Source organism: Arvicola amphibius, chromosome 1 (assembly GCF_903992535.2).
Source record: "Arvicola amphibius chromosome 1, mArvAmp1.2, whole genome shotgun sequence".
Classification (NCBI taxonomy): domain Eukaryota; kingdom Metazoa; phylum Chordata; class Mammalia; order Rodentia; family Cricetidae; genus Arvicola; species Arvicola amphibius.
The window spans coordinates 58430712-58574890 of record NC_052047.1 but is presented as its reverse complement, the minus strand read 5'-3'; the positions used below and the strand labels follow the sequence as shown (position 1 = coordinate 58574890).

At 38.6% G+C, this 144179-nt stretch overlaps 1 protein-coding gene across 3 annotated transcripts; it reads right to left on the bottom strand.

Moving 5' to 3' along the window:
* Positions 1-29641: 29641 nt before the first annotated feature.
* Positions 29642-113682, bottom strand: Rab28 (RAB28, member RAS oncogene family). Of its 3 annotated transcripts, none has more exons than XM_038343107.2 (8): positions 113429-113682; positions 109133-109229; positions 104103-104191; positions 85662-85791; positions 39421-39524; positions 36577-36654; positions 34471-34549; positions 29642-30524 (listed from the first exon to the last, which is right to left on the bottom strand). In XM_038343107.2, exons 1-8 carry the CDS (start codon positions 113501-113503, stop codon positions 30466-30468), a joined length of 711 nt encoding a protein of 236 aa, XP_038199035.1. In that variant the 5' UTR covers positions 113504-113682; the 3' UTR covers positions 29642-30465. The 3 variants fall into 3 exon arrangements, with proteins under 3 accessions (XP_038199035.1, XP_038199055.1, XP_038199045.1); XM_038343127.2 differs by lacking the exon at positions 34471-34549 and adding an exon at positions 31658-31752; XM_038343117.2 differs by lacking the exon at positions 34471-34549.
* Between the last annotated feature and the right edge of the window lie 30497 nt (positions 113683-144179).

Genomic DNA, 144179 nt, shown 5'->3' with positions numbered 1-144179 from the left:
AAGGACAGTAGGAAGGTCTCTTCACTGGTGATAGAGTGCACTAAAATCATGCTTCACTAGAACCTGACTTATGACCCAAGTATTTCCACTTTCTTCAATTTAAGGCAAACGACCTTGTTTTTAAAATGGACAAAGGGAGTTGGAGACATTGATTGGTGTTTAAGAGCACTTGTTACTCAGGTTTGAGGACCCAGGTTTGATGCTCAACACCCACAATGGTGGGTAACAACAATTCCAATTCCAGAGGATCTGACACCCTCTCCTGGCCTCTGTGGGTATTTAACACAAATGGTTCACATATATATGGCCAGACAAAACACCCATACACATAAAAATTATTTAAAAGATTTTTTGATTTCTTTAAATGGGCAAAAAATATAATTACATTTCTCCAAAGATGTACACATGACCAATAATGACCAAAAAAAAATGCTAAAAACCTCAGTGATCAGCAACTCCAGTCCTGGGCATTCATCCAGAGGAGATAAATCAGTGTCCTGAACTCTGCAAGTCTGCATGATCAACTTATTAGAGTACAGCTCAGTAGCCAAGATTAAAGTCCACCTAAGTATCTATCAATTTGCAAGTAATTTTTTTACATGTGAAATACTATTCATCTGTAAATAATGAATTGAATCCTGTCATTTGCAATGATGTGGTTTAATTTAAAGGACATGTGTGTATATATAATAGTATTGTGGTTCCCAGAGGTAAGGGTGTAAAGTGCAAGGAAGGAAGGGCATATGTTGGTCAAAGAAATGTATAATTAGAGTTAAGTGGGAGGAATATGCTTGAGAGATCTATTTATTGTATAGCATAATTATGGTTAATGGTAATGCATTGTACTCTTCAACATAATGACATCAAATTGAAGGTTACAAGCCACAGAAAATAATAGCAATGTGAAGAAATGTACTTGTTAACTAACTAGATTTAACTACTCCACGAAGTCTGTGAACTTTACAGCATTGAGCTATATTATATACATAAAATTTAATTTATAAATAATAAAAGGAAAAATAAAAATGGAATGTCAATTCACAAGATGAATGGATAACTGAAGTATAATAAATGTATATAATGGAATAGCATAAGACCATGAAAATTAATAGGAATCAATTTAACTAGTGATATTCATTTATGTGTAAATGTTAGTAAAAATAAAAGTAGCCTAGACTGAAGAAGAAATGGAGGAACAAAATACACAAACTATAAAATACTGACTTAATGCTAACCCCAAACTTCCAAAGAACACATGCATGCTACTCTATCCTGTAAGGAAAAGCCAAAAGCCCAACTCTCCCTACTGAATCGCTGGTTTCTGAAAGATTCTGAGGGAGGGAAAGTCAGTGTCTTCTTTTGTGTGCATACAAGTGAGCCCACTAGGCTCCAGTACATAGCCCCATGCCCATGGTAACACAGACTTCTATGGTGAGACTCAATAAGTCATAAAAACAAAACAAAAGAAAATGACATAAATGTGGAATGAGTTCCATAGAAAGTTGGGAGCCTAGCAGGGATGACAGGAGATAAAAAGCGGTGGGTAAGAGTGATCAGAATGTATCATGTGTGTGTTTGAAATCTGTTGTGGGAACTCCTCTAGCCAATAGCCTTTTAGATACCAGCCTATCTTGGACATGGTCTCAGGTACTGTAAGTGCAGATGAAAACATGTGCTGCCCTCTTTTCTGCTGGATTTGGTTCCCAGTTTCCAACACACACAGAGGCCTGCAGATCGCTGCCCTTACTGTGAGTTTATCCCCAAATAAACCTTTGTTACATTCCATTCCAGGCTATTGTGGAGCTCTTTGATACACTTGCAGAAATTATTTAATTAATCATTTAAAAGAAGCTTGTACATTTCTACAGAGAACAAAGCGTTATGGGTTCACAATTCTGAAATTCCTCACTTTACAAAAGAGACAATGAGGAAATAGTGGATATTGTCAACATCTTTTTTTTCTTGTTCCAATTTCTACTCCTTATCTGTTGTCTCACACCACCAGATCATTTTTATCTTGGATTCTCCTTCCTTATGGTGACCAACTTTTTTTTTTTTTTTTTTTTTTTTTTTTTTTTTTTTTTTTTTTTTTGGTTTTTCGAGACAGGGTTTCTCTGTGGCTTTGGAGCCTGTCCTGGAACTAGCTCTTGTAGACCAGGCTGGTCTCGAACTCACAGAGATCCGCCTGCCTCTGCCTCCCGAGTGCTGGGATTAAAGGCGTGCGCCACCACCGCCCAGCGGTGACCAACTTTGAAATAATATATTCCAAACTTTCTACATGATATTTCCTGCTATGTGAGAACAATTCATACAAGGTCATGGCAGCTATTTTGGCCCTACCCTGTGAAGTCTTTCTTTCTTTATTATCTCTGCTCTCTAAGTCCATGGGTCTGCCTGATGCCTGTGGCCAGTCTCTCTCTCCTATAATAACATCTATCCCTTTGAAGATCAGACAGGAGAGATAGAAGGGATTCATTTTATAATATGATTAACTGTGGGTGAGGAGGACAGCTATGCATTTCCACATACAAAGGGAATGACGATCAGGCTCTTATTACCCTATACCAGACAGCAAAGTAAGAACAGACAATGTGCCAAACACAGGCTTGGAAATGAGATAATCCTGCAGAGTGAGAGGGGAGGGTAGAGGGGACATAGAGAATGATTGAGTAAAGACTTTAACAAAGTCTTCTACTTTCCTTTTCGTTGCTGTGCTAAAACATTCTGACCAAAGGCAGCTTAGAAGAGAGGGTTTCTTTGACTTATAATTCTCAGTTATAGTCCTTACTGATGAAAGTCAAGCCAGAAAATTGAGCAACTACTCACATATCTGATCACATCTGATCCACAGTCAAGAAAAAGGGAAACAATTTCCCACAGCATTAGCTCTGGCCAGGGAACTCACTCCACAGCCAAGGAGCATAGCAGCAACCATAGGGGAAGATCGCTTGCTGGCTCACACAGGCTCATGCTTCCTTTATATGTCCAGCTGGCCAGGAAATGGTACTCCCACAATGGGCTGGGTCCTATGCCAATTAACAATCAAGACCATTCCTCACAGACATGACTCTAGGCTAATTTGATCTAAGGAACTCAACTGAAGCTCTCCACTCATGTGATTTCTAGTTAGTGTCAAGTTGACAGTTAAAGCTAACTAGGACACATAATAAGCCCACCAACTTCCAATATAAAATAATAGCCTGTTTTCAAAATTCAGTTAATGTATACAGCAAAATATAAGGTATAGATCCACCTGGCCATTTATTTCCTAGTGAGAATAACTCCACTACTATTTCTCCCTTCTGTATCATATCTACACTTCCTGTATTGTTCCAAATGCTCAAACTTGATTGCCCAACCTTACATGCCACCAAGGATGGTCTGTGCTGACATAGCTCTACTCCTAAATCTCATGATGGCTTACATCCATAGAAGTCACAAATATGTCTCTTCTCTTGGCCAGGGGATTAGTAGAAGGTATGAGTAGGGGTCTAGAAATGAGGAAATTAGACTGGATTACCTTGGTGGCCTCAGTATGATCACAAGGGGCCTGAGAAGGAAAAGATGGCAGGAAGGCAGAGACACATTGATGGCACAAGAACTCAACCAGCCCCTGTTGCAGATGAAGCTGCAATAGTTTCCAAGCCGAGAATGTTAGCAGTCTTTAGTGGTTGATAAGGGCGAGGCAATTCCTTCTGCCTCATTGTATCTCCACAAGGAGCACAGCCCTCCAACCCCCAACATTGGTCCAAGGAGAGTGAATCTGGACTGCTACTCTCCAGATTTGTTCGGTAAAAAGCATGTACTGTCTGTGGGTCACTGTTGTTTCTTGGAGGCACATTATCATAGCACCCAGGGGAAGACAGTATAGTGTCCTTTGCCAAATAAACAGTTAAGTTTCTTCATTATTCCTTTCCTTGGAATGTGGATGTGAAGTCAGAGAGACAACAGCCATATTGCAATCTTGAGGCAATACAGAGGACTGGGGAGGCTTCATATACAGGAAGCCAGAGCAGAAGGAGTCTGAAGCCCTGATGGCTTAACACAGAGCACAGGCCCAAACTGACTGTTGCTAATGTCTTGTCACCAGAGATAAATAGCATGCATTAGCTTTTCAGTTTCTTTTAAATTTTCACTGTAGATACTCACTGTACATGGGTCTGTGTTAAAGAAGAGCACTGACACAAGTATGCATTACACACTCATCTTCACACCCCTGTTTTTATTTCCCTAAACAAAGACTTTGTAGAAGAGTATACTGGACCTCCTATACTCACTGCTTTGTGAGAAACTGTGAGAGTTTAGAAGCTTTATGGGCAAGTTATTAAACACATAAGTATTAAAAATTAAGCGGCACACTCAGTAAGTTATATTTAAAATAATGGTAGTTGTAGTGGTTTCAATAGGTATGGGCTCCGTTGACTCATGTGCTTGAATGCTTGGCCCATAGGGAGTGGGACCTTCTTGTTGGAGAAAGTTTGTCACCGTGGGGGAAGGATTTGAAGTCATATATGCTCAAGATACATCTAGTGTTTCAGTTTACTTCCTGTTGCCTATGAATCTTTTTTTGTTTTTGTTTTTGTTGTTTTGTTTTTTGAGAGAAGGTTCTCTGTGTACCAGTCCTAAGTGTCCTGGAATTCACTCTGTAGACCAGAGACCAGGCTGGCCTTGAATAATCAGAGATCTACCTGCCTCTTCCTCCCAAGTGCTGGGATTTAAAGGTGTGCACCACAACCACTGTCTGCAGATCAAGATATAGAACTCTCAGATCCTTCTTCTGCACCATGTCTGCCTACACACCACCATGTCCTACTATGATAATGAACTAAACCTCTGAAACTGTAAGCCATCCCCAATTAGATGTTTCTTTTATAAGAGTTGCTGTAGTCATGATGTCTCTTAACAGCAAAAGAACCCTCACTAAGACAGAAGTTGGTACCAGGAGTGGGTCATTGTTATAATAGGCCTGAGCATGTTTTTGTTTGGAGGAATATGAACTTTGGAATTTTGTATTAGAAAGGCAGTTGAAAGCTTTAAGGGGAGCTTAGTGGGCCATACTAGTAGAAGCATGGAATGGTGCTGAGGGTTCAATTACCATTTGAACTGTGGGCCTGGATCTAGAGGTTTCAGAGAAGACAAATTTTACTACGCTGCCTAGAGATCATTCTTGTGATACTTTGGTAATGAATGTGGCTGCTCCTTGCCCTTGTCTGAAGAGTCTGCCTGAGGCTAAAATAAAGTGATTTGGAATAATTCTATTGGCAGAAAAATATAGACTCTGCCATGTGGTTTTTAGTGGTAACTCTAATGAAGATTTATAAGGAAAAGGAGCAAGCTGAGCAAGTAAAAAAATACAAGATGTACACACTGAGGAGAAAGGGGACACCAGGAAGTGGAATGGAACTAAGTTGTTTGTTCAAGGAGATAAACAGATTAAAGAAAAGCAAGATGTTAAACAGAAAAATGTAAATGGTAACCTTGGGGCAAGACCCCATCCAGCTCAACTTCCAACTTGTGAAAGGGGATTAAAGAAAAGCCTAGAGCCAGGTGTTCTGGTACACACCTTTAATCTCAGCATTCAGAAGGCAGCCTGTTCTACAGAGCAAGTTCCAGAACAGTCAAGTTTAGGCAGTAAAGGAATCCATTGGAAACAGAAAAGCTGGTGAAGATGTAATTGAATGAGGCCATGTTCCAGCCACAGCAACCAGCAGAAATTGGCAGCTTTGGCCATGTGGTTCTGGCTTTAAAGTCAAGGTTAGAAGAAAGGGGTTATGGAATCTTTCTCTGTAACAAAAGAAAGCCACTGAGGTAAGGCGTGTATCAGAAGTGTCTCTAAATGGAGGCCCAGAGAGACCACTGTCTGAAGTTGTGAGGTTGAAGCCTGGATTGCCTTGTAGTCTCCATGATGTTAGAGATGCCAGAGTCATGGGATACTTGACAAGGAGATCTGTTAACAGGGAGTGGAATCAGCTCAAGAGAAAGAAGTGTGTTGCAGTCAACAAAGACAAAATGAGTTGAGGATCTGAAGAGAGTTTTGACATTAGATATGGAGATGCAGAGTTTGGAGTTTACTCAGCTTGGCTTCAGTCTTGCTTTTGTCCAATATTTCTTTACTATCATCCCTTTCCTCCATTTTTGGAAAAGTTATACATATCCTTTGCCATTATATGTTAGAAGTATGTAATCTGCTTTTTTATTTTGATTTTTTAGGGAATTAAAGTTAAGAGATTGCATGTGTCTCAGAAGAAACTTTGGACTTTTAAACAAGTTTGAGGCTATTATAGACTTCAGGGATTTTTGAAGTTGTACTAAGTGAATTTTGCATTTTGTTATGGCTCTATGGAAGCCACAGGGTGGAATGTGTTGGTTTGAATAGATACAGCGCCAAAGACTCAAATGTTTGAATGCCTGCCCCACAGGGTGTGACATTATTAGGAGGTGACCTTGTTGGAGGATATGTGTCTCTGGGGGTGGGCTTTGAGGTCATATATGCTCAAGCTACACCAAGTGTCACAGTTCGCTTCCTGTTGCCTATAAAACAAGATACAGAACTCTCAACTCCTCCTCCAGCACCATGTCTACACCTGCATGACACCATGTCCCACTATGATGGTAATGGACTAAACCTCAGGAACTATAACCCACCTCCAATTAAATGTTTCCATTTATAAGAGGAATAGAAACCCTAACAAATACAAAAGTAAGCACTCATCACTTCCTAAGTTTACAAGAAAAATCACTCTCCACATTGTTGGGTCTATTTCATATGTATCTCTTTTGTTTGAGCACAGAAGATACTTTATCTTGACAACCTCATCATCAGTCTCTGTAATATACACCATACTGATCTCTGTATCTCTTCCCATCTGCACACTTAAGAACATCACTTTGTTGGTGCGAAATCAGCCTTGGGAGGAAACAAAGCACACACTGTAGACATAGCAAACATTACTAATGAAGGCTCTCTTTCCCCCCAAACAGTCTATTGTGGTAGCTAAATATGAAAAGGAAATTTTTAATTGATATGAAATCGATGCATATTTATAAGGTAGAAATGATATTTCAATAATTATTCTGAGACACACCTCATATCTTTTCTTTCTCTGTAATGAGATTAAAATTCCTTTCTTGTAATTTTTTTAACTATATATGGTTACCTATGGCTACCCCACTGTGCTATATAGCACACCAAACCCTAACTGTAACTTAGAATCCAAGAGCAAACTTTCACTACCCTCTTCCCTCCTCTCTCCTCACTCTCCTCAGCCTCTAATAACAACTAGTCAATTCTCAACTTCTATGAAACCAACTTTTTAAAATTCCCCATGAGTGAAATCATGAAGTTCTGTCCAGAAAGGTACAGAAGCAGCTGGGTTATTTCACAACATAATGGCTTCCATCAAATCCGTTCTATGCCAGATGGTACAATTTCATCCTTTGTGATTCCCTGGTATTCCACTGTATAGATGTATCATAATTTCTTTATCCATTCATCTGCTGATGAACCCTGAAGTTCCTGTTTCATGAACATTATGAAGAGTGCTGCAATGAACAAGGATGGGAAGATGTCTTTTGAACAGTGGTTTCATTCCCTTCCTATATACTCCTACTAGTATGATTATTGAATCAGATAGTAGTTCTATTTTTGAGACAAGTCCATTTCCAGTGGATATTACAGTCTCCTTAACTGAGAAGAGCACTTATAGTAAGATATAGACTATGACTTCTTACAACACAAGTTATATTTACACAGAAACAAATGCTCTTAGGGTTCCTTTGAATAGGTGTCTAAGTACTACACAAGGCATGCACTTTCTTACGGTTTCTCTCAAAATTCTCATTACTTTTCTTATGAGTAAGAAGCACAACCCTATTTCTCATGTAACAACGAAATTATGAGATATGCCACGACTTGTGCCTAGTTAAGGAATAAGATAGGACCTGAGTACTCTCCACACACACCTGAAAATCTGTGTTTACACTCCTGCAGCACAAGTGTTTTGAACACAGTAGGCAGTGATAAATATTTGTCAAGTTATTTACCCAAGAGTGACTCTTCCAAATAGTAAGTGACCAACTGCTCTGCTTATGTGTGAGGCAACTCCCTCTCCAATTATACAAAACACACTGGCATCAGGCTGCTTTCTCTAAACATCAAAGCCAGCCCTGAACACTTATGGTTAGAAGATTAGATTTCATAAACGTATTAAATTTATGTTTTTTTGAACAGCATCACTGGGGAGGCACCGTGGTTACAATTCTTTCGTCTTGAAATAGACAGAGAGCAATTTCCTCCTTTGCTGGCTGTCAGCCTGGCTTCCAAATCATTCCCTCCAGACTTGGCGGAATTTCAATGACTCTAAAATTAATCTGTTGGCCAGAGAGTATGTCCAGCGCCTTGAAATTCTGGGAGCTTTGCTGTGGTCTCAAAGTTGGTGCTGAGATGAGAGGTCAGAGGTGAAATTCCAATACTTTGTTCAATTGGAGAACCCTGCAAACACATTTATCCCTTGACTATCTAATAGGGTACCCTAGAAAATATTCTGAATTAGAGTAGACAACAGCTATGAGAGAGTAAGCCATATGGGTGGTGTTTTTATTAATTTATTCAGCATTTATTTAAATTCCTAAGGCAGTAAACAGATAAACAATGGGTCTTGTCTAGGTAAGAATAAATGTACCAGCTGTTGGTGTCCCAAAGAACTTGGGGTGATAAGGCAATGTTTTCTACAATGTTTTCTACAATTGAGGTTAGGTTTAAAGGGAAATGGGCATGAGTAAGAAAGTAAGGTGAGGTGTTACAGATGGGGAAAGGATGGGAGGTTACATTTTAAGTCCACTTAAAAAACTTAAGTTGTAAGTCCCGAGATGCAGAATAATACCAAGGTAAGCAAGGGCAAGGAACAGAGGGTGGATGGGTACCGTACTCGATGCCACATGCATGGGAATCATCATAAACTGATGTTTGTAAAGAGATTGTTCATTGTTAAAGCCTTGCAAGCCCAAAGACCTGAGTTTGTTCCCCAAACCCCACTTCTTTAAAACAGCCAGGTGTGTTGCACACACTTGTAATCACAGTGCTGGGAAGCAGAAACAGGTTGCTCCCCAGGGCTCACCAGCATGATATTTAAGGAAACCTGCAAAGAGTTTTGAATGTATGTTTGTCGAATAGAAGCATGGGAATCTGACTCAATCTCAGCAGAGGAGAGATGACAGAAATACACCTGTAATACACTGGGGGTTTAGCAGTGTTTGTGTGTGATGGGATAACGCTGTCTATCAATATGCTAAGACTTGCCCAGAGTGTTGGCAAAACCTCACTTCTAAATGTTTCTGTAAGGATATTTCCAGAAGAGATTTTAAGTTGGAACCTCTATACTCCTCATTAGTGTGGGTAGGCATTAGCTGTGGGTTGAAGAAGGGCAGCTGGGACATCCATCGCTTTCTGACTACAGATATTGGAGCTCCGGGATTTTGGACCTTGGGACTTTATGGCTTCAGTTGTTCATGTCTTCAGCCCTGCATTGAATTTCACAACTCGTGTGCTTACCTTACTCTTCAGCATTAAGGTAAAATAAAGTGGGACTCATCTGCCTTCATTATTACATGAGTCCAGTTCCCATTAGTCCCTGTCTCTTTATCCCTCCATCCATACTTAGATATTTAAAAAACCTTGGCTAACAGATAAAGTGAGAGTGCCTAGAGTCAGAATGAAAAACTGAAGAAATGCAAGAGAGGCAATGTCTTTTTTTAACATTAAATTTTTTTAATTTATCCATTCAAAAATTTACACTTCTTCCCCTCCTCCCATTCCCCTCCCCCTTCCCCAATCACCCTCCTCTCTCCCCCTCCCTCCTTAAGAGAAGGCAGTGAACCCTGCCCTGTGGGAAGTCCAAGGCCCTCCCCCTACATCCAGGCCTAGGAAGCTGTGCATCAAAATAGACTAGGGTCCCAAAAAGCCAGTACATGCAGTAGAAACAAGTCCCAGTGCCTTTATCAATGGCTTCTCAGTCAGCCCCCATTGTCAGCCATATTCAGAGAGTCAGGTTTGATCACATGCTCATTCAGTCCCGGTCCAGCTGGATTTGGTGAGCTCCCTTTAGAACAGGCACACTGTTTCTAACCCTAACAATAACCCTAACTCTAACCCTAACCCTCACCCTAACCGTAAACCTAACAGTATCCCTTAACCTAACCCTGACCCTACCACTAACCCTAAACCTAACCCTAATCCTATCACTAACCCTAATCCTAACCCTAACTCTAACCCTAACCCTAACACTAACCCTAACCCTAACCCTAACACTAACCCTAACCCTAACACCACCCTAAACCTAACCCTAAACCCTAACCCTAACCCTAAACCAGACTCTAATCCTTAATCTAACCCTAACCTAACAGTCACACACACACAAAAAAAAAAAAAGGCATGGCAAAGTCACACTAAATGGGAGGTTTGAAAGTTGACGATTATTTTTTTTGTTTTTTTATATTTATTTATTTTTTTATTAAAAATTTCCATCTCCTCTCCTCCTCCCACTTCCCTCCCCTCCCCTCCACCCACACCCCCACTCCCTCCCTCTCCAGGCCAAAGAGCAGTCAGGGTTCCCTACACTATGGGAAGTCCAAGGTCCTCCCAACTCCCCGCAGGTCCAGGAAGGTAAGCATCCAAACTGACAAGGCTCCCACAGAGTCCATCCACGCAGTAGAATCAGAGTCTAGTGCCACCGTCCTTGGCTTCTCAGTCAGCCTCCACCATCAGCCACACTCAAAGAGTCCAGCTCGATCACATGCTCCATCAGTCCCATTCCAACTGGCCTTGGTGATCTCCCATTAGATCTGTCCCACCGTCTCAGTGGGTGAACGCACCCCTCGCGGTCCTGACCTCCCTGGTCATTTTTAAAGGGAGCGTCAAGTGCATTTTGGAACAGAAGTATTAGAAAACCCACCCACATGGCAAGGTAGAGGGATTGTTTTGGTTGTTTCCAACACTCACACACATTTAAGTTTTGGAGAAAGTGTTTCTCTGTGTAGCCCTGGCCATCCTGGAACTTGTGCAGTAGACCAGGCTGGCCTCAAATATTTTTATTTGCTACTGTTTTACTGAATTTGTCTTTAAAAGATTCTAAAAACTAAAGATAAAACAGGATGGACTTGACAGTTACCATGTTTTCACAGGCACTGATTCTTCTATGTTAACTTTGCCAAGAATCTTAGATTCTGTGAGCCTTTCCCCCTCCCAGAAGTCTTTCTCCCATTCATCAAATTAACATGTCATGGGACTTTCCTTCCAACCTCAGAATTCGATCAGCTGCTGACCTGAGGGCCTTCTGCCCGTGTAAATAAGACATCTCTATAGTATGTGTAACACCAAGGACTAGGGCAAGACAGGACAATGGGGATGACATCTGGGATACTGGTGAGGACAAGACAGAAAATACTAGAAGAAGTGGCTTCTTACAAAGCAGCGTCCTGATTTGTCTTCACACATATCTAGCACCACCCACTCACCCTCTTACTCTCCTGCCCCTCCTGTTCTCTAAGTCTTTTAAAGCTGGAGGCCTCTCTGCACTTCTGTGGAATCTCTGACCCCCCCTCACCCCAGAGGCTGCACAGAGCTGAGGTCAGGTGGTGCCATAGGAGTTAGGAAGGGTGGGGGTGGGCTGAACTCAATGGAAAGGTCATCTGGACAAGCAGTGGGGGTTGTGGGTAGGGATTCCAGGACAGGTGGTGGCTGCCATTCATTTTCTTAGGTTGTATATGCTATAAGAAGCTTATCAAGGAGTGTTTACAAATGCAGGGACCTTGCTGTTTTAACAGATTAACCATAACATATTGGTTCAGTAACCCGACAGCCCATTTACATGAATGGTTAGTTTACACTTGACTCTTTTCCTGGACAGTAGGCAGATAAAGAGGCCATTGGGTTGATGGGGAGGAGGCTGGCTATGCCCAGAACTTCCATTAAGCAGTTAAGAATGGGATTTGGGTACTCTGTCCACCCAGAAATCCACACAGAGCTCACACTCACTCTGTTCTAAGGAGAAGTACAAAATCTTCTACCCAGTCCTGCCTGAGTTCATTTCCAAAAAGTTCCAAAGACTGAAGAATTTCACCATTGAGAGAAAATATCATAGCCACCCCATGACAGGCCAATTACATTTTTATATCTGAACTTGAAAAATCTGTGCCCCAGTAAGATTAACTATGTGTGCTGTCTTCATCTGGGTCAGCTATTCTCTTAACTCCATGACCTCGGATATGTTAAAACATGAAGTGCTTCAGACAGGCTTGTGTGGTGAGCTTCTACATGCTAGCAAAGGAAGGGGCTTAAGTAGAGGAGCCTGTCCTGGTTCCTTCTTTCATCTTCTCTTTTATGTTTACCATGAGGCGAACAGCGTGGTCAGCAAGTAGGTATTAGGTACCCTGAGAGCGATATACAACTTGTCAAAACAAACAGTGAACACTTACTCCTTACCAGGAACTGTGCAGCTCCAGCATGCCTTCTCAGCTCATTTTCAAAATCGCCCGGAGATACATAGTGATGCCCACACCTTATATATTAGGACACTGGCGCGTAGCGAAGCCGCAAATCTTACCAAGAGTGCCGTAGTTGCTAAGTGGAAGAGCCAGGCGCTAACCCCAGGCTGTCAGACTCTCAGACTATTTCTACAAGACCATGTTGTTTCATTTCCTTGTGACTTATGAAGCTCTGTGTGTTCACACATTCACCCAAGTGCTTAACGAAGCGAATAAAAGGCATTTGTCATGGTAATCCCTAATGGAGATAACAGAAATATTAGCAAAGGCCCAAGTGAAAACAGTTCAAGTGAGGCCTAATTTTTTACAAGGCCAAAGAATGATTTACTTTATCACAGTAAAGAATTTTATTTGACAAACACATACTTTATCATCTCTGGTCTGCTGAAAATGTAAGTTTACATTTTTCCCAGCCATAAAATTAAAATAATTTTGACTCCAAAAAACTTAAAAGAAATCTCATTCTAGTTTCCTTTCCCTGGAAATGTAGATGCTAAATATGGAATCTGAATAAGCATGTCAGATAGGGCAAATGCTTGTGTCAGAGGAGGCAAGTTCAAATCCCACCCTTGCCACCTGCTGGCAGAGTGACCCTGAACAAGACATTTCTCTCTTCTAAATCACAGTTTTCTGGTCTATAAAATTTAAGAATCTCAAATCTCACACGGCCTAGGACTACATCAGTGAACTGCATGGCAGAAAGGGTGAACCGTGGAGGTTGGCCATTTTAAAAACTGTGTACCTAACTAGGCACCTGCTGTGTTATAGCTACTTGATACATTTTCAGTTCCCCCATTCTACCTTCCACCTGCTCAGCTGTCTGAGGGCTGGTCTAGAAAGGTAATGCCAAAATTAAAGTAGGTCCTACCAACTGGTTGTGAAAGAAGTGAGGAAACATTTGGGCAACATTTTATACCATCATACCTGACTCCATCCCAGCACAGATAATCCATTAGTGTGTCACCGGCCAATTAAAAGAGAAATTTAGGAAAATCAGGGCATAGAAAGAGAACAAGAGGTAGGGCCAGTATAAGAGAAAAATGATTGACTTCAGTACCATGGTCTCTGGGAAGTTAGAAAGACATAACCTTCCTTGCCCAATTCAGAGTCAATTTGGAGAATATTCTAACAAATGAGGGGACTTCAAAGAAACCTGGACTGGTAAAGACATGGCCTCACAGGAGATGAAGTTGCCATAACAGAGAAGACCTTAGATTTCTAGTAGCATCTGATCGCCAAAACTACACTCCCTATCTCACTGAAAATAAGCAGACCAGTAGTTCACCTACTGGGTTGGAATTAAGTTTTTCAGATCCAGACTCCCACCACCACATCGCATCTCTAAGAAATTTTTAAGAAATGGCATCATGGTCACTGTACCATTTTACAGATCTGCAAATGGAAGCTCACCATTAACAATACTACTCTGCACATGAGGAAAAGGTAGACATAAATAAAGAACTGTACCAAATGATCCCAGACAGAATCAAGAGCCCTGTGGCTAGGCTGAGCCCAAGGATTAGTGGTATTTTCAGCTTCCATGGTAATTGGGATCAAGGTCTTGTGATGCTCTGGTAGCACCCAACAAACTCACTGCAGGTAAAGAAAGGGAAAGGCACTAGCAGAGAAGGACAGTTTTGTTTCAAACTAGGTCAAAATTTGTTCCTCCACTTAGTTCCCACAACAGAGTAGGCACAGCTCACTCCCAAGCTGTGTGTGTAGTTCTTAGCAGTCTACAATACAGATAAGTTTCATTCATTCAACAGACCTTAAGTATATCTTGTCCTTCAAGGGAACAATAGGACAAGAAGCTTCCTGGAAACAGTGTGCCTCCATGATACTACAAGAGGAGGAGATTTGGTATACGAGTGACAGGGAAAGGAAGGAGTTAGTAACCTCTGCCTAGGAGTCTTCAGAAGGACAAAAAAAAATAAGAGCAAAGGCTTCTTACATGCAACAGAAGTTACTTCTGTTTCAGCAGCTTTGAGTGTGTTATGCATTTATGTGATGTAGGTGTGTCTTCTATCTATCTGATGATTTCATTGGTTAATTAATAAAGAAACTGCCTGGCCCATTTAATAGGCCCACCCTTAGGTGGGTGGAGTAGACAGAACAGGAAGAAGGAAGTGAGGTAGATGCTTCAGGCAATCGCCACGCCTCTCCTCTCTGAGACAGACCACCGTGCCTCTCCTCAGGGAGACAGATGCCATGAAGCCAGCCACCAGGTCAGATGTGCTAAATCTTTCCCGGTAAGACACCACTTCGTGGTGCTACACAGATTGTTAGATATGGGTTAGTCAAGATGTAAGAGGCTGAAACTAATGGGCCAGACAGTGTTTAAAAAAATAGTTTCCGTGTAATTATTTCGGGTGTAAAGCTAACCATGCAGGAGCCGGGCGGGACAATAAGCAGGCCTGCTGGCTCATCACTACATTTATGCAATATGAATTAAACAACATCAAGTGAAATATTTCTAAGGGTATTACTTTATATATAAGAATAGTATCACCTTGAAACATTTTGATGCAACAACCTGATTTAAAAAAAAAATGTAAGGGTCAAAGCAAATGTCCTCTCAGGTCTGGGCTTTTGTTGTAGTTCAGTCTTCCTGCCTTTCCTAAGACCACTGCAAAATGCTAGCCTCCATCAGCACTGTGCAGAATACACAATTCTGCATACCCAGTAACTCTACAGAGCAACTTTCTGCTTCTAAGGGTGTTGGAAGTTATTATTACCATATAGCACCCATTGAGAATGATACCCATAGATACAAGAAAAATATTTATAGAATTACCCAGCCAAAAAATAAGGCAAATCCCATTGCTTATTTGGTACCATGTAACTTATACATGAGTACAGCTCCTGGAGATGTGTATTTATGCACAGATGTCTAGAAGATGGCTCTTCAACCAAATGTCATCAATAAGAAGAGGAAGAGGAGGTCTTAATTTCTTCCCTGTGCACCATTTATACAATCAGAACAAATGATGGAGCTGCTTTTATTTGTAGAATCATATTCTTAATTAGTACTAAACAGTAAGAAACTCCAATCCAATGGAGACTGTAGGTATTTGTTCTGTATCTTCAGTAGCATCCTTACACATGCTCATATAATCAGTTGCTCTAAGAGTCTGTTCATTCGAAGCTACTGGGCACGGGGACAGTTGAGTTGCTGTACTGCAGTGATCTAGGTTAGCATCACCATAACTCACAGCTTCAAGTGATGAATGGCTTACCAAAATATGCTAAGCCACAGTTTCCATATCTGTGAAAGATACTAATGGTCATTGTATTGGCTATCTATTGCTATGCAATAAATTACCAAAAGGAATCAAAATTTTAAACAATGATGATTAATTATCCCTCTTACTTCTGTGGGTCAGGAGTTTGGGGTACTCCTCTAGGTACTTCTTAGTGCAGTGGTTTGAATATGAATGGCCCCTATAGGCTTATACATTTGAATGCTTGGTCATTAGGGAGTGGTGCTACTTGGGGGATTAAAAGGTGTGGCCTTGTTGGTTAGGTATGACCTGTTTGGTGAAAATCTGTCACTGAAGGTAGGCTTTGGGGCTTAAAAGCTCAAGCTAGGCCCAGTGTCCTCTCTTCCTGCAGCCTTCTGGTCAGGATATAGAACTCTCAGCTACCACATCTGCTTGTACATGTTCCCCATCATGAGGATAGTGAACTACATCTCTGAAACTGTAAGCAAGTCCAAATGAAATCCTTCCTTTTCTAAGAATTGCCATGGCCATGGAGTCTCTTCATAGAAACAGGATACTAAGGACACTTGAGCTCTTCCCTGAGGCTGAACTCAGATAGAAAGGCCAGGCTGCAATTACCTTAAGGCCTGCCTGGTGCTGGAGAATGTGTCTAAGCTGATTGCACTAAAGGACTCTCAGGTTTGACTGTTGGTGGACTGTCTTCTTTATGTGTCTGCTTGCTACAAGAGTCCTGACAGCACAGTGCCTGGCTCCCCCAGAAGGAGCAATTGAAGAGGCTGAGGTGAATGAAAGTGGCAATATCTTCAGGGGTCAGCCTTGGAGATCAATTACCACCATTTCTTGTTTGTGATTACAGGTTACACAAGTTAATAAAAAAGATGACCCCAGATTCCATCTGAACTGGTGAGTGAATGCGGACCCTGGGGAAACCTGTCCTGGAAGAGAGCACAGACCCCCTCCCCCCAGCTCCCTCTGCAGGCTTGTCTCTGTTTCTCCCATACCTGCCTCTCCCAAGCCTTCCCTAGTGTTCTCAGGTGTCCTGCTCCTGTCCTAAGGCCATCCACCCAAAGGGGTCAGACTCTGGCCTCCAGGCAGGCCTGAGGATTCCTGTGGAGGGGTGCGGGCTCCTTCAGATTGTGCTGCCAGGTTCGCTGTGTGATATTCCATCCCGCCCTGCCCCCACCTTGGCCCTTTTGTCCGGGTGGCATCCCTGGGCTGCCTGGAATCCCTGAAACTGTGCCCTGACATTCCATCTGAACTGGTGAGTGAATGCAGACCCTGGGGCAACCTGCCCTGGAAGGGAGCACAGACCCCCTTCCCCCAGCTCCCTCTGCAGGCTTGTCTCTGTTTCTCAAGACCCTGTCTCTCCCAAGCCTTCCCTAGTGTTTTCAGGTGTCCTGCTCCTGTTCTAAGGCCATCCACCCAAAGGGGTCAGACTCTGGCCTCCAGGCAGGTCTGAGGATTCCTGCAAGGGAGTGCGGGCTTCTTCAGATTGTGATGCAAGGAATAGGTCCTCCTCTGGCACTGAGGAGATCCAACCAGTTTCAGTCACAGCAAAGATTGGTCTAGGACACCAAGTGCCTCCCGGCTCCTTTTGAAGGAAGAGATGGGCAGGCGCCAATGCAGGAGCTCCCCCAACAACATGAAAGGCAACATGACATCACCACAATCCAGACATCCCGAAACAACAAGAATTGAACACCCTACCCCAGAAGATATAGAAGAAACCGACCTTAAACAGTACTTTATGAAAATAATAGAGGACCTTAAACAGGAGGTAAAAACTGCCATAAAGAAATGGAGATGACAAACAAAAAAGTAGACGAAATAAATAAATCTCTCAAAGATACCCAAGAAAAACAAGAAAAAGCAATCAAACAGGTAAGGGAAACAGTACAAGACCTGATAAATGAAAGGGAGGTATTGAAGAAAACACAATCTGAGGGAAGACTGGAAATGGAAACTCTGAGTAAATGAACAGAAACTTCAGAGACAAGTATTTCCAACCGAATAAAAGAGATGGAAGAAAGAATCTCGGACTCTGAAGATACTATAGAGGAAATAAATTCACAGATTAAAGAACTAAACAAATCTAACAAATTCTTAACACAAAACATTCAGGAAATCTGGGACACCATGAAAAGACCAAACCTAAGAATAATTGGGGTAGAAGAAGGAGAAGAATTAAAACTCAAAGGCCCAGAAAACATATTCAACAAAATTATAGAAGAAAACTTTCCCAACCTAAAGAAGGATGTTCCTATGAAGGTACAAGAAGCCTACAGAACACCAAATAGACTGGATCAAAAGAAAGCATACCCACGCCATATAATAATCAAAACACAAAACATACAGAATAAAGAACAGATATTAAGAGCTGCAAAGGAAAAAGGTCAAGTAACATATAAAGGGAAACCTATCAGAATTACATCTGATTTCTCAATGGAAACCATGAAAGCCAGAAGAGCTTGGATAGATGTGCTACAGACACTAAGGGAACATGGATGCAAGCCTAGACTACTATACCCAGCAAAGCTTGCATTCACCATTGATGGAGAAAACAAGATATGCCAGGACAAAAACAGATTTAAACAATACGTAGCCACAAATCCAGCCTTGCAGAAAGTATTAGAAGGAAAATCACAAACCAAGGAGTCCAACAACGCCCACAATAACTCAGGCATCTAGCGACCCTTCACCAGCACAACTTGAAGAAGGGAAACACACAAACTCTACTACAAAAAATGACCGAAGTTAACAACCACTGGTCATTAATATCACTTAATATCAATGGACTCAATTCACCTATAAAAAGGCACAGGCTAAGAGACTGGATACGAAAACAGGATCCAACATTTTGCTGTTTACAAGAAACACACCTCAACCACAAAGACAGACACCTACTCAGAGTAAAGGGTTGGGAAAAGGTTTATCAAGCAAATGGACCTAAGAAACAAGCGGGTGTGGCCATACTAATTTCCAACAAAGTTGACTTCAAACTAAAATCAATCAGAAGAGATGGAAAGGGACACTTTATACTCATAACAGGAAAAATCCATCAGAATGAAGTCTTAATCCTGAATATCTTTGCCCCTAATACAAAAGCTCCCACTTATGTAAAAGAAACACTTCTAGAACTCAAGGCAGCCATCAAACCACACACACTAATAGTTGGAGACTTCAACACTCCTCTCTCACCAATGGACAGGTCAATCAGACAGAAACCTAACAGAGAATTGAAAGACTTAATGGAGGTAATGAACCAAATGGACTTAACAGACATCTATAGAACATTCTACCCAAATAGGAAAGAATATACCTTCTTCTCTGCGGCTCATGGAACCTTTTTGAAAATTAACCATATACTTGGTAACAAAGCAAACTTCCACAGTTACAAAAAAATATTAGTAACCACCTGTGTCTTATCGGATCACCATGGATTAAAATTAGAATTCAACAACAATGCTACCCCGAGAAAGCCCACAAACTCATGGAAACTGAACAGTCAACTACTGAACCACACCTGGGTCAAGGAAGAAATAAAGAAAGAAATTAAAGTCTTTCTTGAATTTAATGAAAATAAAGACACAACATACTCAAACCTATGGGACACAATGAAAGCAGTGCTAAGAGGAAAGTTCATAGCACTAAGTGACCACTTAAAGAAAACAGAGAAAGCACTCATTGGTGACTTAAGAGCACACCTGAAAGCTCTGGAAAAAATAGAAGCAGACTCACCTAGGAGAAATAGAAGACTGGAAATTATCAAACTGAGGGCAGAAATCAACAAAATAGAAACACAGAAAACAATCCAAAGAATCAATGAAACAAGAAGCTGGTTCTTGGAGAAAATCAACAAGATTGACAAACCCTTAGCCAAACTAATCAAACGGCAGAGGGAGAACACACAAATTAATAAGATCAGAAATGAAAAGGGGGACATAACCACAGACACAGAGGAAATTCAGAGAATCATTAGATCTTACTACAAAAGCCTGTATGTCACAAAATTGGAAAATGTAAAAGAAATGGACACTTTTTTAGATAAATACCATATACCAAAGTTAAACCAGGACCAGGTAAATGCTCTAAATCATCCTGTTAGTCACGAAGAATTAGAAACTGTTATCAGAAACCTCCCTACCAAAAAGAGCCCAGGACCAGATGGTTTCAATGCAGAATTCTACCAGAACTTCCAAGAAGACCTAATACCTATACTCCTTAAGGTATTTCATAATATAGAAACACAAGAGTCACTGCCAAATTCCTTCTATGAAGCTACAGTTACCCTGATACCTAAACCACACAAAGACTCAACCAAGAAAGAGAATTATAGGCCAATCTCACTCATGAACATTGACGCAAAAATTCTCAATAAAATACTGGCAAACCGAATCCAAGAACACATTAGAAAAATTATCCATTACAATCAAGTAGGCTTCATCCCAGAGATGCAGGGCTGGTTCAACATACGAAAATCTATCAATATAATCCATCATATAAATAAATTGAAGGAAAAAAACCATGTGGTCATCTCATTAGATGCTGAAAAAGCATTTGACAAAATTCAGCACCCTTTTATGATAAAAGTTTTGGAGAGATTAGGGATACAAGGGTCATTCCTAAATATAATAAAAGCTATTTACAGCAAGCCGACAGCTAACATCAAATTAAACGGAGAGAAACTCAAGGCTATCCCACTAAATTCAGGAACACGACAAGGCTGTCCACTCTCTCCTTATCTCTTCAATATAGTGCTTGAAGTTCTAGCAATAGCAATAAGACAACATAAGGGAATCAAGGGGATTCGATTTGGAAAGGAAGAAGTTAAACTTTCATTATTTGCAGATGATATGATAGTATACATAAGCGACCCCAAAAACTCCACCAAAGAACTCCTACAGCTGATAAACTCCTTCAGTAACGTGGCAGGATACAAGATCAACTCCAAAAAATCAGTCGCCCTCCTATACACAAAGGATAAGGAAGCAGAGAGGGAAATCAGAGAAGTATCACCTTTCACAATAGCCACAAATAGCATAAGATATCTGGGAGTATCTCTAACCAAGGAAGTGAAGGATTTATTTGACAAGAACTTTAAGTCTTTGAAGAAAGAAATTGAAGAGGATACCAGAAAATGGAAGGATCTCCCCTGCTCGTGGATTGGGAGGATCAACATAGTAAAAATGGCAATTCTACCAAAAGCAATCTATAGATTCAATGCAATCCCAATCAAGGTCCCATTAAAATTCTTCACAGAGATTGAGAGGACAATAATCAACTTTATATGGAAAAACAAGAAACCCAGTATAGCCAAAAAAATCTTATACAATTAAGGAACTTCTGGAGGCATTACCATCCCTGATTTCAAACTCTATTACAGAGCTACAGTATTGAAAACAACTTTGTATTGGCATAAAAACAGAGAAGTTGACCAATGGAATCGTATAGAAGACCCGGATCTTAAACCACAAACCTACGAACACCTGATTTTTGATAAAGGAGCCAAAAGTACACAATGGAAGAAAGAGGGCATCTTTAACAAATGGTGCTGGCATAACTGGATGTCAACCTGTAGAAGAAAGAAAGTAGATCCATATCTATCACCATGCACAAAACTCAAGTCCAAATGGATTAAAGACCTCAATATTAATCTGAACACATTGAGCTTGATAGAGGAGAAAGTGGGAAGTACTCTACAACAAATGGGCACAGGGAACCGTTTCCTCCGCATAACCCCAGCTGCACGGACATTAAGGGCAACATTGAATAAATGGGACCTCCTGAAGCTGAGCAGCTTCTGTAAAGCAAAGGACACTGTCACTAAGACAAAAAGGCAGCCTACTGACTGGGAAAAGATCTTCACCAACCCCGCAACAGACAAAGGCCTGATCTCCAAAATATATAAGGAACTCAAGAGACTAGAAGGTAAAATGCCAATTAACCCAATTAAAAAATGGGGCGCTGAACTGAACAGAGAATTCTCAACAGAAGAAGTTCGAATGTCCAAAAGACACTTAAGGTCATGCTCAACCTCCCTAGCTATCAGGGAAATGCAAATCAAAACAACGCTGAGATATCATCTTACACCTGTCAGATTGGCTGAAATCCAAAACACCAATAATAACCTTTGCTGGAGAGGTTGTGGGGTAAGGGGTACACTCATCCATTGCTGGTGGGAATGCACACTTGTGCAACCACTTTGGAAAGCAGTGTGGCGGTTTCTCAGGAAATTCGGGATCAACCTACACCAGGACCCAGCAATTCCACTATTGGGAATCTACCCAAGAGATGCCCCATCATACTACAAAAGCATTTGCTCATCTATGTTCATAGCAGCATTATTTATAATAGCCAGATCCTGGAAACAACCTAGATGCCCTTCAGTGGAAGAATGGATGAAGAAACTGTGAAATATATACATGCTAGAATACTACTCAGCGGTAAAAAACAATGACATCTTGAATTTTGCATGCAAATGGATGGAAATAGAAAACACTATTCTGAGTGAGGTAACCCAGACCCAAAAAGATGAACATGGGATGTACTCACTCATAATCGGTTTCTAGCCATAATTAAAGGAAATCGAGCCTGTAATTTGGGATCCTTGAGAAGATAATAGAAGGTGAACTCCCAAAAGAAGATATAGTAATCCTCCTGGATTAGACACGATCGCCAGGCAAAAATTCGGAACTTGAGGGTTGGGCAAGACGCGGCCAAGGGAAGATGGGGAGAGAAAAGCGTGAAGGGGAGAATGGGGGGGAGCTCGGAGGAATGGGATGCTTGGGATACAGGAAGGGTGGATATGGGAGCAGGGAAGCATATATCTTAATTTAGGGAGCCACCTGAGGGTTGTCAAGAGACTTGACCCTAGAGGGGTTCCCAGGTTTCCAGGGAGACGCCCCCCAGTTAGTTCCTTGGGCAGCTGAGGAGAGGGAGCCTGAAAAGGCCAGTTCCTATAGCCATACTGATGAATTTCTTGCATATCACCATAGAACCTCCACCTGGCGATAGATGAAGAAAATGACAGAGCCCCACACTGGAGCACCGGACTGAGCTCCCATGGTCCTGATGAGGAGCAGAAGGAGAGAGAACATGAGAAAGAAAGTCAGGACCGTGAGGGAACCTCCACCTGGCGATAGATGAAGAAAATGACTGAGCCCCACATTGGAGCACTGGACTGAGCTCCCAAGGTCCTGATGAGGAGCAGAAGGAGAGAGAACATGAGAAAGAAAGTCAGGAACGTGATGGGTGCGTTCACTCATGGAGACGGTGGGACAGAACTAATGGGAGATCACCAACTCCAGTTGGAATGGGACTGATGGATCATGTGACCAAACCCGTCTCTCTGAATGTGGCCAACAGTGGGGGCTGACTGAGAAGCAAAGGACAATGGCGCTGGGCTCTGATTCTTCTGCATGGACGGGCTCTGTGGAAGCCTTCTCAGCTTGGTCGATCACCTTCCTGGACCTGGGGGGAGTTGGGAGGACCTTGGTCTTAGCATAGAGTAGGGAACCCTGATGGCTCCTTGGCCTTGAGAGGGAGGGAGGGGAGGTATGGGTGGAGGGGAGGGGAGGGAAGGGGGAGAAGGAGGGGAGGGAAGGGGGAGGAGGAGGGGAGGGAAGGGGAGGAGGAGGGGAGGAGATGGAAATTTTTAAATATAAAAAAAAAACCATGAAAAAAAAAAGATGACCCCAAGATGGGAACACCAGATGAGAATCTAGAGGTCACCTGGAAGACAGACTATGCCATACCTTTAAGTTAGGAATATGTTTGCAAACAGTTTAGCATACCTGCATTGTGCTAAATGAGCCACTGCAACTACTAACTCAGCCAATGGGTCCCTACATCTGCTCTGGTCCAGTCCCTCAGTTTCTTCCAATGGAGGTGTTAGGTTGTTTGACTGACTAAGAAGGCAGAACTAGGCTTTCTGACAAGTAGTTTCCCATCTGTCCACTGCAGTGTTTCTCTCTGTCCAAAGCAAAACCCAATGAAGACAAGAGAGCAGGACCCACCTGATAGAACAAAGCATTCACCAGTTGAAGTATGGGTGCTTCACCATGAAGTTGGGAAAGCTGTCAAAGGGTTCTGAATGTTACCCTAGGGCATTCAGTTGCCTTTGATGAAAACAACCATATGGGGCATTAGAGGGGCTCTGAAAGAGTGACTTAAACTCATGTGCAAACTCCTTCCCACAATGGTGTACTGGCCAGTGGTAGAAGCCTCTGAAGAGGCTGTTGGAATAACCTGGGTGTCAAAGGCTGAAGGCTTCACTGGTGGAAAAGGCAAGACTTGAGACATGGTACTAGCAAGTACCATCACATAAAACCTGTGGGTGTCATTAAGGATTAAAGGGGTAGCCCAGAGGCAGAACTGAGAGTGGGTAAATGTGCTAGTGTATGAGCAGTCCAGGGGCATGTTCCTCCCACACTGTGTACAAACGGTTCAACTTCCATGTGCAGTGTGGGAGTAGGGAAAACAACCTGGAATCAAGGAGGCAGTCTGCCTTTTCTATTACTAACTCTCCAGCCCAGAAAGCTGGTACATTGTCAGGCTAGAAAGAACACAAGTGTGAGGACCTAAACTCAGTCCACAAAACTTGTCAGGGCACAGGCAAGTCAATTTCCCATTGGAAAGGGTGTGAGGGTTTGTCACTCTTAAACAGAGATCACTTTTCTTCCCCTTATTTTCCCCCCAATTCAGGTGAACTCTCCTGCTGTACATGGTCCATGAGCCACATTTCCTATGGGAGGAATCTCAGAAAACCCAGGATAACATAAGGCCACTCTAGCCCACAGGATTCCTCTAGCCCAGGAGCTCCTTGAGGCAAATGCCTGTCTGTGTGCCCTATGTCCCCAGCCCCAGCCTGAACATTGTGATATCATTGCCTCTGACAAAGTTTGACAAGTAGCAATGTCATCATCAGCTTTATAGCCAAAATCTGAGGTTTTACAGGCACAGGGCTGCAACCTGATCTGTAGGGGTTTGGTCCAGGCTACCCACCAGGCCACCATTCATAGCACCAGTGCTGCAGATACTTCCCTGGCCCTCCAGGGCAGAAAAATGTCTTGTTCCAAGAAAACAGTAAATGGTTCCCCGAGACAAAAGTAAAGTGGCCTGAGAAAGGAATGCTTATTTTCTTCTTTGTAGGAAGGTTACATGTGTGCCAGGAAAAGCATTATTCACACATAGCTTTTAGTTGGCTAAAAGAACTTTTTTTTTCTTTTTTTTTCCAGTTTATTATTTTTTATTAAAAATTGCCATCTCCTCCCCTCCTCTCCCCCTTCCCTCCCCTCCCCTCCACCCATACCCCCACTCCCTCCCTCTCCAGGCCAAAGAGCCATCAGGGTTCTCTACACTATGTTGAGTCCAAGGTTCTCCCAACTCCCTCCAGGTCCAGGAAGGTGAGCAACCAAACTGACAAGGCTCACACAGAGCCCGTACATGTCGTAGAGACCAAGCCCATCGCCATTGTCCTTGGCTCCTCGGTCAGCCTCCACCATCAGCCACTTTCAGAGAGTCCGATTTGGTCGCATGTTCCATCAGTCCCATTCCAAGTGGACTTGGTGGTCTCCCATTAGTTCTGTCCTGCCGTCTCAGTGGGTGAACGCATCCCTCATGGTTCTGACTTTCTTTCTCATGATCTCTCTCCTTCTGCTCCTCATCAGAACTTTGGGAGCTCAGTCCGGTGCTCCAATGTGGGGCTCTGTCTCTATCTCCATCCATCGCCAGATGAAGGTTAAGGCTCATAGTGAGCCCGTCCATGCTGCAGAGTTCACATTCATTGCCGTTGTCCTTGGTTTCTCAGTCCTCCTCCACCATCAGCCACATTCAGAGAGCCCGGTTTGGTCCCCTGCTCCATCAGTTCCATTCCAACTGGACTTGGTGGTCTCCCGTTAGATCTGTCCCACCGTCTCAATGGGTAAACGCACTCCTCACGGTCCTGACTTCCTGGATTAGAAGGCCTTTATTAATTACTCATCACTACCACTCCTCCTTGTCTTACACTCTTAGTATTTCTCATTCATTTGTGTCATAATAGAGTACAACAACACATATGGTAAAACATCCATCTTGGGGAAGCAAATATTTGAAGGTTCCTTCCTAGGCCAAACTGAATCTTCTCCACTTCATCCTATTCTTCCTGCTTCAGGAAGTGTAACACTGTTCTCCTAGAGTCCATTCTAATCTATCTAAATACCACTCTTTTGGTCATCTCATTCTGACCTTCTCCTTCCATATTATCTAAGCATAGTCTTCTTTCAACTATTTCATTTTTCGTCAAATACCCTCAATTTACTTGGAATATGCTGTTATCTTCTTAAAAGAAAAGTCGGGCAGTGGTGGCATATGCCTTTAATCTCACCACTGGGGAGGCAGAAGCAGGCAGATCTCTGTGCATTCAAGGACAGACTGGTCTACAAGAGCTAGTTCCAGACAGGTCCCAACGCTACAGAGAAACCCTGTCTCAAGAAACAAAGACAGACAGAACAAGAACGAAAGAAAGAGAGAGAGAGGGAGGGAGGAGGAAGGGAGGGAGGGAGGGAGGGAGGGAGGGAGGGAAGGAAGGAAGGAAGGAAGGAAGGAAGGAAGGATCAATCAATAAGGTGGAAAACTGTGGGCATAGTCCAATCTCTTGCAAATCAATTACAATCCAAAACCCAGCAGCATAAGTATCACTTGAGAGTTTAATATAAATGCAGAGCCACAAGCCCTGCTGACCAGCTGCTACCCAAATGCTCAGACTGTGATGTAGCCTAAGATTACAGATTCTTGATGATAATTGTGCTATGCTGTTGGTCCTGTTTGAGCCTATCTAAACCCTGTTTTTAAGCATACTTCTCATAAGGGACATTTTATCATAATAATGGATTTTACACCTTGATAAATTATGCATGTACCTAGATCTAAAAGGCAAAATAAAGATCTAGTTTCATATGTTTGAGAATCCAAGCAAAGACCTCTAGTACAGACCATTTGCTTATACAAGAAAATTGTTTTAAAACAAATAAACATTAGAAAAAAATGATAAGGAAAATTGACAAATGCTCTTCAACAGCTCAAAGCCCAGCTTGATCCCAGGATGCATTATCACCGACCTCCTCCCATCCTGCTTCTATACAGTGAACCCCACTCCCTTCCCTCTGTCATCTTATGAGTGCTGCAATTGTCCTCAGAGCTACATTCTTTTTCATCCTTCTCCACTGGGTAAGAAAAGTCTTCTGAAACCTTCTTGGGTTTTTCTGTTTGTTTATTTGGTTGGTTTGGGGTTTTGTTGTTGTTGCTTTTCTTCTTCTATTTCAGGAAGCTTGACAAACATCCCCTTGTTTCATTAGTCCTGATAGGAATTATCAGCTTATCTCTGAGACAACCACCAATACAAATGAAGTCTATATGCTAATGGGTTTAAACTAATGAAGGTTCTAGAACTAAGAGTGGCTGGAAAAGGGGGATTCCACCAAGAATGGAAGAACTGTGGCTGTTGATGGACAGACAACTACCAAAACAGACTTTCATTTCTTTTTCCTTGAATTTTGAAACTGTTTAGGACATCCTGCATTGCAGCCCATATTAGCATAAGTTATGGGAAAACCCTTTTCTATTTTAAACATCACAAACATTTAAACATTGTATTTTATTTCATCATGCTCTATTACTGTTCAGTGACCAACTCTAAAGGGCCCTGGCTTACCTCCTCCCAGAATAATAAAGCAGTCACAGGAGTTCTTCAGGCCACGCCAAAAACCACTCCAGAGCGGTTTGCCACATATAATAGAGGGTACATTTGAGGGGCAGCATCCAATGGCCAGTTCTGGCTAAAGACCTTTGTGTTTTTCAAAAGCTCAATAAGCGGCAGAAGTGACCACAATGTGTTTGAAACATTACAGCATGTTCCTTCAAGAGACAAAGTGTCTAAAACATGATGGAAAAACTTATAATTTCATAAATTAAAAATGGTAGACAGGAGACGTTAACAGTCAAAGTAAAATAAGCATGGATTCTACATTATTATTTCATAATAATCCTCAAGGTAAAGGGAAACTTGGTAATGAAGCTGCTCCCCCTGAGCTGGTCTGCATACAGCTCATGTTTGCTTTACCTATAATGAGGTTCTCAGTATGTAGTCACTGGTCACACTTACCTGACATATAGAAGCCCAATCGAGCTGAAGATGGAAGGGGAAAGGGGGCTAATTTATCATCTCTGTGGTCAAGACGATCAGTGTAGAGAAAGTGGGTGGAGCCTCACAGGACAATCACCACTTCTCAAAAGTACCACTGACATCCCAGCTTGCTCAGTTTTCGCAAATGTAAAGCAAGCAAGATCAGTATCAGGCAATTCTGTTCTCAATCAAAAACATTTTGTATGGCTCTTGGTTCTGCCGCTTACCAAGGATACTCACTCTCAGCTCCAGTTTCCTTCATGACAGGGATGGTTCTTCTTTCATCAGTTGGTATAAAAATAAAACAGCTCATGTGACAAGGCCTGGAAGCCTCCATTCCCAAGCCAACCTACAAAGGCCCTTCTCTCCCCTCTCCCTGCTCATTTAGTCAGTTCAGACTTTCTAAAGAGACAGCTACAGAATTTTCCCAGTCCCACAGACCTTTCTGATTGCTGTCCTTGGATGTTCACAGTGCTCATCTTGTACCATCACATGCACATGGAAAATGATAAGCTTCTGAAGGTCTTCAAGTTCTTATACACATGTAAAAACCAACAAAAGGGCCAAAGAAGTATGGCCTATCCCTTAACTGAAGGTAAAGCCTTGGCAAATCTAGTTCAGCCATGGGCTTAAATCACAGCATTTAGAACAGCACTACCAACAAATACCTCTCCTAAGAGTTCCCCCAAATTCCCAAGGGTTCAGATCTCATTTATCCAACTTTATCTTCTGTTAAATACCCTTGCCTACAAATATTAGGCATATGCTGATAGGAACAGCAAGCTAGACAAGGATAAAGGGTTTAAAAGGGTGCTGCAATATTTTAAAAAGTTTAAAATAGTAATAAAATTAAAGTAAAATATTAACCCACAACCTAATCAGTACAGTCAGAGGCAGACACAGATGTCCACCAGATCTAGGTCTCACATTCATCATCTGGGACAAATTTTCTTTCTTCAATTTAGATTCCTTAGACATAGAGGACATGAATTTTTCTAAAATCGCTAAACTTAGGTGTCCAGAATTTCTGCAAATACTTATAGTGAGGCTCCAGAGATGGGAAATTTGCTTATACTGAAGGATATGAGGAAGAACTCAAAGCTGTCATTTACTGAATACTCCCATGGCTTATAAAAATAATAGAATACTCAGAGATATAAAAGTTGTGCCTTGTGTTGCAAGACAGGAAGGGGAAGGAACCATACTAGATGTTAAGTTTTCAGCTGTAGAGTTGAGGCTAGCTTTATGTGTCTGTGAACTAGGAGGTGGCTTATTCCTACTTCAGAATCAAGTATGTGCTGAGCACTGGACATTAGCACAAAACACAGCACAATTATGACCAACACAGAGCAGGCAGCAGACACTGTGGGAGAAGAGAGAGGGAACGAAAGAGGGCAGGGAAGAGAAAGAGGATAGGAGAGGAGGGGAGGATTCTTGGCAGTGGGTAGAGTATGAGCCAACAGATAGGAATGAATCCACAGTTTTATGTGCACAGAGGCAACAGTGACATAAGCTAGGTAGAAAAATGGGCTGGAGCTGATGGAGACCCAGAAATAGCAGGTCTTGGGCTCTGAATTATAATCAGGCCAGCAAAATAAACTAGGAACTCTTCAATGACTGACTGCACACTTGACTTCTCAGGATTGCTACCTATGTGTTCAAATCTACTTTGACTGTAACAAAAAGGAAGATGAATGAATAAAAATTCTCGAAAACATAATTTAAATAAATTTATTTATGAGAGAAAAACATCTGAACATCAGGTCCACAATGATTGATCCACAATGATCCAAAGATGCCATGACTCATCTGAAAGCATTCTCATGCAGTCTGTAGGAGATCCATGTGGAGGATCAGCTGAACCATTTATTAAAATTCATAAAGCATCTAAGCCAAATGTGATAAAATATGCAATGACCATGATACAGTAATAAAATACAATATCAAATACTACTTGTGAATTATAAACTACAATATAAACAAGTTAAATTCCTTTTAAAAATGAAAAAATATTTCTATTACAGCCTCATTTGAAGCACTTTCAATTAAATGAAGCTTTGTATATTTTCTCTTAATAGCCAGCAAAGGAACACCTTCTTGAGTAACTGTCACCATCAGTACTCTGAAGTACACTTTCACATACATGAGTTCAGTTATAAAATGATGATCAAAGCTTGGAACATCTTCACATCTGGTTATATTCTTTTGTATTTAGGAAAAAAGAAGTGAGGACATAAAGAAGCCACATGGTTCTTCTGGAGCGAGGAGGCAGTCTCAGTCCAGAGAATGGACTCTCTTCATTTAGATTTTAAAATGTGAGGTCCCAAAGCCGAATTCCTTCCAGTCCAGGGAGCTGCCTGCTACTATGAAGCAACTTAAGGATGAAGGAGCAGAGCAGGAGGAAAGAATGAACTGACTACAGAAATGGTCATTGATAAAACATGTTCCTTTACAGTCTGGGTCCAATCCTGGGGAAGAACAACCAAAACTATCAATACAGTGTGTGCTCACTGAACTGCACACATGGAACTCCGAGGTGGGTTAACAGTTCTTGACATGGGTTCCTGGTTGTAGTTTACAATATCTGCCTTCACCACCCTCTGCCATGAAAGAAAAGAGATATTATCAGGATATCAGAAAAAGTTCCTGAACACCATTTGTTTTCTGAACTCTGGTGAACTTCTAATAACAAACATCATAGATGAAACAGGAGTTGGTACTGAAAACAATTGGTCAGAACTAATACATAACCATGTTTAGGTTTTTCTTATTTGTCTTCTTTTTTAAGGAAGCAATTCAGTTATGAGTCATGCCTTTTTTAGCATTAACTGAGATTATCACAAGTCTTATTAAAAACTCACAAATCAATATAAAGATTTAAATCCTGGTTGTAACTTTAGTTAAAGTTAAAATCATCCATGCATATTTAGTAAACAGATAAGACCTCAGCATTGCTAAGGTTCTCATTATTTTTTAGTCTTTCATAGTCATTACATTTAAATATAACTCTGTGAATTTAGAAAAGGAGTGTGTTTTAAAGGACCCACATAGAAAGCAGAGTGACCTGAGCAACCCCACTGTTAAAAACGTTTCCAGTTTTCAAAACATTCCTCTCAAAATACTTACTTCGAAATAGTTCACTATGGTTTATGCATAATGACTCCAATAAAATTTGACATAGTGAGGAATTTAGAAAATCACCTCTTATCCATGCCTGTAAATCAATTTAAACCAAAAGATACTTTCACTCCTCCTTCCATCTCACACTCAGTCTAAATCAATGAATTTAGTAAATTGTCTAATACTTATCTCTCAGTAAAAATGCAAATTAAAACAAACCCTCTATTGCTTTCAGCTTTTACTAAATCTATGCATACAAACAGAGAAGGGCAGTTCAAGCCTTTCTTTAAAGTAATTTAAAATAATCTTTTAATTACCATCTATTTCAAGGAAAAAGTGGTATAGGAATTACCAATAAAATAACTGCTTCAATCCTCTGTATTGTGATAAACACTCATAAAGATCAATATGTTTGAAAGTAATTGAAATGATATTTTAATTTGTTCTCAATTTCTTGCTTAATTTGTAAGTTTCTTGGCAAAGGACCATCTTTTCAAAATTCTAAATCATGACTTCTGTCATTTTATTTATCATGTTCTTTCATAAGGAAGAACAGGATAAGATAACTAGTCCCCACCCCACCCCCAAATGGCAGTAATTCACCCATAAGTACCTGCACTATTGTACTGAACAGACTCTACTCTGAGAAGAGCTGGGGTGTTGATTATCTTCTTCCGGGTACTTGACTATTTCTGCCCTTACAATACGCTGTCAATTCCGTACAACATAAACAAAATGAAGGAGAAAGAAAAAGAGAGAAAGACAAATGAAAAGCATGTTTAATGACTGACAATAGAAAGGAACACCAAAGCAGAAAAAAGAAAATTAACACATGAATTTAAACATGTCACAAAAAGAATCAGCAGGATGTTTACACATAAAAGGAAAGAGAAGTAGGAAAGATCCAATAAGTATTATACTTTATAATTCTGTTCAACCACTGAAACAGATGCCCCTGAACTTCTCAGTGCTACAGAGGACTATAAAGAGTTATTGCACTTGTTTATGCTAAAATGAAATGGACGTATACATTCATTTCCTTTGACAAATATTACTGATGCTCTACTGTTAGCCACTCTGTGTTAGGGGTACATAAGCAAACCACCTGAAAGATTTATTCACATGTTATTATAGACCTAGTGGGCAAAGAACACACAACCAGTTGTCACACCAGTTAAGTGCTTTGATAGTGAGTGCAATGCTCTAAGGACACAAAGGACAGAAACTCTGTTGTTTCAAAAATCAGAGGTAGACATGTGCCCTTTAGAAATTTCATATTTATACTTAATACTCTCCAATGATTTCCTCTGATGCTTACTTCCCACTCTTCCTGATCCCATATTTCCAAATTCATATAGAAATCACTTCAAATGCAACAACAACAAATGCAAACCACAACAAAAGTTGTGGGTCACGTAAAAAAAACATGAAATACAATATTAAAGTACATCAGCTGTTTCTTTCAAGAAACTAAACAAAACCATGGTACTATACAATAGTTGTTCTCTCCTTGGTTATAGGTCTTTGTGGGATAGCCATGTATAGAGAAGTTCCTATAACCACACATCTTTAGATCTGAAATGAAGAATACTCTCTGCATGGCTGCATGAACCTGATTTCAGAAGGCTCTCCTTTCCTAACCCCATATAGTCACTTATTAACATACACATGAAAACATATTTAACTGGAGTGGCTGTTAAGTGAAGATATTTTTAATAAAGATTTGATAAACACTGAGAGTAAGTGATCAAGCCACTGTAGTATTTAAATGTGTGAAGTTAGTTAAGTTCTACATAGGTTCTCTAGTGAGCAGTATTAACCTCTGGACAAGTGTCTTCATTTACCAGGCACTTGGTGTGATGCTACCAACAGAAGCAGGGCCAACTGACAGATGAGGTGCAAGCAGGGCACATCAATGAGAGGTATGCCATAACCTGACTCCCTCAACCTAACTGTTTCAGGACAAACTATGGATTACAATGAAGAAAAGGGATTTTCACCTCCAGCAAATAAGTCACTGATCAAACAAAACATTGGTTTATGCCCTATTTATAAATCCAGTCAGATTACTGACCTGTCTGTAAGACATAGGGGTCAAGTACTAACTATCATAAATGACTAGCTTTCATCATTCATTTTGTCAAATTAATTAATAACCCACAAGGTAACTTTTCTTTGGGATTTTGACTGTTGAACATGAAGCTGCACCCCAAAAAAAATGTCTGCAAATTCAAAGCTTCACTTATTGTAAGTAGAAAAATGTCATTTCCATATCACAAAACTGCATAGTAGGTAGAATGACACTATATGACTTATTTAACAAATTTTAATGTTTTTAAGAGAAACCTCTACTAAACACCAGCCTTTATTTCTTGAACCATATGTACAGTCAATGCTTCTCTGTTTTGGTCAGTGGAAGGAAATAATGAAGTGACCCTAGGATGAAAGGAGCCACATCGGTGAACACCATCTTCATTCTCATCTCAAAGAACATTTGCAAGATATGCTACAGATAGAAGTGTGGCCAATCAAGAGCTTGAGCAAGAAAGCTACCTGAAGTGAGAGTCAAAGGTAAAAATACATGGACTCTTTGGAGAGTGTTAAAGTTAAATCTGGTTAATTACACAGCTGCATCTTAAACCAGATAATACTTACCATTACAGGAGATGAGATAAAGACACTGAAAGCTAAAACACTTGTTAGTATTACATATTAAAAATGAATCACTAGGAATTGTAGACATTTACACAAGCAGCAGGGGATCTCTGCTTTTGTACTATTGAAGTCTATCTTAGAAACATCTGTGAACTTTAAAAACAATTATTTTATCACACTGGGGATCAAATCCAGGGCCTCACACATGCCCAGCCCCTTAAATTTTTGATTAATATATCTAAAGTACATGGTTACCACATGACACATGTATGCAGCATGTTTAAAAACAGTAATTTTTACAGTAAACACTAATGATGTAATAATAAATCTCTTGTCTTTCATACAACAGACCACTATATGTTGTCAGTAACACTCACAGCTTTGCACTAAGGTTTCATGTCCTCAGTCTTCACAATCTCCTATTCTATAAAGCATAAGACTTAAGTACATTGTGTCTAAGATCTCAAAAACATGTTTTCAATTGAGATTGAATCTCACTATGTAGCCCTAGCAGGTCTGGAACTTGCTATATAGAACAGGTTGTTCTTGAACACATAAAGAACAGACAGCCTTCGTCCCTGGAGTGCTGGGATTACAGGTGTACATCACCACACTCAGAAGTTTTAACATGTCAGAAAACATGAATTTAAGGAGTTGATAGAAAAAGAATGGAATGTGTGGATATCTACAAGGAAAAGAATGAAAGTATATCCTTAATCCTGCACAAAACATACTACACAAAGTCAATTCAAACTGGATCAAAGAACTTACTATGGAATTTTGAAGCTCTTAAGGGAAACATATAAGGAAGACTCTTCAAGATACAGAGGCAAGGACTTTCTGCAAAGAACTAAAGAAATAACATCAAGAATATGAAACAGTTTCTGCATGGTAAATGAACTGAGTGAAGTGACAGCCTGCAAAATGAGAGAAAATCTTTGCCAGCTATACCTCTAATAAGGAATTCTTATCTACAATATATTAAAATCAAACAAACAAACAAACAGAAACACCAATCAAACAAAAAATTCAATCTGTAAATGGGCAAGTAAAAATAACATGAAAAAAATTATCAACATCCTAGTCATCAGAGTAATGCAAATCAAAACTATGGTAAGATCTATCTTACCACAGTCAAGATGGCTACCATTTAAGGAAACAAAAGACAATAAATGTGGTAAGCATGTGGAAAGGGGGAGTGAACCATGCACTGCTGGTTGGAATATAAGTTATTCCAAACAATCTAAAAAATCAGTATGGAAAGTCTTTAAAGAACTAAAAATAGACCTACCATATGATCAGCTATACTACCTTCCGTAAGGCAACATACTATAAAGATCCCTACACATCCATGTTTACTCTAGCACTATTCATGAAACAGGGAAGTAGGAATGGAATTGGAATGTAGCACTATTCATGGAATATACAATTAGGCCATCAGAGATACATACAGAAGTACAAATGACCAATAAATCCATGAAAATGCTTTCAGTGTCCTTAACCATCAGGAAAAAGCAAACCAAAACTACACTGAATTCCATCTCATCCCAGTCAGAATGGCTACTGATTAAAAAACTAATTCTGGCAAGGATGGGAGTGAATACCTTTATAAACTGCTGGTAGGAATATAAACTAGAGAAAGCCACTACAAAAATCAAAAAACTGAAACTGAACTTACTATACAATCCAGCTATATCACTCTTTGGAATACATGCAAAGGAATCTAATTCAACATACTACACAGAAACTTATGCACCCATTTTTATAGAATAAGTATTCATAACAGACATTACTTTGGATCAGTCTAAGTATCAAGCAACAGGTGAACAGATAAAGAGATGAGATGCATGTACACTTTGTAGTTAAGTTCAGCCAAAAAAGAAGAATGAAGGTATGCCATTTCCAAGCAAGCTGATAGAACTGGAGATGAGCATATTAAGTAAGAGGAATAAGAAATAAGAATCACAAAGAAATCCTATTTCTCTCATACACCTTTCTATAGAAAATATCTGGCATGAAATATATAATATATACATATGTTATATATATTCATACATATATAACAAATACATATGATACTTAAGTAAAAGGGGGCTATTGGGAGAGAAAAGGGAGCTAGTTCTAACTGCTTTAACACATTCACATAGGTGTAACCATGAGAGTACATCACAGAATTAATTTATGAAATAATCAAGTAAATATTGAAAGATGTGAAAAGATAACAATTGTTTTTAGCTGCATGGAATGGTAGATAGAGGAATTTAGAAAAAAAAGTTTGTTGCTTCTAACCAGATTACTCTTACTCAAAGTCTTTGTTTTATGAAATGTATGATTTACAGAGAAGTTACAATGGCATTTTTAAGTTCTTGGATGCTGATATTAACTTATGAGATTGTCTAGTAACTTTAGTAACTAATAATGTTATTAAAATAACAAAATAATATGAAGAAATAATATTATTACATATATTTTAAAGATAAAAAGATAACCCCAGAGAAAAAGTACAAGCAGGGTCTAAAATCCCTGCACATGGGAGGGGAAGGCACGAGGAAGCCAACAGAGGCTACATACAGAGTGAGGTCTTCTCTCAAGCAAGAAGAAATACAAGACAGGATTCTCTGAACCTTAATCCATTAAGAAAGAACTAATAAAATTTTTATTCCCTTTTCTCCACCAAATGGGACAAAAATTACATGAATATCATCATTTTATAAAAATTATTTTTTCATGATTTACAATAAACAGTCATTATACATATAATCTGTTTCCAAGGTTTTAGTGATTTATACATAAAATAAATGGGAAAGAATCGATGCATAAAAATTAATGTCACAAGAAATTTGTTACTTTTTAAAATATAAATTTTAAGATAATCACCTGTGACTGTTCTATTTCTGCTTTGTTTAATTTGATTCCCAGGATTTCTGCAGCAACTTTCTGAAAACACAGGAAGACCTACATAACAAAATAGGTTTAAATGATTTAAAGCAGGCATGCTTCAGTTACCTTCAAATACACTGAACTTTCTACAAAAGAATAAACAACAAGTACTCCAAAAATGGCCCATTTGTCATATATGATAACACATAAAATGAAATAAGTTTTAAAGGACTAAACCACAATTTGAAAATCCAAGTAATTCGCTGAATTATTCTAAATCTGCATCTACTAAAAAAGTTCCTAAAGAATTTTTAATGATTTATTCTTATTTTATGTGTTTGAGTATTTTATCTGCATGTGTGTATATATATGCATAGTATATGTGTACCTGGTACCTCTAGAAGTCAGAAGCAGTTGTCAGATTCCCTAGAAATGGAGTTTATAGGTAGTTAAAAGGCACCATGTGGATGCTGGGAACCAAACCTAGGTCCTCTGCAAGAGCAGCAAGTGTTCTTAACAGCTGAGCCATCTCTCCAGCCCCATGTTTAACGATTTAACATATTAATTACAATGACAAATGTAAAAAACAAGCCAACACATCTAAAAGCATTATAAAATTCCACAATTCCTGAAGAAAATGAAAGTAAATTCATGTATACTTTATTGTACTGGTGTTTGACTGTCAGTTCTATGCTGTTCTCTTGAGCTGGCTCTAGTCTGTTTTAACAGGTCTTTCTCTCCAAACCATTAACACTTTTGGTTCTCTTATCAATGTCAAAACTCCCCATTATTTCTTAAGTAAAACAACTTGGTACTATTTACTGTATTTTATCAGTTTGGGGTAAAGGAATGATAAAGTCCATTACAGCTATACATTATGAACATTTCTATAAACAGTCTTTCAGAAGTGGTTGGCTTTTCCCAGGTCCTCTACAATCTCAGAAGATTGAGGCCTGACCATTTCTGGTATGTAACTTACCTATGCTCCGTAACTGTCCTACCAGGTTCCTACCCCAATTCATCTCAGGATCATTTACTGAATATAAGTCCCAACTTTACTAACTTAATTATTTCTTGGGAAGTGGAAAGATGGATCAGAAGTTAAGAGAAAATATTGCTCCACCTGAGGACCTAGGGTTATTTCCCAACACCTACATGGTAGTTTATAACTACAGGCTAATTCCAGTTCTAATGGATCTTATATCCTCTTCTAGTTTCCATGGAGTCCTGCACACATGTGGGACACATAAAAAGACTCAAATAGACAAACATATACACATTAATTAAAAATAAATAAATACGTAAACAATTTTTTTAATTAACAGCCATACACAAGTCCCTGGGTTTGAGTCCTAGCACCATAAGAAAGAAAAAGAAAAAACTAAGTCAAACAAAACCTGGACAGCAGTCAAGAGTGTTGATTCAGGTCTTTATCCTAGCACTATTGGAGGCACAGGCAAGTGATCTATGAGTTTAAGGCCTGTCTCATCTACAGAGCAAATTTGAGGACAGACAAAGCTACATAAAGAAACCCTGTCTCAGGAAAAAAAAAAAACTGGACAGTGATAAATATTTGCAAGACATGTAACAATCTGTTCTTATCTATAATATGAAATATGAGAATAGTATTTTTAAGCAAATAAAAATATATGCTGTTAAGTAGAAAGTGGATAGCTAATAAAATTTTATAAATTTCAACCTAAACACTCACTGAAGAAATTCAAAATTAGTGAGGTTTATATTGTTGCTATTGTTGTATTCTTATTTGTACTGCTCTACAACTTTAGCAAAGGTTTAAGAACAATTAAATCCTTAGTATTACAAGGATTTACATAGCAATCTTATTAGGAAACTCTGTAAAATAGAATTGCTCTGTAGAATAGGTTAATCTAGTCTTTCTGGTAAGCATCTAATAACATGCTTCAATCCCCTGTCAAAGAGTCTACCTAAAGAAAATAAAGCACCAGGCACTGGTGGTGCATGCCTTTAATCAGAGGCAGGTGGATCTCTGTGAGTTTGAGGTCAGCCTGGTCTACAGAGATAATTCCAGGACAGCCACCAAAGCTACACAGAGAAACCCTGTCTCAAAAAAAGGAAGGAAGGAAGGAAGGAAGGAAGGAAGGAGGGAGGGAGGGAGGGAGGGAGGGAAGGAAGGAAATGAAGCATCAAAATTTATTATCAAAATTTGATAATAAAACTCATGTTTGAAACTTAGAAAAGAAAACCCTACATGTCCAACAATAGGGCATGATTAGATATATTTTGAACATTTAATAATGACTAAATTTACTTTATAATACTAAATGGCATGGGAAGTTTTTTACAGATAAAAAAAAATAAAAGAAGCACACTATAAAACTATTTCTAGACAAGGATCTGAATGTTTAGTGAACATTTGATATGGTTAAAATAGTGGGCCTGGAATATCACTACTTGGGCTCACAAACCATATCTCTACCACATAATATCTATATAGACTGAGACCTATGACATGAGCTTTAAATGATACACCAACACAATAGAGATAATTAGAATAATGCAACACCCATCACACAGGAAACAGCAGTAATGACAGTAAGGCCTTCAGAGGAAAAACACTAAAGAATCCTCTTGGACTCTGAATGGATGTCTCTGGAGGCTGGGTTATGGGTGACTTGTGTACTTTATAATTCTTACTAAATCAACTATAAAATTAATCTATCCAAAATAAGCATTCTCATCTGATCTATTTATTTCTTCCTTCCAAACACATCCAGTATTCCTCATTAGGAATCAGAAGTGTACTCCCGGAACAACTGAAGACAAAGCATCAATTACAACACACTCTACTTTTTTACTTACGGAGTCTCCTGTCTTGGCTGAAACGAAGTGGCTACTAAAACCATTTTCTTGGCAAAATCGTAAGTGTTTATCAGGTTTTACTGTTCGCATATGCTCCAAGTCAACTAGAAAAAAAAAGTTAAAGATACAACAAAAATCAGTATTAGAATTAATAAAAGTATTTTTAACATGTTTAAATTTTATTTACTTTCCAATATTTTTCCCACTGTGTAATCCTAGGCAATGTTTTAACTTCTTTGTGCCTCAGTTTCCACACTGATAAACTGTGATTAATAAATATACCAATTTCATATGGTATTCTTTCAGAATCAGCCAATGAGGAGTGAACAAAGATTGGCAATATGTTTAAAATTATGTGGTGTTACTATTACTATAGCATCACCTATATAAATTCACACACCATGACAAAGTTCAAAACAAACCTGCTTAATGTAGTGCATTAAAGCACAGTTATGAGGTGAAGTTAGGATGTACAAATGTAAGGGCTAACAAGGACATGTGCTCAACTATGTTCATAACAGCTTTGTTTGTCATAGCCAGAACCTAGAAAAAACCTAAATGCCCCTCGACCAAAAAATAGATAAGGAAAATGTGGTACATTTACACAATGGAGTACTACACAGCAGAAAAAAATAATGGCATCATGAATTTTGCAGGAAAATGGGTGGAGCTAGAAAATATTATTTTGAGTGAGGTAACCCAGACACAGAAAGACAATTAACACATGTACTCACTCTTAGGTGGTTTTTAAACATAAAGCAAAGAAAACCAGCCTACAAACCACAATTCCAGAGAAATTAGACAACAATGAGGACACTAAGAGAGACTTACATAGATTTAATCTACATGGGAAGTAGAAAGTAGAAAAAGACAAGACCTCCAGAGTAAATTGGAAGCATGGGGACCTTGGAGGAAGGTTGAAGGGGGAGGAGAGAGGCAGGGAGGGGAGCAAAGAAAAATGTAGAGCTCAATAAAAATCAATAAAAGAGAGAAAACAAATGTAAGGGCTAGAAATAGTTTAATTACTTACAGGATAATTTAATAATTAGAACAACTCTGAAATATTTTATATTCCATAGTTATATTAATATATTCACAACCACAGTTCACTTTCAAGATGCAACTGATTTATAAATCACTAAGTATCCACTTTGAGAATAATGAGCAAGATATACTCCTTGGGCTTTAAAGCAATGTGTAACAAAAATAACTAAAGAATAAGAACACACGAATTTGAGGAAAGGGCCTTCTGGGAGGAGGTGGAGTAGGAAAATGATGTAAATACAGTACTCATGTATAAAGTAATGAATCTTGTCTTTCTCCCTTTTATTCAGTCCAAGACTCTAGCCCATGGGATGGTGTCATCGCAGTGGGCACCTCAATCAGCCTAATCTAAATAATCCTTCATAGGCGTGTCTAGGAGCTTGTCTCCTATGTGTTTCTAGATTCCCCTGAAGATGACAATCAAGATTAACCATCACATGAGGTATTAAAACTAATTATGCAGTGTGGTAGGTTTTTTTTATTTAGACTAAAGGGGAGATAGTTTGAACAGGACAACTTTTGGTATTTACAAGATTTTCTTTCAATGTTGAAAGCAAGGGAAACGGCACTCTGTAGAGAAATACAGAAAAAATGCTGTATGTTCTCAACATAGTTAAAAATATATTGTCTACTTTTGACTAGGATAAAAACACAATTCAGAAAAGATAGCACTAGTCCAAGAACTACCAACAGCAGTTTTCCCATTATGATCTGTTTTAAGATTTATTAATTGCGATGCTATTCTGTGCCCACTCGGGGTCAGGAACAAAGTACCTGAGACCATGCCTGTGGCTTGGCACTCCCTGCCTGGGTAGGCAGCGGGATCAGGTCTACTATAAAGTGGCAGTTATGAAATACCAGTTTCTGGGCTGTGCCGCCAGCGCGACCTCTGGCTCCTGGGGGAGACAGAGTATTTGAATGGGGTTTTGTCAGTAAGTGCTACAGCTTGCTTGATGGCAATGTGAACTGCTGAGTGCGCACAGCTCAGGGGCACAAAATGGCTCCACCATGCTGAACTGTGCTGAACTCAGGCAGGAACTATCATAATTATCATAACAGCAGCACAGCTAAGGTTTAGACTGGGCAGGAAACAGACAGTACCATATTACCCCTACATGGCGCAAGCTAAAGTTTTTAAGAAGCGCTTAGCATTTTAAGACATGCTCCTGGATAGTAAAGAATTACAGATTCACAGTAGGCCAGGCTGCACAGTGCTCTGCATGGCAGATTTGGCTGTAACTCAGATAAAAGGCTGTCTCAGAGTTAAAGTGCTGAGTGTGGCTCCTACCTGGCAGCCCCAGAGCTAGCAGAAATGGTACATACACCATTTTGAAATTGGAGAGTGGTGGAGCCAACACCCAGAGCAGCTGCAACCAAGCTGCTTAACATTTTAAAAGCTCTTCAAGAGAGTAGAAAATTAAAGACAATGCAATAGGACAGATTCAGACATAAAAAAACCTCTAAATTGGTCATAGTGTTAGATAGACATATGTAGGCTTGGGAGAGAGAAGAAAATGAGTATTAAAAAGCCATAAAATAAAGTTAAAGCTTTAAAGGGGGGGGGGGTAAAGTCTTTAAAGAGACAGAATAAAGTAATAAAATAAAAATAAGCCATGTAAAAATGGAAAATTCACAGAGTCTGGATTACATGTATTATTGTGTTTTATTTGAATTTTTTGACTGTAAAGGAGCTAAGTACAGACAGAAATTTCATTGTATGGGCTAAGATAATCCAGCATGTATACTATAAAGGTACCTTGACTTTAGAATTTGGATCTAAGGATATGATGCTTTGGAAAAGAGGTTCTTATGTTTTCACAGAGGATGAGATCCTGTGGATTGCTTCTATACCAATATGGTATGGTAGACCACGCCCTCCTGAAAGGTTGCTGTAAACACCCTCAAAAAATTACTTCACTCAACTGCTGACTAAGAGGAACCTAGCATATAGGATACACCATGAAAGACTTGATTAACAGCGCCCCCATACAGCACGAAGCAGTTTGGAGAGAAAAAACTGCACCCATATTCCCAAATATTGCTTATAAATGTTCTTTTACATTTAAAGGGGGAAATGATATAGATATGAATAATTTGCATAGGTATGGATTTTGCTTTAGTGATAGAAGTTGAAGGTCAATTTTGTTATATGTATATGTATTACTTATCTTGATTAAGGTATTGTGATTGTGTAGTTCATTTTAAAATGTAATGTTTAATTAGGAAATATAGGTTGTTAATGGATAATCATCATTAATAGTCAAGCTTGTAGTCGTGTTAGATTTTCTAGATATATAGAGATATATTTCAGTTAGATAGGCATTCTTCATATCTTTCAACGACTATAGAATATGGCATTTAATGTTTTAATAACTTAGAGTTTCTCATGACAATGAGACACGCCTGCTCCTGGCAGCATCAATCTACTTCAAGAGAAAGATGGGAATCGAAGAGGATCCTTAAGGAGTTGATTAGCCATTTGGGCAAGAAACTGCTCTTGCCTGGACTGTTGCATAAACTGAACACAAAGAACCTGCAGAGGGAGGACTGCTGAACTTGCCTAAAGGTGAGATGTTCCTTAGGGGTTCCTGATTCATGAAAGAGTCTGCCAGACATTCTACAGGACACAGAAGAAAGTGACTGAACTGTCTTTGAAATTTCCTGCTTTATGGAAAAGTCTGCTGGATACTATGGGCCTGAAGGCTGAAGATGGATGCCCCAACAGTACAAAAGAACTTTAGGTGACTGTACAGGCAGCGAGATGTCTGTCATTTCTAGAGTTTTGGAAGTTGCTTACTTCTTGTTTACTTAGGTAATATTATATCCTTCTGGAGTCTTTGATGGAGTTGAAGAATAGATATAGTTTCCCTTTGTTATGCTAAATGACAAAATAGATATAAAAAATGTAACTGTAATTCTTGCTTGATAACTTTTGTTATATGTAATTTTACTATGTTAAAGTGAAATCCTTTCTTTTTTTGTTTAAACAGAAAAGGGAAAGTGGTGTAGGAGGCCCTACTGTATTTGTGTTGCTTTCATTGGTTGAATAAAGAAGCTGCCTTTGCCTTTTGATAGGGCAGCCCTTAGGTGGCTGGAGTAGACAGGACAGAATTCTGGGAGGAAGAAGGCAGACAGAGAGAGCTGTCATGGAGTCGCCAGAGTAAGATATGCTGAATCTTTCCCAGTAAGCCACGACCTCATGGTAACATACAAAATAACAGAAATGGGTTAAAGCAAGATGTAAGAATTAGCTAATAAGAGGCTAGATATAATGGGCCAGGCAGTAATCTAATTAATACACTTTCTCTGTAATTATTTCGGGGCTAAGCTAGCCAGCCGTCGGGACACAGACCGCCACTTCTCCTCATTAAAACACTATTCTAGAGTCTGTTTTAGCATAACAGGAATGACCGAAGAATCAGATAAGCCTTCAAATAAATGCTGAGAGTGCCATTACATTTGCTAAACATGGAGCCTTCTAAAGACAACACAGAGAACCCACATGACTCACTCAAATATCAAAACAATCTCTAACAAAAGGGTCAAGACAATTCAGTGTAGAAAGAACAACCTCTTTAAGAGATGGTACTGAAGACTAGATATCTACTTGCAAAAGAATGCAGACGGAAGCTATACATAAGAAAAAACTCAAAATGGATTATATATCAGAATGTGAGATTCAAAATTCAAACTGTTAAAAGGAAACTGAAAAAAGCTTCAAGACAGTGGAAATAATATGAATTTCTCAAACATGACACTGAAAACACAGAAGCAAAAAAGAAAAACAGACAAAATGGAACTACATTATACTCAACAAGACTTACACATCAAAGCTCACAATCAACAAAGCAAAGAGAATTTGCAAAATAGCAGATATCTACAAATTAAATATTTGATAAAATATTAATATGCAGAAGATATTTTGTATTTTGATTTAATATATTTTTTGAAAATCCTACAACACAAACAACAGAAAAAATACTCAGTTTAAAAAAGTGCAAATGACTTTCTAGACATTTCTTCCAAGGTGAGATAGTATGATCTAAGACATAAAAGATGGCAGAGAGACTACCTCACATATGTTAGAATGACTACTATAAAAAATAGCAATATGTGTTGGTGAGAACATGCAAAAATTGAAATTTTTGTGCACAAAGAGAGAACTACAGAATGCCACAATAGTTGCAGAAAACAATACGGAAGATATTTTGAAAATCTAAGAACTCACTACCATATGATTCATCAGTCTCACTTCACAAATGCCACAGTTAAAACTTGGGTCTCAAAAAAAATTTTTTTGCATACCCATACTCATAACAGCATCAGACACAAGATCCAAGAGGTAGAGAGAAGCCCAAATTTCCATCAGTGGATGGATAAAGAAAATGTGGTAGGATCAAAATGGTTATTATTCAGCCTTTAAAATGAAGGAGCTCCTGCCTCAGTTTTTTTAATTGCTTTTATTGAGTTATACATTTCTCCCTACTACTCTCCCTTCCTTCCCCTCCCCTTTTAGCCATTCTCATTCATGATGCCATGCTCCAAATTTATTAAGGAGATCTTGCCATTTTCTACTTCCCATGTAGATTAGATCCCTGTATGTCACTCTTAGGGTCCTCTTTGTTATCTAGTTTCTCTGGGATTGAAAATTGTAGGCTGGTTTTCCTTGCCGTATTTCTAAAAGCCACTTATGAGTGAGTACATGTAATATTTGTCATTCTGAGTCTGGGTTACCTCGCTCAATATGATGTTTTCTAGTTCCATTCATTCACCCGCAAAATTCAAGATGTCGTTATTTTTTTCTGCTGTGTAGTACTCTATTGTGTAAATTTACCATTATCCATTCTTTGGTCGAGGGGCATTTAGGTTGTTTTCAGGTTCTGGCTATGACAAACAATGCTGCTATGAACTTAGCTGAGCACATGTCCTTGTGGTAAGATTGAGCAACCTTTGGGTATATACACAAAAGTGGTATTGCTGAGTCTTGAGGAAGGTTGTTTCCTAATTTTCTGAGAAATTGTCATACTGATATCCACAGGGGCTGTACCAGCTTGCACTCCCACCAGCAACAGAGGAGTGTTCCCTTTACCCCACAACATCTCGAGCATAAGTTGTCATATGTTTTAATTTTGGCCATTCTTACAGGTGTAAGATGAAATCTCAAGAGTTGTCTTGATTTGCCTTTCTCTGATAGCTAAGGATGTTGAACATTACCTTAAGTGTCTTTCAGCCATTTTAGATTCCTCTGTTGAGAATTCTCTGTTTAGGTCTCTGTACTCCATTTTTTTTATTGGGTTATTTGTTCTTTTCATGACAAACTTCTTGAGTTCTTTGTATATTTTGTCTGATGTGGGGTTAGTGAACATCTTTTCCCATTCTGTAGGCTGTCATTTTGTCATGTTGACCATGTCCCTTTGCTTTACAGAAGCTTTCAGTTTCAAGAGGTTCCATTTATTTATTTATTCTTTCAGTGTCTGTGCTACTGGGGTTATATTTAGGAAGGGGTCTCCTGTGCCAATCCGTCCAAGCGTACTTCCCAGTTTCTCTTCTATGAGGGTCAGTGTGGTTGGTTTTATCTTGAGGTCTTTGATCCATTTGGACCTGAGTTTTGTGCATGGTGATAGATATGGGTCTATTTTCATTTTTCAACATGTTGATGTCCAGTTATGCCAGCACCATTTGTTAAATATGCTTTCTTTTTTCCATTTGATATTTTTTACATCTTTGTCAAAAATCAGGTGTTTGAAGGTGTGTGAATTACTATCCAGGTCTTTGATTTGGTTCCATTGGTCCTCTTGTCTGTTTTTATGCCAATACCAGGCTATTTTTAGTACTGTAGATATGTAGTAAAGTTTGAAGTCAGGGATTGTGATGCCTCCATAAGTTCCTTTATTGTACAGGATTGTTTTGGTTATCCTGGGTCTTTCGCTTTTTCATATGAAGTTGAGTCTCGTTCTTTCGTGGTCTGTGAACTTTGCTGGAATTTTGATGGACTTTGCATTGAATCTGCAGATTGATTTTGATAAGACTGCCATTTTTACCATGTTAATTCTACCTACCCAAGAGTATGGGAGCTCTTTCCATTTTCTTGTGTCTTCTGCAAATTGTTTCTTCAAAGATTTAAAGTTCTTGTCATATAGGTATTCTACTTGTTTGGTTAGAGTTACTCCAAAATATTTTATGTTATTTGTGGCTATTGTGAGGGGTGATGTTTCTCTGATTTCTTTCTCAGCCCAATTATCATCACATAAAGAACTACTTATTTTCTATTGAGTTAATCTTGTATCCTGCTACATTACTGAAGGTGTTTATGAGTTGTAGAAGTTACATGGTAGAATTTTGGGGGTCACTTTTGTAAACTATCAAATCATCAGCAAATAATGAAAGGTTGACTTCTTCTTTTCTGATTTGTATATCCTTGATCTCCTTTTGTTTTCTTATTGCTCTAGCTAAAACCTCAAGTACTACAATTAATAGATATGAAAAAAGTGGACAAGATGTCATGTTCCTAATTTCAGTGGGATTGCTTTGAGCTTCTTTCCATTTAGTTTGATGTTGGCTATTGGCTTGCTGTCTATTGCCTTTATTATGTTTAAGTATGTCTCTTGTATCCCTGCTCTCTTCAAGACCTTTATCATGAAGAGATGTTGTATTTGTCGAAGGTTTTGTTTTTTAAATGAGATGATCGTGTGGGGTTTTTTGTCAATTTGTTTATATGGTGGATTACATTGACAGATTTTCATATGTTGAATCATCCCTGCATCTCTTGCATAAAGATGATTTGATCACGGTGGAAATTTTTCTACTGTGTTCTTAGATAGAGTTTGTCAGTATTTTATTGAGTATATTACCATCAGTGTTCATGAGTGAGATTGATCTGTAATTCTCTTTCTTAGTAATATTCTGTCTCAGTTTACAACATGTAGTTATCAGGCTACTTGAAACATGCCAGTCATCAATAGAATAATAGTGTATAATTCCAGTTACAGCAAAAAATTTTTATATCTGAACAGATTATCTCCACTGTTGATCTTTACTGACCAAGAAAGATGATGAGATCTCTTACTTAAGCAATAACTGTTCCCAGACTGGAGAGATGGCTCATCAGATAATTAAACTTGCTGCTCTTCTAGAAGATCTAGTTAAGTTCCTAGCATCCACACTGCAGATCAATATTGCCTATGACACCAACTCCAAGGGACTGCCGCAGGTACCAGTACATACATGGCATACATAAACACATGCACATAAATAAAAACAGAAGTAAATCTTTTTTAAAAGAATAATTTTTATATTAATTTCCTAATTGTTTATATTAAAGCAAATGTAAAGGAAATCTGGACTGAATGTAACCATAGTTCTTCCCTGGACAGGAAGTAAAATGTGACAGTAAAAAAACATAAAAACATACTTTTGCCAGTCATGGTGGCATAAGCCTTTATTCCCAGGAATTAGGAGCCAGAGGCAGGAGGTTCTTTGAGTTTGAGGGCAGCCTGGTCTATAGAGTGAGTTCCAGGACAGCCAGGGCTTCATAGTAAAACCCTACCTTAAAACATCAAACTTTATTCCTGAAAATACACAAACAAGTAACATTATACAGACACCAAGCTGTGCTTACATATTTAGGAACACAAATCCAATCCCTGTGAGTAAAATATATCAGAAAACTTTCAAATGTTCTTGTTTAATTCCAAGCGCTTCTACTAGCCACCTCAGTGTTAATTGTTTTTAAATTCATAAAGGATTCAGAAAAAAATTGTACATGATAAAAATGTCACAATCTCACAGATATCATAAACATTAAATTGTTCTGCTACCATGTTGTATACATAAATGATTGTTACCAGCACCTTTAAATTTTTTTCTTTCTTTTCTTTTCTTTTGTCTTTTTTTTTTTTTTTTTTTTTTTCAAGACAAGGTTTCTCTTTAGCTTTGGAGCCTGTCCTGGAAGACCAATGGAACTGAATCGAAGACCTGGATATTAATCCACACACCTTCTAATACCTGATTTTTGACAAAGAAGCAAAAAAATATCAAATGGAAAAAAGAAAACATTTAACAAATGGTGCTGGCATAACTGGATATCAACATGTTGAAAAATGAAAATAGACCCATATCTATCACCATGCACAAAACTCAGGTCCAAATGGATCAAAGACCTCAAGATAAAACCAACCACACTGACCCTCATAGAAGAGAAACTGGGAAGTATGCTTGAATGCATTGGCACAGGAGACCACTCCCTAAATATAACCCCAGTAGCACAGACATTGAGAGAAGCAATAAATGGAACCTCTTGAAACTGAAAAGCTTCTGTAAAGTAAAGGACATGGCCAACAAGACAAAATGACAGCCTACAGAATGGGAAAAGATGTTCACTAACCCCACATCAGACAGAGGTCTGATCTCCAAAATATACAAAGAACTCAAAAAATTGGTCATCAAAAGAACAAATAACCCAATAAAAAAAATGGAGTACAGACCTAAACAGAGAACTCTCAACAAAGGAATCTAAAATGGCTGAAAGACACTTAGGGAAATGTTCAACAACCTTAGTCATCAGAGAAATGCAAATCAAAACAACTCTGAGATTCCATCTTACACCTGCAAAAATGTCCAAAATTGAAAACACTGATAACAACTTATGCTGGAGATGTTGTGGGCTAAAGGGAACACTCCTGCACTGCTGGTGGAAATGCAAGCTAGTACAGGCCCTTTAGATGTCAGTGTGGCGATTTCTCAAAAAAATTAGGAAACAACCTTCCTCAAGACCCAGTAATACCACTTTTGTGTATATATCCAAAGGATGTTCAATTGAGCCACAAAGACATGTGCTCAACTGTTCATAGCAGCATTGTTTGTCATAGCCAGAACCTGGAAAAAACCTAAATGCCCCTCAACCAAAGAATGGATAAGGGAAATGTGGTTCATTTACACAATGGAGTACTACACAACAGAAAAAAATAAAGACATCTTGAATTTTGCAGACAAATGGATGGAGCTAGAAAACATATATTTTTTTTTTTTTTGGTTTTTCGAGACAGGGTTTCTCTGTGGCTTTGGAGCCTGTCCTGGAACTAGCTTTTGTAGACCAGGCTGGTCTCGAACTCACAGAGATCAGCCTGCCTCTGCCTCCCGAGTGCTGGGATTAAAGGCGTGCGCCACCACTGCCCGGCTAGAAAACATATTTTTGAGTGAGGTAACCCAGACCCCAGAACCAGAAAGACAAATTTAATATGTACTCACTCAGAACTGGCTTTTAGACATAAAGTAAAGGAAAGTAGCCTACAATTCACAATCCCAGAGAACCTAGACAACAATGAGGACCCTAAAAGAGACTTACATAGATCTAATCTACATAGGAAGTAGAAAAAGACAAGATCTCCTGAGTAAATTGGGAGCATGGAGACCTTGGGAGAAGGCTAGGGGGGGGGGGGAGGTAAGCAGAGAAAAATGTAGAGCTCAATATAAAAATAAAAAAATTAAATAGATAAATAAAAAAATAAAATTAGTCAAGCACATTAGGAAGGTGGAAGAAAACTATATTTCATTCAACTTATTCATGATTTCCACAGTAACTACCTGCACAGTTACTGAACATTATAGCCAAAGACCAGAGTATTCAATATAACAGAGGTTTAAACCTAGATATACAAAATATAATCAGAACTGCTTATAAGATTAAGTGATGTACAATTTTAAAGTCTGAAAACAGTTTGCAATAAACTTTCATTTTTTTTATCCTGGTCTTAAACTTGGCAGCATTTTTATTTGCCGTGTACTTCTTTTCTAATGTCCTATCATAACATAATAATAATTAATATGACTTTTTCACTCAAATCAGTTATTTCATGCTTTGAAACAAGGGAAAGTGCTCTATGATGCTAAATAATTGCACTATTAATGTCCAGTCCCTGACAAAGACAGTATTCAAAATGTCAACTGTTTTTGCTCCTCATTCAACATATAACTGCAGCAACAGAATATTCTCCATGAAATGAGTCTAAAAGTTGCCACAACTAAACTTAAAGAAGTAAAAGCAAAATATAAATACAGCACTTGTACAGATTTTAACAGTAATTTTTAGGTTATCAAGGAAACATCTAGAGTGTTGATCTGGTTATACTCAATTCAAACAAACTACTTGTCACATTAACTACCTCCAGGAAGTTACTCCAAACACAAAATAAACTGTTTATGCCCCTACTCAGATAGATAACATGACAGATTGTTATTAGTTGAAGACAGATGAGATACATTAATTTGATTGTGAGCATGTGTTTAATTTTACCCTGCCATGCATACTCTCTAATGCTGTCTTTCTATGATGCCATAGTAAATCATGCCATATTAGAAGAATTGTTAACGCAAGAAAATAAAAAAAAAAAAACTTGACTTTAACTTTGGAGCTTCTTTACTAACCTTCTTACCAAAGTAACAGTCTTGAATATTACTGAGTTCCACACAGGAATAAAACAGAACACTGAAGCATCCAAAAAGCTACTTTAGTTTCTAGTATCAGTTTAAAGATGGGAAGGCAATTTAACATTTTTTTCCTTTTCACTAGCTTTTTTACTGAAATGTCTTTTCTTGCCTGTTTACACTGACCTGTTTACCCACTGGTTTAAATACATCCTATAGTGACAATACTTCTCATATTTGTTGGAAGCATTCTCTTCAGATTAGGATCTCCATTTCAGATTGTTGATGATTGAAAAACAAAAACTAAGATTTCATAAAGTTCAATATTCTTTCAATAATAAGGTCATTAGTATTTCCACCAGGCTTATTGAGTTCTTGTTATATGCAGCTGAAAACAAAATAAACAAGTAAATAAAAGAATTTTCAAATACAATAACCACTCAAATTATTGATTGGGTAAAAGAAGTTTTTAGCTTATTAAAATAAGGGGAAAAGATTCCCTGGGAACTTGTAGGCCACTCCAACCAGGAAAGCAGACAAACTGCAGATCTTCACCTATCCCTCCATTCCTCCAAATCCAACCCCAAAGTCTTACCCCCACCCCGCTCTGTAGCAGACAACCTGCTGCAGCCTACCTATTCCCCATTTCCAGTGGATCACAGATCTTCTTCCAAACTTTCGTGCCCCATACTCATTGTTTTATTCCAGCCCTCAAATTCAACAGGAATTCCCTGGGAACCTGAAGGCCAGCTCAGCCTTGGAAAGAGGTAGGCCAACTGCACATCTTTACCTCTCCCTCAATTCTTCTACATCCAATTCCCCAGTCTCATTCCCACCTCCGTAGCAGATCACCTGCCACAGCCTCCCTTCAAACCCCCCAATGCCCTACCTCACCCCAGTATGGCAGTACAATACCTGCTGAGGTCTCCCCTTCCTCTCTGAACCCTATCATCAAAGATTGCTTAGGGCTTTTACAACCTCCATTACACTCACTCATTGCATTATTGCTGCCTTCAAATTCAGTAGGTAGTCCCCAGAAACATGCCATCAGGTGAAGCGGGTAATCAAGCTTCAGGTCTTCACTCTCCCTCCTCTCCATATCCAATCCCTGAGTCACAACCCCAAGTCATCTGGCCTCTCCTTACTCTCTGCCACCATTCCCAGGGGACTGAGCAGATCCTAGAGGAATATCCTGATTTTCTCCCTCCTGTGGGCCTCCTTGGTATTCACCAGCCCATACCCATTACTAAGTATCAGTTCCCAAGAACTACAGACACAACAAAGAAACAAGAAACAAAATACCAATCCAACAAATTCCTAAAATTCCAATATTCTCAAACCTAGATAGATGTCAGCTTAAAAGTGTAATCAATATAATCCAAAAAAAAAATATGTCTCCAAAGAGACCCAGCAACCCTACCACTGTAGTTTCTTTGAGTACTGAAACACAGCTGAAACTCAAAAGACTGACTTTATGACTATGACAGAGGTCTTTAAAAAGGTAATGAATAAATCCCTTAAAGAAATCTATGAAAATACAAACAAATAGTGAAAGGAAATGAATAGAAAGTTCAAGAGATCAAAGTGGAAAGAGAAAACACAAACTGGAAAACTGAAAGTGAAAAATTTAGGAGCTCCAATATAAACCTCAGAAGCAAGCCTCACTAACAGAATATAAGAAATGGAAGAATCTCTTGCATTTATAACATACCAGAAGAAATGTATATCTCAGTCAAAGAAAATGTGAATCTAAAAGAATCCTGACCTAAACACTGGAGGAAATAAGAACAGGAAAATAGGAAAGTGAAAAAACCCAGATCAAAAAGACGGAAAAAAATTCAATACAGTCATAGAATATTTTCCTAAATTCAAGAGAGATATATCTATTTAGGTACAAGAAGCATATAGAACACAAACAGACTGGACCAGAAAAGAACTTTCTCTCAGCACATAACAATCAAGATACTAAAAAGACAGAAGAAATAAAGAATATTAAAAGCTGCAAGGGGAAAAGACCAACTAACACATAAAGACAAACCTATTTAGAATTAAACTTGACTTCCCAATAGAGACTCTAAAAGCCAGAAGAGCCTAAAAAGATGTTATACATAAGAGAACACAGATATCAGCCCAGACATCTATAACCAGCAAAACTTTCAATCACCCATAGAAGGGGAAAATAAAGCATTCTATGATAAACCAAATTTAAGCAGTATCTATCTACAAATTCAACCCTACAAAAGGTGCTAAAAGGAAAATCCCAACCTAAAGAAGTTAACCATACCCAAGAAAACACAAGCAATAAATAATCCCAGACCAACAAACCAAAAGAGAGAAAATACATGCACACACACGAATAGCAACAATAAGAACTGTAGTGAGGAGGCGAGCCCTCAGGCCTGCTTTCATCCCGCCCGGCTCCCACACGGCTAGCTTTACACCCGAAATAACAGCACACAAACTGTATTCATTTAAACACTGCCTGGCCCATTAGTTTCAGCCTCTTACTTGCTAACTCTCACACTTTGATTAACCCATATTTAGTAATGTGTGTAGCACCACGAGGGGTGGCTTACCGGGAAGATTCTAGCTTCCGTCCATCTCGGAGAGGAGAGTCATGGCGACTGTCTCAGAGAGGAGAGGCATGGCAATTGTCTGAGCCATTTACCTCACTTCCTTCTTCCTGTTCTGTCTACTCCACCCACCTAAGGGCTGGCCTATTAATTGGGCCAAGGCAGTTTTCTTTACTAACCAATGAGAGTCCTCCATCAAAGAACAACAAAATAATAAAAATCAACAATCACTGCTCATTGATACCTCTCAACATCAATGGTCTCAATTCCCCAATAAAAAGACAGCCTAACAGAACAGATACAAAACTAAGATCTATCCTTCTGCTACATTCAGGGAACACACCTCAATATCAAGGACAGACATCAGCCAAGGGTAAAAGGATGGAAAAAGATATTTGAAGCAAATGGACCTAAGAAACAAGCTGGTGTAGCTATTTTAATATCTGACAAAATGGACTTCAAACCAAAGCTAATCATAAAAGATAGAAAGGGCATTATACACTCATCAAATGTCTATGAAAGGACATGGCAATTCTTAACATCTATGCCCCAAATACAAGGGCTACAAGTTTGTAAACGAAACATTACTACAGCTTAAATCATATATTGACCCTCACACATTAATAGTAGGAGACTTCAATACCTCATTCTCACCAAGACAGTTCACCCAGACAAAAACTGCACAGAGAAATGCTGAGGATGACATTTATATACCAAACAAACCTAACAAAAAGAATGATTTCCGAAAAGTCAGCACAAGCAGCAGGGACTAATTCTGGTGCCACTGTCAGTGGCCCCACAGTCTGCCTCAGCCATGCAACTGTCACCCACACTCAGAGGGTCTAGTATGGTCTTATGCTGGTTCCTTCCCTGTCTGGACAAAGTTGGTGATCTCCCATTAGCTCAGGTAAACTGTTTCAGTGGGTATACTCATCATGGTATTGACCTCTTTGCTCAAATTCTCACTCCTCCCACTCTTCAACAGGACTTTGGAAGTTCAGCCCAGTGCTCTCTGCTGTGGCTCTCTGTCTCTCCTTCCATTAGTTGCTGGATAAAGGTTCTATGGTGACATTAAGGATAGTCATCAATCTGACTACAGGGCAAGGCCAGTACAGGCACCTTCTCCACTACTGCTTAGGGTCTTAGCTGGAGTCATCCTTCTGGATTCCTGGGAATTTCGTTTTTTTAAATTGATTTTTATTGAGCTCTATATTTTCTCTGCTCCCCTCCCTGTCTCTCCCTTCCCCCTTTCAACCTCCCCCCCAAAGTCCCCATGATCCCAATTTACTCAAGAGATCTTGGGAGTTTCTCTAGTGCCAGGTTTCTTGCTAGCCCCATGGCTCCCTCAATCAAATATCAAATATTTCTGTCTCTGTCCTTCCCCCATTTCGACTATCCTGTTCCCTCAAGGTCTCCTCTCTGCTCCCTTTCTCTCCTCCTCCTCCCTTTCCACCTTCTCCTTCTCCCTCCACCTCCATGCTCCCAATTTTGTCAGAGGATCTTGTCTATTTCCCTTTCCTAGGGGGATCTTTTTTTCATTTTTCTTCTCTTAAATTTTGTTTTATTTGGGAATGGGAGTACAGGAGCGAAAGGCAGCTGTGAGAGAATGGGGAAATGAATGGGATCAAGATACTTGATGTAAAGGAAAAAGAAGAAAGAAAAAAGAGGCCATGGGTCATAGTTTACTGATCTTTGTTTTACGCTACTGATCAAAGAATTCCTCTGCTCAAAAACCTTACGTGGTTTTCTATAGTTCTCATAACAAAATACAAACTCTTCCTGCCTTATGCCCCACATTATAACTCTGAGAGAAAGTTGTAAATTTCTCTTACACTCCAGTCTGCTTCCTAAATTCAGCAGGTTTCCTCATCCTATATATCATCCCTGTGTGTGCAAGTACATCACTCCATCACTCTAAGGTAGTTCTGTTATACTGCCTCTCCTACCATCATGCCATATATATATATGTGTATAATATATGAGGCACTTATGGATGAATAAATTAAAAAACGAGTGAAGGAGTAATTTCTAAAAAAAAAGAGCTAATAGTATGTGAAAAATGTCTGCATACATAAGAACTAAATTCAAGCAGAAGAAAATCATTTTGAAAAAGAAAAAATAATTCCTGAATGAACCTAGAACTAAGTACAAAATTAATTTTCATTAATTTATAGAAAATATAGAATATTGACCAGTAATTTTAATGTTTAAAAAAGAGAATATGCTAAAGAAACAGGCAATTTGATTTCAAGCCATCAAAAATATTCTCCTTTGCAAAACCTTCAGTTTTATATACTCCCAATATATTAGCATATCAAATTATAACTCTGTGGATATAAATGACATTGTGGAGAAGTTAGTATAAAGACAGAAGCAAATTATACAAACCACCTTTGATGTGTTCCCTTTTTTTATTTTTATTGAGCTCTACATTTTTCTCTGCTCCCCTCCCTGCCTCTCCCCTCCCCTTAAATCCTCCCCCAAGATCCCCATGCTCCCAATTTACTCAGGAGTTCAATTTTAAATCAAAAAGATTCCTTTTTTTAAGAAAACAAAATGAGAGGAAGCTGAAAAGATGACTCTGTACTTAAGAGCATGTGTTGTCTTACAGAAAACCCAGGTTCAATGCCCAGTACCATATGGTGGCTCCCAAGTGTCCAGAACTACAGTTCCAGAGAATACAATACCCTCTTCTGACCTCCACAGGCATCAGGCATGCACATGATATACAGACATACATGTAAGCAAAATATTCATGAACATAAAATAAATGTAAAATATTTTAAGAAAATAAAATGCACAATTTTAATTAATATGCTTGTGTTAGTTTGAATGTAACTGACCCCCATACGCTCATAGGGAGTGCACTAGTGGGAGCTATGGCCTTGTTGAAGTCCACTCATGTGTGTGTCACTGCAGGGCAGGCTGTAAGGTTTCTTTTACTTTAGCTTCGCTCAGTGTCACAGTCCATTTCCTGTTACCTTCTGATCAAAATGTAGACAACACTATGTCTACCTGCAGGCTGCCATGCTCCCCGCCATGATGATAAGGGACTGAACCTCTGAAACTGTAAGCAAGCAACCCCAATTAAATATTTTCCTCATAAGAGTTGCCACAGTCATAGTGTCTCTTCACAGCAATAGAAACCCTAAGACAATGTTTTAATAGCACCAACTTCTTTTTTGCTCATTTTTACATACTTGCCATACTTTTACATTTTTCTTAAAACTAACTAGCCTCTTTATGGTTTTGGCTCATCCCAAATTTAAATAATTCTAAATATGTATTTCAGAGTCAGAGTCACTATCAAGGACTCTGTAAGCTCCACATTCCAGTATTCATTTTCAAAAAATAGTGTTTTATATAGAACATCTTTGGCTGACAATGACAATTTGAACTCCTATTGAAAAGAAAAGAGCATTTGCTAAAAGACTAACTGTTTTCACACAAGGCCAAAAATCTCAGTCAAGAATATCTGACTTAACATTAGTAGTCTTTCTCTTACTGAGATGTCTTCAAGGAAATTACATACTCTAAGAAATCGATTCAAATATAGCATGATGCTCCTCTCTCAGCAAGAAACCCCAGTGGTCTAGCTCATAAATGCAATATGCTCTCTGAAGCTGAAATAATAAACATGTGGGTTTACACCAAAAAGAAGTTAAAGAAAGCTGTCAGCCTGTTTGGGATAGACAGGAAGTTAAAAAAAAAAAAAAACTACTGAAAACCACAGTTCTTCAGTCAGTAGTTTTCTCAATGTGTAACTGTGTTCTGACATTGTCATATAATAGACGTCTTTTACTAGTACAAGAAAAATATTCAGAAAAGCTGACAAGCTTCTATTAAGTCAAAAATACAATTAGTATTCATGAATAGCACTTACAAATTTTATAGTGAATGCTGTAATTCATGGGGGAACAATTACAGTGGAAGTAATCAATTTTGATTCACATTCTTTCTAGTTAGTTCCTATCCAAAGAATAGAGGAAGACTGCATTCTTGGAATTTACAACAAATAAGTATGATAGGTACCAACAGGAATGAGAAATTTTCACTAACTAGTCAATTTTCTCACTTCCTCAACTTACTGAGATCCAATGCTCACTGAAGTATGGCTCTTGGTTCAACACTGTAAAACTCATTTTACTTCAGAAGATTCATAAAGACCAAAATAATTTATAGAAAATCCAATCAATGAAAATTTTGGACAGTTCTTCAAATATAATTTCCTAATTCTACATGATAATAAGCTGAGTGGCTGTGGCACACACCTTTAATCCCAGCACTTGGAGGCAAAGGCAGGTTGATCTGAGTTCAAGGCCAGTCTGGTCTATAAAGCAAGTTCCAGGACAGCCAAAGTTACACAGAGAAACCCTGTCTTGAAAAAAATATATCTACAGGGTAATAATAGGATGATGGACTAAAAACATTGCATGAAACAATAAAACCAAGTAAAAATTTTTAAAAACAAGTAGGCTTTATGCAACAAAACTATGAGTGAATTGTTTTCTTAGTTAATGTCTACATTCCCTGGACTTTATAAGCATGTATTGCCTGTTCTCTATTTTAAAAATCCACATATATTCCTCTCAGCCAACCTTCAACCTCTTGAAACTCAGCTTCACAATTCAGACCCAGGCTTACCATAGTTCTTCCCAACTGCCCTTTTCATCTATTTCATTTGATCTATATCCATTCCTTTGTGCCTCACATCCAATCTTCAGAACAGCTCTCTACCACGGACCTCACAAAGACCACACCTGGCTAGAACCCACAATGGGAAAGAGCAACCAAAGGACAATACAAACAAACAACCAAGGCAAGAACGGGTACCTATATCATGAAACAACATAAAAATCATATCACCAGATGCCTAGATCAAAGCACAAAACATGAACAAATAAGAAAATATGCCTTCTGCAGAAGTCAGCAATCTTATTATAAAAGACCTTGTAAAAAGCAATTTAGTTGAAGCACAAGGATTTCAAAACAGCAATTATATGTCCAAGGATCTTGTCTTAGTTACATATCTATTGCTATGATAGGACAGCATGGCCAAGGAAACTTATAAAATAAAAAATTTAATCTAAGATTCATAAGTTCAAAATGTTAGAGTCAATGACAGTACTGGTGTGGAACAACAAGGCAACAAGCAAGCAGGCATGGCATTAGAGCAATCAATAGCTGAGAGCTCTTATTAGGATGTCTTATTAAGCCCTAGCAACCAAAGTCTCAATGTTTTCCACATTCATCCAAAATATAACATGGTCAGGTCTGTCACAACAATATCACAATTCCTGGTAACAATTTCTGTTTTAGTTACTTTCCTATTGCTGTGGTAAGAACATGGCAAAGGCAACTTATAGAAGAACGAGTATAATTTGATGACTACAGTTTCAAAGGGTCATTGTCCATGCCCATACTAGTAAGGAGCATGGCTGCAAGCAGATAGACTGGAACAGCAACTGAGAGCTCACATCTTGAGACATAACCCTGAGGCCAAGAGGGCTAACTGGGAATGTTGTGGGCTTTTGAAATCTCCAAGCCCATACCCAACCAATAACACACAGACTTTAGCAAGCCACACCTCCTAATCTGTCCCAAACAGTTCCATCACCTAGTGACCAAGTATTAAAATATAAGAGCATGTGGGGGCCATTTTTATTCAAGCCACCACAAACCTTAAAGAGGATGTGAATAAAAGCCTTAATGAAGACCATGGAAATGCAAACAAAAAGCTGAAATCGTAAAAACAATCAAGGATAAAAAACAAAGAAATAAAATCACCAATGAAAAACCAAACTGAAATAAAACATGAGATAAAATACTCAGGAAATCAAATAAAAAGTTCAGAGGTAAGCCTCACCAACAGATTTTAAAGACCCAGTTAAGTATGGACCTTCCCTCTCATCAAGGAATCTTCTGTCTGCAACAGAGCCATTACAGAAAAAATGAACTAATCAAAGTGCAGTTGTAGAACCCTGTCCCAATGGATACATTTACAAAACACTCTCATACCTAAGGCTAAGGAAACATTTCCAAAAAGAGAGATTATGAGGGTCTTCAGAAGATCAGGGAGTGTGTTGTGAGATTGTCTCCTAGTAATGTTGGAAGCAACATCCATATATTAACATGACTGCCTAAATATTAGCTGAACAAGGCCAACAATGGATAGCCAAGTGAGAAGATGGAAAGAGTACAAAGCCTCAACCCTACGCAAAGAACTACAGGCAATGAAGGAATGCTAAGAGTAGGAGAAATAGTTTTCCCTAGGGAAGAGCACACCAATTGTTAATCAATACCAAATGATCAGCCCTGAAAACATGCATACAAATATCATTTATATTTAAGTGTGTATGTGTGTGTGAGAGAGGGGGGGAGAGACAGAGACAGAGACAGAGACAGAGAGAAATGGTATCACCATATAATGGGCGAAAACAATGTCCCAACTTATGCCAACAAATAAAACCCCCAGTGTAAGGTATGCAATACACCTTGTATACTCATCATACTCATAACCTAAACAACATACTAAATTTCAATACTACAAAGCATTTTTTAAAATTCTTTAAATTGCATGAGAGCAAAAATGTGGAAGGAATGGTAATCAGAGTTAATATCTCATTTTCCATATTTTTACAGATTTCCTTATTATTTTTATGTGCATGTGTGCATACCTGCATGTGTTTATATGTACAAAATGTGTACGGGACCTGGAAAAGGCAAGAATAGGGTAGTGTATCCTCTGAACTGGAGTCATAGGGAGGCTTGTCAATTGTCATGTCATGGGAACCTAATCCAGGTCCTCTGCAAGAGCAGCAAGTACTCTTATTTAATCACTGAGCCAGCTCTTCAGCCTCAGATTTCCAACTTTCAATTATTAAGTTACCAAATCATTACAGGAAAATGACTACAAATTTGTAAGAGGAAAAGAATTTTGAACAAAAAGCAGGAAAAATAACTTAAAAGTTAGAAAAGTTGCCGGGTGGTGGTGGCATACGCCTTTAATCCCAGCCCTCGGGGGAGGCTGAGGCAGGTGGATCTCTGAGTTCAAGGCCAGCCTGGTCTACAAGAGCTAGTTCCAGGATAGGCTCTAAACTTCTGTGAAAAATAGTTGACTAATGTAATCAGGCCAACAAAAGTGGTCTGTAACAGAATTCAGTGGATGTAAGAAAAGCAGCAGGGCATGATAGCATATGCTTTTAATCCCAGAATTCAGGAGGCAGAGGCGGGTAGAAATCTGTGATCTTAAGGCCAGCCTGGTCTACACAGTGAATTCCAGGACAGCCATGGACCCTGTCTTAAAAACAAACAAACAAACAATAGTCAAAATTAAAGAAAAGAAAGTGCGTGATATGTGACCATGAAATAAAGTCTATTATAAAACCAGAGTAAAATTAACAGATTAAAAGAAAACCTAATATAATACCATTTCAATAAAAAAAAGCAAAGGTACAAAAAAGATACTTCTGTTTGGAGGTAGAAGGTTGTAGATTCTATTTATGTTGATGATGAAATTCTAGAAAAAAATTTGAATTAAATAAACAATAATTATTGTTAAATTTGAAGAGTACTCTTTGTCAAAATGCATTGTAAGTCTGGCCGCAGTGCAGGAGAAAGCAGCCTCTGCCTCCAGTCTGGACAGTACACTAGAGCTGACCTTTTGTTGGGATACAGGTAAACCAGTCCTGAGAATCTGAGAGCAACAGAGCTGACCCCTCCTCATCAGTACCATGAGTGAGAGAAAGATTCCCTCCCACCTCCGCCCCTTGCTACCTGTGGCAGGCAAGAGAGCTAGCCCCAGGGTCACAAACTGAGGAAACTAGCCCCACCCCACACCAGGGGCAGCTCACATGAGAGTATGCCCACATCCCACCTGGACAGCACATTAAAGGTGACCCTGCCTGAGGGGGAGAAAGCAGGAGAGCTCAAACACACACACACAGGCACACGCACACATGCACACACGCACACACACACACACACACACACACACACAGTATTCCCATTATAGCAATCAGGAGAGAGGACCCTGCACCTTGCCTGGGCAACATAGTAGAGCTGGCCCTGGTGCTGTGATGTGGGAGATCCTTATCTGAGGGCCAGAGAGCAGGAGAACTAGCCCTACTCTTTCCTGTAGGCTGCATTGGGTGAGCTAGCAAAGACAGTGCTGGAGAACTTATTCACGTAGTGATGATGAGGAGAAGCTAGCAAACTGATCAACCCAGCTACCACCCTGGTCCAGAACCATGGCTATGAGTTGGCCCACCCCAACTTCCACCAAATCTATGAACCTACAGATACAAAACAGCAAGATCTCCACGACATAGAACAACAGGTTTCTTGTTTTTCTTTTAAACTTGTTTTTGATTTGGGCGGTAGGTGGTAAGGGCAGAGGGTAGATTCAAGGAGATGGGGAAATAAATGGGATTGGAAAACATGATATGAAATCCACAAAGAATCAATAAAGTAAAAATAAAATTTAAAAAAGAAATGCATTGTAAGCAAAAAAAAGGGGGTTAGACAATAATACACTTTAACAGGAAAATTTCAAGTCTACAGGAGCAACAAATTAAAAAAAAGGTTGATCTACAGAAGACAAAGACAGAAAACAAACTATGACATATGTCAGATAAAAAATAACAGGAGAAAATAAAACCAAAAATACTAATTAAAAGAATGAACAGCCCATTTAAAAGGCTAAAAGAAAACAAGGATTTTAAAATTAAGTCATACAAATTACGAGCCAATATGATACAAAAATGTTACTAAAATTTTATTAAATGAAATAAGCTAGCCTCAAAAAATAAATATGACATGTTTCACTCATTTGTGGATCACAGATTGTATATGTGTGATCATATATTCACATGAATGTACTTGTGATGAAGGCAGATGAGTAACTAAGGGAAGAAAGGACAGAGGAAGGAGGAGGAAAGGGAAGGAGAGGTTATAGAAATCAATACAGTCAAAATACATGATACATTTGAAAAAACTGCCTTCATGAAACTCAGCACTATGTAAATGGATACACAAATAAATAATAAGCATATAAATATGTATAAATATGTCCTACCTGCAAAAATTATTTTTGATGTTGCTAAAGGTCATAAAATTAGAAATAAAACTCTAGCATAAAGTCAGGAATCTCTAAGACATGCTCTGTGCATTTAAAATGGGCCTAAGATCTGGGTGGTGGTAACACACGCCTTTAGTTTCAGCATTTGGGAGGCAGAGGCAGGCAGTTCTCTGCCAGTTCGAGGTCAGGCTAGTCCACAAGAGCTAGTTTCAAGACAGGCACCAAAGCAACATAGAGAAACCCTGTCTCGGGAAAGAAAAAAAATAGGTCTAAAGCAGATCTCTGAGTTTGAGGCCAGCCTGATCTACCTACAAAGTGAGTTCCAGGACAGCCAGGGCTATACAATGAAACACTGTCTTAACAAAAGAGAAGAGAAGGAAGAGGAGAGGAGAGGAGGGGAGGGGAGGGGAGGGAAGGGAAGGGAGAGAAGGGAAGGGGAGGGCAGGGGAGGGCAAGGGAGGGCAGGGGAGAGCAGGGGAGGGCAAGCATGAATCTGGGACCTCTAAGGCAGTAGGCCTGAACCAGGCCCCCTGTGGTTCTGGGTGCATCCAAGCCTGGGAACTCCTAGACAGTAGACAAGAGCCAGAAACCTTTGCAGGACCAACTCCAAGCCAGGGACTTCTGCAGGGGGGGATCCAGACCAGGATTTACAGAAACAGGTCAAAGCCGGTAACCTAGGCCAAAGTAGGCCTGAAACAGCAAACTCCAAGGGAGCAGAGCCAAGAAAAGGAGCACTGAACTATCTCCAGGAACACAGAGTAACCAATGGGGTAACTAGAACTGTGTCACTGACCATACCACAAGGAACAACCATCTGAGTTTTGGATTCACTGGCACCTAGAAGATTATTCAACAGAATCTCAGCCCCAACCACACATATTAGAGGAAAAGATGAGTAGAAAAGGCAGGAGCACACGTAACACCACAAAGAGCAACACAACACCAGAAAAACCTAAAGACCTTACAAAAGTAAAACCTGAACAACCAAATATGGATGAACCAGAAGAAAATGATCAAAAAATGACCTCAAGAGAATGTTTGAAATTGTTAAAGAACAAATGAGAAATTACCTTAAAGAAATGGAAGAAAGGACATCAAGCTAGTACAGGCCCTTTGGATGTCAGTGTGGCAATTTCTCAGAAAATTAGGAAACAACCTTCCTCAAGACCCAGTAATACCACTTTTGATTATATATCCAAAGGATGCTCAATCATGCCACCAGGACATGTTCTCAACTATGTTCATAGCAGCATTGTTTATCACAGCCAGAACCTGGAAACAGACTAAATGCCCCTCAACTGAAGAATGGATAAGGAAAATGTGGTACATTTACACAATGGAGTACTACACAGCAGAAAAAATAATGGCATCTTGAATTTTGCAGGAAAATGGATGGAGCTATAAAACATTGAGTGAGGTAATCCGGACACAGAAAAACAATTATCACATGTACTTACTTTTAGGTGGTTTTAAAACATAAAACAAAGAAAATCAGCCTACAAACCACAAACCCAGAGAACTTAGACAAAAATGAGGACACTAAAAGAGACTTACATAGATCTAATCTACAAGGGAAGTAGAAAAAGACAAGATCTCCTGAGTAAATTGAGAGCATGGGGACCTTGGGGGAGGGTTGAAGCAGGGAGGGGAGAGGCAGGGAAGGGAGCAGAGAAAAATGTAGAGCTCAATAAAAATCAACAAAAAAATAAAAAGCAAAAAAAATAAAAAATAAAGAAACACACCTACACCTCAACATCAAAAATACACATTACCTCAGTGTAAAGAGATGGGAAAAAGTTTTTCTAAGCAAATGGACCCAAAAAGCCAGATGGTATAGCTATCCTAATACCTAACAAAATAGACTTCCAACCAAAATTAATTAAAAGAGATGGTGAAGGACCTTTCATACTCACCAAAGGAAAAATCTACCAGGATGATTTCTCAATTCTAAAATTCTATGTCCTAAATGCAAGCGTGACCACATTTGTGTAAGAAACATTATTAAAGCTTAAATCACATACCAAATCCCACACATTAATAGTGGGAAACTTGAACACGCTATTCTCATCAATGGATAGGTCACCAAGACAGAAAATAAACAGAAATGATGGAGCTAGCAAGCTTTTGGACTCAAATGGACCTAACACATATCTACATAGCATTTCATCCAAACACAAAAGAATATAACTTCTCAGAACCTCATTAAATGTTCTCCAAAACTGATAATATTCTTAGTCACAAAGCAAGTCTCAACAGATACAAGGAAACTGAAATAACCCCTTGTATTTTATCAAGCCACCATGGATTAAAGTTGGATTTCAACAATAGAAAGCCTCAAACTCATGGAAACTGAACAACTCTCTACTGAATTATCAATAGGTAAAAAAAAAAATAAAGAAATTGAAGACTTCCTAGAATTCAATGAAAATAAATACACAACATAGCCAAACTTATAGAACACTATGAAAGCAGTGTAAGATTCACAGCACTGAATGCCTTCATAAAAAATTTGAGGAAATCTCACACTAGCAACTTAACAGCACACTTGAAAGCTCTAGAACAAAAAGAAGTAAGCACACATAAGAGGAGTAGATGACAGGAAACAATCAAACTCAGGGCCAAAATCAATAAAATAGAAACAATAGAAACAAAGAGGACAATACAAAGAATCAATGAAACATGAATTTGGTTCTTTGAGAAAATCAGTAAGATAGACAAGCTTTTACCAAAGCTAACTAAAAAGGCAGAGAGAGAGAATACCAAAATAAACAAAATCAGAAACAAAAATAGGGACATAACAACAGACACCAAGGAAATCCAAAGAATCAATTAGGCCACATTTCAAAAACCCATACTTGACAAAATTGGAAAAAATCTATAAGAAATAGACAATTTTCCCAGTAGATATCACTTACTAAAGTTAAATAAAGATTAGATGAACAATTTAAACAGACCTATAAACCCAAGAAAAATAAGAGCAGTCATTAAAAGTCTCCCAAACAAAAAGGCCAAGTCCAGCTGGTTTTAGCAAAGAATTCTACCAGACTTTCAAAGAAGACCTAATACCAATACTTCTCCAATTATTTCACAAAACAGAACTAGAAGAAACATTGCCAAATTAATTCTATGAGGCCACAATCACCCTGGTACCAACAGCAAAGACGCAGAACAGAAAGAGAATTACACCTCATAAACATCTATGCAGAAATACTCAAATACTTGTAAACTGAATCCAAGAACATGTTGAAATCATTCACCATTATCAAGCGAACTTCATCCCAGACATGCAGGGATGGTTCAACATACAAAAGTCTGACAATGTAATTCAACATATAAATAAACTGAAAAAAAAAACAAAACATGATCTCATTAGATGCTGAAAAAAGTCTTTGACAAAAATCCAACACCCCTTTAAAAGCCTTGGAGAGATAAAAGTGACATAGCTAAACATAATAAAGGCAATATATTGCAAACTAATAGCCAACATCAAATTAAATGAAGAAAAACTTAAAGCAATTCCACTAAAATCGGGGACAAGACAAGGCTGTCCACTCTCTCCATATCTATTCAATATAATAGAGATTCTAGCTAGAGCATAAAACAACTTAAGGAGATCAAGAGGATACAAACTGGAAAGGAAGAAGTCAAAGTAGCATTATTTGCAGATGACAGTACACCTAACTGACCCCAAAAATTCTGTCAAGGAACTCCTAGAGCTGATAAACAGCTTGAACAAATTGCCTGGATACAAAATTATCTTTTTTAAAAAAATGAGTATACCTCCTATATATAAATGACAAATGAGTTAAGAAAAAAATCAGGGACACACAACCTTTCATAATAGTCAAAAAATAATATAAAATATCTTGGGGCAACTCTAACCAAGCAAATAAAAAATCTGCATGACAAGAACTTAAAGTCAAATCAAACCAGAACAATAGCTTTTATCAGAGAAAACAGTAAATACTTACTATGGACTCTAGTACATCAATATTGAAGGAATCAACACTTCTATCTAGTTCCCTCTAAGTAGGCCTTATTTTAAAGTATAAAAATGCACCTAAAATTCAGTATTTCCACTTATTTACTAAGTTTGAAGTACACTACCATTCTCTATTATTCTTTTTGAGTGATAAGTTTGCAAAGACCCAGTTCTGAGCTCTATTCTTCTCTTAATCCTTAAATTTTTTTCCTTAACTTTTTGACATGTTTTCTTCCCAGCATATAATACAATTAAATTAGAAGTTTTTATTTTGTAGACTGAAAGTTTTGCTACAAAAGTATTTCACTCACAGTAAAAGACTTGTATAACAAGACTTTAAGTTTCCTAAGAGCAGGATTCATGACATATTTCTTAAAAATCATCTGTATTGGATAGCCAAGTGGTCACCCTAACATTATATATACATAAGTATATTATACAAATTAAGCATGTTATATTTATATATTTAGAAATATATATTATATACATATAAAACAATTTAAGAATAGAGGCCTATTCTCATGAACTTGAGGTATACTTCATGGGAAGGACTGGAGGAAAGAAAGGGAAGGGAAAAATAATATAAATATATCTTAATATTTTAAAAATTTTAATTGTAAAATTGTAAGTCATCTATATACTCACAAAAGTGGTGCTTCATGCATTAGTTTTACTAAATAATTAAACAAATCTTTCTACTTCTTTTCTATACTACTTAATTTAAAGGTATTTTAAATTATGATGACTGCAACACATGTTCTTAACACACATACAGCATAAAAAAAGCATTCTAAAACATCAGCACACTTAGCATACCTAGTTCTTCAATAATTAAGTAAAATGAGTCCACAACCATATACTCACTTTTCTATTGTTAATAATATATCATTTTAGTCTACAACTGTATACTATCATTTTCTACTATTTCTAAATGATAATGAAAATGTATTTTCATGGTATCAATTTGTGACATTCCTATAAACTAGTATGCTGCAAAGATATCTAAAGAAAAGTTTATTTCACTATAATGATGCTTCCAGGCTTCCCTCAAGTCAGGTGGTTACTTGCAGTTAATGATCTGTAACATACCACACAAGAAGTCCTAAAAAAGCTTATTATCCACTGCATGTGAAACAATATTTGCTTTATGGATGGCTTAATGAATGAAGACATTCAATGTAACTGTAAAAGTAAAATCAAAAGAAAACTTACAAGTAACATGTTTCCTTTAAGTAAAAGGGCTGTGACCATTTTCCATTAATACTTAACCTTTCACTGGAGAGTGCACCACATAGAATACTCAGATCCACAGAGCCCAAAAGCTATTCTAGGTTAATATAATTGCCCCCAGTCAAAGGAGCAGTCACTTCACAGAAGTGTGTGATCATCAGTATCTATTGTTGGAATCAGAGACACATCTCAGAACATAACAGTGCTTTCAAGAGACATGATTTATACATAACTGTGGAGAACATTTTAACCAAGCTACACACACACACACACACACACACACACACACTTAACATAAACATGCCTAAAATAGCATTATTCTGCACACAAAACTTGCTAATCTCAAATACTTGATCTGTCATAACTGCCAGACTTTGTACGCACTTACATCTTTACCATTTATAATTTTATTCCATTTACTAGACTCAGCTTTTGTCCACCATATGTCCACTGTGGATTAACTATTCCCTTAGGTACAATTAAGGACTTTCCATTTGTTGTAAGAAGAGCTAAGTATGAAGGACACAGCCAGAAATAACATTTATAACTCAACCAAACACAGAAGCACATTCAAACTCAAGTAGTGGTTTGTGCACCATCTTTTTTTTCATTAGACACATGTCTGAATAGCAAAATAAACTTGAGATAGAAATCACAGCAATAGTATGGCAGCTTTCATCATTCAGAGTAGCTATCAAAATTGCATCGCCTCCACAACAGAATTTTTAAGATTAAAAAAACTATTCTATAATCTAAAATGCTTTGATTTCCAAACATTATAGTTAACATTTTAATCATTACATTTTCAAAGATATTTCACAAATTCCAACTTTTTGTTTTTAAATCTCTTCATAATAAAAATATGCACTGCCTGGACATACAATTCAGTGATAGAGTGTTTATCTATCATGCATCAGGCTTTGAGTTCAAGCTTTAGCATTGCTCAGAAGAAAAAAGAAATACATAAATTTAGCAGAATTGTCTGTTATTGCTTATAAATAGAAAACAGGATTTTGAAGATAGAATAGAAAAGACAATAATGAGCTAACACAAGTAGCTATATTACATAACAGGAATGATCCTAGGAGCTTTGTACGTTTATTTGTCACAATAATCTTCCTGTGTATTAAATGTTATAAGTTCCACTATGCAGATATGAAAACTGGGGAACAAAATGGTAACTTAACATAGTCACATAGTTACTATGAGTCCATATTTGCATCTAAGTGTCTTGATTATATGTCTGGAACATATACTACATGTAACTATTAAACATATTATACTTCCTATGGCTATTAAATATATTAAAGTGGCAGGAAAAAATATGAAATTAATATATGAAAATATATGTATTAATATCCTTAGGAAAAACATCTATCTTCTTAAAGTTAATTTTGTTATTATTATTTTTGGTTTGTAGAAAGGGTTGAGGTTTTTGGTAGGGCAGTGGGGTGAGACAGAGTCTCAGTATGTAGCACTGAGTAGCTTTGAACACATTAATATGTCTTCAAATTCGCAAAGAAGAACCTGGGTGCCAGGGTTAAAGGTATATGTCATCATACCCAACTTTAAGTTGAATTTATAATGAAACTTATGGTATACTTTAGGATTAAGAATTTAACTACTCTAGCAGAATTGTCATCAAGAGACCAGAGAGACTTCATCTAGCAACTTATGGGAGTCCTGACCCAGCCATCTTCTGCAACCATGCAAGGCCTCAAAAAGAAGGATCGGGACCCAGCCACAAAACTTTCAGCCTACAGTTTGTTCTGCCTACAGAGTGTTCTGGGATTGGAGCCTAACAGATTTTTCATCAAAGAGACCAGAGAGACTTCATCCATTAACTGATAGGAGCAGATTCAGAGTCTCACAGCCAGATATTAGGCGGGGTTCAAGGCATAGATTATTGTATGTTGATACAAATAGAAATTACACTTGTTATATTGAATATGCTCCTATTTGTATGCCTAGGCAAAGTTATTTTGTTATATTGTATGAATGCATGTTTCTACCTCTGCTTAAGACATTTTGTATATTGATATAACTTTAGGATCTATTTATCATATTGCATTATACATTTCTATCTCTGATCAAGATACTTAATACATTGTTTACATTTTGAGGTCATTGTTCTCGTTTGCTGCAGAGTGGTTTAAAGATCATTTACTATTCTAATATGAAGTCTTAGTTTTTAAGTTATACAGGTATTAAGAATTATAGGTCAATAGTCATCCATGTTTGCCATACTTAGAGTTAGACTATTCAATTTCTTTAGATACATAGAAAGAAATTGTATCCCGCATAGATAGGTAATCTTCAACCACTTTAAAAAATTGTAGACTATGGAATGGAAATAAATTAGAGTTCTGCTAATGTGAGACACAATTGCTCCTGGCAGCACCCATCTATTCCCGAGACAATGTTGAACACCAAAGACACTCCACTTGGAGCTTGTTTTCTTCTTGGCAAAAGTGGCCTTTGGACAAGGAACTGCCCATGCCTCCATCACTGACAAAATGCACAGTGTCCAGACTGGACAAGCAGAATATAAGAAAAAAGACTGCCAAACCTTGCCAAGACAGGGTAAGATGGTTTTGAAAATGTTCCTGCCTCAGAAAATGGTCTGTCAGTTACTCTAGGCCTTAGCAAAAGTTGGTTGCTCCAACACTGCAAATGAGACTTTTGGTGATTGCCCAGGTAACCAGTTGTCTTTGTCATTTACTATACATTTTGGAAGTTGCTTGATTGTACTTCCTGCCTATTCAAGTAATATTATCTCCCTTATATTCCTTCTCAGGTCTTCGATGGGGTTGGAGACTAGATAGTCATAGTTACTTTCCTCATATGACTTAGCCACGCCATTTCAAATACAAGACTTAGACTCATTAGGATAAAATAATTATTAAAACGATTAGCATATGTTTCTTGCTTAATATTGTTTATGCTTGTTGTAATTCTAATTTTTATACTTTTATCTGTGCTTATTGTATATAGTTTTGTATTAGGTTTGGAACTCTCTTATTTAGACAAAAGGAGGAGGTAATGAGGAATCTCCTTCAGTCAATGGACCCTTTTATTATACTCAATTCTGAGCTACTGTGGGATTATTTTATTCATGTTTGCCTTCAGGCAAACACCTAATGCACATACATACATTTAGGCAAAACACTCAGAATCTAAAAATGGACGGGCTCACTGTGAGCCTTGTCAGTTTGGTTGCTCACCTTCCTGGACTTAGGGGGAGTTGGGAGAACCTTGGACTTAACATAGTGAAGGGAACCCTGATGACTCTTTGGCCTAGAGAGAGAGAAAGTGGGGGGTATGGGTGGAAGGGAGGGGAGGGAAGGGGGAGGATAAGGGGAGGAGATGGAAATTTTTAATAAAAAAATGAGGAAAAAATAAATAAATAAATAAATTCCCCCCCCCAAAAAAAGAAAGAAATCAAAACACCCAGAAGTCAAACACATTTCACTAGTTCTGTTGCTATTACACTGGCCCACCTGGGTTATATTAGAAGCCTCCCATCTGGTCTCCCTGCTTTCACTCTTAACCAATACCAAATATTCTCAAATTTTACAGTGCTCATTTTCAAATACTACCTAACTCACCTTGCTCAAAACTCTCAGTGGCTATCTTAGTTAGGCTTTTTATTGCTGCAATGAAACACCATGATTAAAAAACAAGTTGGGGATGAAAGGGTTTGGGGGCTTATATTTCCATTTTGTAGTCCATCACTAAAGGAAGCCAAGACAGGAACTCAAACAGCAGGAACGTGGAGGCAGGAGCTGATGCAGAGGTCATGAAAAGGTGCTGCTTACTGGCTTCCTCCACATAGCTAGATCAGCCTGCTTTCTTAGATAGAACTCAAGACTACTAGTCCAAGAGTAGTACCAATGGGTTGGGCCCTCCCCAATCAGTTACTAATTAAAAATATGCTTTAAAGCTGAATCTTATGAAGGCATTTTTTTCAATTGTAGTTCCCTCCTTTCAGATAACTCTACCTTATGTCAAGTTGACATAAGACTAGCTAACATAGTGGCTATCCATCATACTCAAGGTAAAAGCTGGTCTTATTCCTGGATATTTCTCTCTTAATATTTTAACTTCATTTCCTACCCTATTCCTAAGCTACTATCCCCTACACACAATTACACATATACACAAACTACTACATAAACATATGCACAAATGTGGAACATTCACACTCATTGCTTTGTGGTTTCCAGAAGGAAATATTACACCCCAGGGCCTCTGCTCCAGTTGTCCTCCTGTACTTGAACTCATCTCTGGGCATCAAATGACTCTTGCTATCTCTCCTCCTCTACAACTATGCTGAAATGTCATCTTTGCAGGCTATCTCTACTATAATTAGATCTTAATAACATTGTCCAAATTTTATTTTTCATCTTCACTGCTTTATCTACCACCATAATATTAATGATTATTTGACATATATTTTGCTTACTGCCTTATTAAATTTGTCTTTCCCAATAGAAAAGACAGCTAGATGAAGGGAAGGGTTTTGTCAGTATGTTGTTCACTTCTGTATTCCCAATACCTAAATCAATGATCAATGTACTTGTTGAATATTTACTGAATGGAGAATTCAAATAATAAAACAAATATCTGCTGAGTTGCTGTGTTTACATTGTAAGACTAGACATTCAGAAAATATAAAATAATTTTAATTCAAGTTGAGGAACAATTTCAAGTAAAATATAAATATGCAAGTATACACATATGTAAATTTTACAACCGTCCCAAAGACCCTGAGTCTGGCCACATTTCCAAGAAAACACCTGGCCAATTATAAGAATTCAGCAAGTCTTTGCTAAACTTATCATATATCATTGGTATTATTATTGTTGTTGTTATTATCTATTATTATTATGTACCTTTTTCTGTAAACAGTCACTTGAATTCGTTAATTTAACAAGTGAATGACAGAACTAGCCAAAGGGGTCATCTGTAGAACTGAGCATGTAGCACAGTGTTACAGTACTTGCCTAAGCCACTGAGGATTTGAGTTCAATCTCTGTATCATAACAAACAAAAATAGTTTCATCCCCAGCTATGAAGCAGGAAACTCAGTATGGTATCCCTTTCCTAGCCAAAACCATCCCCAAAGGATCACAAAGATCTTCTACTCCAATCTGCTTCCCCTAATCATCCCATTATCCCAGCCCCAACTCCAGCAGATACCCCCTGCTAACCCACAGGCCTTGCTTGCCAGAAAACCAGGTAAACTGCCCAAAGAGCTCTTCTTTCTCTGTTCCCCCAGATCCAATCCCCAATTCTGCAGCAGAACACCCATGGCAGCCTTCCCTGTTCTGTGGATCCCATAGATCTTCCTCTTCTAACCTTCCTTCCATTCATTGCTTTTCACAGACCCCAACCCCAGCAGGCACACCTTGCTAACCCAAACGCAGCTCCTACCAGGGCAACAAGTAAACTGAAGGTGGCCCACATCTCTCCTACTGCCCCTGAGATCCAATCCCCCAGTCTCATCCCCATCTCTGTTGTTTAAAACCTGCCTAGTCTTCCTTTCCTATCTGGCCCTATACTCACTGAATCGCAAAGACCTTGTCCTCCAAACTTCCCTCCCCCAAATCATCCCAACTATGCAGCCTCCAAAAGCAACAAGCATTCCCTGTGAATATGCCAGCTGAACAGACCAGTAAAACAGGCAACACAAAATCATCACACTCTCCAAAGATCCAGAGAGGAAAGAGAAATCAAGAAACAAAACACCTACACAACAAAGAGAAACCCAGCACCTACACCTATAATCATCCTAAACCCAGATGCCTAGACACCAGCATAAAAACACAGTAACAGCCAGGGCAATATGTCTCCATTTAGAGCACAGCTATACTACTACAGAAAGCCCTGGATATTCCAACATGATTAAAGCTCAAGAAAATGACCTTAAAACAACATGAAGAGGATACGAGTCCTTAAAGAGAAAAATTACTAAATCCCTTAAAGAAACCCAGGAAAACACAAACAATTGGAGGAACTTAATAAACCCCTTAAAGAAAGCCAAGAAAACAAAAACAAACAGCTGAAACAAATAAATCTGTTCAAAACCTGAAAATAGAAAAGGGGGCAATAAAGAAAACATAAATTGAGGGAATTCTGAAAACGAAAAATTTAGGAATTCAAACAGGAGCTACAGAGGGAGGCTTCACCAACAAAATACATGACATGGAAGAAATAATCTCAGGCAATGAAGATGTGATGGAAGAAATGGATACATTAGTCAAAGAGAATGTTAAATCTGAAAAATTATTAATACAAGACATCCAGGAAATCTGAAACACTATGAAAATACAAAATCTAAGGATAATAGAGGAATGAGAAGAATGAAAAATCAAAGGCCCAGAAAATATTTTCAACAAAATCATAGAAGAAAACTTTATTAACATAAAGAAGGAGATGCCTCTGAAGGTACAATAAGCATACAGAACACCAAATAGATTAGACCAGAGGAGAAAGTCCCTTGCTACATGATAAAGCAAAATACTAAACATACAGAAAAAAACAAAAAATATTAAAAACTGCAAGGGAAAAAGATCTAGTAGGCAGACCTACTAGAATTATACCTGACTTCTCAATGAAGGCTCTAAAAGCCAGAAGGGCCTGGATAGATGTGCTGAGAATATAAGAAACCACAGATGCCAGCCCAGACTACTACCCCTAGCAAAGTTTTCACTCACCATAGATAAAGAAAAGAAGGTATGCTGTAGGGAGAGGCTGCTTATTCTTCCTGGCCAAACAGCTAGCTTACACCTGAAATAACCACACAGAAACTATATTAATTAAAACACTGCTTGGCTATTAGCTCTAGCTTCTTAATGGCTAACTCTTGCATATAAGTTTAACCCATCTCCATTAATCCGTGTATCACCACGTGGCAGTGGCTTACCGGAGATTCTAACTGGCGTCTGTCTCAGGCAGAAGATCCATGGCTTCTCTCTGACTCTGCTTTCTTCCTCCCAGAATTCAGTTGTCTTCTCTGCCTACCTAAGTTCTGCCCTATCAAGGGCCCAAAGCAGTTTCTTTATTAACCAATGGAAGCAACACAAAGACAGAAGGACCTCCTACACCAAAGATATTCCATGATAAAATCAAATTTAAACAATATCTACAAATCCAGTCTTTCAGAAGGTGCTAGAAGGAAAATGCCTACCTAAGGTGGTTAACTACTTCCATGAAAACAGAGGAAATGAGTAATCTCTCACCAACAAAATCAGAAGGGAGGCACACACAAAAACTCTCTCTATGTCTCTCTCTGTCTGTCTCTCTCTCTCACACACACATACATATACAAGCACATAGATACACAGACACACATACACACACACACATATACAGGCACACAGACACACTACCACCAATAACAGCAACAAAATAACAGGAATAAACAATCATTGGTCACTGGTATCTCTCATTATCAATAGTCTCAATTTTCCAATAAAAAGACATAGACTAAGAAAAGACATTCAAAAACAAGATCCATCCTTATGCTGCATCAAGAAACATACCTTAACATCGAAGAAAAACAGTAACTCAGAGTAAAGGATTAGAAAAAGATATTCAAAGCAAATGGACTTAAGAAGTATGCAAATATTAAATATTTTAATACCTAACAAAATATAATTCAAAGCAAAACCAATCAAAAGAGATAGGTAAGGATACAAAATATTCATCAAAGGAAAATTGCACAAAAATGACATTTCAATTCTTAACATCTATGACCTAAACACAATGGCACCCAAGTTTGTAAGAAAAACATTACTATAGCTTAAATCACATATTCACACACTGACAGTAGAGACTTCAATAATCCACTCTCACAAATGGACAAGTCATGCAGACAAAAATCTAAACTGGAGCTAGCTATAATAAACTATTAAAGGGGCCTAGTTATTATCAATAAAATGTTCAAATCACCCTTTCACAAAGCTATCTGTCTTACAGCTGTTTTTAATACTAATCCAATGTTTAATAATTTCTTCTAAAAATTAAAATCAGTATTACATCATAAAAGAAACAATAGGAGAATAGGAGCTAACTCTGTAGTTAAAAAAGCACTTGCTGCTTTTCCAGCAGACCCTAGTTCAATTCCCAATACACACATCAGGCTGATCACCAGGCCCTAGGGGATCCAAAGGCATCTTTAAGCTTTCATGGGCACTCAATAAAAAAAAAAAAAGAACAACAGAACAAAACAAAAAAAAAATGAACAAAAAGAAGGTAGACTATGCTTTCAAATGATTACAAAACTCCCCAAAACAAAGCAAACAAAACTAAACACATACTATTTCTTCAGCTATGTAATTTGAAAATGATCTGAGGCACCTTATCTGAAATCACTACAAAATAACAAAATGCTATCACTAAAGCAAGCATCATGTAACAACCAGGTTTGATTGTACTTATAAAGCAGTAGTTATTTAATGTTCTCATCCCCACACCAATCTGAAGGCATGTTTACACACTAGATTTACAAACAGAAGTCATCCAAGTAATCCTGAAATAGGCCAGCATTCCCTGAAGTGCTGTATACATGCAAAGACCTATGACAGAAGGCTATGTCTCATCTATGCTCAAGTACTTCTACCACTAACTTCTAGTAAGCAAATAATCACAACTCTGCTTTAAAAATGTACATGTAAAGAGAATAAAAAACAACAGGAACGGAAGCATCAGGCCCACCTAAAAAGACACCTGGGTCTGGTGCTCTGGAATTGCTACAATCCAAAAGAAAAAAAGGAAGTAAAGTATTAAATAAGGAAAGGAGCAGAACACTTCTGTTTAGAATTATAAACAGAATGAACTTTACAAGTTCTCAAAAGAGTTGTTTATGATTTATAAATTAGAGCTTTCTTAAGTAAATGTATTTTCTATAATACTGAAGATGACAAATTTTAAAGGAGTTGATACCCTTCACGGTAAGAATCAATGTTAGCTATTTAGTGGTTCCACCTATTTACTGTCCACATAAAACAATTCTCAAAGTCTCAACAAATTTACAGTATAAACATATTTCTGTAAATATTACATGGCCATTACTTACACTCTAATATATGTGTGTGTGTGTGTGTGTGTGTGTGTGTGTGTATTCTTAAAAGCCTTGTGGTAATTTTATTTAGAGCATCAATACATTTCCAACTTCAAATGTATTTATTTTTGTAATACATGCCCACTGAGTACAGAGAACACAACTTACAGGGTATGTTAAAATGTAACCTTTCAACTTCCCAATGTAAAACATCACTTCCTGGGCAGATAGTACTCCAGGAACAATCAATCACTGTTAGGAAGAATATACACTCAACATTGTTAAATAGTCCTGATGCACTCTTCTCTATGCCCTCATCTGTCATGAAGATTGTTTAAAAATCTGAGTTATTAGTCTTTATTTGGGAAAGGATCTGGTTAATATCTTTAAGAGCAGAAATCATTCATCCATCCACTCTATGCCAGTGCATGATAATTCCTACCCCCAATACATGTTCCTGATAACCACCCTACCACCACTAACCAAGAAGCTATAAATCAGTACCAGGGCAGCTCCCATGCAGCCCCTGTTAACTCTGTTTATAATCTGTCCACCTCAGAATGTGAGCTAGCTGGGGAAGACACTAGCTGATGGATCAGATAGTAAGAACACATAAATGATTAAAGATAGAAAATGACAAATTAAGATGGTACATAATTATAAAGTATAGACTAAATTTTAAAGCAATCATTAAAAAGCTAATATTCCTAAATTTTCATTTTATTTGTTATAAACTTGCCTAAAGCACTAAAAATAAATTAAAATTATACTTCAACGCAGACAAAAATTTCTAACAGGAAACTTTCTAAATTTTTTATATTTATGTAATCTAATAAATGACATGAAATCTATACTTTTTTTCAGACATGACCCGGCATAATACAATTGTCATGCAGTTTCTAAAAAACTCCCACTGATACTATCCCCTAAGAAGGCCTTTAAGCCATCTAAAGATATATATTCTATATTGAGAAAAACCATTTTCATGTCATATGCATGAACGAAGTTCTCAAGTTACTTTTTTAAATAAAGAATAAATACCATTTTTCCTAACACCATGGACCACATGTTGGAACTTGTAGTTCCAACAGAATTTATGAATAGGCTTTAATCCATTATGCAGGTGGTGATATTCTTAATTTTCATAAAGTTTCGTTTTGGTGTAGAAAGACACATAAGAAACAGTATCATATGACAATGAAACTAACAGACTGCTGAATATAATGACAACCCAAAGACCTAGGTGGTTCCTTGAGATTGAGTTGCCAAAAGCATTAACTTTAAAATGACTTTTAGGATGAAACAAGAGTGACAAACTACAGCTAACAGAAAGGAAAGATCAGAGGGGAAAACATTTTATGCAGAAGAAACTCTGATGTACAAATGAACTGGGAATGACTTATAGAAAGAAAGGCAGAGGAAGATGTAGAAGTGAGGACCAAGACTTGAGTAAAGGAAACTTATAGATGATGAAGTATGCAAAGTAGGCAAGAGTCAGAATGCCTAGACCTAGATAACCAGAAGGAAAGCAGATTTCACTCTGAAAACAGTGAAAAGGACAAAGGTTTTAAATAGAAACAGCCTATGATTTTTCCTTCGAAAACTAACTGAACAAAGCAAAGAGCAGGAACACCAGTCAGGAAGCTGTCTATATGACAGGAATGGCCAGACCTACCAAGGTGCCCATAAGTGAACATAATAAATCAAATACTCCTAAGCTCTACAACATGGCCTCTTCAAGTAAGAGTTCCCCAAAGCTGGAAAAGCAAGACTTTCAAAGGCAGAAAAATAGGGATTAAGCCAGGTGGATTCAGCTCCCTGCCTTTTATGCATGTAATTGTTCCCAGATGCAACATAGCCAAAGATCTTAACAGAATCACTAACCACTTCTTGAGAAGTACCTCTGGCTCAATCTTTGAGAAAATTAACAATAGTCAGTTTAATATGCCATAGATAGCATTTTAAAGTTTGTTGAATAAATGGCCCTCCTCCAGCACACAGTAAAACAAACAAACAAACCTATCATTAAAAGGAGAAAAAAATAATAAGCTGGTGACAAAGGACTTCCTAAAAACCATTTCCTCCCTCTCAGTTTCATAGGACATCTATTTCCAAACTAATAGACTATAATTTGATAATCCAGATAGACACTATATACACTTCATGCTTTTAAAAAGCTATTACGATTAACACTAAAATTAAAATTTGTTTCATATGCATAAAGCATTCATTACTTTTATTTAATAATTTATTTAATCTTTAAACTGACTTATCAAACAGAAACTACTAATTTCCAGATGTAAGGAATTAAGACTTAAAGGCGTAAAGACACGCATTTCTGTTAAATGTAGAAATTGTAAAAAATAAATAAATAAATAAATAAAAAATAAAAGAAATTGTATTTATAGTCTCATATTTAAAGCCCTGTGATCTTAAACTCCACTTTATACTTCAGGTAGGGTCTTATGTTGTACAAAAAATATCATTAGCTAATGACTGACAGATCTTTAAAATAGAAAGAATATAGGATAAAACATTATTTTAATTATTATGTATACTTTAGTACTACATATTGACATTAACAAGGTCCTATATACCAATCATTCTGCCCATTTCCAAAAAAAAGAAAAAAAAACAAGTCCCTCTCTCTTTAGTTATTTCCTTTACTTAGGTACATAGGTAAGTATAAGAAAATAATTTAGAGATATAATTCAATAGATAATTAGTAACATAAAAATAAACCCATAACTAAACAGCATAAAATTACCCTCCATCTTCAGCCTAAGTCTCTAAGAGTTTCTTATTTTTAATAAAAAGCAAGTAAACATATAGTCTAAGGAAAAATTCACAATATGCTACGAATTCACACATACGCTCTCCTATTAACTTTAGCTAAAACTTTACTGCCACTAATATTTCCGCAGACTATATTTCTTTTCAACATACATATTCTTTATCTAAAACTTGTGAGGAACAGAGCAAACAGTGAGTTCATCTCAAGATGTAGCAGCATATGGGCATATGCTCAAAAGATGCTTCATCCTACTGTAGAGAAACTTGCTGCATCATGGTCATTGCTGATCGATTATTCAAAATAGTCAAAAGTTGGAAACAACCTAGATGTCCATCAAGAGATGAATGAATAAAGAAAATGTGGTACATTTACACAATCTAGTATTACTCAGCCATTAAAAAATAAAACTAGGAAATTCATAAGTAATTGGATGGAGACAGAAAAAAATCATTCTGAGTGAGGCAACCCAGACCCACAAAGACAAATATGGTGTGTATTTACTTGTATGTGGATGTTGTAAGCCCCTAGAGAGGCATGAGTGGCTAGGCTTTACCCCTCAGAATATTCTAATAGCTAGGGCCTGCTCTCGAGGGCCTCCAACCATCAGGCTCTGCATATAAAACACTCTAAAGGCCATAAAGGCTGGACTCAGGCCTTCCAGATGCATGCAGCCAAACTCCATTCCACAGAATAAAAAGCCCAAGCTTGCTGAGCAGTGGTGGTGCATACCTTTAATTCCAACATGGATTTCATATAAATGAATCAACCAAAACACAGCAGAGACAACCCCAACTGGACATCTCTCATCACCAAATGAAGCTTCCAATACTGGGAATGAGTTATACCTAAACAAATTGTTAGCCAAAGGCGTCCTGTGGGAACTCCAAACAACCTAGGGCTATTGGTTGCTCTCCACAAACTAAAAGTAATTCCCCATTGCTACAGACAAAACCTATATAAAGTTCATGGAACAAGGAGAAGTTGAGTTGGTGCCTACCTGTGAGAGTTATCAATATCTGATTTGACTTAAGGCCCAATCCACAAGATGGAACTGCATACATAGCCTAGGAACCTAAGTAAAACCAAACACTACTGTTCTACTGAAAGTACATAACAATAAAATGACTTCTGTAGTCTACTATACTCATAGATCAATGTTTTGCTCAGCCATCATCAGAGAAGCTTCCTCCTTCAGAAGCTGAGAAAAAATAGAGAGATTCACAGCCAGACAATGTACAGAGTGAAAGACCTTGCAACACTGCGCCCCAAATGAGATGTCTCTATCAAATTTCTACTCTCGGGGCTTAGGGAAGTCTGCAGAAAAGGAAGCAGAAAGAGTGAAGAGCCAGAGAGAATGAAAGGTACCAAGAAAACAAGACCTTCTAAATTCAGCATACCAATGTGTAATGTGAACATACGAACTCAGAGACTGAGGCAGCACTCACAGGACTAGCAAGGGTCTGCACCAAATGGGGACCTAGAACTGAGAGATGTGAACACATGCTCCCACCCCTAATCAAAAAGCTAGCTCCAATTGATAACCTCTTGCAAATGAAAAATTACTTTTTTTCAAGGGGATCACACTAGGGAAACAAACTACTTTTAAGGGCAGGCTTCATGCACAGCATGGCCTGTGTCAACACAAAATGAAGTCAAGCATCCGTGGAGGGTCTTTGTTTCATAATGTTGAGTCAGTGCTTTGTTTTATGTTTAACCTTATAGGTTCTTTGCGTTTATATTATGGCTTCTGGTTTTGTGTTTTTATGGCATTCTTAAGTGTGTGAACATGTATGTCTTATTTTATAATTATGCCTGTTTGTTTTCTAAGAAGAGACAGAAAGGGTTTGGACAGAGATGGGAGAAGAGTGGAAGACATGGGAAGGGTTAGAGGAGGGGAAACCATAATCAAAATGTATTGTATAAAAAAAAAATCTAAGAGCTGAGACACCAGGCCATGTCTAGCCCTCATTGAATAGGAAGCAAACAAGTATATGACAGAGAAATGGGAAAGAAAGAGAAGTGGAGTCGTTTGGACACTATGAAGAACTGGAGATGTGATGGAGGTGAAGAACAACATAATGTGAGAGGCCTGAGCTACCACCTGAGGCCGTGATGATGTGAGGGTCCATGTTGCTGTTAAGGGCCTTGTCTGGGTCTGTGGTCATATTGCATCCAGGATCTATGTCAATGTTCATAGTCTATGTTATCACCAAAGGCTATAAGGATGTCCTCAGTCTGTACTGCAGCCTGAGGCCATGTTGATGTCCAAAGGCTGCACTGAGCTGGCCCTATCCCTTGCTTGGGTGGCATGGAAAAGCTGGCCTGATGGTATAGGGACAGCAGAGCAGGCCCCAATGGTGTGAACACGGGAGACCTAGAGGGTTGATCAACTCAGCTAGACCCAGACAAGATTTTTAGTTGGCCCACCTCAAAATCTTCCCCATCTATGTGTTGCTGCTGAAGCATGTGAAAGGGCCAGTCCTTTGGACCCATTGTCACAGGATCTCCACAACTGAGGGCACAGTTAATAGAGAGTCTCAATGCAGGTCTAGTATTGATGGTGCAGCAAAGGCCAGAGGTCTTGAACTAGACTAATGACTCATTCCAATAAACATTCACAAGTAAAGCTGTTTGAGCAGAAGGGTAGACTGCACGACACACCGCAACTTCCAACACCTCTGCGACAGCAAATATAGGATGGAAAAGCAGTAAAGACAGTAGAGTGGACTGGGAGGTACAGATGCTGTGGCTGATTAAGGAGCAGGTTGTTGCCCAGAGAGGTCAGATAGAAGGGTTTTTGTTTTCTGATGTCGTTTTTCAGTTTGTTTTTTCTTTTCTTTTCTAATTTTTCTTAATTTTTTATTTTCTTAGAGGGGGGAGTTTACAAGGGTGGAGGGTGGATATTTAAAGACTAGGAAGTGAGTGGTTTGGGGGTGTATAATGTTAAATTCCCAATAATTCAATTAAAAATATGTTTAAAAGAATCTATTTTCAATAAAAGAAAGAAATAAATGTAAATAAAGAAGATAAAAACATTTCATGCAAAGGTAACCATATTTAAACAAGATGTAACGATCTAGTTTCTGCTCTTAATCTATCACGTTTCTCCTGCTTTGACAAAGTGTGGTCTTTTGTGAATTTTACTACTTTTTAATAAAACTGTATTCACAAAATGAAAATACAAACACATGATTACATTAACTAATGTTACATCAGCTTGGGAACACAAATTGAAAAATATCAGTAGAGAGTTAAAGACTTAATAGGTTTAACTGTAGAATAATCTTTCATTATATAATCACATAAAATTGGGTCAGTGACAGATAAAAACAGTAAGTAACAGCCAGGAAATGCTCACTTATAAACTTTGTTTTACATAATAGTCTTTGTGACTATAATATACTCTGCTATATATTGTTCTGAAGGGACATATTATAAATAAATTTTAAAATGGGGTAATTGTTAAGTTAAAGGTGAAAAGTGTAAATTTTTAATAATAGTAAATATCAAATACAGCAATCTATTAATTTTCTGCAAAAATTTAAATAACCTATATATGGTTTTATTTTTTATTTTTAATGCCTGGGCATAACAACACAAGACTAGACTCGTATTTCACCTAGTCTAATATTCTGTTGTTGACATTAACCAATGATGGTGGATGTCGCAGGATAACCTAAACATATAGCATAATGAATATAATTATACACTACTATGTCATTATCTCAGATGATGGTTAGATCATACCCTGGAAGAAATGAAAACAAATCCCAATTCCCCGCTCTCATTTACAGCTTCCCATATGGTGATGGGAAACCTCCAACAAAAGTATAAGCAGAGTATAAGTTAATGCTTTGGTAACATGACAACTGACCAAGAAATTATCATCTAAAATGAAAAGCTGCACATAGAAATAGAAGCCAAAGTGACCAAAACCTATTATTTGGAAGGGAGATTTCAATGAACTAAAAAAATGATTCACTCCAAAAGAATTACTTATAAAACAGATGTGTAATTCTTAAAGCTAAAAACAAAACACTACAATTTCTACCAAAGGCCATGCCATTTTGTGACATGCAATACTTTTTTCTAGACAGCTGACAGTACTATTTTAAACTCTGCAAAGAAATGGCTTCACACCTGTTTTGTAATGGTTTTAAACTAGGGATTAAATTAAATGCTCATCTCAGTGTATAAAACTACATAGTTCAGAAATCTAGTTCACCCTTTAGGAAATACTATTTCCTAAATAATTATAGAGAAAAATGTATTTCATTTTTCAGACATTTAGAGAAAATAATTCTCTTGGCAGTACAGATAGGCACTGACTTAACAACCCTTGTACTCAGGAAACAGTTCCTAACTAAATCCTTCATGGTATAATTTGAGTTCATTTTCTGTTTCTCTGACCTCAAGTAAACTGGAGAATATCAGATTATACCATAATATATCATATATCTAAAACCTCTTATTGTCTTCTTTTCAAAATTACTACAGGTCAATAAACCAAATATTAGTAGAGTCCCAGGTTCAGTTTTATGATTTCTGTATGATATATATTATAGTTCAAGAAACTGATCTCAAAAAAATTATTTATCCCTACTTTTTTACCAAGGACTGTATCTTTCCCTAATACAATACTTGTAGTGAGGAGGCGAGCCGTCAGGCCTGCTTTTCATCCTGCCTGGCTCCCACGTGGTTAGCTTTTCACCCGAAATAACAACACACAAACTGTATTCATTTAAACACTGCCTGGCCCATTAGTTCCAGCCTCTTATTATTTAATTCTCACATCTTGATTAACCCAATTTTAGTAATTTGTGTAGCACCCCGAAGTGGTGTCTTACCAGGAAAGATTCAGCATGTCTGACCTGGTGGCTGAGTTCATGGCGACTGGCTCAGAGAGTAGAGGCATGGTGATTGCCCGAGGCATCTGCCTCACTTCCCTCTTCCCAGCTTTCTGTTCTGTCTACTCCACCCACCTATGTTCTAACCTATTATGCCAAGCAGTTTCTTTATTAATTAACCAATGAAATCATCAGATAGATAGAAGACACACCTACATCAAATATTCTTCCAAAAAATAATATGCATTTCAGAAATAAACACTAAAAATTCAGGAAAAGTTTATAAAAGATGGGAATGAGGAATAATTAAACTTCAGTAAGCACTATTCTTTCTTTAGAATAGAAGATCATTTAATGAAATGTCTCAAAGCCACTGGGACAGAGCTGAAGCTATACTGTAGTGCCATAAAATTTGTGTTGCTGTTCTTAACAGTCCACATAGCTTCCTAAGGACCACATGAAGCCAAAATATACACTATCAGTCTTGAACTTACCTTTACAAAAGCAGCAGATAAACTAGATTAGAGCAAGCCTCAAATAGTTATTGAACAGTAAAGGATGTCTTAAAATTACAATGTAATGCCTGAAATGGTGGTTCAATTCACATGTTTGAAAGTTACTTCTTAGACTGCAATATGAACCATATGGTATACCATGAATTTCAGAGATTAAATGTCACTTAAGAAAAAAAAGTTGTTAGGTGGTTATTCATATTCATAAGAATTTTCTACTTAAATTCCAAAAAAGCTGTTCCCAGACACTGAATTTTTTTAGGAAAAAAAAATGATCAACAAATAGGCAAGCACCTTTGTAAAGTCTCTGCTTAGACCACCATAACAAATACCAAAGACCAATGAACAAGCAACATTATTTCTTATAGTTCCAGGGACTGCTAAGTTCAACATGAAGGTACCAGCAGATAATAGTGAGAGTCCTCTTCCTGATTTGATGGTCACCTTTTTGCTGTGTCTTCATTTCACAGAGAAAAAAAATTCTCTCTTTTATGTCTCTATTTCTTATAAGGGTGCTAATCCCATTTATGAGGGCTCCACTATCATGACCCAGTGAGTTAGTAAAAGTTATAACCCCCACTAACCACCACATTGGGAACTCAAGTCTCAAAATGCCAACTGGTAGAAAGACACAAACAGTCTACAGAAGCAAATAAACTTCACTACACATAAATAAGTAGTACCACCTTACTTTTATTGCCCACCAAAGCAACCAGGGGCTGAGTTTCCGATTCTTCGCTCACAGTCTTCACCACAGAATACCAATCTTCTAAATTCTCAAAACTTTGATAATTTGTAATATCATAGACCAAAAGAATTCCCTGTCAGAAAAGAAATGCAGAATATTTATAATATACTCTTGAAATAATATAATAATACTTCTTAATGTTTCAAATATATCAGGTATACTGTAAAGTGAAGTTGTGTTTTTTATATAAAAACCAATTTCAACTTAAATATATTATTAGTAGAAACAATGTCAAATGATACTATTCACAATAAATCCTGAAACTAAGGTATAATTTTATCAAAATTTTAAGTAATTTCCCAATATAACATACCTGAAGATCTCTTAGTAGATTCAAGATCTCTTAGTAGATTCAAGATAAGAAAATTCTATCACCTCAAAAAAAAAAAAAAACCTGCAAAGACTAAAACCCCACCTCTCACTTTCACAAGGCAAACATTTAAACTTTTCAATAAGTAACCATCTGCTGCTTCTCCAATTTTAAATGTCTTCAAAAATGAGATTCCATGATACATGATGTCCCTTGATAGGCAATTTTAGTGTTTAACACAATTTTCTTTAAATGAAATGTGGATTTCCTCTTTTGGTCCTCTGTGCATTTAGAGAACAACTGGAGAGTGTCCTCCTTTTAACAACCCCTCGTATACTTGAAGACAGTTAAGTAACTCCTTACCAGTCTGCTTTCCAGAGTAAATAAACTCAGTTCCTTAAAGCCGCCTCAAAGGGCCTATTTTCTGTCCCTTTAATCATGCCTGTTGATTCTTCCCAGGACACACTACATAGAGTTTTTTGACATCCTCTTTAAAATGAGCAATGTAAAACTGGACATGATACTGTAATAAGAGTCCAAAAAAAGCTAAATATAAGAGAGGGGTTACTTCCTGCTTCTTATATATCATATTCCTTTATAAGTTATCCCATTATATTTCAATATATACATACACAAAAATAACAGAACCACATACTTGATTTTCATCTAGTTTGTAGTAAAACACTTAATATGAAGCTCTGTTTACAGGATAAGTCACTCAAGGCATTCAGACCTACTTCTTATGTTAAAATAACTATTTTTGAATCTGCTATGTATCAAACACAGATCTAGATTTTTATACCAATCCCACAACCTACAGTGATTGGTATTATTATCCTCACTTTATTGATAGAAAGGTTATAATAACCAAGAGGACCCAGGCAGATAACAGATGGAACCAGGACATCAGTCAAGGACTAAGTGACGAAACGCATTTGTCTGCAGACTCTATACCATGCACTTTACTGACTGCTAAGGCTATGAATGCTGAGCTTCAAGTAATACAGTATTCCAGGAAAACTACATATATAAACAGATAAGTATACAACACAGGAGTCACAGCAAGTAGCAGCTGCTGTCAATGTGACATTACTGAACTAGCATTTCCACCCTACCCATAAACTATAAAGGTGAACAACCTTGGGATTCCAGACAACAGAAATTATATCAACTAATAGATAATTCATTTTGACCACATAATAACTCTTAACATTTTTTAGTTTATATAAAAAATTTAATAATGGGTGTATTCAACAATTTGCTCACAAAAACTGTCAAAAATTAAGAGTTGAGTTTCTAAAGCTAGAACAAACTGGCTGTTCTTATGATCTTCTGGTGCTGAGCATTTATTAAACAACATCAATCCTTAAGTCACCTATTTATTGTCTTAAAAGTATATTTCTAGAGACTAGAGAGACGATTCAAGGACTAAGAGCACTGACTTCTTCCAGAAAACCTGGGTTCACTTCCCAGCACCCACATGGCAGCTGTCATTGGTCTGTAATGCCTGTTTCAGAGGATCCAACACCCTCTTCTGGCTTCTCAGAGTACTACATATGGTATACAGATAAAACATATAGGCAAAATGCCCATACACATAACATAATGAATCACACAATTAGATTTCTGATGGTCTCTAAGATCCTTTTCAATTTCGATAATCTGTAATTTTAAAGTCAGATATAATGACTCACAGCTATAATCCCAGAACTAAAAAGACTAAGGCAGATGAATTGTTCTGAGTTTGATTGTAGCTTCCACTATACAGTGAACTCTAGAACTACAGAGCAAGACCCAGTCTCAAAAAAATCTAACTCTATAGGAAAGTCACCAATCCCTACTCTAGACTAATGTATTTTTTCAGTTATTTTGAATTATTTTAGATTCATAAAAAGCTATACTTCATTCACTAACTTAGCTATCCTCCAACCCAAATATTCTCAACACAATAAAATGTAAAAAACTTTTGGCATTTAGTTATTTTTTACATTTATTATTTTGTCTTTATTCTTACCACAATTATTAATGGTGTTACCTTTAGTGTTATACTGAAAAATATGAAAATCTGATATAACAAAAGAAACTTGAGGAGTATGGGCTTCTAACACATAAAGAATTTTGATCATCATCTCTGACCTTATAACAGAAAGATCAGATTTTTCAGGGGTGCATCAGAGAACTGAGATTAAAGGACAAATCACTGCCCTCAATACTGGAAAGCATAGTAAATTAAAAGAGTACAGACAGAACCGACTTCCTTGGATCAGAAGTTGCTGGGGATGGTAATGGAGGACACAGTAATGCAAACAACCTGCAGGGGCTGTTGCCTGGCTGTAGCATGAAGGACTCTCAGCAGCCCAGTCTTCGGATCACCCCCCACCACCACCACTTTCATGGGATTTACTCACAGAAACTTGCAGAGAAAGGAAAGGTCCACTCCCAGTTCTGACATGGAGAAAGTAACCAATGTAATACCTACAAAGCATTAGATCCTGTGGGTAGAGGAAAGTTTATAACTTCCAACTCCTCTAGCCATCCTCTCCTTGATCTGAGGCCCATTAAAGGATTGGCATTAACAGAGCTTTGGGATAAGAGCAACTATAAGCAAATATTTCAACTGAGAAGAGTTCTTCAAAATATCTAAAAAGGTTGGGATGAAATAAACAAAGACACTAGAGGACTTGATATCTCTGGCATCTACAGCTATCAATGAAAGGGAACAATGCATTCAGGGCTAAAGCAACATAAAACTTCATACCAAAGGCCCACTTACCTGAATTCTTGTTATTCACCTCACTTTATCATTCAATAGAAAATTATAAGGCATTTACTTTAGGAACTCTTTCCCTTGGTAATATAAACAAAGTTCTACCCATCTACAGGGGCACCAATAACAAAATAAAGTGTATTCCACCGAAATCCAATTTAAGGAATCAATGAGGCTTTATGGCTTACTTAGAAAGTGTGGATGAGGTCTGAGAGCTGCTTGGCCTGCAAGGGGACCTGAAAGTCTGCAGGAGGATCCATCGTTCTTTGGGGTGAGTGAGGAGTGAGTGCCCGAACCGCGGCAGCTGCCCGGTGAGGGACCACCGACTCTCCACAACTCCCCCTGCCACCAGCACACTTCCTGCTCTTCCTGCAGGGGTTATTCTCCCCGGATACTGCCTCTCTCTTCCTGTCCCTTCCCAGCTTGCACCCAGAATCCTCCCCCCCTCCCCCTGCCTCATCCTCCCGTCTTTGGGGCCACAAAATCCCACAGCTCAGCCTGTTTGGGCTCTGGGGACCTGGAATTGAGTGAACCCAGGCCGGTGGGAGGTCCCCTCCTTCATTTGACTGCCCGGAGCAAGGTAGGCCTTTGTCTGAGAGCTGCTTGGCCTGCAAGGGGACCTGAAAATCTGCAGGAGGATCCATCGTTCTTTGGGGTGAGTGAGGAGTGAGTGCCCGAACCGCGGCAGCTGCCCGGAGAGGGACCACCGACTCTCCACAACCCCCCCTGCCACCAGCACACTTCCTGCTCTTCCTGCAGGGGTTATTCTCCCCGGATACCGCCTCTCTCTCCCTGTCCCTTCCCAGCTTGCACCCAGAATCCTCCCCCCCTCCCCCTTCCTCATCCTCCCGTCTTTGGGGCCACAAAATCCCACAGCTCAGCCTGTTTGGGCTCTGGGGACCTGGAATTGAGTGCACCCAGGCCGGTGGGAGGTCCCCTCCTTCATTTGACTGCCCGGAGCAAGGTAGGCCTTTGTCTGAGAGCTGCTTGGCCTGCAAGGGGACCTGAAAGTCTGCAGGAGGATCCATCGTTCTTTGGGGTGAGTGAGGAGTGAGTGCCCGAACCTCGGCAGCTGCCCGGTGAGGGACCACCGACTCTCCACAACTCCCCCTGCCACCAGCACACTTCCTGCTCTTCCTGCAGGGGTTATTCTCCCCGGATACTGCCTCTCTCTCCCTGTCCCTTCCCAGCTCGCACCCAGAATCCTCCCCCCCTCCCCCTGCCTCATCCTCCCGTCTTTGGGACCACAAAATCCCACAGCTCAGCCTGTTTGGGCTCTGGGGACCTGGAATTGAGTGCACCCAGGCCGGTGGGAGGTCCCCTCCTTCATTTGACTGCCCGGAGCAAGGTAGGCCTTTGTCCGAGAGCTGCTTGGCCTGCAAGGGGACCTGAAAATCTGCAGGAGGAGCCATCGTTCTTTGGGGTGAGTGAGGAGTGAGTGCCCGAACCGCGGCAGCTGCCCGGAGAGGGACCACCGACTCTCCACAACCCCCCCTGCCACCAGCACACTTCCTGCTCTTCCTGCAGGGGTTATTCTCCCCGGATACTGCCTCTCTCTCCCTGTCCCTTCCCAGCTTGCACCCAGAATCCTCCCCCCCTCCCCCTTCCTCATCCTCCCGTCTTTGGGGCCACAAAATCCCACAGCTCAGCCTGTTTGGGCTCTGGGGACCTGGAATTGAGTGCACCCAGGCCGGTGGGAGGTCCCCTCCTTCATTTGACTGCCCGGAGCAAGGTAGGCCTTTGTCTGAGAGCTGCTTGGCCTGCAAGGGGACCTGAAAGTCTGCAGGAGGATCCATCGTTCTTTGGGGTGAGTGAGGAGTGAGTGCCCGAACCTCGGCAGCTGCCCGGTGAGGGACCACCGACTCTCCACAACTCCCCCTGCCACCAGCACACTTCCTGCTCTTCCTGCAGGGGTTATTCTCCCCGGATACCGCCTCTCTCTCCCTGTCCCTTCCCAGCTTGCACCCAGAATCCTCCCCCCCTCCCCCTTCCTCATCCTCCCGTCTTTGGGGCCACAAAATCCCACAGCTCAGCCTGTTTGGGCTCTGGGGACCTGGAATTGAGTGCTCCCAGGCCGGTGGGAGGTCCCCTCCTTCATTTGACTGCCCGGAGCAAGGTAGGCCTTTGTCTGAGAGCTGCTTGGCCTGCAAGGGGACCTGACAGTCTGCAGGAGGATCCATCATTCTTTGGGGAGGATCCATCATTCTTTGGGGACACCAAACACCTCCGCGCTCCTTTTGAAGGAAGAGATGGGCAGGCGCCAATGCAGGAGCTCCTCCAACAACATGAAAGGCAACATGACATCACCACAAGCCAGACATCCCGAAACAACAAGAATTGAACACCCTACCCCAGAAGATATAGAAGAAACCGACATTAAACAGTACTTTATAAAAATAATAGAGGACCTTAAACAGGAGGTAAAAAACTGCCATAAAGAAATGGAGATGACAAACAAAAAGGTAGACGAAATAAATAAATCTCTCAAAGATACCCAAGAAAAACAAGAAAAACAAGAAAAAGCAATCAAACAGGTAAGGGAAACAGTACAAGACCTGATAAATGAAATGGAGGTATTGAAGAAAACACAATCTGAGGGACGACTGGAAATGGAAACTCTGAGTAAACGAACAGAAACTTCAGAGACAAGTATTTCCAACCGAATACAAGAGATGGAAGAAAGAATCTCGGACTCTGAAGATACTATAGAAGAAATAAACTCACAGATTAAAGAACTAAACAAATCTAACAAATTCTTAACACAAAACATTCAGGAAATCTGGGACACCATGAAAAGACCAAACCTAAGAATAATTGGGGTAGAAGAAGGAGAAGAATTACAACTCAAAGGCCCAGAAAACATATTCAACAAAATTATAGAAGAAAACTTCCCCAACCTAAAGAAGGATGTTCCTATGAAGGTACAAGAAGCCTACAGAACACCAAATAGACTGGATCAAAAGAAAGCATCCCCACGCCATATAATAATCAAAACACAAAACATACAGAATAAAGAACAGATATTAAGAGCTGCAAAGGAAAAAGGTCAAGTAACATATAAAGGGAAACCTATCAGAATTACACCTGATTTCTCAATGGAAACCATGAAAGCCAGAAGAGCTTGGATAGATGTGCTACAGACACTTAGGGAACATGGATGCAAGCCTAGACTATTATACCCAGCAAAGCTTGCATTCACCATTGATGGAGAAAACAAGATATTCCAGGACAAAAACAGATTTAAACAATACGCAGCCACAAATCCAGCCTTGCAGAAAGTAATAGAAGGAAAATCACAAACCAAGGAGTCCAACAACGCCGACAATAACTCAGGCATCTAGCGACCCTTCACCAGCACAACTAGAAGAAGGGAAACACACAAACTCTACTACTAAAAATGACTGAAGTTAACAACCACTGGTCATTAATATCACTTAATATCAATGGACTCAATTCACCTATAAAAAGGCACAGGCTAAGAGACTGGATACGAAAACAGAATCCAACATTTTGCTGTTTACAAGAAACACACCTCAACCACAAAGACAGGCACCTACTCAGAGTAAAGGGTTGGGAAAAGGTTTATCAAGCAAATGGCCCTAAGAAACAAGCGGGTGTGGCCATACTAATTTCCAACAAAGTTGACTTCAAACTAAAATCAATCAGAAGAGATGGAAAGGGACACTTTATACTCATAACAGGAAAAATCCTTCAGAATGAAGTCTCAATCCTGAATATCTATGCCCCTAATATAAAAGCTCCCACTTATGTAAAAGAAACACTTCTAGAACTCAAGGCAGCCATCAAACCACACACACTAATAGTTGGAGACTTCAACACTCCTCTCTCACCAATGGACAGGTCAATCAGACAGAAACCTAACAGAGAATTGAAAGACTTAATGGAGGTAATGAACCAAATGGACTTAACAGACATCTATAGAACATTCCACCCAAATAGGAAAGAATATACCTTCTTCTCTGCGGCTCAGGGAACCTTTTCGAAAATTGACCATATACTTGGTAACAAAGCAAACTTCCACAGTTACAAAAAAATATTAGTAACCACCTGTGTCTTATCGGATCACCATGGATTAAAATTAGAATTCAACAACAATGCTACCCCCAGAAGGCCCACAAACTCATGGAAACTGAACAGTCAACTACTGACCCACACCTGGGTCAAGGAAGAAATAAAGAAAGAAATTAAAGTCTTTCTTGAATTTAATGAAAACAAAGACACGACATACTCAAACCTATGGGACACAATGAAAGCAGTGCTAAGAGGAAAGTTCATAGCACTAAGTGCCCACTTAAAGAAAACGGAGAAAGCACTCATTGGTGACTTAACAGCACACCTGAAAGCTCTGGAAAAAAAAGAAGCAGACTCACCTAGGAGAAGTAGAAGACTGGAAATAATCAAACTGAGGGCAGAAATCAACAAAATAGAAACACAGAAAACAATCCAAAGAATCAATGAAACAAGAAGCTGGTTCTTGGAGAAAATCAACAAGATTGACAAACCCTTAGCCAATCTAATCAAACGGCAGAGGGAGAACACGCAAATTAACAAGATCAGAAATGAAAAGGGGGACATAACCACAGACACAGAGGAAATTCAGAAAATCATTAGATCTTACTACAAAAGCCTGTATGCCACAAAATTGGAAAATGTAAAAGAAATGGACAGTTTTTAGATAAATACCATATACCAAAGTTAAACCAGGACCAGGTAAATGCTCTAAATCGTCCTGTTAGTCGCGAAGAATTAGAAACTGTTATCAGAAACCTCCCTACCAAAAAGAGCCCAGGACCAGATGGTTTCAATGCGGAATTCTACCAGAACTTCCAAGAAGACCTAATACCTATACTCCTTAAGGTATTTCATAATATAGAAACACTAGAGTCACTGCCAAATTCCTTCTATGAAGCTACAGTTACCCTGATACCTAAACCACACAAAGACTCAACCAAGAAAGAGAATTACAGGCCAATCTCACTCATGAACATGGACGCAAAAATTCTCAATAAAATACTGGCAAACCGAATCCAAGAACACATTAGAAAAATTATCCATTACGATCAAGTAGGCTTCATCCCAGAGATGCAGGGCTGGTTCAACATACGAAAATCTATTAATGTAATCCATCATATAAACAAACTGAAGGAAAAAAACCATATGGTCATCTCATTAGATGCTGAAAAAGCATTTGACAAAATTCAGCACCCTTTTATGATAAAGGTCTTGGAGAGATTAGGGATACAAGGGTCATTCCTAAATATAATAAAAGCTATTTACAGCAAACCGACAGCTAACATCAAATTAAACGGAGAGAAACTCAAGGCTATCCCACTAAATTCAGGAACACGACAAGGCTGTCCACTCTCTCCTTATCTCTTCAATATAGTGCTTGAAGTTCTAGCAATAGCAATAAGACAACATAAGGGAATCAAGGGGATCCAATTTGGAAAGGAAGAAGTTAAACTTTCATTATTTGCAGATGATATGATAGTATACATAAGCGACCCCAAAAACTCCACCAAAGAACTCCTACAGCTGATAAACTCCTTCAGTAACGTGGCAGGATACAAGATCAACTCCAAAAAATCAGTCGCCCTCCTATACACAAAGGATAAGGAAGCAGAGAGCGAAATCAGAGAAGTATCACCTTTCACAATAGCCACAAATAGCATAAGATATCTGGGAGTATCGCTAACCAAGGAAGTGAAGGATTTATATGACAAGAACTTTAAGTCTTTGAAGAAAGAAATTGAAGAGGATACCAGAAAATGGAAGGATCTCCCCTGCTCGTGGATTGGGAGGATCAACATAGTAAAAATGGCAATTCTACCAAAAGCAATCTATAGATTCAATGCAATCCCAATCAAGGTCCCATTAAAATTCTTCACAGAGATTGAGAAGACAATAATCAACTTTATATGGAAAAACAAGAAACCCAGGATAGCCAAAAAAATCTTATACAATAAAGGTACTTCTGGAGGCATTACCATCCCTGACTTCAAACTCTATTACAGAGCTACAGTATTGAAAACGGCTTGGTATTGGCATAAGAACAGAGAAGTTGACCAATGGAATCGTATAGAAGACCCGGATCTTAAACCACAAACCTATGAACACCTGATTTTTGATAAAGGAGCCAAAAGTACACAATGGAAAAAAGAGGGCATCTTCAACAAATGGTGCTGGCATAACTGGATGTCAACCTGTAGAAGAATGAAAGTAGATCCATATCTATCACCATGCACAAAACTCAAGTCCAAATGGATTAAAGACCTCAATATTAATTTGAACACATTGAGATTGATAGAGGAGAAAGTGGGAAGTACTCTACAACAAATGGGCACAGGGAACCGTTTCCTATGCATAACCCCAGCTGCACAGACTTTAAGGGCAACATTGAATAAATGGGACCTCCTGAAGTTGAGCAGCTTCTGTAAAGCAAAGGACATTGTCACTAAGACACAAAGGCAGCCTACTGACTGGGAAAAGATCTTCACCAACCCTGCAACTGACAAAGGTCTGATCTCTAAAATATATAAGGAACTCAAGAGACTAGACGGTAAAATGCCAATTAACCCAATTAAAAAATGGGGCGCTGAACTGAACAGAGAATTCTCAACAGAAGAAGTTCGAATGGCCAAAAGACACTTAAGGTCATGCTCAACCTCCCTAGCTATCAGGGAAATGCAAATCAAAACAACTTTGAGATATCATCTCACACCTGTCAGATTGGCTAAAATCCAAAACACCAATAATAACCTTTGCTGGAGAGGTTGTGGGGTAAGGGGCACACTCATCCATTGCTGGTGGGAATGCAAACTTGTGCAACCACTTTGGAAAGCAGTGTGGCGGTTTCTCAGGAAATTCGGGATCAACCTACCCCAGGACCCAGCAATTCCACTATTGGGAATCTACCCAAGAGATGCCCAATCATACAACAAAAGCATATGCTCATCTATGTTCATAGCAGCATTATTTGTAATAGCCAGATCCTGGAGACAGCCTAGATGCCCTTCAGTGGAAGAATGGATGAAGAAACTGTGGAATATATACATGCTAGAATACTACTCAGCGGTAAAAAACAATGACATCTTGAATTTTGCAGGCAAATGGATGGAAATAGAAAACACTATTCTGAGTGAGGTAACCCAGACCCATAAAGATGAACATGGGATGTACTCACTCATATTCGGTTTCTAGCCATGATTATAGGACATCGAGCCTATAAGTTTGGGATCCTTGAGAAGATAATAAGAAGGTGAACTCCCAAAAAAGATATAGTAATCCTCCTGGATATTGGAAGTAGACACGATCGCCAGGCAAAATTGGGAACTTGAGGGTTGGGCAAGACTGGGCCAAGGGAAGATGGGGAGAGAAAAGTGTGAAGGGGAGAGCGGGGGGAGCTCGGAGGAATGGGGTGCTTGGGATATAGGAAGGGTGGATATGAGAGCAGTGAAGCATATATCTGAATTTAAGGAGCTACCTGAGGGTTGTCAAGAGACTTGACCCTAGAGGGGTTCCCAGGTTTCCAGGGAGACGCCCCCAGTTAGTTCCTTGGGCAGCTGAGGAGAGGGAGCCTGAAAAGGCCAGTTCCTATAGCCATACTGATGAATTTCTTGCATATCACCATAGAACCTCCACCTGACGATAGATGAAGAAAATGACAGAGCCCCACCTTGGAGCACCGGACTGAGCTCCCAAGGTCCTGATGAGGAGCAGAAGGAGAGAGAACATGAGAAAGAAAGTCAGGACCGTGAGGGAACCTCCAGCTGGCGACAGATGGGGAAGGTGACTGAGCCCCACATTGGAGCACTGGACTGAGCTCCCAAGGTCCCGATGAGGAGCAGAAGGAGCGAGAACATGAGGGAGAAAGTCAGGAACGAGAGGGGTGCGTTCACTCATGGAGACGGTGGGACAGAACTAATGGGAGATCACCAACTCCAGTTGGAATGGGACTGATGGATCATGCGACCAAACCCGTCTCTCTGAGTGTGGCCAACAGCGGGGGCTGACTGAGAAGCAAAGGACAATGGCTCTGGGCTCTGATTCTTCTTCATGGACGGGCTCTGTGGGAGCCTTCTCAGCTTGGTCGATCACCTTCCTGGACCTGGGGGGAGTTGGGAGGACCTTGGTCTTAGCATAGAGTGGGGAACCCTGATGGCTCCTTGGCCTTGAGAGGGAGGGAGGGGAGGTATGGGTGGAGGGGAGGGGAGGGAAGGGGGAGAAGGAGGGGAGAGAAAGGGGAGAAGGAGGGGAGGGAGGGGGGAGGAGGAGGGAAGGAGATGGAAATTTTTAAATATAAAAAAAAATAAACCATGAGGAAAAAAAAAAAAAAAAAAAGAAAGTGTGGATGAGGTATTACTTACAGGAACATTCGAAGCCTGGAAATAGCCATATTACCAGAAGATCTCCCTTTAGCTAAGATGATGATTTTCCCATACCACATTGATGGAGTGTCCCTTTAGTTAACCTTCTACATACTCCATACTCTAATACCTTCCAAGACCAAGAGGCCATGTGCAATTAGGACAGAACTGTGTACAAATGGCAGACAGGTATGGAATCTCAGTTGAGGATCCAATAATCCTTCTCTCATCCCATTCTTTTAACATCAACACACAACAGTCAAAAGCTTGCTCTTTGAGGGCTCTTCCAAGAAATTACCACCACTCTGGTGAGGATACTTGTGTTTGCAGTTGGAGAAGTGATCAATCTCTCAGCTTCCTGTCCCTGCAACTATGCCTGTCACCCACTGTCATGCAGCATCACTGTGATGGATTTTTAACCCTTTAGAACCATATGCCAAAAAATCTCTTCTCTAAGTTACCATGATAGGAAACCAAAATAAAGACAATCTCAAACTAAAGCAAATGAAAGGGAGTAGAAATAAAAAGTAGAGCACAAATCAATGAACTTGAAAAGAGAGAAATAGTACAAAAAAAAAGATTCTTCAAAAAAGTAATTACAGGGGAAAGACACAAATGAACAGTAGCAGAATGAATACAAAAATAGTCATCAAGGGGCTGGAGAGATGGCTCAGTGGTTAAGAGCACTGGCTACTCTTACAGAGATCCTGAGTTCAATTCCCAGCAACCACATGGTGGCTCACAACCATCTGTAATGAGATCCGGCACCCTCCTCTGGCATGCGGGCATACATGGAGGCAGAATGGTGTATATATAATAAATATATAAATCTTTTTAAAATGTTCTTTAAAAGTCATCAAAAGAATATATGATCAACCTTATGGCTACAAATTTGGTATTATAGGTGAAATGGACCAAAAGTTTAACATTCATTACCAAATCTTTTGACTCCCAGGGTCTCTACCACCAGCCTTAAACCCAAAAAGCCTCTTGGGTAGTCAGTTCCTCAGGAAGACCCTCAAAATTGAGTCTCTTTAATAAATCAGTCAATCTAGGGTTCTTCTTATTCCTTCCAAAAAGTATCAGAATCTTCCTGGTCACAAATACAACTTTCTGAGAAGTTTCATTTTAACATCAACTCGAGCCCCAGAATGATCCTGTCAACTATGGAATCTAATTTTCTTTGCAGCATTGTGGCCATCTAAAGCCATCAGCATTTCTCCTGTTCCAGACACATTTTACCACCCACTTGCCATCATCTTTCTCCTGTCTTTATGCCCAGGCAACCCTTCTGTTTCCTACCCTAATTCAGCCTCCAGTAGCTCCTCTCCTTTCCAAATCTTTCAAATAACCTTTGTAAATCAGATTTCAACTTTAAGAAATGCTTCTTTCAATGTTCCAGTGTCTTCACTGTGCTAGACCTTCCCTTCTAATTTCAAAAAGATATGACCACTTCTCCTTGCTCAAGACTTTACATAGATTATAAAGTAACTTTATGCAGTTGTTTATTTGCATGTATTTAATAAGCATGAGCAAATACATTGAACACACAGAATTCTCAAGGTAATAACTGACTGTTTAGAAGTAACAAACATTGGTGGCAATACTTCATATCCTTAATAAATTTTTCTCTATTTTAATTATAACTGGCAAATGACACCTTAAAATCCAGAGAATTTTTTTCTTCCTAACATGCAAGAGAAATAATTTATTTACCTTATTTTTCAATTACACAGGGAAATTAATTAAAACATAAATACAATGCAATAGCTACAATATAGTATTCTTACAACCTATAAAAATATTACTACAAATGGAATCAGGACATTGCATTTATATATTTATGTTTTTATAGATACATAATAATAATAATTTAAAAAGAGACCATAAATTTGAGAGCTAAGGAAAGAAGAAATAGAAATGATTGGAGGGAGGAGAGGAAAGACAGAAATAATACAATTTAACTTGAGGTGGGTGTTTCAAGACAGGGTTTCACTGTGTAGCTCTGGCTGTCCTGGAACTCACTCTGCAGACCAGGCTGGCCTCAAACTCACAGAGATCCACCTGCCTCTGCCTCCTGAGTGCTGGAATTAAAGGTGTGTACCACCACCGTCCAGTCTAAATTTAATTTTTAAAACTGCAAATAAAAAAATTAAAGAAATGCCAGTAAATGAAGGCTATAAATAAAGCTATATTTGGCAAATAACCAATAAAAAAATCATAGTAAATGGTAGGAGAAGGTCTCAGGAGTCAAGCCTTTAGATATAATCTGTCCCTAGTAGTCATGCTGGCACCAAATCATTTAGCTGATGGTTAACAAGCAGGCTCAGCTATGTAGGGCATTGATGCACAAGAGTAGTTGTGTTCTACCTCACAAATGACTACACTTCATTGAGTTTATGCTCAGTGGAGCACTGTTTGCAAACCACTTAGATTCCAGGATGGAAAGAGCTACGAAAGTGAAACATCCAGTCCTTCTCTGAGGTTTGTTATTAGCCTCTGTTAGCCACAGGTTACAGGGCACTAAACACTATGTACTGTGTATTTGCTCCTAACCGCTAGGAAAAAATAGCCTATAACTTCTTACTGAATACTTCTAGACATTTTAAAGTTTTTAAAGTCCAGGCATTTGACTGGGACTTATTTTAATTCTTAAAACTAGCTCTTATCAAAATATCTTAATTCTTTCTGGAGGTCAGTTCACTTGGTTTCAATGTACACTATCCATGGGACTTTTGCTAAAGTTTAATGTTCCTAAGAGAAAAAGTGAGGAAGGTAAAATAATCAATTTTATCTAAAGCCTAGTAAACTTCTACCTTTCAAATAAATTTCTTCCTAGATACTAATGCTTAAAAAAAATCACATGCACACAAAAAGTAATACTCTACAGCTTAATGACCCAGGTTTATAGAAGATAAATGAGAAGTGTGTAAGATAAATCTATGAACAATGAAAAAGTTAGAAAGCCTCAACCAGAATGCAAAGCAGCATATCAGGTTGGTATCCTAAAAGCAGACTGTCATGACAGTGTGTGTAAAAAGTTTATGTCCTGGTAAAGAGTAACACTCCCCAGATGCTGGCATCCTTGGCTGAGGTATATTATTTACATGTATTTTAACCAAACAGCCTAACTGATAAATGTACTTTTATGTATTCTACATATTATTTAGGTTTATAATTTCTGGAGAGCACAAAAAAGTTATTACATTATTATTAACTTATGATAATTTATTTTATCTTCTCAGAATTCCAAGTTTCTTAGGACATATTTCTCAGAAACACTGTACTACCCTGTTATTTAGCATAGCAGGGCACATGCTTGGTAACAAAACTGTGAATAAAACATCAGCAAAAGAAAAACTGGTTAACATGTACCATCAAGGTAGAGCTATGCATGGCACATTCTAAGAAGACACCTAGTGGCTGGAGAGATGGCTCAGCGGTTAAGAGCACTGACTGCTCTTCCAGAGGACCCGGGTTCAATTCCCAGCACCCACATGGCAGCTCACAACTGTCTGAAAATACAGTTCAACAAGATTTGACACCTTCACAACAATGCACATAAAATAAAAGTTAATAAATCATTAAAAAATGGAAAAAAGACAACTAACACTCACTTTCTTAGGAAATGAAGTTCGTTTCACCAATCCAAAGAGTTCTCAAAATAGTAAAAATTAGAATTTTAGGCAACAGGCCTAGTGACATATGCCTTTAATCCCAGTACTTGGGAGGCAGGCAGATCTCTGAGTTCAAGACTAGCATGGTCTACAGAGTGAGTTCCAAGACAATCAGAACTACACAGAAAAACCCTGTCTAAGAAAAATAAAGAAACCAAAAGCAAACAAACAAAATCCTGAAAGACATATTATACACCCTTACATTTTAAGCAATTATGTAATAATATAAAAGATACGCCAGTCGGTGATGGCACACGCCTTTAATCCCAGCACTCGGGAGGCAGAGGCAGGAGAATCTCTGTGAGTTCGAGGCCAGCCTGGTCTACAAGAGCTATTTCCAGGACAGGCTCCAAAGCCACAGAGTAACCCTGTCTCAAAAAGCCTAATAATAATAATAATAATAACAATAATAATAATAATAATACACAAACTTTAAGGATATGGTTGCATAATCTTATGCATATAGTAAGTTATACACCTGAGAATGGGTAGCATTATTTTGTGACTTTCACAATACTTACTTTTATATAAAAGTAATAAATTTTAAATAATTTAAATGATATATTTTACATGATTTAAAGAAAAGCAAAATAACAGAATCCAATTTATATCCACTATATTGTACAATTTGAAAGCAAAGGAGGAAATAATTAATTTTTATATTATCTGTCCAATGATGCCTAAAGTGATATTCTATTTGTCTATCATAAAAGACAGCTCAAGAGACAAACCCACCCAAAGGTGGAAGGTGAGAAAAGATGACTCCACGAAGTTGTCCTCTGACCTCCACACAGGACCATGGCATGTGTATACACATAAACACAATGAAATTAAAGAAAAAAACTTAAACCTGCTCTATGTGACATACTAAGTCAAACATCACTAGAAGAGAGACTGTCTTAATTTTTATTAAAAATAAAAAAGGTATGTGGTCTGTAGATATAGTTTATGGGATAAGGAGAAAAAGATGTGTTACTTTCAAATTCAATTTAGCCATTCTCTTATGTAAAACAAGTACTGTAGCTTCCAATGTCTCTCCATCCAGTTACTTATCCTTTGCTTAATATCTATTTTAAACAAAGTAAGTTTAATAATAGAGAAAAGGGACTGGTGATACACTTTAGTGGAATAGTATTTGCCTGATATGTATAAGGCTGTAAGATTGATGCCCCGGCACCATAGAGGAAAAAAATTTTAGAAACAATCGCAAAAAGGGACCAAAAATATATCTAAGCTACAGCTTTAAAAAGTGCATGTATATAAACTATCAGGCCATATAATCACAAGTAGAAATGTGACACATGAGCAGAATGACTTTACAAACGAAACAAGATAATGCAGAAAGAACAAATGTTAAAGAAAGTTTTAAGAGACAAACGTAAGTGAAAACGCCTGTCTCCAGAACCGTCACAAATGATACAGTTCCCTGTCTATCTCATTTATACTTCTCAATATTTTGTAGAAAAGTAGATTCCACTTTCCATGGCAACCGATAAGAGTCAAATTGTATACAGTGGAGTACTGTCTTTATCCTACAGATTCATTTTTTGAACAAGAAATGTGGTTTCACTTAACCAAATTATGCTTTCTTTTTGTTGTTTGCTTTCTGCTTATTTGGGGCTTTTTAGAGAGAGGTTTGGTTTTCGTGTTTTTAGACAGGGTTTCTATGTGAAGCCTTGGCTATACTGAAAACTCATTCTATAGATCAGGCTGACCTCAAACTCAGAGATCCACCTGCTTCTGCCTCCCAAGTGTTAGGATTAAAGGCATGCATCACCACTGTCCAACTCTAAATTATGCTATTTATACCTAAAACATCAAACTCCAATAAATAACCATGAACATTTAGAGATTACCTTCACGTCTCATGATGATGGAGAAAATGCACATTAAAACCAGAATCAAAAGCAAAAATAAAAAGTACATACATAAATCCTAGGTCAGTGCTCAGTAAGTGCCATGCACTTCTTTACCTGTCCACAAACATGCTACTTCAGTAGCCAATGACATAAAAAGCATTACACCATTCCTAAAGTATGTCAAAAAAAGAAAAAGCAACCCACCAAATCATTAAAATGGCAACTCTTCTTTATGGTATATCTTTAAAATGAAATAATTTCTAAAGTGTGTTGCTAGCATGTATATTTGCTATTTGTATAATTTTATACTAAAACATAAACTATAACCAGACATAGTGGTTCACACCTATAATTTCAGCTCTTGGGAGACTGAGGCAAAAGGGGACTGCCATGAATTTGAAGACTGCCTGGACCATATTATGAGAAAGAAAAGACACAAACATAAATCTTATCTGTTATAAACTTAAATTACCAAAAAAGGGCAACTATTCAAGTAACATTTCTACATAGATTTTCCTCTGAAAACACGCCATTATTATATTAAACTATTACATTACTCCATACATATAATCCTATCTATTTGTCTGGTGCAGAGTAAAGTTACGTATATTAGTCTGAATTATAAATATTTAGCAAGCCAATACATAGGTCAAAAAGATAGACAGGTATAACTTTTGTTACTTCCAACTTAAAATGAAATACCCCCTTCAATATTTTTCATTCAGTTTATTGATAGTAGTCACATAATCAAATCACTGCATTTTTTTCAACTAATGACAACAAAATTTAGTAAGGTAAGCTTTATGAAAGTTTTAAAGAGATTTCCAATTCCCACCAAATCATTCCAAATGTAGTCTAGAAAAAAATGTAACTAAAGAACTAGCAAAAAAATCTCTACATATCAGACAAAAATCAGATTAGCAGGTCAGGCATGTGCCTTTAATGACGGTACTTGAAAGGTAGAAGCAGGCTGACCTCTGAGTTACAGGCCAGCCTGAACCAGGCAGAAGTACACAGTGGCTACTGTCTCAAAACAAACCAAAAAAAAAATAATAAACAATAATAATAATATTAGCCATCTCTCAAGAGAGATGGCACTGGCTGCTTTTCCAGAGTACACAGGTTCAATTCTAACCTCCATATAGCAGCTCACAACCATCTGTAATTCTAGTCCCAGAGAATCTGATGCCCTCTTCTGGCCTCCTTAGGTACCACATGCATGTGATGCACAGATATACATGCAAGCCAAAACAGAAAGTCAAACACATGAAATAAAAATAAAGTACAAAGAAAAATTAAAAATCTGTGTGTATGATTTGTACCTGCATGCTTCTGTAAGGAAAGTATTTAAAATATTAGGATAATCATAGAACTCACGTCATACCTGTGCTCCATAGATGTATTTATCCAACATCTTGCCACCTATTGTCTGCCCTCCTATATCCCAAACTTGAAGAGTAACATTCAAATTTCCTAGAATATAAAAATAATATAAAATAGGAATATGAAAGACTAACAATCTAACAACTAAGCACAGTATCACAGAACACTAAGAAATAATGATAAAATCTAATGTAACTTGCATTTTATTCTATAAGTTCACATGTCATATGTTTAAAACTCTAAGCAATGTTGTCAAACAAATGGTGGTAAAGAAACTTTACCTCATTTTTCTATGGGAATATCTTTATAATTTCACTTAGTATAAAATAAAATTCAGTGGCAGGCATGGTGATGTACTTTTCTCAGCCTAGCACTCACAGGAGACTCTGTTAGTTGGAGGCCAGCCTGATCTTCAAAGTGTTCTAGGACAGCCAGGGCTACATTGTGAGACCCACTTCAAAAAACAAAAATGAAATACTGTATGCGTTAATTTAAAAACTTATGCCTTAACAAGTATTTTCAGAGAATGGAACAATATAAAGCACATATACATAAAGAAAATACTTTTAAAATAAAGATGGAAGTTTTATAACCTACCCAATCACACATGAATTGTGCTGTCAGTTCTAAATGTTATGTGCTCTGAAACGCAACTAGTAACAGACTATAAAAATTCACTCATAATTTTAACTCAAATGAAGTTTTAATTTGAATGCCAGCTATTACATATAAACACAATCAATAATTGTGTGTTTTTATAATTAATCTCTTAAATATATATGTTAGAGCTCTATGCAAGCCCAAAACAGTATTTACAAACTAATTATATTTCTAAACTTTGTGATTCATACTGTACAAAACATGGTGATTGAAACAAATGATTATGTACACCTCAAAGTCTTCATAAATATTCAATGTTCTCCCCATTACAAGCATCAAAAAGGAATCCAAAAGACTAAAACACAGTCTTTGAAATTAATTTATGCATTTTGCAAAAAACTGGCATGAACACAAATTTATTAAGCAAACTCCTCTTTCTTAACAATACAACTAATTATTAAACTATGCAAGTCAAAAACTATGTATCATATGTTAGCTGAACATTTTTTTCCTCATAAAATTATATTGTTTCCTCCAAAGTCAGAACTGGGACCTTCTGAATGATTCACAAATCAGAAAATTTTAAAATTAAAATTTATAAATGAAAAAATAATCTCTCTTGAAAAATAAAACAGATTTTAAAGTTTAATTTTTAAACCAATGTAAAACACTAAAATCAGAGAATGTCTGTTCCATCATTTGACTACACTTCTGGAAAGAAAGCACAACAGTGAATTAATCACCCAAGTTTTACACTGCAGTTGGTTTGTGTGGACTTGTATTACAAGATTTCCATTATTTGGATGTAGATCTGTTCCATCTGCCACAGTGCAGAGATGTCCAGGAGGAACATCCATTAGCACTAATGAGAGCTACTGAAGTTTATCGCCGTGATCATAGCCACACACACAGCTCCAATGCTATGAGTAATGACAAAAATGTTCTTAAAGCTCTATGAATTTGAAATATAAATATCACAGATTAAGAATCAGCCAACAGACTGTATAAATCTAATTTCTTAAAATTCTAATTTTCATGAAAACTGAAACTAAACCAGTCTTTTCAGATGCCATCTCAAATTAACCAGGTGGGAATATGCTAGCCGTCACTAGAAATGTACAAATGAGGTTCGGAAGCCTGCATCCAACAGGCAAGAGTTTATTCATTTTACTTGCAAAACAGCAGTCCTCGGTTTACAGCAAAAGACAGCATTCCCCAAAAATAATGCTCAAAGCAAGATTTCAGGCTGCGCATTAATAATTACTAAGAGGTATTTAATCCCATTCCCTCAAGGCCCAATAATCCCTACTGCTTAACCTCACAATCAGATATGAAGTTTTTCCCCTCCCTCTTACTTTTCATTCTGATATCCAGAGCCTCTCTGAATTAAAAATTATGAATATTTCTGCTGTAGCTTCAGGAACACTCTTCAATGTATGCTTCCAAATTCCGGTGACAATCATTTAAGGGCCTAGTTCAAATATGTAATTGTCTGCCACCTTGATTTACATTCATGTATTGAAGGTAATTTGCAAATCTTTATCTTTCTGAATACATACTTCTTGTTATCAGTTTGCATACACATAACTTTGCTTGCAAAGAACTAGCAAAAAAATTACTGAGTAATATTGCATATTTCATATACTTAGAAAAATATTTAACATCTACATTTCAACTTTAGACTTACTAATACACAAAACTGAAAATAAAATAGATATTTTCTATTTTAGGATAAAAATAATGTAAAGCTGTGATTCAAACTTATTTTCATTTAAGTTTTTGTAGGAACACCATATGATAGTAATTATTTTTAATATGACATAATTATAACATATAGAACATATAGAAGTATGTTCGGTTAATCAATGTAATATTTTCTAAAATCAAAAATCCATCTAAACCAGATTTCTAACAAATAAAGAACATTAAACAAATTGTCAGCATTCTAATATCAAAGGCAAACTACTATAAAATTCCTGTCCTCTATAGGAAATGACATGAAACCAGAAAAAGTTTAAATGAAGTGGTATTTATATTAAAAAATAAAATGTAGTAAGCTGCATTGGGTATGAGTCAAAGACACCACAGGGATTCAACAGTGACCTTGTATAAGTACACTTAGTGCCTTGGTTAACCTTACTTAGAGTGCTGCATAGTCACGATGGAACTCAAAACACAAGACTGCCCACTTCTTGTGCCAAAGACTCAGAAATCCTTTTCACAGTAGAACGCTGTTTACTGGACTGTACCACAGCTTCCTGAAGGTATTTTGACTAAGGCTCTTAAGAAGCTCTCTATCAGCAGAATCTCTGACTAACAGATACACTATTTTAAGCAGCAAAATCTGCACAGTGGTTGCATCCAGACTATACAGCATACCAGATTGTGAAATACACTAAAATGGATGAGTATCTGCAAAGTAATGATCTTGAAAGCTTACACGAAGAAAATGTGAATAAACACACAGAGTTTACAGCCCTAACAATATGACTAAACTTATAACAAATATTAGATTCACACGCTATGCTACATTACCATAAATTCAAGAGATGCTTTCAGTAATGTTTTAGTTAGCAAATGAGAAAACACTAATCAAACCTTAGACATCACAATGCATAGAAATTGGGTTTAGAGCATGCAAAGAATATATTTTATTATAGAATATTTTATAATTTTAAATATTAAATCAAAATACATGAAATTTTTTCCAAACTGAAATATTTATAAGTTTGAGTTCATTAAGTTGCTAAACTATCTTCTAAAAAATATGATTATTTTTCTAAAAATCTGCTCATCAAACTTCATTAGAAAAAGTAAAACATATATTCCGAAAAGCATACATTCCCTAATGCCATTTTTAACCTAAAGTTTTTCTAAGACCAAACATATTATAAATTTGTATTTTAAAACTATCAACAATATTTTACAAAGTAATCAATTTTTGAGCTTGTAACTCACGCAGCAGTTCAGAAATCATCACAAATATCATATAAATAAAATGTCCATTAATTAATGTTTATAATATTAATATTTGGGTAACTTTTTGTTCCTTTATTTCAGCATTTCAACTAAAAAAAATTAAAAATTTTAACAAAATTAATGAGACAAGTTGGTGCTTTGACTATATAATTATCCCAACAAAATAGCTGATAACAAAGTATTATATTGAGGCTCTCTGTATCCAATAACCAGCATTATTAAGACAGACTTGCACAAAGCCATTTTCAGTATGCATGCAGCATAACCTATATGTATATTCTACTTGCAACTGTTCTGAATGTGCAGCTAAAATAGTATTTCGATCTTGAATACATAAAAAATATATATATGAAACAAAGAACAAACTATACATATGCTTCTCATTAACCCTCTAAATAATAATAGTGAAAATTAGAATGTTTTTTCTCATGTCATATCACTTAACCCATTTTAAATTGAGATCCAAACATAAACATAAACATAAAAAATGTTTTGTAATAAACATTACAAAATATAATAGGGATAATAGTAATGAGACAGAGAAAGAATATCTCCAATTACCCAAAACTCTTAATTTCCATAGGAAGTTAACAATAGACGGGGCATTTGAGAGGGAAACTAATTCCAATAAGACTGAAACTTATTCACATTTCAGTATAGGAATCTGATATTACAAGGGCAACCACTTAATTTATAGAAGGAAGGGTTATGGTTTATAAAATGAAGCAAGATAACTACTTTTAATAAAATATTTGAAACATGTCACTTAATCACTGAAATTGAATGGATACATTTTAAAGCTCTAATTGTTCAGAAACTAACCTAAAACATAAACTACTCTTTTGTGTTATTATTTCCCTGTATTTCCCACAAAATGTGCTGCAACTGGCATCTAAATAGTTTCTTTGCATGGTGAACTGAAACATCGTGAATGCTCAAACTGTATTTTTATGAGTGCCTAGGGACCCTAAATTTTAGTGGTCTATTAAATGCCAGCAATTTCATGCTGCCTTGCATAAAACAGCATTCACATATTAGAGCACAGAAGTTCCATAGCTACATTATACTTCTGTTCCAAGCTCAAAAAAAAAAACTAAAGCAGAAACTAATCAAAATAATATTTTTAAATCCTTCCCAATTTTTTCACATTTAATTAATACAATAGCTGTCAAGAAATGTATAGCATTTAATTTTTGAAAAGCCTTCTAGAATTTTATGAGCAACTATTGTTTATACTCAGAAAAGAAAACTGCATAGTTGCCAGTAACAGCAATGGAGGGGAATGTATAAACTTTTTGTTACCCCATGGACAATATAGTCTCATACTAATGCTAATGATAGTTTGCTGTGGGACTATGTAACCTCACACAGGTAAGGTTTTGAGTTTCATACCTAGAAAGGTTGTCCTGTGAGTGAGACTTAAGCAATCTCATAGGTTTTACAGTCTCTCACCTGGTAAGGTAATCCTTCTCAAAAAGAAATCCAGTCCTACAGTCTGCTTGTACTGTTTCCCAAAAGTCTCTTGAGCAAAACACGTAGCTAAGGAGGTCTAAAAAAAAAAAAGTGGATTACAGAATAGAAAAATTAATTTATTTGCTTAAAATATAAACATAAGACCATTACAACCCTTATTAAGTAATCTTAAGATTTATATGGTAATTAATTAACAAACAACCTTCAGTAGTTCTAAATCACTTAAAAAGGTAGAGAGACACTCTCACCAGGAACACACCACTTGCCTACAACCAGCAGTGGAAACAACAGACTAATCTAATCAGTTAGAGCTCATTAAGTCCCCTGACATCAAGCTCCTCCTTGATGGAAATTAGACTCTGAAAATTGTAAATGCAACTAAAGCAACAATATGATTAAGATCAGAATTTTACATATTGTTTCAACAAGACTTTCAGAGAACTCTTTAAAGTTTCCTTCTACGGTTAAGTGTCTGAGGATAGTTGGACCATTAGCTAATAATAAGAAGCACAGATTAGGGAAGAGAAAGCTACTTGTAGAATCTTTCAGTTTTCCTATAAGAAACACTGTGTTCATTTTTCTCTATACTTAGAGAGTAAAAATAATTATACAGAATTGTCATGATAATATGTACAATTTAAATAAAAATGTTAGTATTATGAGATCAGCAGGAAGCAGGTAAAATAATATTCTCTATCTAAAATCAGTGTTACAAAGTCATAACTCCAGGGCTTTCTTTAGAGAACCATTTCTTATCAGAGCACAAAATACTTCTAGTAACAACTGAAATAATTCCAAATTCAAAGGAAACGTTTCAAATGCACGCTCTTACTAGAAAGTCTACCCCAAAGGAGAAAAAGGAAGCTCCACTAAGCTTTAAGCTTCAAGGCAGGCTGTCAGACGAGAGAGAGAGAGAGAGAGAGAGAGAGAGAGAGAGAGAGAGAGAGAGAGAGAGAGAGAGAGAGAGAGAGAGAGAGAGAGAGAGAGAGAGAATAACAAAACTTATTTTATTTTAAAAGTTAAAGTTTGAAGTCAACTAGTAAAATAACGAAAACTAAAACAAAGTTCCCAAGATAGCGCATTATAATTAGCTATGAAAAGAGAACAGAAGTTCTAAGTAATACGTGGTCATATTTCAAGTACTTTTAGCAAGGTGAGTTAAATTTCTTTAATACAAGGACCATATTTTTCCCACAAAGGACAACTTGCAGACGCTAACTCCAAACTCTTTAATATTCCAATAATGTAATTACAATAAATGTCTAAGATTTTGCATCAAATATTGATTAATCAATCCCATATGTAAGACTTTCAACCAGACATTTATAAATAAACTCACTATGTCTTCATTGAAGTATGTAGCAGTAACAAAATGAAAAATCAGAATAAAAGAGGTAAGTATTTGTTTTTTAAAGATCTTTTGATTTTCAGTCAAGTTTAATTATTCCATTTAGCCTGGTGCTCAGAGGTCTAGAGAAAAATACCATTACCTACAGTACTGCAAGTATCTCAAATGTTTCACATATGAATGGTTAAATATTTAAAAGTCAAGGAAAAACAAGGCACATGTAACAGAATGTTACATAATTTTATTTGAAGTATTTTTTCATTTTCATTTAAGATTAAGAAATTTTATGATTTTTATATTCATTAACATTCAGAAATGGATGCAAATGCAAGCGGGAAAGCACAAAGCCAGGGAAGGAAAATAACAAAGCAAATTTTATTTGAAAAATGAAATAATGAAAACTAATACTTCATTTACTAATAAAATATATATTTGGAAAATTCTGAGTAAAGTTCTTTCCTTGAGAGCAGGATTTCCAGATTTAAAAGCCCTGCCCTGAAAAATCTGAGGCAAACATAAAGCCTCAAAATCACAGGATTTTCAGTTGAAAATGACAAACTGCTGACACTAGGTTGTGAGCCATATATAGTATTCATGTAGGTTCTTAAACCGCCTCCCCTTCTGCTGCAAGGACCGACTGGATCTGTGGGAGGCACTTCCTTCCTCTCCAGTTCTTTACCCTCACTGTCATGACTCATATGCAGTGACTTGCACGACACTGCATAAATACTCTTCTTAAAGTGAACAACCGGCTACCATAGCTGAGACATTTTTATTTCATTACTGAGGTACACACATATAGGGTATTTGTGTTGACTTTGGAAATATTTTTTAGCCAAACTATATACTTACTAACACTGAGATAGTGCTATATTTATTATGATACCAAAAAGAAAGCTTGCTTCAAAAATTCTTAAGAAAATTGAAAATATGAAACAGACCAGGAAAGACATAAAAACACATGATACTAGAAGGACAAACTAAACATCTTTTCCAGAAACTGTTATCTTCCCAATGCTGTTCTTTCTTGCTTCTGCCTTTTGTGGCTACATTCATTGTTTTAGCATTTTGTGGCTACAAAAATGCTGATAGTTCAGCCATTAGAAAAATGGTGAAGAGTTAAACAGGATACAAATGAGAATGAAAACGGGGCTGAGTTTCATAAAAGAAAGGACAGTTAAAAGAAACAATGAGAATGGTGGTATCAATAATCTTAGAGCTGAACAGATCCCCACAGTCAGAGTTCAGCAGCCCATTTCAGAAAATATAGCAGGAAAAGATATGACATTCTAATCAAGAGGACAAAGACTGAGGCAGAGCACCCTAAAAGAAGACCACTCACTCTTCAATGCAGAATGATAACCCTAGCTCAACCATACAGAGGGGGGGAAATTATACATTGCTCAACATTGGACAGAACTTTAAACAGGTAAAACTAATTACACTAAACTAGCAACAAAGACAAGATAAAGTTATGACTGGCTAAATTTTTAAAATATAGATATAAAACCATGAGTAAATTTCAGCACTTATTAAATATTGGGATACAAATAATCAAAACCTTAAAGACACGACCAAATATTAACTATTTTTATTGGAGGAGGTATATTTAAATTTTAAATATAAAATAGATAAAATATGTTGACTTACTGGGTAATTTGGGGGTCTTTTAGATAATGTATTAGTATTATGAAGTGTCATGGTTTTAAATGTAAAAAAGTAAACTCAGTTGTTCACTGAATGCAACTGACTTTATGAGATAAAATCACAAGGTGGCCTTCAAAAAACAGCTAAGTAATGAAACCCATAAAATAATCTTTTTGCTGAATGAAAGTTTAGAAACAATGCTGATTTACAACAATGTGCTTTTTCAAAAGCTAAGTGCACAATATTTCATACACTTCCTAAAGAAAAGCAGTCAAGTTCTGTTCTTTGCACAAAAATATGATCACACTGAACTGTTTTTATTCGAGATAGCGCTCTACAGCAAAGTATCCTGGGAAAACAAGAACGGGATTAACAGAAGACTCCAAACTTTCGCAAAAGAATTAAACCTTCCGCAGCGGCCCTGTGAACCCAAATTTCAGCACCAAAGCTCGAAAGCATATGCCCAGCTTCCTTCCGGGAATGATGCAAAGGCCGTCGCCACAGAAACCAGGTCCAACGACACCAGTGACTGATGCGGGAGGGCGGTTTTCTATGAGGAGTCTGGCTGCGCAGAAGAACTAACTTTAGCTATCTTCCCCAAGAGTGTCGTGGTTTCCACTGGAGCGACTGTTGTGAGGGTGCCCAGACAAGGGTGCATCGCTTTATTTGGTAAACCCCAGCCCTCGATGACGCCTAGAGACCCTCTCTGTACCGAGTACCACCAGGCAATGAGACAATGTTTATCCCATTTCAGGAGTTCCCAACTTCTGGTGGTGCACTCCAGCCTAGGAGACAGGGGACTAACTGCCTGCGGGTATTCTCCCGCGCGAGCCCATTCATTCCTGCAACCAACTGTCGCCGAAGGCTAGGTTACGAAAGCAGGGGTCCTCGCGACCCTCGGCATCCCGCCCACCGCGGGAGCTCGGTAAACACCCACTGAATGAACTGACAGGTGCCAAGGGCGGAACTAAAGAGAGATGGGACCCTGAAAGGGCAGCTATGGTGTACGGAGCGCGCTCGGCCTGCGCATCGTCCTGGTCAGTGTCTGTTTTTGCGGTGGCCCATCCCAGGAGCAGGTCACGCCTGGCGGGCGGGGGTCGGGCACGCGCACAGGGCGCAGGCGCGAGGAAGGCCGCGGCCCCCGGCGTGCCAGGCCAAGTCGGCGGGACCGCTGAGCAGGAGGCGGCGCTGGACAGCGCTCGGCTCCCCGACGGGCCCGCCCGGCCTGGCCGCTCCGTGGTTCCTGCAGCCCAGGTCACCGGGTTTGCCCGAGGACTGACCTTCCCGGAGGTGCCGTCCCCCAGCACGACGATTTTCAGCTGCCGGTCCTGGCTCTCCTCCTCGGAGTCTGACATGGTGTCCGGGGATGCTGGCCCACCTCCAAGTTGGAGGAAGGAAAGGAAGAGGCCTCCGGGGGCGGGGGAGAGGCGGCCAGCAGGCAGGACGAGCGAGACCCCCGCCCCGGCGTCCCCTCAAGCCTGAAGGAACCCAAGGAGAATCACTCACCGACCGCCATCTTGCCCTCCTCCCCACCCCCGCGGGGCTCCGCCCCCAGAAAGTCCCGCCCCCCGTGCGTCACTCGCATTACGCCCCGCCCCCGATCCGACCACCAGGTTGCGAATGGGGGGGGAGAACGGGAGTTGCAGGCTGGGTGTCGCGGTGTAGTCGCGGGAGACATTGGCTAGGAGACAAAAGCAACATGTCTTTAGAGCTAAGTGGATCCTCATGGGAGAAGAGTAGCTCTCAGACGTTCTGTTCTCTGTCCTTGTTTCTGAGAACATAACTTACGTGAGTGATTTAGTCCAAGGAGGCGGGGTCATGATGAGGCTAGGTTGCCACGGAAGCCTGGAATCTAGGAGCCGCGGAGGGGCGGGGTCTGTCTCTGGGCAGCGAGGGACGCTTTGGGCTGCGCGCGCACAGGATCCCTCCTGCCGTTGAGGTTGAGCCTAGGTCAGGTGGTTGGCAGTCCAGTGGAGCAGAAGGAGGTTGCTAAGGGCCGTAGAGGAAAGAGAAGACGTGTAGTTGTCGCCTTGGAGTGTCCTGGGGCTCTGGTGCTGGGTCCTAGTTTAACCTCTCACAGGCAGACTGCGAAGTTTATTAGTAAGGCGGAACTGAGGGAACTGAGCACCATCCTGCTGGCCACACAATCTTCACCTTCAGGCTGCAAGACCCAGAGTGTGGTCCAGAGAACTCTGGGGTTCCGGTGAAGTCAAAACAATTTTCCATAGCACGATCAGCGCGCATTCTTTGCCTTTGTCACCTTCAGAATCTCACAAGTGTAGTTTGCTGGAGGAAAACTCTTGCGTACGAAGTTCCCTAGGTCAATGCTACTATATAAAATGAAACTTCAGTTGCGTTCTTATAACAGTATTTTTAAAATCTGTAACAAATTGAGAGGGTTTAAATGAGAGTTTGAAAACTTAAAGTCATTTTTTTGTAATGTATAAAGGGTAAAGATCTTCTCCTTGTAGGACACCTATTAGCCTTGAACACTACCAAGAAACAATCTAAAGAAAAATAGAGCTAATCCACAAAATATAAAAATATCATCATGGATGCTCAGATACAGTACTCATGACAGGATCACATACTAAACCCCTTCAAAAAATAAGTCAAAAGTTTTGAGAAGAATCCCAGGCATTTTATGAAATCAGGGATTTCTGCAACTAGAACGCAGACTTTAATGCATCTCTTCAGGCTTGTACAAACTCAGTTTTAACACTGCCACATACAAGGAGTGTGTTTATTCATGAAACACCTAGATTACGGGAGGGTAAGACCTAGTCCATAGAATAATGTCTCCAGTTGTCTCACTGAAATTCCAACTAACTACATCCTAATGCCATGACTGCATCATATATGCATTCTTAAATCACAAACTCCCCACTCTAAAGATATTTAAGGTGACTCAATAATGTTTAATTGGTCAAGTATTAGTGAATGCTGTTTTCTTCACAACTCTTGTAAGCACGGAGGGCACAGAAGTGACCAAACCCATGAGCACTCTGCCCCTTGCAACTTAATCTGAAGGAAAAGTCCAGTAGGCTACAGAATGGTCAGAAAACATTGCCAGGGCCTCCTCAGCAAATATTAATCCTGTTTAGAAGAAGCAAACTTCATCTATGATTGAATGAAAGATCTTGTGACGAGAAGACTACCTGGTAGGATTTCAATTCATTCCCATAGGTCCTTATAAGGAAAAGTGGACTCTGCATTGGCTCATACCAGAAAGGCAATATAACCATGAAAACAGAGATGGCGGTGATGCAGCCACAAACCATGGAATGCTGGTGGCCAGGAGCTGGCAAGGATAGAGAACAAATTCTCTTCTGGAGCCTTCACAGGGAACACACTACCCACACCTCAAGTTTAGTCCAGTAGCACTGATTTAAAACTTATGTCCCCACAACTTCAAACAGATTCGTTATTTTCAACTAGCAAGTTTATGGTAATTTGCTATAGCAGTTACAAGAAGCTCCTACAAAAAGAGACACTGATAGTCAATAACAAGAACTTTTCAGATGGGTTAAAAATAACTCATGGATAGGTAGACCAAGAATATTCAAATATTTCAACATCACTAATGAAGGTAAAATAATTTTTAGAAAGTAGCGTCCTGTTATACTCTTTTTCTTTTTTAAATTTTTAGAGAAGGCCTCATTAAGTTACCCTTGGATGTCCTGGAACTCTTTTTTACAGGGCAGGCTGACCTTGAACTCAAAGAGCTCCATCTGCCTTTGTCACATGCTAGAATTAAGGAAGTACCACCTTTCTGGACTTCTTCTGCTATATTCTTTATAACCTAATAGGATTCCAAATTGAAGCTGAAATATTTCCCAGAAGCTCAAGTGCTTGCTCTCAAGCTTGTAGTTATTTTGAAAGCTGTGGAGCCTTCAGAAGGTGAGACCAGACTAGAAGAAGTAGGACTTGAGGGCAGGCCTTTGAAAATTATACTCAACCCTGACCTGATCTATGTTTTGAGGAGACTCCTCAGTGCGCTCCTTCCATCATGAATGTCACCATGCCTTTCCTGCCATGATGGATGAAGAACCTCTTCAACAGTGAGCCATAATAAATATTCCTTTCAGTACATTGCTTCCCTTAGGCATCCTCTAATACAGTTGTAGTTGTCCAAAACTTTCCTCTTTTTAAAACATTTCATAGTTTGAAAGATGTACTTCCCATGATTAAAGTCCACAAGAATAATGTTTTGGAGAAAATGATAAAACATTGGTGTGTGAGGGAAAATAATGACCACATTCCTGACTTCTATACCTCTGTATCTCTGCCATAAACATAAGAAAAACATAGAATCTAGAGATAGAGCTCAGCCTGTAGAGTTCTTGCCCCATATAAATGAAGCCTTGGGTTCAATCTCCAGTATCCCATAAACCAGACATGATGTCATAGATGTAGTCCCAGCACTCGGAAGTGGAGACAACAATCAGAAGTTCACCGTTATTCTCAGCTTCCATGATTAAACATTATACATATTACAGGTAAAAAATGTTGTCCCCAGAACCCACATGCATTAATACCCAAGCAACTTGTTATAGATTTACAGAGTAAGCAAGTAAGGTATTCTTCTTGGCCAGTTCTTTTGGTGAAAGGCTGCATATTGTGTTTATAAAGAAAGAATCACTTTATTGCCATCTTGAAAGGTAATCTTAGAAAGAATCATAAAGTAATCACAAACTTTTACACATTAAAAACAGTCATCTCTACTTTAGGTTTCATACCCACTCCTTAATAGTTTTTTTATATCGGGAAATTGAGGGCAAAAATGGGTACAAGGAATTAATCATAACCTTTAGTCATCAACCAGTCCTAGCAAGAAAGGTACATCAGCTAATGCATATGCGGTTGCTTTGTTCTTTTTTCTTGACCTTAAAGAGTTCCTCACTTAACTATGTGCCTTTTTAAAACATTAGACTCTCTTCTTGGGTTTTTCACCTCAAAGCTATTTAACAAAAACATCTAATTTAACCTTAAGTTGTTTTAAAGCTTTGCTTTGGCTATGATGCACTCGAAAACCTGTGAACACATCTACTAACACTGAGATGAAAAGAATTCGAGCCAGCCTAGGTCCTGAGACTCAACTGTTTTCCTTAACCATTGACCTGAACTTCAACCTATGCAGCTCCTTAGATAAAACTCAGGCCCTAGCTGTATGACACTTTCTTGTATTTTTTTCAATCATCAAAATTCTATTTACACTAACATTATTATTATCAGTATTCAACAGTACACCTTAGGAAGAAATTATCTTCAAAATAATTCACAGATGAAAACGCCCAGTAGAATGGGATATTTAAATGAGATAAACATACAACATTACAGGTAGTGGGGATCTACCCACACCCATTCCCACCATACCAAATACCAGAGAAAGAAGGCAGCATCAAACATGTAAAGGCACAGAAGAAACAAAAGACATGCTGGAGTCTGTGGTCTTGGGACCTTTCCTATCTGATATTCACCTGTCAGGGATTTTCCTCCTGGTGGGCTGATAACCTGAAGTCAATTGCCATCTACTGCTCCTCTGACATGGCCACTGGCAGTGACCTCTACTGATGCATCAATATTCACATACACAAATTGTTGTGTTTACCTTTATAAAGTGTCACTTCTACACAACTGTATTTAACTAGTTTTCAGTGAAAACTTCCCTAACTCTTACATTAGCAAAGTCATGCTAAATTTATCTGAAAGGAAACATATAGAAGAACAACTAAGGAGTAAGGGTGAACTTTGAGCCACGAATGAGCAACACAACTTTTTGGTGACACTATAGCTATTAGCATTCAATACCTAGGAGTTAGTCTTAAATATGTGAGTTGATCAGTGTCTTATGCCTCCAATCCCAGCACTCAGAAGAAAGGTATAAGAAGCTCAAGAGATCAGGGTCAGCCTGGATTTGGAATATGAGCTAAACTATGGAACTGTGTTAGTTACTTTTTTAGGTCTGTGATAAAACAACATGTCCAAGGAAAATTGAAAAAAAAAAGGATTTTTAATTGGACTAACGGTTCCAGAAAGTTAGCATTTATGATGGCGAACAAATACATAGGATTAGTGATTGGAAGCAGCAACTAAAAACTTACATCTAGATCCATAAGCAGGAAACAGAAAGCACATTGGGAATGCCATGAATCTTCTGAAACCTTAAAGGCCACCTCCAGTGACATACTTCCTCCATCAAGGCCACATTTTCTAATCGTTCCTAAACAGACCCCGACTGGAAAGCAAGTATTCAAAGGCCCACATGAGTAACATCTCATCCGAATCACTGCACCTATTATAATCTTAAAGGCACATATCAGTATTCGTAAGGGAGGAATTGGGGCATAGTGAAGAAATACTGGAAACGAAGACTGAAACCCAGCAGGGCAAACTCCAATCCTGTAGCTCCATATCTGACATCAGAAAACATAGATGGGTCTTCCAGCTTTGCTGCCTACAGTATCCTTTTTCTCTTGGACAGATTCCATTCATTATATGCAGCTGTCCTTGACAGATATTGCACAGCTCTGGCACCTCTGGCATCTTGGTGTCTCCAACGCTATCCAAGCTTCACTTTGACAGCGTTACTCAGTGGCCTCTCAATGGCGTCATGCCTTCTTCTCGGGACCTTCATTCAGGGAATGTCCCTCCATACATTTCCTAGCCTCAGAGGCTTTCCTTAACTGTAGAAGAAAATTGCATAACCCTTTTATGCATGTGTCTTTCATGACTCTAAAGCTAGAATTGTGTAGAAAACACTGCCAAGTTTGTCTGCCCACTTAGGAAGATACTGCTTCCCACAACCACATTTACAGTAGCTTCTCTTTGTTGCTACAATTCTTCCCTTTTTACAAGTTGGAAACAGTAACCTGAACATCCTAATGCAGATAAAGCAGAAGAAAACAATCTTAAAAATAAATTTATGGGCCTTTTTGCCTTCAAGGTCCTTGGAACCCTGAAAAACAGCTTGCTACAGTGCTGAGGGGACCTAAGAGGTACATCAGTGGCCACAGGACCAGACAGCCAAACACCCCACTCTCTGGGACCTCCCCAGTGGGACAAAATGCAGGGGCCCCTCCCCAACTCCCTTAGCTTTTCTGGCCAGCCAGCAGGGAGTTTTCCTGCTGCTGGGCTATCCCCCAATCGACCGGGCCCCCAAACCCGCCTTTTCACCTGCAAACTCCATGGAACCCTGCAACAGAGCTTGCTCCAATACTTAGAGGACATAAGAGAGGGCAGACCAGTAAAAACTCCCAAGTACTCAGACAACCACAGCAAGGATTGGACCAAGACACCAAGACAAAGCCAGCCTCATTTGAAGGAAGAGATGGGTAGGTCAAAATGCAAGAATTCCTCCAACAACATGAAAAACAACATGGTAACACCAGAACTCAGCAGACACACACACAACAGGAAGACTTGACAATCCTAACCCAGAAGAAGTAGAAGAAAATGACTTTAAACATAACATTATGAAAATGATGGAGACCTTTAAAGAGGAAGTGAAAAACTCCCTTAAAGATATATGCAGTTGCCATGCCTCTCCTCTCCGAGACAGACGCAGGTTAAGATCTCTCCTGGTAAGCTACCACCTCGCCGTGCTACACACATTAATAGAAATGGGTTAAGCAAGATGTGAGAATTAGCCAATAAGAGGCTGAAACTAATGGGCCAGGCAGTGTTTAAATGAGTACAGTTTCCTTGTAATTATTCTGGGTAAAGCTAGCCGGTGGGTGGCCGTGAGCCAGGCTGCGGGAATGCAGCCTGCAGCTCCAATCACTACAGAGTGGCGCTGTAACATTATGGACTAAATCCACTTAAGACCTAAGAGGGTTTTTAAAAAGGGGAGAGTTTAACACAGCTTTTGCTGTTTGCTAGGGCTTGCTGTAGAGAGATTTCCTGATTCAGCAATAACGGCAGAAAAAAAGCCATGCCAGCCCATTTTAAAACGTGGCTTCCTGGGCCCTGCCGCTGGTGCAAACTCCAGCTATGGAGCATTTCTGAGCAGATCTCTGTAAGTTTCAGGCCTGCATGGTCTAAAAGAGCTAGTTTCAGGACAGGTTTTAAAGCTATAGAGAGATCCTACCTCGAAAAAAAAAACAAAAAACAAAAAAACAAACAAAAAAAAAACCCAGGAATTAGCAATCACTAGTCATTAATATCTCTTAAGATTATTGGACTAAATTCACCTCTAAAAAGATACAGGCTAACCAAATGGATTCAAAAACAGGATCTAACCTTCTGCTGCATTCAAGAAACACACCTCAACTTCAAAGATAGACTTTATTTCAAAGTTAAATGGTGTAGAAGGCCCTTCTGTATTTGTGTTGCTTTCATTGGTTATGAAAGAAAAATACCTTGGCCTAGTTGATAGGGCAGAATTCAGGTAGGTGGGGAAGACAGAACAGAATTCTGGGAGGAAGAGAGCAGAGTCCAGCAGACGCCGTGGTTTTTCTGCCCTAGAGGGACACTGGTTAGACTCATGCTGGTAAGCCACAGTCAAATGGCAATACACATTAATGGAAATGGGTTAAACTAGTATGTGAGAGTTAGCCAATAAGAGGCTAGAGATAATGGGCCAGCAGTAATTTAATTAATACAATTTCTGTGTGATTATTTCAGGGTTAAGCTAGCTGGGAGATCACTTCCTACAAATAACCCCAGTAGCATAGACACTGAGAGAAACAATAATTGGGACTTCTTGAAACTGAAAAGCTTTTGTAAAGCAGAGGATATGGTCAACAAGACAAAACGACAGATGTACAGATGGATGGGAACAGAACTTCCACTTGGAGCTTGCTTCAGAAGTGGCGGTGCTAACACTGAACAAAAGCTGGCCTTTCACCTCACTGCTGCACCGGCCTCTTCAGACCATGGACGATGGGACAGAAATCAACTGCCTCATTGCTCAGGGCAAGATACTCCTAATCAGCAGGGTCTTCTGAAGCCTGCCAGGCCTCATGCTCCAGCTATAAGACAGATGTTGCTCTGAAGCCTCTGACCTCGAGGACAACGGAGGATCCCAGGATGGCTGGCTAGAGAGCCAATCAAGTAAATCCTTGTCATTTTTTTAATCAATAACTTAGGTAAAATTTATTCTTCTCAAGAATCTTGTGATGCAGCTTGATGGCTGGTAGGTTCGCCGGTTTTAAAAGGAACAAACTCACAATACAGATTTCTCCTGAGTGTTAAGGTGATGTCATAATGATGGGGAAGGAACAGGTTTAAGGTTTATTTATGTAAAGCCCTAGAGCTTAGGATGTGAGAATCTACGAATGGTTCAGGGGATAAGAAAGTGTTTGAGGTGTGCAAATGCAAGATATCAGATCTCTCTCATTCTGAACCACTGTTCACATTCTTAACATTTATCAATAAATTCTAATAAGCTATAAAAAAGATCTTCATGAACACCACATCAGACAGAAGTCTCCAAAATATACAAAGACCTCAAGAAATTGGTCATCAAAAGAACAAATAATCCAATTTTAAAAAATGGAGTTCAGACCTAAACAGAGAACTCTCAACAGAGGAATCTAAAATGGCTGAAAGACACTTAAGGGAATGTTCAACGTCCTTACTCATCAGAGAAATGAAAATCAAAACAATTCGAAGATTCCATCTTACACTTTTAAGAATGGCCAAGATCAAAAACACTGATAACAACATATGCTGGACAGGATGTGGGGTAAAGAAAACACTTCTGCATTGCTGGTGGGAATGCAAGCGGTATAGCCTGCTTAGATATCAGTATGGTGATTTCTCAGAAAATTAGGAAACAACCTTCCTCAAGACCCAGCAATACCACTTCTGAGTATATACCCAGAGGATGCTCTATCGCATCACCAAGGATGTGTGCTCAACTATGTTCATAGCAGCATTGTTTTTCATAGCCAGAACATGGGAAACAATCTGAATGCCTTTGATCGAAAAATGAATAAGAAAATTGTGGTACATTTACACAATGGAGTATTACACAGAAAAAAATAATGACATCTTGCAATTTGCAGGCAAATGGATGAACCTAGAAAACATCATTTTGAGTGAGCTAACCCAGACCCAGAATGATAAATATCACATGTACTCACTCATAAGTGGCCTTTAGACATAAAGCAAAGAAAAACCATTCTACAATTCAGAATCCCAGAGAACCTAGACAACAATGAGGACTGTAAGAGAGACATACATGGATCTAATCTACATGGGAAGTAAAAAAAGACAAGATCTCCTTAGTAAATTAGGAACATGGGGATCATGAGAGCAGGTTGAAGGGGAGGGGAGATGAGGGGAGGGAAACAGAGGAGGAAAAATGTATAGCTCAATAAAATCAATAAAAAAATATAGAAGATTTAATCTAAAATTTGTGTAAATATGTACGCATTACTTAAAATTGTATGTGTGTGATTACAAATGTATAGTAAAACTAAATCTAGTGGAATACAAACCAAGTTACAAATTTCGATTAATAATAAACTACAGAGAATTATGGCTACCCATGGTAAATACCTTGTATATAGATTCTTTACAGTCTACATAATTGCCACTTAAAACTGGTAAGAAAGGATGAGAAAAAAAATGAGTCAACAACAAAGAAGAAAAATAGTTTATCAGTAGACATTTCCAGATGAGAAATGTGTGATTATGGTCACTATATTCTACAGGTACATAGAAAAGTTGTTAGCAATATAAAGGGTACCTCTTGAAACTGAAAAGCTTCCATATGGCAAAGGGATATCAACATCAGACAAAGCAGTAGGCTACAGGATTGGAAAAGATTTTCACCAATCACACATCTGTTAGAATTAATATCTGAAATATATAAAGAACTAAAAAATGGATATCAAGAAAACAACCCAATTAAAATAAGATACATAACTAAACAGTTTTTTCTCAAAGAAGAAATATAGTTGGACTTGAAAGAACCCAATGACATGTTCAACATCCTTAGACATCAGGAAAATGCTAATCAAAACTACTTGAGATTTTGTCTTAACACCAGTCAGAATGGCCAAGATCAATAATACAAGTGACAACTCATGCTGGTAAGATCTTGGAAAAACTAACCACTTGCCTATTGCTGGTAGGAGAGCAAACTTGTACAGTCACCAGGAAAGTTGTGTGGTGATTTCTCAGGAAGCTGGGAATAGATCAACTTCAAAATCTAGCTAAATTACTCAGGCATATGCCAAAGGACCCTGCATCCTTCTACCATATACAAAGACATTTGCTCATCCATGTTCATTGCTACTCTGTTCATAATAACCAGAAACTGGAAACAGCCTACATGTCCATCAACAGATGAACAGATAAGGAAAATGTGGCACATTTATATAATAGAATATTATACATCTGTTAGGAAAAATGAAATTTGCAGAAAATGGATGGAACTAGCAAAAATATCATCAGAGTGAGGGCAACCCTGACCCTAAAGACAAATACAATATATTCTCTTATATGCGAATGTTAGCTTTCAAGTCTTCTACAGACATATACAATCTGTATAACCACAGAGATTAAGTGTAGAGTAAAGGACTAGTAGGAAGGGGAGTATCTCCCAAGGAAGGGAAATGGAATAGTTATGGAGAGATAAGGGACAGACTAGAAGAAGAGGATAAACACAAAGTGGGAGTGAAGAGGAGAGTCTCACTAGGTGTATAAACCATAATTTAAGTGTAGGTCCCCATGCCCAGTGAGCACAAAACAAACTCAATAGTTTTTTGTTTGATTTTTTTTTTGTCTTGCATTGTTTTGTCTGGATATTTTTTAACCCTACACGGTGTTTTGCTTTATATAATATGGTGTCAGATTTTAAGATGTGGTGTGTGTATTTATTGTGTTATTTCACTGGTTTATTTTTCTTGCCTGTTTGTTTTCTAAGAGATGGAGTAGAAGACATGGAATTGTCTGGATGGGGAGATGGGAAGAATCTAAGAGGAGATGTGTGGGCATCAGAGTGTATAACATATTTACCTTCGTTTAAAAAGAAACAAAGAAGAAAGAAAATCTTTCAATAAAGGCAGAAACATGGGAAAGGGAACTATAGGGAGTAGATGGGAGAGAGGATAGAAGGGAGATAAACGATGATGGCCTTGAGGAATGAACATCATGTACTATATTCATATATGAAAAATTGCCAAGGAACAAAATTAATAAAAATAAAATCTGTTGGCTTTGCAATTATCTGAATCTTTGTAAGAAGAGAAGAAGTCAGGCTTGTGACAGACCTCAGGGTGGTTTGTGAGCTTCAACTTCCCAGCTTGTGGATGCACAGTTCTGCCTCATTGCATGGAGGATATGCTTCACTGATTCCCCAAAGCAGAGCTCCAGACAAAACCCAAAAAAATGTGTACAACAGGAGACTTCTCAAATCAACTCCACAGCTGTGAAAACCAGACCTGTCACAGCCCACCAATCAGGCTGGTGTGTTTAAAGCAGGTAATATGTGTGCAAGGGTTTTGAAAAATGGGAGTTGGGGTGTAAATACAGGAGAATTCAGAGCTTGATTGTGGGGGCTGTCAGGGTGTGTATTTCCCTGGGTGCTGAGAACCAGAATGAAGGCTTGAGTGACTTCATGGGCACTTCCAGATTCTACTGGATGGTGGTGTGTTCCCAAGACAAATCACCCTTTCCTTTCATCCTACTAAAGCCGTTTCCTATAGACCTCCCCTATCTGTGAATGTGTCTCCCTTGGTGGCCTCTTGCTATATCATCTGGTCTTCCAGTGTATCCCTGTTGTTAAATTTAACTTTAACACATTCAGACAAGTATGATGCTATTATCTTAGCCTTAGGGTACTGTCTCTCAAAAGATACTTGTACCATGGATTGCTTTCCAAGTAAAGGTCAAACAACAACAACAACAATAGCTACCATTACACCACTTTTGAAAAGTGACAGTGTGCAGGAGAATATCATACTCTGAGGTGCAACAACAGCTTTGGACCCTTTTAAGCTCAATGATACTTAAAGTTACCCAATGTTACTTGCAAAGGGGGTTCTTTTCCAGGCAAAATTTATTCATATTATGCAGTGCGAAAGTGGCAGAAATCATTATTTCCAAAGCACTGCTTCAGAACTGAAAAACTCCAGAATAGAAATATTTATGACAAATGATTAAGAAACGGATACCTAGTGATTAAACCCTCATTTCTTTCTTCTCTTGGTTTGTTAAGATGGTTTCTTTATGTAGCTTTTGCTGGCCTGGAACTCACTGTGTAGACTGGATTGTCCTCAGACTCATATAGATCAGCCTGCCTCTGCTTCTCAAGTGCTAGTAATAAGGCGTGTGCCAGCACAACCCAGTTTATGCCCTCATTTCTAAAGGGTTCATATGCCAAAGGTTTTAGCATATTCTTAAGTCTGTAAGGAGTCCCATCACCTGAGGCACAGATCTTGGTGTTGCGGAAAGCTGCAGGACCACTCTGACACACGCACAGGGGTAAAACAGCATCTTAGACCTGGGCGAGTTTGATTTCCATTGTGTCCTGCTTATGGGCGTGAACCATCAACACTACCTCTGTGAGTTTCCTAGGGAAGCTACAGGAGCAGTGCTTATTTCACAGGGCTGGTAGACGTGTACAGCTTGCAGTGTGAACGGTGTCAGTAAGCACATCATAGCCCACATACACAAAGTAGCGTGGCTTCAAATCAGCCGTAGCAAAATAGTGAGGTCAGTATAGTGGCTCATGCCTATTTCCCCAGAACTCAGAAAGGAACTGAGTCAAAGGAATTAACACGAGTTTGAAGCTGGGGTGGGCTACATAGTGAGTTCCGGGTCAATATAGACTAGAGTGAGAGCCTAGCAACAACAACAAAAAAAAAACTATTTTTTTTTCAAATAGAAAGAAAGAGGTCAGTTTTGCGACTATATATAGCAAAAGGTTTGTTGTGCCACGGGGAGAATTATTGCCTTCAAGAAATCTAACTAAATTCAATAAAAATACTAATTTAGCCTATATACTCACACTGTGATGGATTAATACTGCATGCCATGTGATGGTTCATTTTCAAAAACGGGTTCCCAGTAGAAGACATTCTGCATCATGGCCATCATAGTCTTAAAGTCCCCACTTGAGTTGCCCACCAGTTCCACAAACTACAGGTGTGCCAGCATCAACAGTCGTGTGACCCACTTATCCCTACACACACACACACACACACACACGAGAGAGAGAGAGAGGAGAGAGAGAGAGAGGAGAGAGAGAGAGAGAGAGAGAGAGAGAGAAGAGGGAGAGGTAGAGGTGAGAGGAGAGGGAGAGGGATGAGAGAGTTCTGTTTTTGCTAGAGAAGTCTATTGTCTGCTGTGAAGAACACAAAGATGAACTACAACTTTATTTGATAGCATTCTGATGAAAAATTTCCAAATCTACTTTTCTTAAGCAAGCAGTATGAAGCGGCAGACACCTCAGTGGGAACTAATACACATTTCCAAATTTCATCATCACAGGGCTTGAAACAAAGTAGAATCAGATCTTCAGTGTCCCAAGCCACAGCTTATGAATTGCCTTGCAGAACATAAGATCTTAAAAATGGAAAAGGGGGGAGGACGTTAAGGAAACGGGGGACTGAAGCAACAGTGGTAGAAAAGAACTTACTTTGAAAAACCCATGCCATTCGCCCAGTAAACATTGAGTCTGGAGTTAAGCCTAGCTAGCTGTCCCAAGAAAGGTCTAATTCTTTATAATACAATAAAGTACAACCTGTCAACCCCCACTTCCTCATACTCATAAAAATACTATAGGAATATCACAAAAGCTTAAGACATGGGGCTTCATTTCAGCTTTTCTTCTTACTAACTTGGTGGCCCTGGTCAGGCCTATAGGCCTCAGTCTTGCTATGTGTAGAATGGAAATACACGAAACATAATGAGAACCCGAAATAAATCTAATTATTTTAAAACAATTCTGAAAACAATTAAGAATCTCCAACTTCTTGTTCTTCACTTGAGTTGCCTAAACTGGCCTGCATTTTCTTTATTCCTAAATTTACTTATAATAGAAGAGGCTTGAAAGGAAAATGGCAGAGGCTTGAAGAAAAAAAGACAAATGCATGCTTCTCATATATTTAGCAAATTATAAACTCTATAATGTCCTTCTACCCACAACCTAAACCTCTGGGATTTTTTGAATAGAACTTTCAGAGAAACAAATTACAGCCATTGACATTAAAGCCCTCGGTGAACGCATTAAATATAGCCCGTTTGCAAGCATCTCAGTGACCAGGAAATAGATATAATAAAATCACACAGGACTAACACAATATGGCAGAAGAAAAAAGCATGCAAGAGAGGCTGAGAAACAGGTTGAATGAGAAGGTACATCAGACAACCATAGTTTCAAAGAAGAGAAAGGGAATGTAGGAAGGCGATAGTAACATCAAGTCTTTTTTAGAACTAATGAGAGATATTAAAATGTGCATGTAGAAAACATAATATACTGGGCTGGGAAGATAGCTCAGGGATACAGTCCTTGCTTAACATATGTGAGGCTCGGGGGTTCAACCCTCAACACTGCCAGCCAACACACAACACAAAAGCACACACACATACACAAAGTGTGTCAAAGAACAATAGAAAGTGATGCCCAGATTCACTGTGGAATACTTTGCAGTTTGCCAAAACCAAAAAAAAATTATATTATTTTGTATATGCTAATCACAGGGCTCTATTTTTCAGCAAGCAGGACAATGCAAAATAAGTTATATAACCATGACAACCTCAAGTGCTAAGTTGAAAACATTCAGTGTTTTCTAGGTTTTGGCTTAATTTTTTTCTCTTTTTTCTATATCAGATCAATATTTGCTGAAAGTCACACCACCAAGCATTTTTGCCAACTGTTATGTTCTTTTTACTTAGGTAAAGCAAATCCCATACTTTCTTCATGGGGTTAAGGTCAAGACACCGAGGGGAGCCACTCCTTCCTAATTAGTTCCCCAGACTCCTCTTTTCCCCCCTTCCCTTTAAATGGCCACAACAGTCTAGAAAAATGTTGGAGTCATAAATCCCCTGATAAATGAATCTCCGAATCAAGCAGCTGGTTTCCAGAAGGGGGCCCCTCGCTGGGCTGCAATTATGCTGAAGCTGAACTCCAGTAGTTCAGGTCACAGCTGAAGTACTTCAGGGAAAAATACCTATCTCTAACGCTCCATTAATGGGATTCACCAAGCTAAGAGCCTCCTGCTTCTCCCCTCCAAAGCCCTGTCACAAGATGAAGATCCTTGTCAATGAGAAAAACACTTCATGAAGTGAACGCAGGAGAAAGTCCCCTACTGGTGACCCATGGCAGGGGCGGAGGGAGGGATAGAAGGGGGAGACTCTCATGTTCAGACAGTACTGGTGACTTTCAAGTTCCTCCTAGAAATCTAACAGAGATTGCCTGTTTCTTAGGCCACTCATTTCTGAGCTAAAGAAGTCATCTAGTGATAGCTAGTGGGGTCACATTATTTCTTTTGAGACTCCTCAGGTAAAACCACTCTAAAGAGAAAACAGGTATAGTGCAAATTTACCCACCAGAACAAGAATCAGGGGGAAAAAAATGAGAGACTAGGGAAAGGCTTTTGTCCTGATTTTGTGTGTGTGTGGTTTCCTTTTTGTAATATTTGTATTAATCCTTTGAGAATTTTGATCACATTCACCCCCTCATTCTCCCTAGTTCCCCTCAGATCCACCCCTACCTCCCCTCTCCTCTCTCCTTCCGGCTACACTGTGTCCTTGGATGGGCTGTCGTCTTCTGTGATAGAAATCATGACATGTAAACACTAGTACATTCCAGAGCTCAGTGCCTTTCCAAAATCCGTAGACTTATCTTCTCTCACTGATATTCTCTTCTAGAAAAATAAAATCCCGTGCTCATATTCCATATGAGAACACAGTCTTTCATCCCTTAATATGTTATAATTTTGGATTTTGTTTATGCCAAGAGACACGTAACTCCCTCACCTGACATTGATCCTCGCTAGTAGTGCTTTTCTTATTTTGAAATTGCAATAAACTCCACCTTTACCCTTAATTTGAGAAAAAAATAAGTTCAAGCACTTCTAGGAAAACAGAAATATTTTGGGGGAAAAAAAAAGCACAATAGTACTCTTGTGAGAACTGCCAAATGCTTCTATTCAAATTTAAATGATAAGAGAAGCCAGGCAGTGGTGGCACAATGCCTTTAATCCAAGCACTGGGGAAGCAGAAGCAGGTGGATCTCTGTGATTTCGAGGCCAATCCTGGTGTACAGAGCTAGTTCCAGGACAATACAGAGAAACCGTGCCTCAAAAAAACCAAAACCAAACAAACAAGTAAATAATAGAATAAATAAATAATTCCAAAAACCCCTTGCAACAATGTAAGCAGAAGAAGAATAAGCAGAATAAAGAACATCAACTCAAAAGAGGCACACCTTTAATCTCAGCACTCAAGAAACAAAGCAGGTGGATCTCTGAGTTCAAGACCAGCCTGGTCTACATGTATGAATTCTAGAACAGCCAGAGCTATACAGAGAAACCCTATCTTAAGGGGGAAAGAAAGAGTAACAAGTCTATCTTAAGGAGGAAAGAAAGAGTAACAAGTCTACCTGGATTCTTCTAGGATTTTTTCAAAAACTTCAATAACAAATTCCCACAAACATGATGCTTAGAATAGCAGAACTGTATTCTTTTTCAGTTGTGGGTATACAAGTTACCAAGAGAGTTGCTACACTCTGGCAGCTCTGGGGGTACATGCTCTGCCTCTCTCAAGCTCTTGATGCTCTTGTGTTTTCCTGGGAATCTCTGTGAACATTCCCTGTCAGTTTTCATCACCTAATGACTCTCCTTTCTCCAAGCGCATTACCCTGTGTGTGGCTACATTCAGAGATCATTATAAATAATCTAAGGGGATCTCCCATAAATTCTACCATCAAAGGTACATTGTCAAATAACTCCGGTGTACAGGAAGCCCATGGCATGTCCCTCAGGGTGTCCTCCATCAACCAGCCTACCTGTAAAGAGACTCAAGCTGGAATGGTTCCCTAACTTTGGTTCAAGGCACTCTTTCTACGACCATATAATGTTAAATATAAAAGGTGTAGAAAGAGCACTCACAAGATAAATCATAGTGAATCAGAAAAGTGAGCAGTTAACCTGTGAATTCATTATCTCTGTGGTACAGATGACATTGAGGGGCCCTGTACCTGTAAGTCCTGCTCAGGAACATCTGGTGCCTCTGACCTCCACAGGCACTGCACTAACGTGTGCATGCTGCCCCCATCCCCACAGACACACAACTATAAAATAGAATAAATTACAGAAGCCAAGGGTGCATTCACTCAAAGTCTATAATCATGCATGATTTCTTTTCAACGCCTAAAACGAGGAACAGAAGGAAACACATCTTAATCCGATTTGCAAACTAACTCCTGAATACTTTGCAGAGACTTGTGAAGCATTATCTTTCTTTGTGTTATCAGAAGAGCCGAAAGACAAGACCAAACTCTGTAAGTGACATGGGTCACCTACATAGAAAAGATCATAACAACCTCATAACAAACTCATAAACCTACATATACTTCTTGTTAAAAGAACAAATTCGATACCTTTACCTGCATGTTTGTATGCATGAGTGTTCCATAGCCTTGCTCATAAAGGCAGAGGGCAACTTGAAGAAGTATAGCCCTAAAACACTTATTTGTTGATTTATTTTTATTAAATGCCTAGATGTTTTGTCTGCATGTATGTCTGTGTGCCACATACCATGAGGTGCCCACAGAGGCCAGAAAGAGGGCATTTTTGAAACTGGAGTTACAGGTGGCTGTGAGCTACCTGACGGGCGTGGGTGCTGAGAACCAAACCTGGCTTCTCTACAGTAGTAACAAATGCTCTTAGCCACTGAACCATCTTTTCAGTTCCCAAAAAAGACTTTATAAGATTGGTGAGTGCAAGATCCCATCTACAGCTAGCAATCATGTTATCAATGGTAGTAAATCAACTAGGAAGTATAACTAGAAAGAACAAAGAAAGCTCAAGGGAAAGGAACTAGACAATGAGATAATACAGGAGTGTCTCAATGAAGACAAGAAACGAACTTGGCATCACAAGGTACTTTGAACCTGATCTAGGTAAGGAAGCCAGTGCACACTCTATCTCTATTCTAGTTTTTCTCTGAACACATTACTCATCTCATTCTCTCTTTGGCACGGCAGTCTCTACTTCCTTCTATTCTGAAAGCCAGCCATGCTTTCCATTCAGAAATCAGTTTCTCTATTGCTGAGTAAACCATAATACCAAATGAACTGTCTGAAAGCATCAATCAAATGACTGACCAAAGCGTCGAACTCTCTCTGCTCAATCCACAGATCTAGATAGCTCTGTGGTAAGGGACAGAGTCACCAGACAGTGTTCTTGGAAATGGGAGACCATGTTCTGTAGAAGGGTGACAAGAAGATTGTTTAAATCACATAGTCCTATTGGAAACAGCACGACAATCTCCTTTAATGCTTTTCTGCCTTGAAAACTATGTGTTCTAGCCGGGCGGTGGTGGCGCACGCCTTTAATCCCAGCACTCGGGAGGCAGAGGCAGCGGATCCTGAGTTCGAGGCCAGCCTGGTCTACAAGAGCTAGTTCCAGGACAGGCTCTAGAAACTACAGGGAAACCCTGTCTTGAAAAAACCAAAAAAAATAAAAAAATAAACTATGTTCTAGGACTGCAGAGATGGCTCAGCAAGTAAAAGCTTACTACACAAGTCTGACAATATTAGTCCAATGTTTGGAATCCACAAAGGAGAGAACAGGGTTGTTGAAGGTTATCCTCTGTGTGCGAAGAGACCAGAAGTCAATATTGAGTGTCTTCCTCAATAATGAGCACCTTGCTTTTCTTTTCCTTTTTTGTTTGTTTGGTTTTTCTATTTATTTGTTTTGTTTTACAAAAGCTTTTATTCACAAGGGAGCAGCCACATATAGAGATGAATAGCGAGTGTCTGGCCCATCTCACAAAGAATTGTGGGCATTCTGATCTGAGACATGGAGAAAGGTGATTTGATCACATTTCATCAGCTCTTAGCCAGCCCACATGCCAGAGATGTTTTTAATATGGCCAATTAAAGGCAGCAAATGAAAGCAATTGAGATAAGTTAACTCTAAGAAGAGGTGAGCATTAGAGCAGGTAGTTGGTTCAGGTTCCAACATGCTTTTTGAAATGGGTGCTTACTGTGCATAGAACTCAATTATTTGACTAGACTTAATGGCCAGAAAAATCGGAGGAGTCCCTAATGACCAATGCATAAAAACAGGAAGGTCACTAAAGTTGAGAGACAAAGGCTTTGGTCGCAGTACTCTCCCAAACGGTGTGTCCTGAGAAAGATGTGTTTACTGTTCTAGCAGAGGAACAGAGTTTGGGGTTCCAGCACCCACATCAGATGGCTCACAACTGCCTACAACTCCAGTTCCCAGGGGACCCAACACCCCTCTGGCCTTCACGTTACCAATGTGCACATGGTATATACAAACTCACAAAAGCACACATATACATAAAAGAACATTTAAAAATAAATCTTTAAAATATAAAGGAAGAAGAAATTATCTCTCTGGACCATGGTTGACTCAATTACAACATGGGACAACTTCAGTCCAACTACAGGTATTCATTGTAGAGCAATAAGCCTACTTATACAAAAAAGGGGTATTTAGGGAACACGATTATAATAACAAAGCATTGAGCAAAGAGTATATATTTGCATGCTCCAATTTAAGAACATTAAGTATGCTGGGCATAGTGGTGCATGGCTTTAATCCCAGCACTCAGGAGGCAGAGGAAGGTGGGATCACTGTTGAGTTTGAGGCCAACATGGTCTTAAAAACAAAACAAAAAATAGGCATATTAAGTTTCATGTTACATGTCTATATGTACCAATATGGAAAGCTGCATACTATATGTATCCTAATATGAATGTCTTTAAATAACAACCCAAAGGAAAATTAAAAGCAAATTGTAAAACAAGTATGGAATGATTTTCATTTTGTGAACTAATCATACAAAACAAAAGCTATGTATGGTAATGCATTCCTGTCTGGAAGTACAAATACCAAAGCACTATCAGCAGCTACCACTGAGAAGGTCTGGAATTGGCACTGAGGGTGGGATGGAGAGAAAGACTTAGTTATTCTACAGTATATAGTTTATGTCTTGTAATAACCACACATGCAATTTGGGAGAAAGGGCAGACAGATTAAGATGATAAACTCTAAAAGTTCAGCTCTAAAAAATCATGATAATAAGAACTACTTCCTGTTTTCACTCCAGCTCCATCCATGCCTCTGTGGGTTCATGGTTTGGTTTACAAGCCCCAAAGGATATAAAATCTGAGGATGCTTGCTGGGTGGTGTTGTTGCAGGGCCTTTAATTCCTGCACTCGGGAATCAGAGGCAGGTGAATCTCTGAGTTCGAGCTTGGTCTACAGGTCAAGTTCCAGGACAGTCAAGACTACACAGAAAATTCCTGTCAGAAAAAAAAAATAAGAGCCTGGTGGTGGTGGTGGCGCACACCTTTAATCCCAGCACTCAGGAGGCAGAGGCAGGTGGATCTCTGAGTTCGAGGTCAGCCTGGTCTACAAGAGCTAGCTCCAGGACAGGCTCCAAAGCTACAGAGAAACCCTGACTCGAAAAATAAAAAAAAAAAGAAGAAGAAGAAAGTAATAAAATCTGAAGATGCTCAAGAGCCTGATATAAAACACCTCAGTATTTGCATACAACCTATACATATACTCATATATACTTTAAACCATCTCTAGATGGTTTCTAAGATCTAACTCAAAGTGCACACTATGTAATTAGTTGGACATAATGCGTCTGAAATAATGTGGATATAAAAACTGTTCAGTGCAGATTCAATCACAGCTTTTCTTTTTTTCCAACTAGAGATAGACAAATCTGATGTAGCAGAATGCTCACATAAAGATGGCAGACTGAGAGCCAATGAGCCAATGAGATGACTCAGCCAAGTAAAGTGCTTGCCATGCAAGTCTGACAACATGAGCTTGACTCCTGGGTCCTACTATAGTGTCCTCTGACCTCCCATGCATGTATATGGTATAAGCACACCTGCAAACACACACACACACCACACACACATGTTTTGTTAGTATTTTTTCAGGGACTGGTGTTATGAAATAATCTTTTTGTGCACTGTGAAGATATGTCTCTGCCAAGGGGCGACTGGCTGGTAGCTAAGCAGGGAGGCTTAGGTGGGAAGAGTCAGTCCAGATAGAGGATGCTAGAGGAAGAAGGAAAGAGTCTCAAGAGTCATGACAGATGAAGCACAATTCATAATAACTCAGGGTCAGAAATTGGGGGTTCAACCTGAAGATCCGAAAAGCAAACACAGCCAGTCACTGGCTCTTACCTGGACCTCAGTTCTGAAATAGTAATCCTGTCTCCTGGGAATCTCAGAAGAAAGACTGCCTGCCTGAGACTTGTTTCCTCCCATTTTATAATTCTCTCTAGGGCTGGGATTAAAGGTGTGCACCACTGTCACTAAAGGCATGCACTGCCCAGGTGTCTATGGCACTAGTGTGTCTACTTGGGATTAAAAGTGTGTGTCATCATGGCTACTAAGTTAAAGTTGTATGTCATTATGGCTATTGAGATTAAAAGTGTGTGTTACCATAATCTGGTCTGTAAGGCAGAACAGTAGTACTGTTTTAATCTCTGATCTTCAGGCAGTTCATATATACCACACACCACACACACACACACACACACACACACACACACATATATATATATATATATATATATATATATTATGTATACAATATTCTGTCTGTGTGTAGGACTGCAGGCCAGAAGAGAGCACCAGACCAGACCTCATTATGGATGGTTGTGAGCCACCATGTGCTTGCTGGGAATTGAATTCAGGACCTTTGGAAGATCAGGCAATGCTCTTAACCTCTGAGCCATCTCTCCAGCCCAAGGCAGTCTTTATTTATTAAGAGACACTGAAATGCCACTACAGAGATACACAGAAAGAAGCAAGATGAACATGCTGTATTAAAAGAAGATATGCCAGGTGGCAGAGGATAGATAGAAATATGGGTTAATTTTAAAATGTAAGAGTTAAGGCAAGTGACCAGTCCTGAGCTATTGGCTCAACATTTAAAACTAGTAAGTCTCTAAATGGGTTACTTAGGAGCATCCACTGAGACACAGAGAAACTCAGCCTATAGGCTTTAGAAATGGTCAACAATAGAGCACTTGGTATTTTTTTTCCAAAGAAACAGTTTTGAGTTCCCCCCCACCACACCACACACACATGGCAGCTCATAATCATTTATAACACTCCAGTTTAATTTTAAAAAAAAGAAAAAAAGAAAAGAAATACTAGCTTGGGTGTAGCATGTTTAGCACTTGGGAAGCAGAGGCAGGCAAACTGGAAGTTCAAGGTCAACCTGGTCTATAAATAGAGGTTCTAGGGCCAGAAAGGCTAGATAGTAAAACCCTGTCACAAAAAAATAACAAATTTTTACATAGAGAAATTCCACTGTATTGAAAAATCTCATCAGAGCAGGAATGACCTTGGTTAGCAGATTCAACCAGAAGAGACAAGCAGAAAATGAGAAGCCATAAATAAAATATCTTAAAAGTGATTATCTAAGCCTGACAGCGATGACACATGCCTTCAGATCCAGTGCTGGGAGGCAGAGGACAGCAGATCTCTGAGTTTGAGGCCAGCTTTGGTCTACAAAGTGATTTGCAGGACAGGCCAGGACTATGAAGTGAAACAAACCTGTCTCAAAAAAACAAACGGAAAAATAACAAAACCCACTAAAGAACAACTATCTTCTTACCATTTTTGTTTTTGTTGTTTTTGTTTCCAAGGTAGGGGTTTCTCTGTAGCTTGGGAGCCTGTCCTGGAACTTACTCTTTAGACTAGACGATCCTCAAACTCCAGAGATCTGCCTGTCTCTGCTCCCGAGTGCTAGGCTTAAAGGCATGTGCCACTACTGCCTGGTGCAACAATCTTTTAAAAAACAAAAACCACAATAACAAAAACTGTAACTGATATACATTCTATATTTAACGTGAGTTTCCATTGTAAAAAACCATAGCAATATAAGACATATTAAGTTTGTAATAGTTTCAAGTTAATGTTAACTAATCTAGACAGGTATTTGTATAAGGATTTGGACTTTTAAATAAGGGTAATAATATTCTTTAAACATAGATAGATAGATAGATAGATAGAGTAGATGATAGATAGATAGATAGATGATAGATAATTTTAAGGTATTTTATTTTCTAACCATTGTAAACTTAGGATATTGACTTTTATTTAAAATAAAACCATCTGAAGGAAGAGTCAATGCACACCTTGAAGGGTATTTTTAATTATAATGAGAAAATGTTCTGATGAGAACATGCGCACTGGGGTATAAATTAACTCGGAACAGTGCTCAACACATGTAATTGCTCTCCAGAGACTTGCTCAAAGAAGGAGGATTGTCTCCTCTATTTCTACTCCAGAATGAGACTGTTTCAGAGGCAGGCTCCTTAATGTGAAGAAAAGGGTCCAATCCAATTAAACTGGCAAAGCAAACTTTGAGAGGACAACGCCATTAGCACAAACTGGAATGTGGCCAAAACACTGGGTAATCCTTCACTCTATTAGAAAAAGTGCCGGGGGGAACATTTAACAACTGCAGGTGGCCAAATTCTTTCTCCCAAGTCTCATCATGGAAAGTCATTTATAGCAACAATGTTGAGCACAGAAAAGTAATATGACTTGACAAACTGCATATTCAATTATCACGTTAAAGCTCTGACTTTGGTCAGGTATCACTTGAACTGCTCCTCCATAGGAAGATCCACACAGAAAGCAAACCCTTCTGTTATTCAGCAAGGACAGAGTGTAGGAATGGTTGCCATTTATGTCTAATATTGGTCTTTCTTTACTTGAAAAACCAATTATCAATTTTGGCCCGGGAACTGAGCCTTGATTTATGCATGTTTTAATTTCCTTTCTATATTTTGGACTTCTTTATGAAATTTTAACCAAGAGTTTATTCCACACGATAATTTCTCACTACAGTCTTACTTTCTGTGAATTCAGTCAGTTAGCTTTTTAGTCAGTTAGTTTCTGTAACTTGACATAAAACTGAGCATGATTTTTTAAATATATTTTCCCATGTTGGGAAATTATCACATGATACTGTTTCTTATTTCTTTATTGATTTACTTTTTAAATCTCTTGAACGTTTATTTCCATTTAACACTTCACAATCCCACTCCAGCAGGGGTTGCACGAGAAACATTTTGTTAACTGGGACAGAGGAAGGCAATGGAAAATGCAGGGCCTGTCAGTGACATAAACCCATCCATCTTGGATCCCTGCAAAGCATATTATGTGAGCAAATGCATTCACTGAAACCGAGAATGGTTCCTGGCTTTTAAATGTTGACTGCATGAGAGTTCTGCTCTCTGCCTGCTGTGATTTAAAAGGCTAAAGGCCTCATTTCGAGCCACTAAAATTCAAAGTGACAGAAACCCTACAAATTTTTATTGCTGTGCATTTAATAAAATTTACATTTACAAGCTGTCAGTTTGAAATGTTGGATAACTGGTACTTTTGCAATGCAGACAAGCAGATTGGTTTGTGCTGTGGGTTCATTACTACCTACTTAACAACGTTCCTTAAATACTCAGAATAAATCCTTCAATCTATGACTTCTGAATATCTCTTAATTCAACACTGGCACAAAAACACCATTGAGTTTGCAGCAAGGTCAACAAAAGGAATTTTATTGTGCTCCCATAAAGCAAATGTAATTAAGAGCCTCTTTCTGCTTGTTTTAATGTGCTAATACGAGAACTTAGAACCAAGGTACAAGCCTATTGCTAGGTGTCTGCAGGCAGCTGCTTAGGTTTTTGGTAATTTACTTACTCAATTATGTCGACTCTCTTAAATCCACACACTGGTGGGTGGTAAGGTAGAGGGATAATAAAAAGCATAGAGTAGGGAACCCCTTTAATGCAATCTTTTATATTATGCATCTTGGGTAACTTTTTCCCCCCTCATTGCTTGTTTGTTTTGAGAATCAGAATTAAAGGTTGTAATTTAAGAAACTCAGTACAGGAATAAACATGCACGAATTTAAAACACCTCCCAAAATTATGAGATGCTTAATAATCTGGTGATTACATGCTCTGTGTTGAGAAAGAATATTAATCTGAATGTTTGACTCAGGACTACAAAAACAATTATCTAATGGCTTCCAAGGGGGACAGTATGAGAAAGACCATTCATAAAGTTACTACATAGTAGTAAAGTATACACACTTCCTTATTCTGCATTAAAATTGAAAGACAGAGAAACTCTGAGGACCATGTGATTTCCTAAGGTCATCTTTAGCAAATTCTCTCCAAAGGTTTTCTCACAAGGTGGATCCAGTATTCTTTCAGAAGTCCGTCAAATGAAAGTGCTCCTTACGCTTACAAAAAAAAAAAAAAAAAAAAAAAAAAAAAAAAAAAAAAAAAAAAATTCTTCCTTATAGTCAAGAAAAATGTAAGTGCCCACCTCAAAGTTCTAATTCTGGTTTTTTATATTTGTCTTATTTTGAAGTCAAAATGCAAATTTGCAGAAAAAAACAAAAGCAAAATGCTCAACCTGGTTTTACCAAGACCTCGCTCCTGCACCAAAAGTTACAACTGCACCTAACACAAATTAGCAACTTAACCTTGGAAATTCAAATTGTCTTATTTTGAAATTTATTTAAATTATATCTAAAATTTGGCCCTTCATGTAACAGGGCAAGTCACATTCTGTCAATGTAAATTAAATTTTCAGGAAGTGTTAAGTAATTTATTTCAAACATTACATTAGTATTAATCTGATTTTTTCAATATGTTAGGGCTTAAAATAACTGTGATAAATGAGTAATTTTCCATTTGCAGCCTCAAAAATTTCAAAAGAATTTACACATATCAACTTGATGTTGGCTACAAATTTGATATACTTAAATTTTCCTCATTAAGACTCGGATTCTGCTGGGTGAGGTAAGATAATTAGAAATGAGAAAAAGTTAATAATCTATTTTTGCACAATTGCTTTTGGGCCATTGTCTTTGAAATAATTTTATGAATGTATTTCAGTCTTAAGAGAAGTTTATTCATTTTGATCACAAGAAAATTGAGAATATAAATATTATACTGTACTAAATTAAATCCCATAGAATGACAAATTCAATAACAAAGATAGTTAGGTCCGCAAGAATGTGTCTTGCTTCACTTTCTACTGTTAACTTTCAAAAGTGAATTCAAATAAATGAATCTGTGAAATTTTATTTTTAAAATAGAAAGTGAAACTTAAAAATAGCTAAGAGTCTATAGGACGATAGAAAACGTTGGAAGTCGCCTTCCCCACCTGAATAATAACCCAGTGAGCTGGGGAACCTAAAGAGTTTTCTCTGAACCAGCCTCTGATTGTGTGACCATTGCCTGTATTGTGAGTATAATTGATTTGCCTATTCATTAGTCCTTTTGAGAAAGATATGCTAAGAGACAGGGTCAAAATAAAATCTATATTTCACACACGCTCGACAAAGCTAGAAAACACAATTTTATGTCTAAGCATGACAGTGGCATTATCTAGAAGAGCAAATTCCAACACCTCATTTACTTCAGAGTAAAAAAGATAAATTGCTGGCCTTTTAGTAGCAGCTGGGAGCAAGCTCAGGCACACCCTCCATTTTCATGCTCCAGCTTTCTCAAACACTTATTTATAAACGTCTGGGCAAAATGCTAGGCTTATTGGTGTAATGTATGCATTGACTACGTCGGGGTCTCTATTAATTTGGCTGCATGCAAGATAACTGAATACTAAGTAACTAAAATAACATTAATATTAATATAATTGTATTTACTAACCTCTAGCTACTCACTCCCTGCCTGGCATAAATGTTGGAATTATAATTCAGACAGGGCTGAACGGCAAATCTTTCAAGAAAATTGCTTTAAATTGGCCTTCATTAGCTCCCAAAGTCCTGAAAAACAACTCCAAGTGCCTGACTATGGAAGGCAAGCCAGTAGCAAAGCCTCCCTATTAGAAAGACAGCATATTGACCTATTCAGCCAGCGCTCATCACATTCAATCAATACTATTAAATAGTCTTCAACCACAAAAGAATTCCGCTGCTCCTAAGTATTGGGACTATTAGAACTATATTCAATGCCACATGTGTTATTGCAGTTTGCTTGTTTTTCACAAGTATAGAGAACTAGGGGCGATAGCTGATCTGTTTAAGTCTTTACTTAATGTTGCTTAGTAATAACAAATCATCGTCACACACCATAACAAAGAGCAAAGAAACTAAAACTTTTAGAGGAAAGGCAAATACCAAGCAGGAAAGCTATTTCAAAGAGAAGAAAAATGTCTACTGGTCCAGGGCTCTGCTTTGAAGGGCGCGTTTCCTTCCTTGACATCTGCATAGTAAAGGGAGTACAGTTTCCTTGGTCAAGTGTCCTCTCTGAAAAACCCTGCACTGGCAGATTTGCAGATGGAAGGAATTTTTCTGAAGGATTAATTTCACAACTCTTGGTAACACTCAAAACGCTGAATATCTTCAGTATACAAGCCAGGGAATCTGGTCCTTAGAGCCACATCTTTTAGCAAACAAATTATTTGAAAAAACTTTCTCAACATAAAACCTATCAGACTTACACATTTTCTGATATGAAAGTGATATGTGTATTACCTCCCCCTACTGAGCTCCCCCTGGTTTACAACTTGAAAAATGTGCCAGCACTTGTTCTTTCATATTGGCATTTCCATTTCTGAGCTAACCACTGGTTTTGTTCCAAAAAATAGCATTTCAAAACAGAACAGTAAAGCAAAACATTCAGGCCTACCAACTAGACCACCGTTTTGAAGTCAGGTAATGTTTCATAGCCAATTCCACCACTTTGACTTGAACTAATTTAACTTAGTAAACACTTCTCTTTTCAATATAAGTTTCTGAGGATTTGTGTCTATTCAGGGAGCATGGTTATTCATGTCAATGGAGAGATGCAGCTTCAAGTGGGAGCTAAAACGTATGTCCTAAAAGTCACACATTCTCACTTCCAGCATTTACTATCTATGTGATGGGAAGTAATCTACTTTTACACTCTTATTCTTTATGTATATATAAATATAATGCCAAAGACATGACAATACCACTTGTAAAGTACTAAGTATGATACCTGCTATGTAGCAAGCTACATAGTCATATGGTTGCTGTTTTTATATTTAATTTGATATGCCTTTAATTAAATAAACAAAACGGCAAGCCACATCTTCTAAAACTATCAATATCAATTCTAGATACCAATTGATTTATCATGGACTGGCTATACAGTTAAAATGTAGACACTTCAATCATAATACATCTCTTTCTTCTCTCCCTCCACCTCCCCGGAACAAGAACCCCAAAATTTCCTTCTCAGATATCTGGTGATCTGTTCCTATAACCTAGATGGAAAAAATGACAATGATCATTTTCAGTTTTTTTCAAAGTCCCTTTCCATTCTAAAAACAGCTGCAGCACTTTCCTTCTTTCTTACTTGCACTAAATATAGAGTTTTTCAAATTTGCTCCAGGTCTGTCTTGAAGGTGACTTTAACTTCTTCCATCTCCCATTGTCCAGTACAATTCCAATTTTTTATTTATTCTATGAACAGAGCTATCCTCTGTATTTTCTATTTTATGATAGAGAATAAAGAGAAATAAAAATCTAAGGTAGAAGGCAACAGTGGCCCGTTCTCGGGGAAAGGATAAAAGATAATTCACCCTCACTTGTACAAAAGGGAAAGAACGGATAACCTGTTTAAGAAAGCAGAGAAGTTTCAGTTAATATTTTTATTCATAACAAAATTGGTCCAAGCAAACCAATGGGGGGAGGGGCTACCAAAATCGTAGTGGGCTTGCCACAATGCTCTTTCCAAAAGGCTCTGGCATGGGATGTAGAAACAGACTCCAGCCCAACATCACACAGAGCAAGAACTTCCCTCTGTCCTTCTACACTAGCGCCAAGACCACTGTGTTCAGTTACCATTAGCCATCTAGAGACAGGTTCAATTTGGTCAGCTTACACTTAGTCTCATGATTTCCTACTTGCCTCTCTCCATCTGTGGAGGTGGAGTTTAGAAGTCAATAGGAGTTCAGGGGCACATGAGTGGGTATAAAGAATGCCCACACAGCTCACCCAGGCCCATAAAAGCCAGGAAATGAACAAGTTCAAGTTCTCATAGTGTGTTAATGTGCCCACAAATGTACCTCCTTCATATATTTAACAGCTCGTGTAGTAATGAAAAATATCGTGTAGAATCCATAGGTGCATGTGTAAGGTGGGCTCATTAATACACCTATTTGTGTTCCTTATTGTTTCATGCCTCATATTTTTTTGTTTAATGAAACACTGAAAGTTTTTATAGAAATAGTTTATATTATATATGAAATATAATGTAAAAGAAACCAAGGGGAACAAGCAGGGGGAAAATTCTAATGGCATTCTTATTGAATTTCATGGGCTTATACCCCCACCTTTCTGACTACAAACAGTCAATCTATAAGAGAAAGAAGGAAAACTCCATCCAGGATGATCATTCAGTAAGCTTGTACAGACAGTTGAGCAAAACACCCAAGACTGGGACTCTGAGGTGTGGGAATCTGTTTTTCATAGGAATGGCCATGTCTGATTACAGTCAAGTATTAAGCCTGACATTTGTTTGTTCTAACATGTTTGTTAGCTTTAAAACTAGGGGAGCCTGGAATAAAGACTTGAATTTTTAAGGTCTAACTATTACTAGTGAGGTCTGGGTTTGGGTTGTTTTTCTAGGAGAAGCCAAAGGCCACAGAAGATGGTTTTTCATAGTGTTTTTCATCACTCTTTAAGCTAAACGTGGGGCAGGGAGAGCATGGAAAGATGGAAGGACATGGTTTTCTTTGGGGAAGGAAATTAGAAGTCGCCACAAATAATTCACCTGGATAGGTAAGGGCAAGCAAACAGTGTCTGCTTGTGACTCCCTGACGACATTGCCTTACACTCAAGGGAGGTACCCAGACTCTAGCTAGCTACAGACCCTGCAAGGAAAGGACTGGAGTGGGAGGGGACATGGTCCAGGTGTGGGTTCACATCGATACTTGCCAGAGGGCCTCTGCAGGTGGCTCTCATTGGTTGCCAAGTTCTGTACAAACCAAAGGCTGATGTGACTCCCACCCAGACTGGCTGAAGCAATGCCCCAGTTCTCTGAGAGAAAAATTTGGCCTCTACCTGTCGGTTGCAGTCTGCGGTGCTGGACTTGGAGTAAACCTCTGTAAGATTCAAGAAAGGCAAAATTTAAACCTCACAGCCTTGTTGCCCATCATTTTCTCTGTGAGGTGCCTGTGGCTTCATCAGGCCTTAACCAGACTGGTGCTTTCAAAGACGCCCTACAGAGAGCTTGAAGCCAGCCTCCAGTACTGCCCTGAGCTCAGTACAGCTTATGCAGGTCGCAAAAGCTACTCCCAGGCGCGCCAGAGGCATGGCACACTGGCCCTGGGACTCTAGCACCTTTGCATGTGTTAAGTGTCTTAAACTCAGTCCTAGCCCCTCCCTGTTAAGCCCAAGAAGAGACCTCCATCACCACCACCCAGCAGCTCGAGTTGAGAGCAAGCACTTTGTATTCTCAGCGTCCCGGTCACGTGGCTCCTAGGCGCAGACCTAACTGAGGCCAGAGTCAACTCCCCTAGACCCCTCTCCTTACAAATGCTTGCTCCTTCCTGTGAGATCTAGAGCCACCAACACACAGAGCATCCTAGGGTAAAAATGTAGACTGCTGGGCCCACCTCTTTCCGTTAAAAGCAAGCAGCATCTCAGGATGAATTTAGGCCAGAACGTGATCTCCCTCCCCTTTTCCCCCCTCCCCTTTGCCGTCCCTGGCCTTGTTTTGGAAGTGCCTCTCGCTAGCTTCACCGTGGCACTCGACCCAAAGAGCCGTGACCCAGAAGGGATTGCAGGCGGAGTCTCTGATTCCACCGGTCAAAGCGAAGATAAGAAGCTTG

Coding starts and splice junctions, on each gene's coding strand:
- Rab28 (XM_038343107.2), bottom strand. CDS start 113,503: ATGTCAGACTCCGAGGAGGAGAGCCAGGACCGGCAGCTGAAAATCGTC. Junction 39,525..85,661: donor TGCTTTGGTGGGCAATAAAA/GTAAGGTGGTAC, acceptor TTTTTTTTCTAG/TTGACTTGGAGCATATGCGA. Junction 36,655..39,420: donor CAGCCAAGACAGGAGACTCC/GTAAGTAAAAAA, acceptor TTTGTTATGTAG/GTCTTCCTGTGTTTTCAGAA.